General features: G+C 43.6%; 2 protein-coding genes and 2 long non-coding RNA genes across 4 annotated transcripts in view; 3 read left to right on the top strand and 1 right to left on the bottom strand.

Moving 5' to 3' along the window:
- The window catches only part of LOC110341982, a 907-nt gene extending 397 nt beyond the window's left edge, over nt 1-510 (top strand). The window contains exon 3 of the long non-coding RNA XR_002383987.2: nt 1-510. This exon is cut by the window's left edge and continues 23 nt beyond it. This is a non-coding gene — a long non-coding RNA (uncharacterized LOC110341982).
- Nucleotides 511-42,900: 42,390 nt separating this feature from the next.
- Tex37 (testis expressed 37) lies at nt 42,901-49,229 on the top strand. Its single transcript, XM_005076079.2, has 4 exons — nt 42,901-42,997; nt 44,172-44,208; nt 45,586-45,678; nt 48,714-49,229. The coding sequence occupies exons 2-4, from the start codon at nt 44,182-44,184 to the stop codon at nt 49,134-49,136; spliced, it is 543 nt and encodes a 180-aa protein (XP_005076136.1). The 5' UTR covers nt 42,901-42,997; nt 44,172-44,181; the 3' UTR covers nt 49,137-49,229.
- Nucleotides 49,230-62,836: 13,607 nt separating this feature from the next.
- Nucleotides 62,837-127,690, bottom strand: Eif2ak3 (eukaryotic translation initiation factor 2 alpha kinase 3). The gene is made up of 17 exons (XM_040737825.1): nt 127,193-127,690; nt 114,156-114,285; nt 94,628-94,822; nt 92,238-92,371; nt 89,789-90,023; nt 88,896-89,058; nt 87,555-87,695; nt 86,534-86,656; nt 84,066-84,286; nt 81,535-81,647; nt 80,103-80,225; nt 78,183-78,332; nt 76,007-76,787; nt 72,014-72,181; nt 67,300-67,401; nt 65,789-65,851; nt 62,837-63,984 (listed from the first exon to the last, which is right to left on the bottom strand). The coding sequence occupies exons 1-17, from the start codon at nt 127,489-127,491 to the stop codon at nt 63,784-63,786; spliced, it is 3,342 nt and encodes a 1,113-aa protein (XP_040593759.1). The 5' UTR covers nt 127,492-127,690; the 3' UTR covers nt 62,837-63,783.
- On the top strand, nt 118,052-126,488 carry LOC121136752. Its single transcript, XR_005873867.1, has 4 exons — nt 118,052-118,303; nt 120,534-120,625; nt 125,953-126,066; nt 126,428-126,488. It is a non-coding gene; the product is annotated as an uncharacterized LOC121136752 (long non-coding RNA).
- Nucleotides 127,691-144,179: the final 16,489 nt, after the last annotated feature.

Genomic DNA, 144,179 nt, shown 5'->3' with positions numbered 1-144,179 from the left:
TCTGCGCACCGGGAGAGCAACTAGCGAAAATCTGTGACGACCCATGTGTCACGCAATCATTATTTATTGACTCAAAACGACAGCGAGAAAATAGCCTCTTTTACCATCCAAAATATTCCTAAACGTGTTCTTGATAAAAACAGAGCCAAAAGTTCTCGTTTGAGTGGAGGAGTGATTGGTTGCCTTTTTTTTTTTTTAACTATGTACGGATTAGTCTGATAGCTGAGAATATTACTTCAGAACCCCGCCCAGCATTTACTTTCATGATGGAGTTAGCTTTGTACTAAAAAAAAAAAAAAAAAAAAAAAAAAAGTCCGTCAGTCGAGGCGACGCAACAGGCAAAGGCCCTTACCGCCAAACCCTGAGTTTGATCCCTAGAGTCGAAGGAGAAAACCGAAGTTGTTCTCTGATTTCCACTAGGGCACCTCCGTGATACCCGTGCCTCCTCCCCCCATAAAGAGTAAATAAATAAAGTAATGTAATTTAAAAAATTAAAATGGAAATTATTTAGCAAACTTGAATGCCTAAAATGTATATCTCACTTCAAACTTAAGCAGTCATCTTCTCTGGAATCATAGAGGAATCACTGCAACTGTAAAACACCTTAGTCTTTGACGGTTTTTGGAAGAATCTGAGAAAAGAATTAGGGTTCCTTAACTGCATTTAGCTTAAAATATATTTTTCTTTACGTAGATAAAAACAAAAACAGGCTTCCATCTTCCCAAAGGGCTTGAAACAAAGTTCTTTGGTCTTAACTAGATTTCTCCTGGAATGCTAAAAGGCTGAAAACTATGAACTAGATTGGAAGGAAATTTTAATTCCATAATGCCCTACTGGCTATTTTTTTAAGTATAAAGATGAAAACTAAGTAAAAGTTGAGAACCTAGAGGGCAAGCTTTTTCCTCCCACACAAACTTTAAACATCTAACATTACTGTAATGTGACCAAAAATATATAGCTTCAGATAAGTGTTCAAGAGATTTCAACACTTACTTTCTTTTCATTCTAAATGGAAGTTAATTATAAAAAAATATTGAATCCATCTTCCCTTTAGTAATTGATGTTCTTCAAAATATAGTATCTTTTAGCAAATTGATTACCCATACACAGTTGGCAATTTTTCTTCTGGGTTTATTTCCAAGCCTCCAAATTATTCTAAACCAGAGACCATCATTCCAGAATATTGTTTATTGTTTTGATTAAAGGTTCTACTTAGTGGGTTGTGTTCCCTTCTATGTCTTTTGCAAACTTAGTTTTATTTAAAAGGAGCAGAGCCACCTACCGACCTTTGGCTGCTGTTACAGCTCTTCCCCATGGGAGTAGACAGCATCCTTTGTAAAGAAAGTCACGATTTTCTATCAATTTCATTTTATTTTGAGAGATATGTTTCATGCAGTCTAGGATGGTTTCAAACTCCTTGTGTAACAGAGGACAGCCTTTACCAGTAGACCCTCCTGCCCCTACCTCCCAAGTGCTGGGGTTACAGGTATGCATACCCTGCACATGCATACCTGGCCTTTAAGCACATTTTGATGCTATAAACATAAAGCTAGCATTGGTCACAGCCTGAGTTATTCACTGTCAAAATTAATTTTTTAAAAGTATTTCTATTTTATGAGTTCCAGGACAGCCTCCAAAGCCACAGAGAAACCCTGTCTCAAAAAACTGAGGAAAAAAAAAAAGTATCTCTATTTTTTTAATTGAGGAAGCTGAGGCAGGTGGATTGCCATAAGCCTGGACTACAATTTGAGAGTGTTTAAAAAAAGAAAAAAAGGCCACAAAACAAATAAATAATGAAAGCAAGAAGAGTGCTTATAAATTATAAGTTCCCACTGGGGAGGCTGGAGCCTAAGAATCCAGAGTTTGAGGCCAGCACTCCGTATTTTGAGACCCTATCTCAGAAACTGCAACAGTACAAAACCCCTGTAATCATGTTTTCTCCAATCACCCTCCCACAAAATGATATAATCAAGACAATTGATTATTGCATAAATATAAACTGTTAAGCCTTGGGAAATTATTGCTTCTCGGGTGGATAACTCAGCAGGCGTCCACTGACATTCTTGTCCCAGGTGGCTGAGCAACAGCAGATTCTGACCAAATGTTTGTCATTTTAAGCATAGAGTCTTACGGGAATGCAGTTATTTCCATTAATCTGCAGTGTCACAGAGACACAGTGCATTGGCTTGCTGGCATTATCACCTGCTTCCACAGGAGAGAAAGGGTGATATGAACTGAAAAATGGCCTTGGTGCTCTTCACTAAACATGTCAGCCAATGTAGACCAATGCTGCATTTTATGTAGCATTGATGTTTACAAAAGCACTCATAAGTGCAAAACATGGACCGTGACGTGACTCAGGGGGTCAGGGTACATGCCACCAAGCCTTATTACCTAAGTTCAGTCCTTGGGACCCACACATTGAAAGGAGAGAACAGACTCCCTCAAATTGTGAACACAGAGGGAGACTAAATGACATAGATAGATAGATAGATAGATAGATAGATAGATAGATAGATAGATAGATGTGATTTTTATAAAAAGGGAAACCAAGCCGGGCGTTGGTGGCACACGCCTTTAATCCCAGCACTTGGAAGGCAGAGACAGGCGGATCACTGTGAGTTCGAGACCAGCCTGGTCTACCGAGTGAGTTCCAGGACAGGCTCCAAAACAATACAGAGAAACCCTGTCTCGAAAAACCAAAAAAAAAAAAGGGAAACCAAATTCTCTAGCTATATTGCCTACCTGGCTTTCTAGCTGGCACTCAGTAGTCAGTACACCCATCTTCCTTCATTAAGTAAATCAGAAGCTCTTTGAAATTGAACACCCCCATCCCCACCCCCAGACAATGTAGCTTAAGATGCCCCAAACTTCCAATAGTCTAGCTGCCTCATACTGGTAAGCACTAGGACTGCAGGCATGCCCAATTGTTAGGACTGGAGGGACCATTCTTTCGCTTATCAAATATTTATGACTTTCTTTACATAGTATTTGTGACTGGTAATGGGAAGTGGAGTGGGCAGCTGGAAGAACACCCTTTTGAATGATGTGTAAGTATTTCATTTGGTGGTGTAACCACGCCCATTTAAGAATTCAAGAACAAGCAATGCTGGGAGTGGTGGTGGTGGTGCGCCAGAACCCAGAAAACTAAAGCAAGAGGGTTGATGCATGTTTCAGGCTGACCTACACTGTGGGTTCTGGGCTAGCAAGGGCTACATAAGGGAGACCCTACCCGTCCCCCAAAACAAACAACATTTGAGACTAATAAGCCTGGACTCTGGCCCTATCCACACAAAATGAGCATTGAATGCCTATACCCACAGAGCATCAAAAGAGAAGGTCATACCTGGGGAACCAAGGGTCCCAGGAAGCCCAGACCATCCAATGCCCAAGGTCACATTGTGATACATGGGAGAATTAAAGTAAGCTGGTCCACTTAATTAGACTTTTAAATGAGCAGAAGTTATCTAAAGGTATACTAATGCTAAATTGCAAATCTTCACTCAGGCACATGATCTCTATGACGACAGAGGTTTTCTGCTAAAAAGATAATTCTTCCACTATCTCAAAAAGGTGTGGGACTAAAAAAAAAAAAAAAAAAAAAAAAAAAAAAGGTGTGGGACTGGGAATTTAGCTCCTTAGGATGGGTTCATCCAGCCTAGCACGTTGGAAGCCTTGAGTTCAGTCCCTAGACTTACACAACAAAGAAAGACTGCCTGGTCTACCAGAGCTAGTTCCAGGACAGCCTCCAAAGCCACAGAGAAACCCTGTCTCGAAAAACCAAAGAAACCAAAAAAAACAAAAAAAAAAAGACAAAAACAAAAACAAAGAAAGACTGACCTGGGTTGGAGACCTGGTTCAAAGGTTAAGAGCACTGTCTTACAGAGGACCAGAGTTCAATTCCAAGCACCTGCACAGTGACTCACAACCATCTGTAACTCCTGTTCATCTGACTTTTATGGACATGAGCCTACAGACATATATGCAGGGTAAACATTTATACACATAAAATAAGTACATTAAAAAAGAAAGGAAGAAGCCGGGTGTTGGTGGCGTACGCCTTTAATCCCAGCACTTGGGAGGCAGAGGCAGGTGGATCTCTGTGAGTTAGAGGCCAGCCTGGTCTACAAGAGCTAGTTCCAGGACAGCCTCCAAAGCCACAGAGAAACCCTGTCTCGAAAAAACAAAGAAACCAAAAAAAAAAAAAAAAAAAAAAAAAAAGAAAGGAAGAGGCCAGGTGGTGATGGCACACATCTTTAATCCCAGCACCTGGGAGGCAGAGACAGGATATCCAAATCGAGGTCAGCCTGGTCTACAGAGCTAGTTCCAGAGCAGCCAGGGCTATACAGAGAAACCCTGTCTTGAAAAAGAACAAATATATATGAAGAAAAGCCTAGAACACTAGTGTGAAATAGTCACTTACTTGCCAACATTTAAAAAAATTGGGAAAAGAGGAAGTCACCTATCTCTAATTTATCTGACAATATCAGTAGGCTTCTGGACTCTCCATGACTGTCTGATTTCTGCAGCCAAGAAGTCCTTGGGTGCACAACAGTGAAAGTTGTGCTCAGATGTAGCAGCTGAATGAAGGGCTTCCATTCTCCAATTGAACCATCGAGGACCATGCACTCTGTCTTTCCCCAGACTTCTCATACTCCATTGTGGTTTGCCATAAATAAATCAAAGTGTTCAGAAACCACTTACCATCTCTGGATGCATGAGTTGGCAGATGTAACCATGAACTTCATTCATCCTGTGTCTCTCACATACATTCAAATTAGCTGATTTTAAATTAGCAGTGACTTCATCTGTTTCCTGGCCTCAGTCATGTATACATATAAAACACTGTGTATAAGCTTCAAATATATATATGTATATATATATATCATACCATATATATGTATGTATGGCACGTGTATACATACATATATATGGTATGATATGATATATACTATTATAGAATATGATGCTATAAATGGATTTTGTTGTGTTGTGTTTTTCGAGACAGGGCTTCTCTGTGTAGCCCTGGCTGTAACTCACTCTGTAGACCAGGTTGGCCTTGAACTTACAGAGAGCCCCCTGCCTCTGTCTCGTGAGTACTGGGATTAAAGGCGTGTGCCACCACAACCTGGCTGTAATTGGATTTTTCTGTAAGGTCTTACTACATAACAAAATATATATGCACACACACACACACACACACACATATATATATATATATATAATAAAATACATATATACAATGTATATGTATCATGGCAATAGCCTCCCATAGTCCTTTGCTTGCTTCTATTTTTTTTTTTTTTTTTTTTTTTTTGGTTTTTCGAGACAGGGTTTCTCTGTGGCTTTGGAGGCTGTCCTGGAACTTGCTCTGTATACCAGGCTGGCCTCGAACTCACAGAGATCCGCCTGCCTCTGCCTCCCAAGTGCTGGGATTAAAGGCGTGCGCCACCAACGCCCGGCTGCTTCTATTTTTTTGATACTGGTGACTGCCTGTCATTTAAAAGGCACCCCATACAGGTTTTCTTGTGATAATGATGTCCATGGTGGTAATAATGAAGTTGATGATAAATGTAATTTTATATTTCTGCCTAACCCTGGACTTAATGTGGTTTATTCCTCTTAGCCAGTGCTGATTAATTTGCTAATCAGTGGTTCAGGGTCCCTTTGTGGACTCAGGAAAAAGGTTAAAATGCTAATTTCCTGGACCTACCCAAGGCAGAAAATCTGCTTTTAGTTTCTGTCTTTTCTTTCTTTTGATTCTAGAGCTATGAATTGAAGCTAGGACCAAGAACAAGGCAACTGCAGGTCTACTGCTGAGCTAACTCCCTATGGCACGTATATATGTATACTTTTAAACCTCTCACCACCACCTAGTGACTCAGACACTGCTGGGTTTAGGAGCATATTCATCTATTTAAAACTTTATAAGTAAAGTGGGATGTTACTTTACAGGCACACACCACACACAACATAAAGCAACTATTTGTAAGTTATCATCGTGTGAGAGAGGATCAGAATCAATAAAAAATATTGTTTTCAAATGATCAGGGTGAAAAGCCATGAGCATTAGGCAGGTGTCTGCATAACCCCACACATGCTACAGGATAAGTGTGGAAATAATGACAGAGTACTTTGTACAAATACAACAATCCATATTTTAGAAGATGGGGGAGAAAGAAGGGGGAAAAGTGAGGGGTCTGGGGAGGAAGAAAGAAAGGGAGAGAAAAATGAGGGGGGAACCAATGGGAAGGAGACATGGGGGTATGTGATTTGGGACAAAAAGGAACTCTTTCCTCTTTCTTCCTTCCTTTCTTCCTTTTTTCCTTCCTTCCTTCTTTCTTTCTTTTTAGTTTTTCAAAACAGGGTTTCTCTGTGTTGTTTTAGAGCCTGTCCTGGAACTCTCTCTGTAGACCAGGCTGGCCTTGAACTCACAGAGATCCACCTGCCTCTGCCTCCCGAGTGCTGGGATTAAAGGCGTATGCCACCAACACCCGGCTTCTTCCTTCCTTCCTTCCTTCCTTCCTTCCTTCCTTCCTTCCTTCCTTCCTTCCTTTCTTTTCTTTTTCTGAGACAGGGCTCTCTACATAGCCCTGGCTATCCTGGAACACACTGTAGACCAGGCCGACTTCAAGCTCACAGAGATACACCTGCCTCTGTCTTCTTTGTGCTGGGTTCAAAGGCATGTGACACCACACCCAACTAAAAAGGAACTCTTTATCTCAACTAGAACATTGGAAGATAAAGATGACATGAACCCATCTTGGGATTCTAAGTATGTCTGTGACTCTAAAGCAGAGAATAGCTGAACCATACCTGTCAGATCTTTGGCTTCTGGTCTCTGAAAGAGTTCAAGTGTCAATATGGGCATCACTAGCTACTCACAGGACAGATGAGTAGCAAGGGTGGGAGTGCTGGTACAGAATCAAAAGGAAAACAGAGACATTAAAAGCAGAGAAATGAAAAAACAGCTTAGAAACTGTAACAGGAGCTGGAGAGATGGCTCAGCAGCTGCTCTTAGGGAGGCTGGGCTCTGGTTCCCAGCAGCCACATCAGACAGATCATAACTGTCTGTAAATTCAGCTCTAGGGGATCAGAGGCCTCTGCAGGCACCGGCACTCATGTGTGCATACCCACATGCAGATATACACTCATACACATAATTTAAAATAATAAAAATATTAATGTTGACAGCAGTACATAAGTTGCTTACTATGTGACAGGAAATTCAATAAGGTCTGGGAAGTACTAAGCATTTAGCAAGCACTGGCTTTTTATTTTTTTAATTTATTTTTACTGTATAAAACTGACTGCATGTAGCTAGGCGTTGGTGACACATGCCTTTAATCCCAGCTCTTGGGAGGCAGAGGCAGGTGGATCTCTGTGAGTTCAAGGCCAGACTGGCCTACAGAGTGAGTTCCAGGATAGCCTCCAAAGCTACAGAGAAATCCTGTCTCAAAAAAAAAAATTGACTGCATGTATGTCTGTTTGATACATGCGTGCCTGGTCCCTGTGGAGGTCAGAAGAAGAGCATCAGATCCCCTGGAACTGGAGTTACAGGCCGCTGGGAGTCACTTTATGGGTGCTGGGAATCAAAACCAGGTTCTTTTCGAGAGCAGCCAGTGCTCTTGACCTCTGGGTCATCTCTCTAACCCTGGAAAACAATGCTTTTTGGTTTGTCCCTGTGTAGCTCTGGCTGTCCTGAAATTTGCCTTGTAGACCAGACTGGCATTGAACTCCCTCCTTTGTCTCCCCAGTGCTGGGATTAAAGGCATGCATTACCATCGCCTGGCAAAAAGCGTTTTTAAACCATTACCTAATTTTATTTATTTTTTTAATAGATAGACATGGAAATTAAATGTATGTTATTGTTGTTTATTTTTGAGACAATGTTTTGCTCTGTGGCCCAGGCTGGCTTAGAATTCATTATGTAATAAAGGCCTCCCTCAAACATGCAGTTGTCCTCCTGCCTCAGCTTCCTGAGTGATCATCTGTGTACCACCATACCTGGCTTTGACTAGTCCTGTTTCGATCACCCATAAGGCACAGATCAGAAATACAGAAGAATGAAGAGAGATAAATACTTTCCTGCAAGATGACTCATCAGCTAAAGGTACCTGATGAAAAGCCAGATAACCCGAGTTGCGTTCCCAGGACCAGCCTGGTTGAAGGGAAAGAATGGCCTCCTGTAAATTGTCCTTTCTGCGCTCACCCATCTTGACATGTGTGTACCCACACACATGCACGCAGTATAAATAAAAATGTTATTTGGACTAATCTTGTTATGTACTAATGGCTATAGTGAGTATTTTGCCTGCATGTCTGTGTAGCATGCCTGGTGCTGGGGAGGTCAGGAAAAGGTAGTGTTACCTATGGCTGTGAACTGCCATGTGGGTGCTAGGAGCTGAACTCGGGTCCCTCTGCAACAGCAGCAAATGCTCTTAAAAGCTGAGCCACCTCTCTAGCCCCTTAATGGAGTTCTTAAGATGTGCCATGTCAACCGGGTGTTGGTGGCGCACGCCTTTAATCCCAGCACTCGGGAGGCAGAGGCGGGCGGATCTCTGTGAGTTCGAGACCAGCCTGGTCTACAGAGCTAGTTCCAGGACAGCCTCCAAAGCCACAGAGAAACCCTGTCTCGGAAAACAAACAAACAAACAAACAAAAAAAGATGTGCCATGTCCTAGACCAGGTATAGGACCAGGGCATGGAAAGAAGAGAAAGCCTGCCTTCCCTCCCAGCTAAGGAGTGACAATGTGGAAGTAATTAGTTGGTATTTATGATTTATTAAAACTTGTCTGAGGATTCAGAAAGCAAACTCAGCCTCAAACTGTAGAGACCACAGAAGCCAAAACAACTAAAATGTGCCTTTCCTTTCCATTTCAGATCTTGTCAGGTCAAAGTGTGAGCTTCTGTTCACTCGTCTGATTGATTGACTATTTGAGATGAAATGTCATTGTATAGTTACAGCTAACCTTGAACGCTCAGCAGTGCTTCCGCCTCAGTCTCCAAAGTGCTGGGGTTGCAGGGATGAGACACTACACTTAGCTCAAACGTGTGGTAGATCTGACAAGAAGAATATTTTCAAGACTGAAGAAGAGACCAAGGGGCCAAGGCTGGCAAGTACAGCCTCAGTGATGTGTGAAGCTGTTCCTACTGAGTATTTCTTAAGTGTAATTTTTCACCATCTTTGCTTTGTGTGTGTGTGAGTACACGCCACACAAGTCAGACGACAGCTTGTGGGAGTCCTTTCTCTTCCCTGTGGGGCCCAGGATTGAACTCAGGTCATCAAGCACTTCTACCTGTAAAACCGTCTCGCCAGCCCTCCACTAAGTTGTTTCTTTTCCTTTTTTTTAATTTGCCTGAGTGTGTGTGTGTGTGTGTGTGTGTGTGTGTGTGTGTGTGTGTGTGTGTCTGGTCTGCAGAGACCAGAAGAGGGTATTGGATTTTCCCAGGAGCTGGAATTTCAGGCAGTCAGGAGCCACCAGATGTGCTGAGAACCCAGCTCCAGTCCTCTGAAAGAACAGCAAGTGCCCTTAACCACCGAGCCATCGCTCCAGCCCTCTTTACTGAGTATTTTTTATTTCAAGTTTCTCCTTGGAGGAAACTATAATCAGTGGTATTGATGGAGGTTGCACTTAGTTTCCTTCAACTGTTTTCACCTATAAACTAAGTATCACACTGGCTGCAGGGGAGCAGACCATAGGCTTTCTGTAGGGGGAGGGAGACGGGACCCTCTAACCAGGTCTTTTTGATCTTGCCTGCGAGGCTTGAAGGGAGAATGGATATGAAATTTCAGATTTTGTAAAGACAGGAAGAACAGGACATGAGCCCCACACCTTTGTCAGATGCATTTTCTCTGCTTTCCCCAAATGACAAAAGATTAAGATGTAGATGGAGTTTCTGTTTCCCCTGGTCCCTCTGCCCTTCAGTCCCAAATAAACACACAGAGGCTTAAATTAAATGATGAACTGTTTGACCAGGCTTCTTCTTGGCTACCTCTCTCTTACTTATTAACTCATTTCTATTAATCTAAGTATTTCCACATGGTTTTGGCTTCCTGGAGAATTCCTGAACCTGTGATTCCTTCAGTGGCTACATGGTATCTGTCTGGCAGCTCCTCTCTGTCTTATCTCCCCAGAATTCTCCTCATCTGGTAGCGCCACCTATATTTCCTGCCTGGTTCCTGGACAACCAGTGTCATATTCATCAACCAACAAGAGAAACAAATATACAGAAGGACATTCCATATCATCTCCTCTTTTCTGTACAAATAAAATGGAAGGTTTTAACTTTATAACATTAAGATGAGGGGGTTTAAGGTGAAATTTTTAAAATAATTCTTCCTAATCCAGAAGAGACACTTTTATCAGAGAATCATGGTGCCTCTCAGTGATAGTACACACCTTTAATCCCAGCACTCAGGAGGCAGAGGCAGGGGGTTCTCTGTGAGTTCAAGGCCAGTCTGATCTACAGAGTGAGTTCCAGGACAGTTAGACAGCTACACAGAGAAACTCTGTCTTGAAAAAGAAAAGAGGGCCAGGCGGTGGTGGCTCATGCCTTTAATCCCAGCACTCAGGAGGCAGAGGCAGGCGGATCTCTGTGAGTTCGAGGCCAGCCTAGTCTACAAGAGCTAGTTCCAGGATAGCCTCCAAAGCCACAGAGAAACCCTGTCTCGAAAAACCAAAAAAAGAAAAAAAAAGAAAGAAAAGAAAGTAGTGTCACAGCTGGGCAGTGGTGGCACACGCCTTTAATCCCAGCACTCAGGAGACAGAGGCAGGTGGATCTCTGTGAGTTCGAGGCCAGACTGATCTACAGAGCAGGTTCCAGGACAGTCTCCAAAGCAATACAGAGAAATCCTGTCACGGAAAAAAAAAAAAAAAAGTAGTGTCACATGGATTATATGGTCCATTCACTGTCTCTAAATGTCACCACTATTTGTTTGACCTTTATGGTTTGTTAAGATGCTACTTCATTACTTTCCAAGTCATCAGAATGAATTAAACCATCTCTTGGCACAAGCATAGATGACTACTAATCCATCAGTTATTACGTAAGACTTTCTAGGAACTACTGCCTGATCGCTCCACCAAGCTGGCCAGCTAGGGACACCAGTATCTCCTCACCTGTCCTTCAAAGAGGAGTGAGGGGGGATAGGAGTTTTGGTGTGCCTGTGAACAATTATGTGCACATTCATAAAAAGGCCTTGTGTCTGTCATCACCTGGGCTGGGGGATTGAACACTCACCTGAGCCATCCCTCTTCCTCAAGACGCTTCCCCATGCCAAACTCTGAGAAGCATAAATAAAGACCACTGGGAATGGCTTTGCTGACTGACCTTTAACCTGAAATGAAAATAAAGCTTGGGGAATGTCATCCTGACTGGAGGCTCTGACAGAGCAGCTCCTTCTCTTACCTGTTGACAAGCGCCTGCCAGACCTCACAGTTACCTTTGATTTAGCCGTAATGGCATCCCCACATATAGCCGAGCTCTGTCCTGTAATCCTTCTGAAGCTTAAGTCAACTTTATGGTAACCTGAGAGCCATTTCCTGCTTTGAAATGATGTCACTGTCTGTTAACACATACTAGAGTGACCACTGAATTCACTCTTCAGGCAACAGAACCGTAGATCACACTCAAGAGTCAGAGCAGGCTAAAAATAAATGCTATGTGACCTTTCAAGATGCAAAAGGAAGTTTGAATCCAGTACACCAATATACCCCTAAGAGGTATTTCAACAGATGTTTTCAAAGAGCACCGAGGATTTTATGAATGAGAAATCTGCACCTCAGAGGTCTAAGAGATCTGGGTGCAGTTTTAGAACTGGAGTGGAAAATTGGACATTTAACCATTCACACCTTTAACTGAAGTTTATTTTACATTTTGTCTTTGTTTTTTTCCATTGAAAGAAAAGTCCTCTCTTTTCTAATGGAATTTTGTTGATGTGTGCTGGAGGGGGCAGGGTATATATGTGCATGCATGGGGTTCTCCCATTTAGCCTGGGCTGGCCTCAAATTTGAAATTATCCTTCTGCCCCTATCCCCCAAATGCTGGGATTACAAATGTATGTTGTATGCCCACACAGCTAATTGATTTTTTTTATTTCTCTGTTATTGCTTTTGGAGACGCTTATAATTGATTTTAAATCATGCATTTTTCTCAATTCAGTGACTTCTCCCATGAAGCTAGCTTGTATCCATAAAAGTTACGTCAGAGTTACGTTTTAGCTAGATGTTGTAGTGCATTCCTGCAAGCCCATCCCTTAGGAGGGAGAGGAAGGAACAGGAACTCAAGGTCATGCTCAACTACACTGTAAGTTCAAAGGCAGGCTTGAGATATGAAACCTCTGATGGGGGTGGGACATTCTAAGTGTTTTTTTCTACTTGTGATTCTTGAATGAACTTAATAAACTGTATAGTAATCTGTGTGTGTGTATTAAGCAGGGGCTTCAAAACCAGCAGCAGACAGACATCCTTAACCCCAGCACTCAGGATGCTGAGGCAGGAGGATTTTGAGTTCAGACTCAGCCTCCCTAACCCAAATGCAGGAGCTGGTCTGCTCATTGTGGAGTTGACCAAAAGAGCACTGAATTTGGGGTGACTTACCAAAGACCAGTTATATTCTCCAAAGAGCAGTGAGTCGCAAGTGGGGAAGGGAAAGACCTATGATCCACACTACCTGGAGGCGAGCACGAAGCGTCAGGAATGCTTTCTAAACTGTGAACAGTGGACACATTTAGGGCACAAAACATTCCAGGAGACCTGGTTGCTGCTAATGCTCGTGTCTGATATGGCGTTCAGGGCTCCTATAACTTTACCAGGGACTGGACTGTGTCTAGATGCTAGGTATCTCAATTCTTGGCTGCTCAATTATTTCCATTACATCCAGTGATTGCATATTGAGCCCAGTACAGTGTGGTCTAGCCACTGGGCATCTCTCATAGGGGCTGACATAGGTGCTGCACCGCCAACCAGACTGTCCTGTTCTGCAATGCTGTTCAATCGATAACAAGCCAAGGCTCCATCCAGGCTGTGCCCCTTTCTGCTCTGTTTCTTTACTTTTTAAAAATGACTTATTTTTATTTTATATACATTGGTGTTCTGCCAGCATGTGTGTCTGTGTAAGGATGTCAGAACCCCTGGAACTGAAACTACAAACAGTTGTGAGCTGCCATGTGGGTGCTGGGAATTGAATTCCAGTCCTCTGGAAGAGCAGCCAATGCTCTTAACCTCTGAGCCGTCTCTCCAGCCCTCTGCTCTATTTCTTATGGCCAGATGTTTCTGAAATAGACTCCCTGAAAAGGGCTAGATCAAACCTTATTTTTTTTTCTTTTTTGACAGGTTCTCACTCTGTAGCCCTGGCTGTCCTGGAACTCTCAATGTAAACCAGGCTAGCCTTGAACTCACAGAGATCTGCCTGACTCTGCCTACAGAGTTCTGGGATTTAAGGCAAACACCATTACACCCAGCCCTGCTTGTCTCTAAACTCAGCCTCCAGGGCCATGGATTCCAGTTGACTTTAAGGGCATATGCGCATGTGATGCGCACATAGCTCTGTTTTCCTTCTTCCCTCCCTCCCCAGGCTCTGTCTTTCCTTCCTTGTAGATGTCACTTGCATGTTCAGTTTTGAATTGTTCATTGCTGAGCAATATATATATATGTATATATATATACATATGTATGTATATATACATACACACACACACATATAGTAGAAGATGAAAAGCTAGGCGTTCAAGATTATCCTCAGCTACATAACAAGCTTATGGTCGGCTTGGTCCACGCAAGGCTGGATCTCAAAAAGCAAAAGAAAGATTAATTTGTGTGTTGCCTTCATACCCTATGGCTTTGCTAAATTTTCTTGTGTATCAGAACACAACTTTGGAATTTTCCTCACAGGCAATAATGTTGTCTAGAAATAACAATTTTTAAAATTTTGTTTATTTACATTTCATATAAATAAATAAAAATTTTATGCAGGCCAGAAGAAAGTATCATATCCTATTGTAGATGGTTGTGAGTCACCATGTGGGTGCTCAGGACCTCTGGAAGAACAGCCAGTGCTCTTAACTGCTCAGCCACCTCTCTATTCCACAAAGAACAATTTTATTTCTCTTTCCCAATATGTATGCATTTCATTTCTCTACTATTTTTATCCGTCTATTTATTTATTTATCTGGGTGATTTGTTTGGAGATGAGGATAGTACCTTATATAGTAGTACAGACTCACAGCTCTTTATGCAGCTGTCACTGAACTCACAACAATCCCCCTGCCTCAGCCTCCTAAATGCTGAGATTACAGGCATGTGCCATCTATTTGGTCATGCCTGGCTCTTCTTTCTCTTGTCTAATTATACTACATTGGATCTCTAGTCTGATATTGAATGGGGAGTGGAAGTGGATATTATTACTCCTCCCCCCCCCATCTTAGAGGGAAGGAGAGCAGACTTAATACTACTTGAGGAAGATGCTGGCTGTGTGTCCCGTAGAGGACCTGGGGACACAGTTCAGTTGGTAGAGCTATGCCTGAAGCTCTGGTTTGATTCTATCACCATATAAAACTGAACATGATACTACTAAAATGTATATGAATGTGCCATAGAGGATTTTTTTTTTTTTTGGTTTTTCGAGACAGGGTTTTTCTGTATTGTATTGGAACTCGCTCTGTAGACCAGGCTGGCCTCAAACTCACAGAGATCCGCCTGCCTCTGCCTCCCGAGTGCTGGGATTAAAGGTGTGCGCCACCAACTCCCAGCTTGCCATAGAGGATTCTTACCAAACAGGTGGTAATAGAGCCCTGTCTGTTGAACACTGATAAGAGGAATACAGTGCCATGAGAGACCAATGCATGAGGACAAGTGAAGGCTTCCTCTGCATACCAGTCACCAACAGTAGCAAGTCATTTGCAGATATTAACCTCTACAATGAGCAGATTCAGCCAGTGAAAGACTCTGATGGTGTACCGATTTGTGAAGAAGGACTTTTGACACAAAGTAAGCCCACGAACTGGCCAAGCATTCTGGATGCCATTCTCTTAGCCAAGACAAGATCATGTGTGCAGATGCTTTCTACAGACTGGTAAGGGAGATAAGCCAGTACCAAATGCAAATCATCCACAGAGGTGATGGCGGCATTCGAGGCTGGGTGGGGTTGTTCCTGTGTGATAGAACGAGATATATAGGGAGTTCTGTCATCAGAAAAGAGACACCTGCTCTGACCCCGGAGAGGCATCCTGCTGCTTTCTTCACCTCCCAGGAGCTCCCATGATGTCCCCAAGTCACTATGGATGAGCACACCATCTCCTTCTGGGAGTGAGACTTTCTCACTGGCTTTCAGACCAGATAAATGCACCTGTTACTCCCTAGCCATTTTCTGACCTGGGTGTCTCCCACCCCCAAAACAAACACCTCTGCCAGCCAGATTTGTCATGCAAAAAGTAATTTGCACTCTAATGCAGAGAACCAAACTATGGACAAGAAAGTCTGTTGAAAATCCTTCCTTACATTTTGAAATATCAGCTGCTGGTGATTTTTTTTTTTCTTGTGGAAGACCTGGGACCTATGCTAATTTGGGGGGAAATGTCATAAACTACTGTTTGGCTGACAACATAATTAGTGCTTCTGATTGGTTTGCTTGTAATGTGACCAGCTGTATCCTATGAATTAGCACCTGCTCTGTTTTTTTTTTGTTTTTTGTTTTTGTTTTTTTTTTTGGATTTTTCGAGACAGGGTTTCTCTGTGGCTTTGGAGGCTGTCCTGGAACTCACTTGGTAGTCCAGGCTGGTCTCGAACGCACAGAGATCCGCCTGCCTCTGCCTCCCGAGTGCTGGGATTAAAGGCGTGCGCCACCAACGCCCGGCCCTGCTCTGTATTTATAAATGCAAAAATGAACACTGACTTTTGAGTTCATCCTAGTCTTTTCTATTTTTATGAAATTAAATCCATCTTTTACACACTCAAAATGTTTATGTCCAGAACTAGAAAAAATATCCTGAGTGAGGTAACCCAAAACCAGAAAGACAAATATAGTATGTACTCACTCAAGTGGATACCAGACATAAAGCAAAAGATATCCAGCCTACAATCTACAACCCCAGAGAAATTTGAACCCTCTTCCAGAAACAGATAGAAACAGATGCAGAAATCCACAACTAACCAATGGGCCAAGAACCTTGAGTACCGTCTAAGTGAAGGAGGAGCGACAATATGAACAAAGGAGTCAAGACCATGATGGGGAAACCCACAGAATCAGCTGACCCCAGCTAGTGAGAGATCACTGACTCAGGTCTGACAAATGGGGATCCTGCATAAGACCAAACTAGACTCCCTTTAATATAGGTGACAATGGTGTGACTGGGACAATATATGAAGCCACTGGCAGTGGGTCCAAGATCTAACACTAATGCACAAACTGACTTAGTGGAGCCCATTCTATAGGAGAGATACCTTGCTCAGTCTAGACACAGGGGTGTGCGGATGGAGAGGTGCCTTGGTCCTGCCTCAATGAGGTGATGGGACAGACTTAGTAGACTTCCTAGGGGAGGCCTTTCCCTCTCTGAGAAGCAGATGGGATGTGGGATGTGGGAGGGGAGAGCAAGAAGAGAGGAGGGAAGGGGAACTGGGATTGGAATGTAAAAAATAAATTAATAAAAAAATTTTTTTAAAAGTTAATGTCCAGCCTGAGCTATATGACTCCCCATCTCCAGAGAACAGTTTCTTAGAGATTTCTGTACAAGTTGAACAAGTTCCCTTCTGTTATATGTTTAGTTTGTTGGCAGCTTTGACTTTTTTGTTTGTTTTTGGTCTTACTATGTAATCCTGACTGGCCTGGACTCTATACATAGACCAAGCTGGCTTTAGACTCACAGAGATCCAGCTGCTTCTGCCCCAAATACTGGGATTACAGTCAGGTGCTGCAATGTGTGGTTACTGATAGCTTTAAAAAATACATATTTATTATATCAAATGCTTTTTTCTACATCTGTTGAAATGATCATGTTTTTTCTTTTTTAGCCTATTGATATGATTGAGCACAATAGACAATTTTTATTATTTAAATAGGTGAGTTTTAAATATTAGCTTTTGCATTCCTAGGATGAAATCTTTCTAGTTTTAAATTATTTATTTTTTTTTGAGACAAGGCCTCTCTACATAGCCCTGACTACATGAAACTTGCTAGCCTCAAACTCACAGAGATCAGCTTGCCTCTGCCTCCTGAGTGCTGCGACTAATGCTGTGCACAAACAAGCCCAGCCTAGGTATATATATATATTTTTTTCTTTTCTTTCTTTCTTCTCCCCTACCCTCCCCCCCCCCATACTAGTTTGGGTGTCCTGTAACTCACTCTGTAGACCAGGTTGTCCTTGAAATCATAGAGATCCTCCTCTAGCCTCTGCCTTCTGAGTGCTGGGTTAAAGGCGTGCGCCACCACTGCCTAGCTTTAACTTTTAAATTTAACTAATTTATTTTTATTCCGTGTGTATGAATGCTTACCTACATATATGTATGTGTGTCACATGCATGCACGGTATCAGCAAAGGTCAGAGAAGGGCATCAGATCCCCTGGAATTGGAATTACCAATGGCTGTGAGACACTATATGGACACTAGAAACTGAAATCATGTTTTCTGCAAAAGCAGTACATGCTCTTAACCCATCTTTATGGCCCCTATTTTATTTTAATTTTGTGTCTATACATGTGGCTGTGTGTGGGTATGTGAGCATGAACACCCAGGGACATCAAATCACCTGGAGCAGGAGTTACTGTCAGTTGTGAACTGATTGACTTAGGGGCTGGGAACCAAACTGCAGTTCTTCAGAAAAGCAGTACCTGCTCTTAGCCTCGGAGCCATCTCTCCAGCTCCTTAATACACTCTATTCAACATGCCAGTAGCAAGGAATTATTTAGAAGCTGGCATGCTGGGAGGGCCCTAATAGACTTTCAGTGTATTTGAAACACAACATACAGGTGAAATCTGGGGGTATCACAAGATGCCTCCTGGGAAGACAGCGTTTGAACTGGCAGCCGATAAAAAAAGATGATTCATTTAGACTAGTGGTTCTCAACCTTCCTAATGCTGTGTGACCCTTTAATCCAGTTCCTCATGTTGTGGTGACTCCCAATCACACAATTATTTTCTTTGCTACTTCATAACCATACTGTAATTTTGCTACTGTTATGGACTGTAACATAAATATCTGATGTGCAGGATATCTGATATGTGGAAGGGTCACTTGACCCCCAAAAGGGTCTTGACCCACAGGTTGAGAACCACTGATTTAGGCCAAATAGAAAATACAGACATCGTAAAAAGAAATGACAACCAGTAAGGGGCAATAAATCTTCATCTAGATGAATAGAAACGGCAGGTGGGGTTGGAAACGGGAGGTTATTCTACACTGTAAAACAGTGAAGGTCTTTCTGTTCAGCCATGGGACTGGGTCAATGCGTCCGGCATCTGCCAGGGCACACACAGAGATAATATCTTGCACTGTAGAAACCTACATTTATTTCTTTTTTAAGCTTAGTGAGGTTTCTGCACCATTTCAGCAAGGGTGGGCAGTGATCCGTGCACAAAGCAAGCAGGTGAGAGACTGATCACCCTGGGAAGCACTCTGTTTATCCACAAACACCTCCCCCATGCACAGAGTTGGAAAAGGAGAGCCAGGTGACAGGTCAGGGAGGGGCGGCCACAGCCGCCTCCCTCCCGGTGATGCTTCTTTCAACCCTCCCAGCCTCCTTTGTTCTTTTCCATGGTGTTTCTGCCACTCTGGGTCTGCTCAGTTCTCTGTGGGAATGGTACCAACAGAGATCCCTGTCAAGGTGTCACTTGATTATATTTGGGAAGGGTGCAGATGTTTGCACCCTTCCCAAATATAATCCAGGCTGTTTCAAATCCAGGGTTAGCAGATGTGCTGGCTAGTTTTATGTCAGCTTTACACAAGCTGGAGTCATCTGAGAGGAGGGAGCCTCAGTTGAGAAAATGCCTCTGTCAGAATGGGCTGTAAGCAGACAAGTCTGTAGGGCAGAGGTTCTGAACCTGCGGGTCTCCACCCTTTCACAGGGACCGAATATCAGATATCCTGTATATCAGATATGCGTACCGTAATAGTAGCAAAATTACAGTTATGAAGCGGCAAAGAAATAATTTTATGTGTGGGGTCACCACAACATGAGAAACTATATTAAAGAGTCGCAGCATTAGGAAGAGTGAGAATCACTGTTATAGGCATTTTCTTAACTAATGATCAGTGTGTGGGAGGGCCCAGCTCTTTGTGGGTGGTGCTATCCCTGGTGCCTTAAATACTGTTTCATAACAGTTGTATTAGATCTCCTTGTAGGAGGCTGTGGTCCTGTAGGAGCCCAATAATAGTTATCATTAATCATTCTATGCATTCCTTTCTTTTAGTTCATGGGAATTCTTCAAGATTATTTTTATTATTTTACTCTTGTGAAAATATAGACTCAGAGAAGGTAAACACATTGCCTACAGATAACAAATCCCAGAGTGGCTGACTTGAGTCAGGCTGGAAACAAAGTTAATTCACTGTGTAGACTGGTCTTTGTCTTGCCTTTTCTGCATGCTTGCAAGTTTATTTTTTCATCCTTTCCCACGCATATATTCCAGAAAGATGTTCTCCATATCTCTGAGGTTATTTTAGATAAAAGTAATGGACATACTACCCTTTTCTTTTATTTAACAACTTATAAACTACATTCACTTATTTTATCATTGATCCTGGTGGTCCTGGTCCTGGGTTCCCTGAAAAAGCAGACTGAACAAGCCATGGGAGCAAACCAGTCAGCAGCACCCCTACGTGGCCTCTGCATCAGCTCTTTTCTCCAGGTTTCTTCCATCCTTAAGTCCTGTCTTGACAGAAGCCTACGTCAAATAAACCCGTTCCTCCCCAAGTTGCTTTGGTTATGGCGTTTCATCACAGCAATAGTAACCCTGACTAAGACACATGCCTTGATGTTGCTGTTTTTGGTTGTCATTTAAAGTGATACTTAAGAGCTGGGAGTGTAGCTCAGTGATGAAGCACTTACCTAGCATGCACGAGGCCTTGGGTTTAACCTGAGCAATAGAAAAAGTAAGCCCCAAATACCAAAAGTACTACAAATGTCCTTTTTTTTCCCTAAACCTATATACCTCACAATTTCATATCCAATAAAAAAATGGTTTTGTGGCCTGTCGAGATGGCTTGGGGGGTAAAGGTGCTTGCTCCCAAGTCTGCTAAATTGAATTTGATTTCCAGAGCCCACATGGCAGAAAGAAAAGACAAATTGTTCTCTGACCTACATACGTGGGCCATAGCATATGCATACTTGCACACACAGATCCCAATGCAATTTTAAAATAACTTAAACAGTGGTTTCCATGGAGGCTGGGGAGATTGTTCAGTTGTTGAGAGCGCTGGCTGTTCTTCCAGAGGACCTGGGTTCAATTCCCAGCACCCCACAGGGCAGCTCATAGCTATCTGTAACTCCAATTTCAGAGGGCCTAACACTTTCACAGACTTAATGCAGGCAAAACATAAATGCGCATGAAATAAAAATAAAGTACATTATTTTAAAAAGTGGCTTCTATGGTGGTTACTTGCAGTATACCTAATATTAGGATAATCGTCATGAATATAAAATAAAAAAGGAGCCGGGCGTTGGTGGCGCACGCCTTTAATCCCAGCACTAGGGAGGCAGAGGCAGGAGGATCACTGTGAGTTCGAGACCAGCCTGGTCTACCGAGTGAGTTCCAGGACAGTCTCCAAAGCCACAGGGAAACCCTGTCTCGGAAAAAAAAAACCAAAAAAATAAAATAAAATAAAATAAAAAAGGTGTGTGGAAGAAAGAAATAGAATGGAAACTTGAATATTTTACATATCTAATTAACACTTATTCACATTATCAATGAATTGTTTCTTTTGAAAGTAAGATTATGGTCTAGAAATGGCTTAGAGGTTAAGAGCACTTGCTGCTCTTGCAGAGGGCCTGGAGTTTGGTTCCTAGTACCCACTGGGAGGCTCACAACCACCTGTAACTCCATTGGAAGGGAATCCAATGCTCTCTTTGGTCTCCATGTGCACTGCATGTACTTGGTGCATATATATGTAGCCAAAATACTTAAACACATAAATGTAAATAAATAAATCTTTAAAAATAATACTATATCTTTGAAATGAAATTTCTGAGGCTGAGTATGGTAGCACACACCTTTAATTCCAGCACTTGGGAAGCAGAGGCAGGTGGATCTCTGAGTTACAGGCCATCCAGGGATTCTTAGTGAGAAAGACCTTGTTCCAAAATAAAAACTAAAAGAATGAGGTGGTAAGTAGCTCAGTGGGTAGAGGTACTTGCCCAGCAAACCTGGCCACAAGCTCCAGGAATAGAACTCCCATCCTCTAGAAGGGCAATGAGCAGTTTTATAACACTGAGTCCCCTCTCCAGTCCCAAGTTTTCCCTCTTTTAATATCTTCTGTTTCCAATAAATGTCCCCATAACACACCCTGAGTCTTATAAACACAGGAAATTTAGTGACATTCTTTGGCTCACTTGCTGTGGAAGCTATCTGGCAGGCCTGTTGATCACAAGCCTGAATCTGGCCTTGAGCTGACTTGTAGATTTCCTGCCACTTGTGCTCATCTGTCTCTAGTTCTGAGTTCCAGCTCTACATCCACATATGGGTGGAGCTAGCATAGGTTACAGGCTTGCTGTAACAGTAATCCACCCTTTACCGGAGAAAATAAACGTTGTAGGCAATGTAGCCATTTCTTCATTTAGGCATTTTGAATGTTTCACTTACAGTGTAACATCTAGTTGGCAAGCCAAAATTTGAGCAGTGGCACAATTTTCATATTCCCTAAATTCACTTAGACATGTATTATGTTTGTCTAGAATGCCCAAAACTCTGGATTCAACACCCCCCAGTGTGTGCGTGTGTGTGTGTGTGTGTGTGTGTGTGTGTGTGTGTATAATAAAATAAGTGCTCACTGATGATCTAATATGCTGAAGTACCGAGTTATGACAGAGTTGCCTTTTGCTTTGCCCAATGTCACTTAACAAGTGACTCTGTGCTTCGTGGTTTGTGCAGTGTCGGCAGTCCTTCAGATGAAAAAACCAGCCGGGCGTTGGTGGCACACGCCTTTAATCCCAGCACTCGGGAGGCAGAGGCAGGCGGATCTCTGTGAGTTCGAGGCCAGCCTGGTCTACAGAGCGAGTTCCAGGACAGCCTCCAAAGCCACAGAGAAACCCTGTCTCAAAAAACCAAAAAAAAAAAAAAAAGAAAAGAAAAGAAAAAACCACGGTCAGAGAACTCACCAATCTCCTCAAGGTCATACAGCCAGGAAGCAGATCATACCTTGACTAAGAATTCCACATAGTCAGGCTTGTGTTTCTGACTTGACCTCATTTTGCAATTTGTCCAGGATCTACAGTGCCCTCACTCCAAAAGAAAATGTTTATTCCATCCTTGGTCAAGGTCGAATTTGCTAATTATCATTGTTCTCACAACTTAAAACTGAAAAAGTAGGAGAGAATATATAATACCAGGGAGAGCTTGACTTCTTGTCTCTTCTTTTACTTTGTTATATAGCTCTGACTGTCCTGGAATTCACTATGTAGACCAGGTTAGACTCAAAGTCACAGAGTTCTACCTGTTCCTGTCTCCAGTGCTGGGATTAAAGGTCTGTGCCTCTACTCCCAGACAAGCTTACTATTTTAGCACTGTCATATAATGCTTTAATAAGTATGTGATTATTGAAACACACACACACACACACACACACACACACGGTTGGTCAGTGAGATGGCAACACCGGTAGCCACTTGCCTCAAAAGCTTAAGGACGTGGAGTTTGATTCCCGGTATGCACACAAAGGTGGAAGGCGAGAACTGAGTAGAAAACGTTGTCCTCACCTGTGTGTCATGGCAGGTATATTCACACTCACATACATTGTACAAATGGACACACAATAATAAGTAAATGATTAAAAAAACAAAATGAAACTTTAAAAAAACGAATTAAAAAAACATCTAAGCATGCACAGGTTTATACAATGTAACTAACTCCAGCACATGGAAGACAGACAGGAGGGCTGAATCAAGTTTGGGGCCAGCCTGATAAACATCCTGAGCAAGAGGCAAGAGAGCTCCACAGAGAGACCCTATCTAAAATCCAAGCAAAATAACAACAGAAGAACCTTCAATATTCAGTTTGCATCAAATTCTAAAATGAAAAATGTTAGACCTGTGCACCATCCACCTACGCTAGTTTTTGTTAAGGATAGCTCCAGCCTGCACAGCTAACTGCCTTCCCTCCATCGCTCCACTTTTGCTGTTAGGTAACACAAACCCACCCAGAAAAATAAAAGCCACAGTTCTATAAACAGCTGCCTACTTAAACTGATACACCAACAGGGTAAGACCTGGCGTTTCCCCAAAAGAGATAATTAAACAACTGGGCTGTTTGGATTTGTGTCCACAGTCACCTGTCCCCTTGATCTGTATTCCAGCTATGGTGTGTGATGGGCCTCAGAGGTCATGGGAGAAAAGGGCCAGGGCAAGAGAGAAATTTCAGTCCACCTTGAAGTGCCAAGTGTTTGTTTTCCCCAGTCGGCTCATCTGACTTCCTCTCTAGTGAAAACCTACCCTCCTTATGTATTCCTTCCTGAGAGTCCCTTGGCATTCTTCAGCTGCCCTTCCCCAAACTTCAAGGAGGGCAGAGCAGGCAGGAGTTGCTTTCCAAAGGCTTCTCTGTGTGTATCTGGAAGTCTGTTGGATTCTGAGACACAATGTAGAGGATTTTTGTTGTTTTGTTTTTTTTTCCCCAAGACCCCTGTGGCCTTATTGTTTCAATGTAGCAACATGTATTTTCTGCAGCTACAGAGACTTGACATTGGTCACCCTTCAGGGAGACACCCTACCCCTGAACTGATGCCCTGAATTTAAATGCAGCATCTCTACATGATGGGGAAATCACAATCACTTTCACTAAAAGTCACAAGGCTTTCTTTTACGCCTTCAGTCACAACTTCCCTTTTTGTTCCTCACCCTGTGGATAGTACCAAGAATAGAAGATCTAGAAGATTCCACACATGCGCAATAGCCCTTTATCTGATTTAGGAGGCCCATAGAGATTTCTACTAGTCTTAAAAACTCCCTCTTAATTTTTAGCGTGTTGCCCTCATACCACTGACAATGCAGTAAAATCAGAAATTCTCTTCTCGCCGCTTTGGTACCACCCCTAAAATGCCACCCCCAGGCCTCCATTAGTTTCAAAGTGATTGAACTGGAGATAGCCTGAGGGAGCAGAGCCACTATCCTAGGAATTCTGACGACACCCTTACTGATATAAATCAAAAGCACTTTTATCCTGATTAATAAGTCAGAAATCCAGAAAACGAGCAAGACTTTCCACACAAAAGAGCTGTAGAAGCTCATGTTGATTCTGCGGGACTCCAGGCTTCTGTTTCCCAGCTAGCGCTATTATGAACGAAACAGAGCAGTTTGTTTGTCTCTGTGTAGCAGTTCTGGCTGTCCTGGAACTCACTTTGTAGACCCCAGGCTGACCTCAGACTCACTGAGATCCGCCTGCCTCTGCCTCCCAAGTGCTGGGATTAAAGGCGTGCTCTGCCTCCAACGCTCGACTATCATTGCATTTTTTTTTTAGACAGGTTTCTAGCTTTCTCTGTGTAACCTGGCTGTTGCGGAACTCCCACGTAGACAGGGCTGGCCTTGAACTCAGAGATCCACTTGCCTCTGCTCCCCAAATGCTGCCATGAAAGGCATCAGCTACTGTTACAATTTGACATCAGCTACTGTTACAATGATGCCGAGGCAAACAATGAGCTACTCCAGTTAGACCTCACTGACAGAAACAAGGAAGCATGGAACTTTGAGTCACAGATCACTGACTTGGGGCATGGATAATAAATGTCCCTGCCAATAGTATAACTGTTCTTCACATAGGGTGAGGGCAGAAGAGATGTGCTCAATCCTGGCCTCCACAGTTTCTGGTTGGTGCAGGCAGCAAAAGCCCCTGATATTCTGTGGACTCTAGTTGCTACCAAATTTATGATGATGATCTAATGTCTGTCCAGAGTACAATAGATGGTGTGAAAGATGGCAGGCTCGGGAGACAGATCAGTGGCTAAAGCTCTTGTCATGGAACCATGAGGAATGGAGTTCTGGTCCCCAGAACCCACCAGTCGGGTAAATGCCAGTTGGGCATGACCATCTGCCTGAAATTCTAGCTTTGCAGGGCTATCTGGCTAGTAACTTGAGTTGTATCAGAGAGCTCTGGTTGGTTTAGATACCCTGTCTTTAGTGAATAAGGTAGAGAAATAAGAGAGGACGATCTTCTCAAATCAACCTCCACAAGCCCATGCACATATGTGTGCATGCATATACACATATGCCCACACATGCCCAAACCACTAATAAATGGAAAAAGGGGGGGAGGAAGATGAGTCTGTTCTCACTCAAAGGGGCCTCTTGCTTCCTCCAAAGTGGCTTACATCTAGAGTGTTTATGAAGGACTTTCTTAGGTCAAGCATGGTGGTACCTGCCTTTAATCCTAGCCCTTGGGAGACAGAAGCAGGTGGGTCTCAGTGAGTTCCAGACCAGCCTGGGAAACAAAGAGAGACCCTGTCTCAAAATTAAAATAATAATAATAATAATAATGGACCTTCCCAACTTTACTCTCAACCCTAGTACCAAGCTTCCTTTCCCTCTACCAGAAGGTCTACCCCAGGTCCAAACCAGAGATAAGTTTCACTGTAAGCAGAAGAAACAGGTTTAGTTATTGTACCAGCAAAGGAGGCAAAACCAAGGGTATCTCCTGGGCAACCTATATTCTGGCTTTAAAAAAAAAAATAAGTTGGGTGGTGGTGCTCGCCTTTAATAGCAGCACTTGGAGACAGAGGCAGGTGGATCTCAGCGAGTTTGAAGCCAGGACTGCTCAACAGAGAAACCCTGTCTCGAAAAACAAAAAACCAAAACAACAAAAAGAAAAGAAAGAAAGAAAACAACTAAGAGAAGATTGTCTAAGGAGAGAAGTGAGCCCTGAAGCTTCCACCTACATCACTCATGGTGTCCTGAGGATCTAGAATAGGAAATGATTAGGACAAAGAGTTGATTCAGGCCCAAATTGCACACGGTTCTTTCTTGCTTAGTATGTCCTGTGGCAGCGAGAAGCTGCTTACATGCTAGGACAGACAGAAAAGCAGTGGTTTTGACCCCACAGGCAGTGTTTGCTCTGTGACGTATTTCTCCATTTCTTTGGCATCTTTTCTTTTTCCTTTTGATGCTGGGGATCTCTTCTGAACTTGTCACAAGTAATACATGAGGAATCTGTGTGATTGACTGAATCAGAATGAGTTCATTGTTTCCTGTGCTTCGTCATGACCCAAGAAGCATCAGCATGTCTTCAGTCTTTCCTGTGCTTCAGAAGACTGCCGTGTGAGGATGGAATAGAATAGGATGTAAAGAGACTGTTGGGGTAGCTCAGTTAGCATGCAATCACTAGGGTAGAGGATTAGAATTTCTGGTTTTCTTTCTTTTTTTTTCCTTTTGGTTTTTCAAGACAGGGTTTCATTGTGTAGCCCTGGCCATCCTGGAACTAGCTCTGTAGACCAGGCTGGCCTGGAACTCATAGAGATTCATCTGCCTCTGCCTCCCAAGTGTTGGGATTAAAGGTGTACACCACCACTGCCTGGTCTCCTTTTCTTCTTTTTTTTATTTTATTTTATTTATTGTGTATACAGCCTTCTGCCTGAAGGCCAGCAGAGGGTACCAGATCTCATTCAAGGTGGTTGTAAGCCACCATGTGGTTGCCGGGAATTGAACTCAGGACCTCTAGAAGAACAGTCAGTGCTCTTAACCACTGAGCCATCTCTCCAGGCCCCCTCCTTTTCTTATTAATAATTTTTTGTTTTGTTTTTAGACAAGGTTTCCCTGTGTAGCTTTTGAGTCTGTCCTGGAACTAGCCCTTGTAGACCAGGCTGAACTTGAACTCATAGAGATCCACCTGCCTCTGCCTCCCAAGTGCCTGGCTTCTCCTTGATACTTTTTACATCTATTTTTTTATCTTATTTTAGTGTGTGTGTGTGTGTGTGTGTGTGTGTGTGTCTAAGTGTGAGTGCCCATGTGTGCTACCCTGTGCAAGCGAAGGTTGGAGGGCAGTTTCTGAGAATTAGTCCTTTCCTTCTACCCAGTGAGTCGCAGGGACAGAACTCAGGCCAAGCAGTTTGGCAGCAGGTGTCTTAGACACCTTGCCAGCCCAGATTTTCAAAAATCTACAATAAAAGGAAATCTTGGTATGTTATTTCATTTTTAGTGGTAAGCAAATGTATATAGGAGAACCGAAAAAGGAAGAAAGGAGCAAGGAAGGAAGGAAGGAAGAGGAAGAAAGGAAGGAAGGATGCCAGTGTGCCTATAAGGGAGAGGGAGTCAGAGGATCATAAGTTCAAGGCCAGTCTGCTCTACTTATCAAGACACTGTCTCAAAACAAACTGTCTCTGGATGTGCTCAGTGGGTAGAATGCTTGCCCAGCATGGACCAGTCATGAATTTGACTGCCCAGCACCACATAAAGGGACACAATGCCTCAGGCTTAGAGTCAGTACTGGGAGGTGGAAGCATCAGAGCCATCCTTGGTTTTATATTGAGTTTGAGGCCAACCTGGGCTAGGTGAGACCTGTTCAAAAGAAAACAAAATAAAGAACCACCAATCAGATTGGGAGTTCCTACCTCTAACATGGCATTTCCACCCACAACACTGGATAGAAACCCTTCCCTGCTCTTGAGCCACAGGCAGAGGCTTCTTGATGCTTCTCCCATGCCCACTCATCACTGGGGCCCCCGTGGCTCTGTTTCTGTGTTTATCTCACTCCAGCTGAATGGTTCTTGCCACCGGCCCCTGGCACCCCCACCCCACCCCAACCCACCCCAACCCCAACTCCATGCTCACACCTCTTCCCTGAAGGGTTCCTGGTTGGATGTCACCTCCTTAGAGAGGTCTTCCTTCTTCATACTATTTTTCTTTAAAAAATATGTTTAGTTATCGTACAAAATAATGCCTTTCATTGTGATGTATTCCTATATAAATCACACGCGTGCGCACACACACTCACACACACACACACACACACACTATCGCTCTCTCTGCTATCCCCACTGCACTCTCCTTGCTTCTTTCCCTTTCCTGAATAGTCCCCTGCTTTCGTGAAGCCCACATTCCATTACTCTTTCTTGTTCCCCTTAGCATGGATCTTAATATTCTTATTTCTGTGTTAATTTTTCCCCCTGAAAATCTATTATGGCCAGACCTAGGAAAATAACATCGAAGAAAGGGGCGGGGTCCCCTTGTCCTTTAGAAGTCTGTGTCACAGAGGAAACAGGGCCCAGCTATTTATGAGTGCCCCCATGCTCCCACACACCCTGCTGCTTCTCCCTACCAGACCATTAAACCAACTGCCCAAGCAGACAAGAGTTACTTAGCAGCAAGCAGGGTGGGTCAAGAAAAGTGCCCAGCTAAGGGCCTATGGCCATTCGACCTACCAAACCCACCCTTCTAGATAATTGGTGCTGGAATTCAGGCCTTGGAGCACCCCACAACCTTTGCTTATCAGTTAAAACCCAGTTCAAATGAATATCAAAGGCAGCCCCCAGGGAAGTGAATGATTCAGCAGGGTGGCTCACCAGAGATGTGACAGGCAGGCTCCTCTCTCCTCCTGGCCCTCAGATTCCCTCAGGCATGCAATCCACCCTTCAACGGTTTCCTCTCCTCCCTGCCTCCCAACACTGCTTCTGAATCCCTCTGAGTTAGTCCTTCATTCAGCCTTACTCCCCATACTGCTATTACTTCCTTCAATGTAATTACACTATTATTGTTATTTTAAGATTGGGTCTCATGTAGCACAGGGTATATGATCAGGGCCTTCTAGTAAGGTTTATTTTATCAGCGGCAATTTTCTGCTAACCCTGTCCCCACCTGCTGCCCTATATTTTCTGATCTCACGGCAGCAGCCTTGACCTTGCGGTGGCCAGTTGAGGTGTCCTTGAATTCTGGATCCTCCTGCCTCCTTTGCTCCAGTGCTGGGATGACGGGCCTGCACCACAATGCCAAACACTTGTTCCTTGATGCTTCCTAATGTCATTGCTGTCCTAGGTGGCTTCAAGAAGCACAGTACTGAACCCTGGTAGGACCTGGTAGGCAGGGAGTACTTAGGGGAATTGTTTAGACCTGGCAGCAGGAGGGCTTTTTCACTAAGACCCTCCCCCCTATCCTAAAGAGGTGTGGTGGAATAAGTCCCCTGCCCCATTCCATGCCACTCAGCACCCTCAGATGGTAGCTTGCTTTGGAAACAGGGCTTTTTTGCTTGTTTGTTTTTCCAGGCAAGGTTTCTCTGTGTAACAGCCCTAACTGTCCTGGAACTTGCTCTGTAGACCAGGCTGGCCTTGAGCTCACAGAGATCCACCTGCCTCTGACTCCTGAGTGCTGGGATTAAAGGGGTAAGCCACCATGCCCCAGTGGAAATAGGCCTTTTACAGAGCTACAAGTAAGGTAAGAATCAAGCTGAGGTTTACAAGCTGAGGGCAGGCCATAAATAAAACCAGAGCATCATCCCAAGACAGGAAAGGACAGAGGGGCACACAGAGAGGAGGACAGCCATGTGCAGACAGCCAGGCTGAGCAGAGAAGGCAGCTCTGCCCTCACACACCAATGGACACCAGGCCCTGGATGAAGCAAGCACAGGAGAGGCATGCACACCTTGCTTGGGTTTAGACTTCCAGCTGCAGGATTCTGAGTTAACACCTGTCCGTGGTTTTAGATGACCACATCTGTAGTACTACATTCTTGTAGCCCTGGGAAGTGTACAAAGAGGTGCCATTCCATGTGAAACTTTGTTTTGTTTGTGTGTGTGTGTGTGTGTGTGTGTGTGTGGTGCTGAGGGTTGAATCCAGAGCTTCAAATATGTTAGGCATTCTGCCTTACCAATAAGCTACATCTCAAGTCCTCTTTTAATTTATCTATTTAGAGACAAGGTCTCACTATGTAGACCAGGCTATCCTCAAACTCAAGGAGGTCTACCTGCTACGACTCCTGAGTGCTGGAATTAAAGAATCACACCACCACAACCCGTCCCTTTTCCACTTTTTATTTTGATGCAGGGTGCAGTTAAGTGGCCCAGCTGTCCTTGAATTTACTTTGGAGTCAAATGGGACTCCAACTTGTGATCTCCCAGCTTCAAGAGTCTGATATTAGGGCTGATGAGATGGCTTAGTGGTTAAGATAGTTGCCATTCCAGAGGATCTTACCCGGGTTCATTTCCCAGCACCGCACGGCAGCTCACAACTGCCTGTAACTCCAAGTCCAGGGGATCTGGCACCCTCACACAGATATAGAAGCATGAAAAACACTAATGCACATAAAATAAACAAATCTGAAAAAAAACAACCCTGATATAGTCACATAACCACCAAGTCTGTGTTTTCTTTTTTTTCTTTCTTTCTTTTTTTGTTCTGTTTTGTTTTTCAAGACTGGATTTCTCTGTGTAACAGCCCCTAGCTGTCCTAGAACTAGCTTTGTAGACCAGGCTGGCCTCAAACTCACAGAGATCCTCCTGCTTCTGCGTCCTGAGTGTTGGGATTAAAGGTGTGTGCCACCGTCACCCATCAGTGGTCTGCGTTTTCTCATTTATGATACAAGATCTCCCTATTTAGCCCTGAATTCTTGGCCACCCACCTTGGGAATCACAGGTACGTCCTGAGAGTCTTTTGCTGCTCAAGCTATGGCACTGTACATAGGAGTTGATTTTGGCAGAAAAAGTAAATTTGGTGGCCCTGAGACTCAAGTATCCAGAATAGCTGAGGGACATAGTATGGAGAATATATACACTCACTCTTTAATAGTTAAACGTGTAGCCTCATTTTGTAAAGTGAAATTTTCAAGGTAGAACAGATGGCTAGCCGTCATCACTACCCAGGTGTGGTGATTTGGGCCTGTAATCCTAACTTTCCAGAGTAAAAAAAAAAAAAAAAAAAAAAAGAATGAGTTGAATAACCTCTTCGTAACCAGAAGAACATCTACGGCATTTGTGAGCAAGTAGCCTAAGACAGTAGTACTGGGTACTTGAAACAAGCTGGGCTCATTTTAGCCTAGAACAGTAAGAAGTGGGACAGGTTTCAAGCAAGAAGTAGATCCACCCAGATATGGGGGAGCATGCCTGTAACATCAGGGCAAGAGTAACTGCCGAGAGTTCAAAGACAGCCTTTACATAGCAAGTTCAAGGACGGCTAAGGCTACATATTGAGACTTGTCTTTAAAAGAGAGAGAGAGAAGGCTGGAGAGGTAGCTCAGCTGCTAAGAGTTTAGTGTTTTCTTTTTTTCTTTTAAGATTTATTTATTACATATACAGTCTTCTGCCTACATGCCAGAAGAGGGCACCAGACTGAATTGTAGATGGTTGTGAGCCACCATGTGGTTGCTGGGAATTGAATTCAGGTCAGTGCTCTTAACCTCTGAGCCATCTCTCCAGCCCCATGTTTTCTGTTCTAAAGTAGAAGAACCGAGTTCAGTTCCTAGCTTCCATGTGGTGCAGTTCAGAACTTCCTGTAACTCCAGCTCCAAGGGGTTCAGTGCCCTCTTCTGGCCTCTTGTGGCATACACAAGGAAGACACAAAGATACACATATGCACATAAATAAAAAATGAAACAAACAGAGCCATGGGCCCAGGCCAGTTCTGAGCCTGGCTAAGACCATCACTGGGTCCTGTGAGAAGAAAGTGAGTGGTATCCCTGAATCATGAAATTGATAGGCATGGATCTACTCTGTCATCCTTGGAGGCAGCTGGGAAAATGTGGTCCTTATTCTCCCATGCCAATAATGATGTGTAGGATTATTTTGGTAGCAAGTAACAGGAGTCTTAACCTAAACTAACTTACACAAAACAAAACAAACTTACTCCAGTGTCTAGCCAGGGTTTTGGTGCTTCCAGCACTTTCGTTCAGGACTCTGCTCTGTTCCTTTGTGACTCGCTGGGGCCTGTCCTCTTCGGTGCTTCTGTTCTGGTTCAGGAAGAGCTGATTTTCTTTTTTGTTCGAGGTGCTTCTGGCTGCCACCACATACACAGCCACTGGTTTAATGCTGTGTGCAGGGGACATTGGCCTTCAGTTGTGGACCCACATACTCACTCCTGACTCGGAATAAAGCAAAAGACATAGATACCCTGTTTGCTGCAGATTAATTAACTCAGTGGCTAGTGTGGTTTCCAGGTCAGCTGTTGTTAAAGCAACCTTGCTTGGGAATTTGCTGGAAGTACCAATGCTCACAACAGGTCCCTGATCTCTCATCTGAGGGCAGAGCCTAGCAAACCGCTCCACAGCCAGCTGGTGATGCACAGCCAGCTGGGGATGGACCAGTCAAATTCCACCTGGCACACAGAGTCAGGGTGGTGGTGTTAATTGCACTCCCTAACTATATAAGCTCTATGCCTTGGTGGAAAGATGTCGTGGATAGTGGAGAGATGACCAAGATGGACGTTGCCCTTAGTGATGCCCTTAAGATGGTTACTACTGGGGCTGGAGAGGATGGCTAGTGTTTAGTAGCACTGGCTGCTCTTGCAGAGGAGCTGATTCAGTTCCCAGTACCCACATGTTGGTTCACAACCATTGTAACTCCAGTTCTAGGGGACCTGGTACCCTCTTCTGATCTCAGTAGGATGTACATGGTGTGTAGACCTACATGCAGGCAAGGCAAAACGCTCACATGAAAATAAAATAAATCTAAGCCGGGTGTTGGTGGCGCATGCCTTTAATCCCAGCACTCGGGAGGCAGAGGCAGGAGGATCTCTGTGAGTTCGAGACCAGCCTGGTCTACAAGAGCTAGTTCCAGGACAGCCTCCAAAGCCACAGAGAAACCCTGTCTCAAAAAACCAAAAATAAATAAATAAATAAAATCTAAAAAACATGTTTAAAGATGGTTACCATAATGGTTGGTTGGTCTGTCTGTCTGTCTGTCTGTCTGTCTGTGTGTTTCCCTAAAAGTAGCAAGGAAATTTTACTCAAAGGAAAGAGATAGAAGAGGTCAGATACAGGATCAAGAGTGACAGCAGGTGCTGGGGAGATATCTCAGTGGTTAATTGTGCTCAGTGTTAATAGCACTGGCTGCTTTTCAGAGGACCTAGGTTCAATTCCCAGCACTCACATGGTAGTTCACAATTATCTGTAATTCCAGTTTCAGAAGATCCTACATCCTCTTGTGGCTTCCAAAGACATCAGGCACACTCATGGTTCATAGATATGAATGCAGATAAGACAAAACATCTATACATATGAAATAATATTTTTGTTTAGTTTTTGTTTTTTGAGACAGGTTTTCTCTGTGTAACCCTGGCTGTCCTGGAACTCTCTGTATAGACCAGACTGGCCTGGAACTCAGAGATCTGCCTGTCTGCCTCCCGAGTGCTGGAATTAAAGGTGTGTACCACCACCACCCTAACTTTATTAAAGTTAAAAAAAAAAAGAGTAATGGCAGAGCACCAAGATGGTAATGGAGTTTGATCCTGGGATTCTACAGGATAGAAGGAGAGGACTGACTTCTTCAGGTTGTCCTCTGTCTTTCATATGCTCACTGTGAAAGTGTGTGTGTATGTATGTATATGTATAATTTTAATATATACACTACTATGTTATATTAATAATACTAAAAGAATGAAAGTAGGCTACATGAGTGAGGGTACTGAAGGGCCTGTTTTTTACTTTTCTTGAGATAAGATTTCGTGTAGCCCAGACAAGCTTCAAACTTACTAAGTAACCAAGGATGTTGAACTCCTGATGCCCCTGTCTCAGTCTACCACCCTCAATTTACTAGCCCTGTTTATTTACTTATTTACTTTCTGATTTCTTTTATCTGCTCGCACTCCTGAGGCAGAGGCAAGCAGATCTTTATGAGTTCAAGACCAGCTTGGTCTCCATAGTGAGACCTCCATCTTCAAACAACAACAGATTGACTTTCCTTTTTGTGTACAGGTGTTCAGGAGCCCACAGAAGCCAGAAGCAGGCACCTGATCATGTGGAGCTGGAGTTTTGGGTGTCTGTGAGCCAACCAGTGTGGGTGCTGGCAATGACTTGGGTCCTCTGAAGAGCAGCAAGCACTCTTAAACACGGAGCCGCCTCCACTTTTTATTCTGGGAACAGGGTCTTGCTAAAGTTTCCCCAGGCTGCCCTTGAACTTCTGATTCTCCTGCCTCAGCCTCCTGGCTTGTGTCACCTGGCCCACCTTTTTCTTTTCTTTCTTTCTTTTTTAGCAGTTGAGGAAAGGCATTTATTTAGGGTGAGGAAACACACATGCAGCAGACATATAGAGACCCATCTACAAATCAGAGGAGGGGCTTAGGCAGCCAAAAATATCCCACCTTTTCTAAGGACAGTAAGGAGTTAGGGCAAAACCTATTCTCCAAACACCTCATTTTGGGATCCTTACCTACATTATATCAGCAAGGACAGTGCTTCCAAAGAAGGTGAGCGGAGGCCAAAGTTGGCTCAGTGGGTAAAGGTGCTTGCTGCAGGTGTGCGGGTTCTGTAAACCAAGGACCCATGTAAAGATAAAAGGAAATAACTGACCCTACAAGGCTGTTCTCTGCACTTCACACGTGTTGTGGCATGTTTACACACACGCACACACACACACACACACACACACACACACACAGGTCTCATCTCTGCCCCCCCCCAATAAGTTATGACTGCAGAAAGGGAGTCTTTTCCTCACCAGGCTACCTGTTTCTGTGTCCATCTAGAGGTCTATTTGTATCACTTTTCTGTGTGCAACCCCGATCCCGCCAAAAATTATCATATATAATAAACCATGTGTTTGTTTACTGTTTTATTGATTTTTGACTTTCGAAAACAAGAGGGAGAACAAGCTTCAGGAAAGTAGAGCTCAGTTTTTGAACTGATTCAATAAGAACTGTGAAGTATATATGTGATTTTACACGTATATTCATATGACTGTGTTTTCTCTTGGAGCGGGTAGACTTCTGCATCTATTCCACTTAGCTTTGGACCAGGAGTCTTACGTGGGTTACTTCTAAACCACTCACCTATCCCATTGGAGACATTTTAATTTGACTCTCCTTTTTTTTTCCCGAAAATTTAATTATGTTTATTTATTTAGTGTGTTAGGGGTGGGGGTGTCACAGTACTGGTGTGACAGTCAAAGGGATACTTCCACCATGTGTGACATAGGTAGTCAATTAATGTCATCAAGCTTTACAGCAAGTGTGTTTACTCACCAGTCTCCCCCCCAACCCTTCATTTTAAAGACAAGGTCTCTCTATGAAGCACTGGCTGTCCTGGGGATCGCGTGTAGACCAGGCTGGCCTCCCAAATGCTGGCATTACAGGCGTGGGTCAGCACTCCTACTCATCAGCCCCTTTCTTTGACATTCTTTTTTTTTTTTTTTTTTGGTTTTTCAAGACAGGGTTTCTCTGTGGGGCTTTGGAACCTGTCCTGGCACTTGCAGACCAGGCTGGCCTTGAACTCACAGAGATCCACCTGCCTTTGCCTCCCAAGTGCTGGGATTAAAGGCGTGCACTACCAACGCCCGGCCACTTTGACATTCTTATAAAAAGACCCAGAACTAAATAGACTAACTAGAGTCAAATAAGTGAGTGTTAAAGTACTGAGTTTAAACCCAAGTCCATATGCTCTGCATGAAGTCAGTCTGCTTTCCCAAGCCACAACTCTTTATTCTGTTATATTTGTGTGGCGTGTTTATATGTACATATATATATTGCCAAGGGTAGGGCCATATCCTCGTTCACTTATGTCCTCAATGACTGATGTACATAGTATGCTATTGCTAAGCACTGGAATGAAGGGAGGGAGAGAAGGAGAGGGAGAGGAAGGAAAGAGTTGGATGGAATGGTGAAATCTTTGATATAATGTAATACATATGTAGTTAATTGACTTTAACCAATAATACAGTTGCACGCAAGATTTTATTGAGAATGTAAAAAAAAAACAGAATAAGTTTTACATGTTGTAAGTGAATGCAAATAAAGAAGGAATCTCTGAAAGTGAAAGACCAAATATAACCACATACACATATATGCACACATATATTTAACATCTGAGACATACAGCATTGTTTTCTAATAAAGTGAATAAGTAAAGGACATGGGTCTATGCAATTTTTCTTGAAATTTTCTTAATGTTATTGTCACTTTTTGGTATTATGTTTGATATTGCTGAAATAGAGCGAAGACACCATTTAAGACCAACCTAAAATAATATTTTCTTGTTGTTCCTCTTCCTCCCTTTTGTTTTTTGTAAGCCAGGCCATCCTAGAACTCACTAAGTGACCCAGGCCTATCCGGAAACTCATGACAGTCTGCCTGCGTCTGCCTCCCAAACACTGGGATTATAGGTATGAAACTACCCACCCCTGGTTCTTCTAATTATTTTGTATTCTAATGTAGTAGAGCAAATCTAGAGTTTCTTGTGTGCTTGTCAAAATACTTCATACAAAGATTTAATCAGCCATAACAATATCCTGAAAGACTGGACCATGGCAGATACCACCAAGGTCTGGTGATTGCAGACTTCAGCGTGCAGAAGCATTCCTGCAAAATCTCGTTGATTTCCAGTTGGGCATGGTGGTGTGGTGCACGCCTTTAATCCAAGCACTCAGGAGGCAGAGGCAGGTAAATCTCTGAGTTAGATGCCAGCCTGGTCTACAGAAAGAGTTCCAGAACAGCCAGGGCTACACAGAGAAACCTTGTCTCAAGAAACAACAAACAAAATGTTAATTTCCACGCCTTCCCCCAGCCTTCTCCATCAAATCCTGGTTTGGAAGATCTGGGCTGGGGCAAAGAGCCTGCATTCTCCGCCATCAGTGAAGGAGCACAGACCACGTGTTAAGATCCTCACCTCTAAAGATTCTGTGACTTAGTGCCTTTTCCTCAGTCTTCTGTTGGCAGCTCTGTGGTCCGAAGTGCAAGCAGGCAGGCTGACCTCAAAGTGACTGGCTGGTCTGTCAACACCACCCCGGGAAGATGCTCCTCTCCGTGCCTTATTCCAATGTGATGGCATAAAGGGAGATGCTCTCCCAGATTACACGTCCAGAGCCAGGGCGAGCGCGCAGAGAATGAAGGTGTGACTTACTGATCACCTTGCCCTTTCAACATCTAAATGGCCTGACCCAGCACTGACCCTGGACGCATGGCCCAGAAAGCATTGGAAAGAATTTAGGAAAGTTGACAGAGGAATCAGGAGGCAAAATAAGCTCAGCTAATATATTGAGTAATTGTTGGGCTAAGTAAGGTCTCTTAGGTGCTTTCAGCTCTTTGTGGCATAAACTCCTTTCTGTTGTTATCTCTGCCATCAGCAGCAGCAACAGGTCCTTACTGACCACCCACAGGACACATCCTACACATCATGGGGGAGAGATACTGACAGCTATCATTGCCCATTCAATTTCCAAGCTTTTAGGCAGAAAGACATTACCCATCTATCTTCAAGGACAACACAATGACATTTTAATATCTTCAAAAAATGGCTTTTCTTCCTCCATAGCAGTCCTTCTGATGAACTGTCTTTCTTTAAATATCACTTCTATTTTATAGTGTGTATGCATCTAAATTATTTTATTGGTTTCTGTTCATGTAGATTTAGGTACATACATGCCTGTGTGATTTCAGTTCATAAAGGACCATATCTTGCCTGTCTTTGCATAGGGGAATCAACTGTTTAGGAAGGCAGTTGCTAGGTTAAAGACTTGAACTCTTGGCATTTGAGCAGATATCACCAACCACCTTCAAAGGTTATGTCAGTTAAGACACCTAACAAAGATGCAACAGTTTTTTTTCATTTTGGTGCCGGAAACTATATATCAGGAAGTAGGTGTAACTTGGATTGGATACTTAGAGACAGAGTTTTATATAGTCCAGGCTGACCTGGAACTCACTTCATAGCTGAGGGTATCCTTGAATTCTTGAGTCTCCTGTCTCTCCCTCTCAAGTGCTGGGATTACAAGCATGCACCATCATACCTAGCTTCTTTGTTTGGATAGGTTTTTAAATTTTTATTTCATTATTAGTAATTAGTATATTGTTATATACATTGATGTGTGTATATACTTAAATATTCATTCACCTGTGTGGTCAGAGAACAACTTTCAAAAGTCGGTTCTCCCACTATAGGAGTTCCAGGTATCAAACTCAGGCCCCCAGGCTTGGCAGCAAGTGCCTTTACCCAGAATTATCTCACTGGCCCTGTGACCAGATATTTTAATAGTGTAACCATCAGGCAGGAGGAGTAAGCTAAACCTAAGGACACAGTAATCTCCATTAGTAGAAATGGAAGATATTGGTTCATTTGTGTGTCCGTTTTAATGTCCATGTTGGGCTAAAGAGATGACTCAATGGTTAAGAGAATTTGTTGCCCACCTAGATGCCCCTCAACTAAAGAGTAGACAGAGAAAATGTACATTTACACAACAGAGTACTACACAGTGGAAAAAAAACCACAATGGAGTCTTGAAATTCACAGGCAAATGGATGGAACTAGAAGAAACTATCCTGAGTGAGGTAACCCAGTCACAAAAAGACAAACATGGTATGTACTCACTCATATATGGATTTTAGACATAGAGCAAAGGACTACCAGCCTACAGTCCACACCACCAGTGAAGCTAGGAAACAAGGAGGACCCTAAGAGAGACATACATGGTCCCTTGGAGAAGGGGAAATGAACAAGATCTCCTGAGCTAATTGGGAATATGGGGGAAGGGAAGATGGAGTTAGGAGAAAGAGAAGGGGAGAAGAGGAGGGGAGAGGAGGACATCAGAGAGTAGGAAGATCGAGGCAGGGGAAGAATAGAGGAGAACAAGAAAAGAGATACCATAATAAAGGGAGCCATTATAGGTTTAAAGAGAAATCTGGCACTAGGGAAATGTCCAAAGATCTAAAAGTTTGACTCCTGTAACATGATTTCTTCCCACCAGCTGCCTTGGTCCCTCTGCTGTCTCAGCCCCCAAATAACACATGAGACACTCTATTAATTATGAAGCTGTGGGCCATTTGCTATGGTTTCTTAATGGCTAGTTCTGATTTAATTCTTAACCCACAACTACTAATATATATTTCTATAAGGTCTTATCTTACCGAGGACACCAGCCTCATGAGTCCTCCCTGCCCAGGGTCACATGGAGACTCTCTACTCTTTACTACATTTCCCAGAATCCTCCTTGAGTCCTAGTCCCACCTATCTTGCTTCCCTATTGGGCAACAGTGCTTTATTTATCAACCAATAAGACAAACATATACACAGAAGAACTTCCCCCATCAGATAATACTTTTGTCATAGGGGTGTACAGGTACAGGGGGACTGTATTTAGGGTGTGGTGTTCACTAATTTGGGCCTCCATTGGGGTTGTGGGATGTACCTGCTAGACATTTTATTGAGCAATGAAGTGAGAGGCCCTGAATTCTTTGGCCTCTTTAATAATTTCAGGGGCTTTTGGTAGTATTTTTCTCCTGTGTAGTGAACCCCCACCTGCCCTGCATAGTTCAAGATCCTGGAAAACTCTGGGCCTCAACTCTCTCCTCTAAGAACAGTAGGGGGAGACAGTGAGGATGCCGTTTCAAATTTAAGAATCCTGAGTTGGGGCTGGAGAGATGGCTCAGAGATTAAGAGCACTGGCTGCTCTTCCAGAGGTCCTGAGTTCAATTACCAGCAACCACCATCTGTAATGAGATCTGGTGCGCTCTTCTGGCCTGCAGGCGTACATGGAGGCAGAGTATTGTATACATAATAAATAAATAAATCTTTAAAAAATAAAATAAAAGAATCCTGAGTTGTAGAAGCATCTTCAGATCAGATTATTCTAGGCTTGGCGCCAGAGAACGGTGACAACAGATGGCAGGTCAATATCATGAAGCCCAGTCAGCTGTGAAGTAGAGGTCACTTGGCTGCTCCTGGAGAAACCTGGTCTTTGGGGACCCTCAGAGGTTATGCTTCAGGACCGGGAAAGGACAGAGGAGGGGATGTGCCCCTGTTGCAGCAGCATCTTGTGGTGACAGATAGCTCTGAACTGTCATTTCCAGAGCCTTCTCCTTGAACACAAATGACCCCCTGCTGCTGATAACGCAGCATTCTCACTAGATAGCACAGCCCCTCCTAGAGAAGTGGCAGTCTCACGAGGGTCTTTAACTGGGTTGCTTCCTCCTGCCCTGCTTCTTTGGGAAAATGCCTGTTTGGTGAGAGCGCCTCCCCACGCCCCGCCCCTAGGCTCTAGGAGAGGCGTGGTACTTAGTAATGTGGCCTGGCTGTTTGTGTTTCTGGCGTTTAGGGAAAGGCTGCTCCTAATTAAAGGCATAAATGCTTTAATCCCTGGCCTGGGGGCTTCCCATGGTGCATTAACTCTGTTAGGAAGGAAGTGGATTGTAATCCTTTTAATAGAAGCCTGGAGGAACAGGGGCTTCTGAGTTGGGAGAATTTCCTCCTGTGATCTAACAATATTAACATGCTGAATTTGCATAGACAGAAATTTGGGGGCCTGGCTCTCCCTTCGGGGTACATGGGGTTGAAACGTGATTCACACTAAGAAGGGCTTTGGGGGCATTCTACAGCAATAATTAAACTCTTACTAGACCCGGACTGAAGTAGCTAAATGCACGTCATCTCCTTTGCTTTTCACAGTGAACCATGTGAGTGTGTGTTTGGACAAGTGTTTTATCACTGGGGAGGTGATTATTCTCACTGGAGGAAAGAGGGGAGATCTGAAGAACAAATGATGCCCCTGAGAACCTTGGTTGTTCCCACTATCTGGTTACTGGATCCTGTCCACAGTCTCCATTGCCCCCACCCCCTATTTTGCAACCTTTTAAATATCATTTAATTTAGCACAACCGTGCTTCTACAGTTCTATTGGTTCCTAATTTTTTAAATTTAATGTCTTACTCTACACTACACAATGTGCCCCTCCCCAACACACCCAAGGTGGAGTGTCTGGAAGCTGAGGTGGGAGGACCCACGAGGTCAGGATCAACCTCCACAGTTACAGGAAAAGCTATACAAAGCAAAACAAGACAAGATTTTTTCTATCCCTTACAAATGTAGAAAACATCCATTTGCAAGTTAATAAAGCAGGCATTTGAGAGACATATAACTGGGTGGTGGTTGTGCACAACTTTAATCTCAGCACATGGAAGGCAGAAGCAGGTGGATCTCTGCGAGTTCCAGGCCAGCCTGGTCTACAGCATGAGTTCCAGAACAGCTAGGGCTACAAAGAGAAACCCTGTCTCAGAAAACCAAAAGAGAAAGAGAGCAATATAACAATGGCGACTGGAGAGAGAGAGAGAGAGAGAGAGAGAGAGAGAGAGAGAGAGAGAGAGAGAGAGACTGGTAAGAACTGTGGAACTGACTCAGTTGGCACACTGTTTACCATGATACCATGAGAACCTGAGTTCAGATTCCCCACACACACATAGAAAAGCCTGGGCATGGTGGGACATCCTGTGCGCTCAGTGCTGTGGAGGCAGAGACAGGTGGATCCCTCCAGCTCACCGGCCAATTAGCCTACCCAAGTTAGGTGAGACCTTGTCTCAAAAGCTAAGGTGGACATGATATTGACCTCTAGTTTTCTACGTGCATGTAAGCATGCTTGTGCACACACTCAGGTGCACACTGTTGCACACAGATACAACACATAAACAAAGGAGCATGTTTATTGCATTGTAAAAGGTTAAATGTAGTAGTTAAATGTAGTACAATGTGATGATCTGTGTTACAGTCTGTGATGAGGAAGACTGTGAACAACACAGGATTTTAGTCTCCAGTGAAGGACTCTGGAGTGGAGTTTTACCCACCAGGCTTCATGAACAGCACCCAGTTACTCCTGCAGGCTGCTCTCCCAAGTGCCAATAAATAAATAAACAGATAAATAAATAAATAAATAAATAAATAAATTCACCTTCTGCCTTTACGCACTTGGCAATCTCATTTGTCTTTTTGTGACTAGTTTTTGAACAGTGTAATGTTTTCCCTTTCATCCTCTATGTAGCATGGGTCAGAACCTTCTGAGTAATTTTTCACAGCATGCCCGCACCACATTTGGGTGACCCCTTCAGCTGCTGGTGGCCATTTAGGCATCATGAATTCTGCTGCTATGAGCAGTGGTGCCCAGTGTCTCTGAGTCTCTGCTTTTAACTCCTTTTAATTTATGACTAAAAGTGGAATTTCCAAATCACATGGTCCTTCTCCCTGTGATTTTAAAAAACACTTATTTATTCATATTTGTGTGTGCTTGTGGTGGTCAGAGGACGACTTTCCATCGTATAAATTCCAGGTTCAAACACAGGTAGTACTACTTGGAGCAAGACTCTCCCCGACGAGTCTTCTTTGTGCGGCCCTGTGGTTAACTTTTGAGAAACTCACAAACTATTTTCTCTAGATGCACCATTTTACATCACCACCAACAGTATATGAGAGTTTTACTCGCTGAATCCTCAGCAACACCTGCTACTTCCTCTCTGGGTTGTTTGTTTTTTAATAGCCTTGTTAATACAAGTAAAAGAGAGTAAGACTTTGACAAATAGGTGAGCCAGGCTCTAAGACAATAGAAACCTGCAGGCATGGATTTAGCTAAATTCAGGCTGATGTCTTCAACCAGCTACCTCTGCTGGCAATAGCCTGCCCTGCAGAGTATTGAAAAGCATCTCCCTTCAGGACCACCCAGTCATGTTTATTCTGATCCAGTTGGTCCAGATGTACTGAGACTCCAGAAGGAGTAAGCCAGGGACAGGGGAACTAACATTCAGGAGGGGCGACTGGCTACCCACATCACAATGACCAGGGCCAATGACAAAAACAGTTTCAATTGTGTATGTCAGGGCTGATCTCAGGGGCAGGGTTATCAGCGAGACAGTGCCAGCAGGACTCTCATACAGCAGGGACACCTGGGGTAGGAAGGGCAGGAACCTGTGTCTTGTCAAAAGAAAAGGTAGGCTTTGAACTAAAGTGGACCCTGGCTCAGGACAGGAGCTGTCTGTATTCAGGAAGGAGGAAATGTACAGTATCTGCTGAGATCTGGCCACGTTGGTTGATCCAGCATGGGCCTTGGGCAGAGAAGCTCCCGGGAGTGAAATGAGGGCGTGGTTGCTGGGGATGTAGCTCAGTTGGTGGGGTGCTTAACTAGTTAGTATACCTGAAGTTCTGAGTTCTTAGTACCACATAAACCAGACGTGGTGGAACTCACTTGCTTTTTGGTTTTCTTTTTTCTTTTTTGGGGGGTGGGGATTTTTGAGACTTTGAGATAAGGTGTCGCTATGCAGCTCTGGCTGGCCTACACCCCACTATGTAGACCAGGCTAGCCTTGAATACACAGAGATCCACCTGCCTCTGCCTCCTGCGTGCTGGGACTAAAGGTGTGCAGTGCACACTTGTAACACCGTCACTCAGGAGGTTGACATAGGAAGATCAGAACTTGGAGTTAATTCTCAGCTACTCAGAGGTTTGAGGCCAGCCTGGGCTACATGAAACCCTGTCAGAAAGGTGAAAGAGAGACAGAGACGAGAAACCCACAACATGGCTTCCTTGAAGACTTCAGGGCTGGCATGAGGGACAGAGTTGGACCTTCATGTCCATCCTTTGTCTGGGAATGCCCCACAACTTTCTTTACCTTGGACATCCTGCTAGAGCCCCAGGTCTGGGTGCCACCTCTGGGCAGGATGAGCCCTGGGCCACACTGGCTGGGGAGATCCCACTCTGTACACCTCTCTGCTATTCAGTGATGTGTTAGACCTGGAAATGGCCAGGCTGGGGGATTTGCATCACAGGGATAGGCAGATGCTGTAAAGTCACGGCTTCTGTTTCTTCAAACTTCGGTTATTAAATGTGCTTTGCTCTTTGATGCGCCTTTTGGAGAGATGGAGCTGATGTCTTGAGTGAATTCTAATTCCTCAGAATCCTGCTGATAGTCCCATTCTAACCAGGCCCCAGGCATCCATCCCTAGTGCCTCTACTGGCTCCAGAGACTATGTAAGGTGGAATCTTAGGGAAGGTGGAGAGGGATGGACTAGGGACCAGAGCAGTCCTGCTTGCTTGTATAGCTGTGGAAACAGTGGGATATTGCCCCTGCTTGAGGCAGAGCAGAGCTAACTGACATGTCTCTCTAGGTCCTTGGCCATGGCACGTGTGGTGAACCCCAAAAAGGTGAGTAATGTGAGCTACACAGCACAAGGGGAAGTTTGCACCATTCTAGAGATTTAATTGTTCATCGTGCATTTAATGGGCACTCATGATGTGTGTACCAATCCCTGGACTTCAGAGACTGAGAGCTAAAACAAGGTCTCAGTCTAGGTGGTTGTTTTGTTTTGGGATATGTCTATTTTTTGTGTTTTTGAGACTGAGTCTCATTATGCAACTCTGACTGACCTGGACTTGTTATAGCTTGTTGTGAGAACCAGGCTTGTCTCAAACTCACAGAGATCTGCCTGTTTCTGTCTCATTAATGCTGAGATTACAGGTGTAAACCACCACACTTGGCTAAATTTTTTTTTTTGAGACAGGGTTTCTCTGTGGCTTTGGAGGTTGTCCTGGAACTACCTCTTGTAGACTAGGCTGGTCTTGAACTCACAGAGATCCACCTGCCTCTGCCTCCGGAGTGCTGGGATTAAAGGCATGCGCCACTACGCCCAGTAGCTAAATTCTTTTTTGTTTGCTTTTTAAAAGATTTGTGTATTTGTATTTTGCATGTGTGCGAGTGTTCTGCATGTATGTATGTGTGTGCCTGGTACTCACAGAAGCCAAAAGAAGGCATTGGATACCTCGAAGCTGGAGCTCTGAGTTCTGGGTGGTTGTGAGTCTGTGGTGCTGGTTACTGAACCTAGTCTTCCATGAGACCAGCAAGTGCTCTTAACTGCTGAGTCATCTTTCTGTCCCAGCTTGCTTTTTCTTAGGTGGTTTTTGCTCTTTAAAGGCAGTGTTTTTGGTTTGTTTTTTGCTTTGTTTATTTTTGTTTTTGTTTTCGTGGCAAGGTCTTTTTCTATAGTCCTGACAGTCCTGGAACTCACTATGTAGACCAGGCTGACCTCAAACTCACAGAGATCATCTGCCTCTGTCTCCCAACTGCTGGGATTAGAGGTGTGCACCACCATGCCACACCATCGGCCAGTGTCTTTCGTGGTCCATATGCCTTGTACTCCTGAACTTCCTGCTTCTACCCCCAACTGCTGTATTATGGGTGTCACAACCTTGCCAGATACTTCATTAAATTATGATTTTTTAAGATTTATTATTTTTAAGTGTGTGTGTGTGTGTGTGTGTGTGTGTGGATGGAGGTGCCCTCAGAGGTCAGAGGCATCAGATCTCCCTAGAACTACAGGTAATTGTGGGAACCGAACTGTGGTCAGGCTCCTGTGATAATGGGAGGTGGGAGGAGGGTGTAGGGGACAGAAGTCAGATCCTGCACAACTTCGGACGCCAGGCCCCAAAGCTAGCTTTACTTTTACAGTCAGTAAGTCCTGAAAGATTGTTAGCAGAAGAATGATACAGCTAGGCTCTTTCTTTGCTTTCTCCCTTGTCCCCTAGAACTATGTGGACCTAGACATATATCAAAGCTCGTACATGGTCGACTATAAGCCCTTCGGAAAACACAAATACTCCAGAGTCACGCCACAAAAGGTAGGGGTAGCTGTGGGTCTGTTATCCATTCCATGATTCCCTGGAAAAAAATCTTTATTTTATTTTTTGTGTGTTTTGCTTGATGTATGTTACTACAAGCATGCAGAAGTCAAAAGAAAGTGTTGGACCCTCTGGAACCAGAATTAAGGAATGTCGTGAGCCACCAAGCCAGTGCTGGTGACTGAACCCTGGCCCTCGGCAAGTGCAGCAAATGTTCTTAACCACTGAACCATTTCTCCAGGTCCATGACATGGCTTTTAAAAGCAGTCAGTACCAGGGAAGTTTGCTTAGCGGTTCTGCACACTTGTGTTTGCAAGCGCATGCATGAAAGTGATATGTCAGAATGCATAGCACATGTCAAATTGTAATTATTATGCATTTACAATTTAAGTAACACTGATAAGGGCCAGCAAGATGGCTCAGCAGGTAGAGGTGCCTGCCCCCAAGCCTGAGTTCAATTCCCAGGACCCACATGGTAGATGGACTGAGCAACTCTCATAATTGTCTTCTGACTTCCACATGTACCATATCATGTAGCGTGTGTGTACACCTCCACATATACCATGGTGCATACACACGCATGCACAATAAATAGTTAAATGTAACAAAAATTTAAATAACACTGATGAAAACAACACTGGTGTACCCATTATTAACCAGGTATGCACATTCCGTTCTTACTCCCATATTCTGACATTTTTCTTGTTGTTGCTTATTTTGAAATAAGGTCTCATGTGTTTTTTTTTTAGTATTTTATTTATTTATTATGTATACAATCTTCTGCCTGTATGCCAGCAGAGGACACCAGATCTCATTCAAGGTGCTTGTGAGCCACCATATGGTTGCTGGGAATTGAACCCCGAGTGTTCTTAACCACTGAGCCATCTCTCCAGCCCAATCTTGGAACTTGAATTTTTGATATTCCTGCTTCCACCTCTTGAGTATTGGGAAGACAGGCATGTGTACCAGGCCTTCTCCTCCTCCTTCTTCCTCCTCCTCCTCCTTTTTCTCCTCTTCCTCCTCTTTCTCCTCCTCCGACAGGGTTTCTTTCTTTCTTTCTTTTTTTTTTTTTTTTAGAAAAAGAGATTTATTTATACTGTGTTCTGTCTGCGTGTATCCTATGTATCCTTACAGACCAGAAGAGGGCACCAGATCTCATTACGAATGGTTGTGAACCACCATGTGGTTGCTGGGAATTGAACTCAAAACCTCTGGAAGAACAGCCAGTGCTCTTAACCTATGAGCCATCTCTCCAGCCCAAGACAGGGTTTCTCTATGTAGCTTTGTAGACCAAGCTGGCCTTGAACTCTTAGAGATCTGCCTGCCTCTGCCTCCCGAGTGCTGGGACTAAAGGGGTTCCCCACCACTGCCCAGCCTCTCTCTTTTTTTCAAGAGATAGAATTACTTGAGTTCAAGAGATTACTCATTTGATAAACTATTTGCTGTACAAGCATGAGGACCCAAGTTTGATCCCTGAAACTCACATAAAAAACCAGGTATAGTAGCATGTCCTTGTAATCCCAGTGCTAGGGAGGCAGAGACAGGTAGATCCCTGGAACTCATTGACTATGCAGTCTAGCTAGATGGGCACCAGTGAGAGACCCTGTCTCAAAAGATAAGGTGGATGGTTACTGAGAAACAACATATGAAGTTGATCTCTGGTCTCCACATGTACTTGTACAGATGTGCGTGTTACCCCACCCCCCCTCCCTGTGTGGCATGTAAGAGCACACACACACACACTAAATAAAAATAAATAATTTATGTGTATATTGGCCTGCATGCATGTATGTGCACCACATGTATGCCTGGTGTATACAGAGGCCAGAGGAGGGCATCAGATCTTTTGGTATTGGAGTTAGTTGGTTTTAAGCTGCCGTGTAGGTGCTTGGAACCAAACTCCAGTCCTTTGCAAGAGCATTACGTGATAATAATCACTGAAGTATCTCTCTAGCCCCATTATTATGTAAGTTTTGAAAAGTGAATCATTCATCCCCTTCTGTGGCTTTCATTCTTGCTAAGCATTATGGGTATCACTCATTTCTTGTATAGTATTACACTCGAAGAACTTTCCACATTGTGGGATTCCTTCCCTTGGTGGACACCTGAGTTGTTTCTTGCTGTTTGGATGCTTCTGTGAAGAGGAAGCATATCCTAATGTGCAAGAGTTTTCTGCCAGGAGTGGGGTTGCTAATTCTCAAGAACAGCGGTGGTGGCCATGGTGACACTGCTGTTCTTTGAAGCTTGAAAGGGTTCACAGATTTGGTGAGTGTGGAGTCATATGGTCTGTGGCCATAATTTTCTTTTTTTTTAAATTTTTGTTTTGTTTTTCAAGACAGGGTTTTTTTTTCTCTATGTAGCCCTGGATATGCTGGTACTGAATCTATAAACCAGGCTGGCCTAGACCTCAGAGTTCCACCTGCTTCTAATCTTCCAAGTGCTGGAATCAAAGGTGTGTTCTACCACTACCTGGCTTTTTATTTTGTAAATTTTATATTATTTATGTTTGTATGTATGTGAGGTACATGTTGTCAGGATGCCCACACACACATAGACTGAACAACTACACAGATTCACAACCAAGCACACACAATAAATAAAGTGCTATAAAAAAAATCAAACTGTCCAGGTTGTGGTACAGCACACCTTTAATTCCAGCACTTGGGAAGGCAGAGATCTCCGTGAGTTTGAGGCCAACCTAGTCTAAAGAGAGAGTTCTAGTACAGCCAAGGCTTCACAGAGAAGCCAAATAAATAAATGCAAATTAGTATTTATGTGTATGGGTTTTTTGCCTGTACATATGTCTGTGTACCATATACACACCTGGTGCCCACAGAGGCCACAGGGGTATCAGTCCTCTGGAAGTGGAGTTATAGATGGTTGTGAGCCACCACATGGGTGCTGGGAACCTCAGTCCTTTGAAAGAGCAGCCAGTCCTAAACTTCACAGTTTTAAAAGTTGTGTGCATTTTGTCTGGAGTGCTTTGAGGGACACTGTCTCGACGACCTTTCTCAGTCTTCCCTTTGTTTCTACAGCAGGCCAAGCTTGACACTCAGCTCCGGAACAAAGAGTTTTACCGGCCTACACCCAGCCCTAATCCCAAGTTGGAGGATGGGTACCCTGCCTTCAAAAGACCCTATATGACTGCAAAAGACTTGGGACTCCCTTGCTTCTTCCCACCACAGAACCTGGTAACCCCTGTGAAGGATGAGGGCAGGTTCACCAACACCTGCTACTATGCATACCCAGCTTCCCTGGCTCTGTATCTGGCCCAGTATGACCCCTACTGGCTTCATCAGAACAAAGACTTCCCATGCCTCATGGAGCCTGAGCGGCAGCCTGCTCCAGAAGTGGGCAAAGGCTACCTTCTACTCCCCGGCTGTCCCTGTTTTTCTCATCAAAGAGTCAAGGTCCCCATCTTGTATAGGTGGGGTCCCATACTGCCATTTTACCAGTAGAAGTGTGAGAATACCTGTTGTTTCAATGCATGAGAAAATTCATGCCAACGCTCAGAGAAGGTACCGAAAATAAACCCGGGAAGATGATCCTGATGACAAGGGGTGTTGTTTCATCATAATCACCAGCCTCTCTGTCTCTGTGCAGGAAGGGGGAGGGGAGAGAAGAAGGAGGTTGTGTCTGTGTGCCCACCTGGAATTAGTGTCATTTATATATATTTTTTTAGCTTTTGGGGGGTATGTACATAGAATGTATTGTGTGAGTGGTAGCACCTGCATGCCATGGTACACATGTGGAGGTCAGAGGACAATCTTGGGTGTCATTTCTTATACTTTAAGACCTGGTCTTTTTTGTTGCTTGCTATTGCTCACCTTAGGCTAGCTGGTCACAAGCTTCTGGGGGTGATATCTACCGCCTCTGCTTCCCATTTGGCTGTAAAAAACACTGGGATTAAACACGCACAATGACACCTAGCTTCACATGGGTTCTGGGGATTCACACTCATGCTTACACAGCAAGCCCTTTAAGGCCTGAGCAATCTCCCCCAGCCCACCATGGTTTTTAGTTTGGGTGGGAGTGGCTTTGTTTTTTCATTTAGTTTGGTAGAGGGCAGGGACAGAAGGGTTGTATCACTGTGTGCTTGTGGAGGTAGAGGACAGTCTGTGAGCCTCAGCTCTCTCTTGCCATCACATGGCTCCTGGGAGTTTAAACTCAGGTTGTCAGGCTTAGCAGCAAGTACCCTTACCTACTGCGCCATCTCACTGGCCCTTGGTGAGAGTTTTTGAAACAGGGTCTCATTCTATAGCCCAGCTGACCTGTACCTTACTCTATACTTGAATCTTTTTGTTTGATTGTTTTTTTGTTGTTGTTTTGTTTTTGAGACAGGGTTTCTCTGTAGCTTTGGAGCTTGTCCTGGAACTCCCTCTGTAGACCAGGTTGGTTTTGAACTCACAGAGATCTGCAGGCAATAAACTGAAGAGAGCCATAAAAACAGCCCTGTTGCAGAGTCTTACTGTTTTAGGCATTTTCTGACAGTTATGATTTGAATGTCTTCCCAGAGAGCTTGGGTATTGAACATTAACTCCTAAGTTCACAAGTTGCTGGTATTTGAAAGTGAGGTGTTTGGGAGATAATTGCAATTGGAGGAGGTGATGATGAGGGGTGACCATGATGACTTTTTGGCTTTATTTTTATTTAATTTATTTTAGTGTGTGAATGGATGTTCTGCCTGTGTGTCTGTGCACCATGTCTGTACCTGGTGCCATCAGAAGTCATAACAGGGTGTCGGTCCTGGAGTTACAGATAGTTGTGAGCCCTCACTGTGGATGCTGAGAATCAAACCTGGGTCCTCTTAACCACTGAATCATCTCTCCAGCCACATTTGTGGAGGAAGAAGAAGAAGAAAGAAGAGAAGGAGAAGGAAGGAAGGAAGGAAGAAGAAAGGAAGGAAAAGAAGAGAGTATAGAGTTCTTTTTTAAAATTTATTTTTATTTAAATTAGAAACAAGCCTGCTTCACATGTCAATCCCAGCTCCCTCTCCCTCCCCTCCTCCCCTACCCCCCACTAACCCCCTACCTCTTGTCCCTCCCCTCCCCAGGGAGAGTGAGGCCCTCCATTCGAGATCCCCAAAGTCTGTCATCATCTGAGGCAGGGCCTAGGCCCTTTCCCATGTGTCCAGGCTGAGATGGCATCCCTCCACATGGAGTGGACTCCCAAAGTCCAATTGTATGCCAGGGATAAATACTGAGGCCCCGTAGATTGCTGAGGCCTCCTCACTGACACCCAGTCTGGATCAGTCTCATGCTGGCCTCTCAGTCATCAGTCTGTGGTCCTCGAGCTCCTCCTTGTTCAGGTCGGCTGTTTCTCTGGTTTCACCAGCCCAGTCTTGACCCCTTTGCTCATTAATCCTCCCTCTGTGCAACTGACTTCCAGGAGTTCAGTTCAGTGTTTAGCTGTGGGTGTCTGCTCTGCTTCCATCAGCCACTGGATGGAGGCTCTAGGATGGCATACAAGGAAGTCATCAATCTCATTATAGGGGAAGGGTATTTAAAGTAGCCTCTCCACTATTGCTTGTAGATCTCTGGAAATCTCCCTAGTGCCAGATCTCTCCTCATACCTATAATGGCTCCCTCTAGTATGGTATCTCTCATCCTGCTCTCTTCTATTCTTCCCCCAACTCAACCTTCCTGCTTCCCCATTTTCTCCTCTACCCTCCTCTTCTTCCCTTCTCTTTCTCCCAGCTCCCTCTACCCTCCCCCTAAGCTCCCAATCTTCTCTGGGGTACCGTGCATGTCTCTCTTAGGATCCCCACTGTTTCCCAGTCTCTTTGGCAGTGTGGATTGTATGCTAGCACTCCCGTTTCATGTCTAAAATCCATATATGAGAGAGTACATACCATGTTTCTCTTTTTGTGACTGGGTTACCTCACTCAGGATGGTTTCTTCTAGTGCCACCCATTGGCCTGAGACTTTCAAGATTCCATTGTTTTTTTTTCTGCTGAGTAGTACTCCATTGTTTAATAAACAGAGTTATTTTTTTGTTTGTTTGTTTGTTTTTTCGAGACAGGGTTTCTCTGTATTGTTTTGGAGCCTGTCCTGGAACTTGCTCGGTAGACCAGGCTTCGTCTCGAACTCACAGAGATCCCCTGCCTCTGCCTCCCATGTCCTGGGATTAAAGGCATGCGCCACCACCACCCGACATTAAACAGAGTTCTTAATTGGTTTAAATAATAAAAACCCAGAGTCAGATATAGAGAAAATTTTTTTTGTTATTTAAACCAATTAAGAACTCCATTTACAAGAGACACCTGAGGTGGCCCCCTGCCCCATTTTCCCACATAATGCCCTCCATCAGATACACCGCAGGACAACAGCCTCTCCCAATCTCGTACCATATAGGTTGTCATCCCTTGTCAATTTTTGGCCCTGGGAGGAATGCTTGCAAGAAGGCTGAAGAAGCAGGGCTGGTGCTTGCAGGCCAACAGTCCTTGAATATGAACATTCCTTGATGTTCACAGGTGCTGTATTCCTTCGTGGTCATTTCCCCCAGGCTTAGGAATTTTCATGCCCATTTCATAGAAGGGACAAGGGACCAAGCAGTTGGACCGTGATTCACACTGTGGGTTCAGACTTCTACTGTCGCATGGCTTCTCCTAGGTGAACGTTGCCCCCACCCACACTCTACACTGGTGACTACTACTGAGAGTGCCTGCCCGGGGAGGGCACCTGAGCTCCTTGAGAAAATGTGGGCAACAGGTCCAGACAGAGCCAGTTCCTGGGATTCACTGTGTCCAGTTCAGAGGAGGCTGAGTGACTGGTGCTGTGCGGGAGAAGCCACAGAATTGGGCACTGGTTTCTGGGAGAAGGAAACAGCAGTCAGGCTTTCCTGAAGATGAATACAATGGTGTGGTGGGCTGGATGAATAGATGTGGGTTTGGAGGTCTGTGTTGAAATATATGAAACCATTCAGGCACAGCCACATTCCAGAATGTGCCCATTCATCTCCAAAAGTGTATGCGTATATGTAATTCACATAATGTATATATTATATATAATGTATGCACACATTTTTTCATTATTTTGGTGGAGGGTAAGGGTGGAGGGGTTGTATACACACACACACACACACACACACACACACGATATGTATGTATGGTGGTTTGAAAGAAAATGATCTACAAAGGGAGTGCCACTATTAGGAGTATGGCCGCTGTGGAGGCAGGCTTTGAGGTCTCAGATATGCTCAAGATACTGCCTAGTGTCTCAAACCACTTCCTGTTGCCTTTAGATGTGGACTCTCAGATCCTTCTCCAGCACCAAGCCAACCTGCATGCTTCTGTGTCCCACCATGATGATAATGGACTGAACTGTAAGACAGCCACCCCAATTAAATACTTTATAAGAGTTGCCCTTTTCTAGGGGATCCAAGTTCAGTTCCTAGCACCCACATGGTGGCTCACAACCCTCTGAAACTCCAATTCCAGGGGATCTAATAATTACTTCTAGCCTCCAAGGACACTGTGTGAATGTGGTGCACGGATACACATGCAGTCAAAACAATAAATCAATCTAGAAAAAGTTAAATTCACAGTATCATGATGGCTGCCATCTGTTGAGGGGAGGGAATGTTTGATAGGTAGTGGGGTGCTATAGAGTGGCCTCCATAGGCTCCCACATTTGAATGCTTGGTTCCCAGTCAGTGGAACTCTTTGGGAAGGATTAGGCGGTATAGTCTTGATGGAGTGGGTGTGGCCTTGTCGAAGGAAGTTTGTCACTGGGGTGGGCTCAGCGTTTCTCTCTTGGCCTGCAACTTGAGGACCAGATGTGAGCTCTCAGCTCCTTTTCCAGCACTGGGCCTGTCTGCCAGCATCCCTGCTGTGATGATCATGATGGTCGTGTGGAGCTGTAAGCCAATTAAGTGCTTTCTTCCGTAAGTTGCCTTGGTAATGGCGTCTTCTCACAGTAGTGGAACAGCAACTACGACAGGTGTACTTCAGGTGTGGAAAATGAAGACGTACTAGAGCTGGGTTAGGTGACAGATGCACTGGCAAAATCTTTCCAGAGCAGGCATGAGGACCTGCGTTCAAATTGCTAGCACCTGTGGAAAGCCCAGCAGGCAGTGTGCACTGTAACCTCTGCACTGGGGGCAGTTCTAGGCAGATCCCAGGCGCTCCCTAGTCATCCAATCTAGTTTAGATGGAGAGAGCCAGGATCAATAAAGAGCCCTGCCCCCAAGAATAAAGTGGAGGGAAGTCGAGGAAGAGACCAGTACGGGCAGGAAGAGGTGATGGTTTGGACCAAAATGGTATTTGCAGGATGGAAAAATGACAGTTTGGGATGTTCAGAAGTCTCCCCCTTTTCCAAACTTGTGCTTTAATGTCAAACAAAAAATTCAATATATATATAATCAAAAAAATTTTTTTGGTTTTTCGAGACAGGGTTTCTCTGTGGCTTTGGAGGCTGTCCTGGAATATATCAAAATATTTTAATGCTACTCTGGTGTTTTGTTTTTATTTTTGTTTTGCTTTTCGAGACAGGGTTTCTCTGTGGCTTTGGAGGCTGTCCTGGAACTAGTTCTTGTAGCTCTTGTAGATCAGGCTGGTCTCGAACTCACAGAGATCCTCCTGCCTCTACCTCCCGAGTGCTGGGATTAAAAGCATGCACCACCACCAAGTTTATGCTACTCTTAATACTATGACAAAACCTCTTTGTGTTCTACATGGGACCTAAGCCAACCCGCTGGCATCCTATGCCAGTTGTCAGCACTATGGACTCACTTAGACTCTAAGTAAAATTAACGTTAGTTGAACCCAGCTACTGGGACCCCTTGGCAGTCAGTCTAATAAACAGCCAGCTTCTGAGAACTCACGGCAACCCCTCATAGTTTTGGGAAGTGCAACTCAGAAGGCTAGAGGCAAATTATCACTAGTCACCCTTGGAAGACACTTTTGGCAATGCTCCGCCTAGTCTTGCACAGCTTTGAACCCTGTGTACAGCACCATCAACAGGCTAGACAAGCACATACTGGTGCAAGAATGGTAAGTCTGCTCTGGGGATGACCAAGCACTTTGTGATTAGATTTGAGGCTTGATCCATAGGAAAGGATTCGGATTTGCTACTAGAAAGCGTCTGAGCAGATCCTAGTTGGCCCTGGGGGAGAGGGGCTGCTGTTGTTTATTTTTCTTCTCTTTTCTTTTTTTCTCCGTTCCTGGTCCTCCCCCTTGGGACCCTGTCCGGTTCTTCTTTGTCTGAGTTTACCCATTGTGGGTGCATTCTTAGACGTGATAAACTTCTGCATCCTCTGGTATGTGTCTCCAATGGTCAGGTTGCCTGAGTGAGATTCCTCAACCTGAGGGGGCCCACAGCTCGCATTGTCCCAGCCTCTCCCCAGAGTCTGTCATCCCTAGGTAGCCAGTCTGAGTCCTTCCTGTTCCTGTCTTTACACCAGTAATTCCTGGCGCCACTCCTGGCTGAGCTGGAGCCAGATTCCCAGACACAACTGGGTGAATCGATGAAGCATCCCTGTATTTTAGATCTCTGCCACGTGCCCCCCCCCCCATCAGATGAAAATTAGCTATGTACCCTGGAGTGGGGGATACTCCTCAAAGTCCAGGAAGGAAGGAGGCACCCCCAGGCCTTTCCTCCGACCCCCCCAAGCCCATCCCAATCCCCACCCCTCATCTAATAGGAACTGAAGGGAAGGCTGGCTCTCTCTCCGTCCAGTCGTCCTTCCGTCCCCCGTGTCCCCTGTCGTGTTCTACCCCCCCTCCCCTTTCTTCAAGGATAGTTCTCTACTACTTCAATAGCAACCACAGGCACATCAGGTTGTCTTCACCTAATCCTGCCGCCCGCCTGTGCTCCTGGGGTGCATACTGTGTCACCTGGGTTTCTATGTGGCAGATTTAAGCAGGCTGGGTTTTGTTTGCTTGTTTGTTGAGACAGGGTCTCACTATGTAGCTCTGGCTGGCTGAGAACTCACTGTATAGCTCAGACTGTCCTGGAATTTGGAGAGATTGGCTGGACTCTTTGTCTTAAGTGCCGGGATTAAAACTGTGCCCACAAAAGTCACCTGGCCTTTTACAAGGTCTTACATGTCATTCCCTCTTGCTCCCTTCAGTTTTCATGTCTGTCCTTTTCACCTGAGGATAATCAAAGGGAGCAACTAGGAGTTCCTTTTCTACAGTTTTATCCAACCGGACAGAAGGATACTCATAGCTCTGTGTGCGTGTGTGCGATTTTCTCAAATCTACAGTTTAGCCAGCCAGTCACCAGCCCTGGAGAAAGCACTCATCTTTGAGCTAAGGGATGTGAGCCCCGACTTCATTCTGAGTCTCTATTGAACTCTGGGTGTGTATCAGATCCTACGATAAAGGTCGGGTCTCTCTCTCATTTTCGTCTTCACACTGTGCTGTTTGCAGTAGTGGAGTCGATTAGAGAGCTGAAGGACAACTGTAAACAAGAAGCCAGAGGCTGTGATGTCTTGTCACCTGTCACTCCAGAAGGGGGAGGGGAATGCCCCCAGGGTTTTGGAGAAGCAAGAAGGGGACTTGTTATGCAGATGTGGATGGTGTAGCGGCAAGTGGGTTATTACAAGCTACTGTTGTGCTACTGTAGTTATGTTAGCTATGTAATTTTTGCCCCCTGGCATGTAAAACAACAATGGAAACGATTTTTACCAAGAAGTTAGTAAAACTAGAGGTCATGCCAACTCTATAAAACAGTACAAATTCAAGATCACTAGCATATTATAAATGTTTCCTTCCTTCCTTCCCTCTCTCCCTCCTTCCTTCTTTCTTTTGTGTTGTTTGAGAAAGAGCCTGGCATAGCCTGACTAGCCTCAAAAAATTTCTATGGAACCAAAACCGGCTTTTCATTTTTGAACCTCCTGCCAGTGACCCATGCAGAAGGTGGATCTATGAGTTTGAGGTCAGCCTGGTCTACATATTGAGTTTGAGGACACTCAAGGAGACTTAGAGAAAGGGAGGGAGAGAGAGAGAGATTTCAGGTGTGAAATGGTTCTGGTTTTGTAATTTTATTTGACAAGGTTGGCAGTGACAGTAGTCACAAAACTATTACATTCTTGAAGAAGTTCACCCCAAGCCGAAGTTTGGGCATGACTCCTATAAACACTCTACACCCATGAAAACAATTTCATCTGCAGGAAACTATTTGGGTTGGTTGGTGCCATCATGTTCTACCTCTCTGCAACTTATGTTTGCCATTTCTCTTCCTAAAAGACCATTTAAAATTTCCACTTCTGCTGCAGACTGACTCATTGACATACTATCCACAGTGTGAATGCATCTCTCTTTATCCACCAGGTTGAGTAACTCTTTAGAAGATTCTTGAAGCGATGATACCCTCTTCTCCTTCATGACATCTCATCGTCACCTCTCTGTGTAGTGAGCATTGTCTAGGAGGCCACAGAGCACTGTGTCTGCCCGCATTGCACAGCTCCAGGTCCTATCTATGCTCCCGAGACTGGCAGGAAGGATACTTGGACCAAAGTTGCTGTCATCTCTCATGACAGTGTCTCTCGACACAATTTAAAAGCTAACTTTGGACAGATGCTTGGGCCTACGATGGGATGGCTCAGCACCTAAAGCGCTCATTGCTCATCTTGATGACGGTGGAAGGAGAGAATTGTCACATGCCTGCTGAGCCATCCGTTCACCCCCACATGCACACACCAAATATATTCTAAACACATGTTTTAAAGAAGTGTATTTATTTTATGGTGGGTAGAGGGTAGGCGCACACCACGGTGTGTGTGTGTGTGTGTGTGTGTGTGTGTGTGTGTGTGTGTGTGTAGGTCAGAAGATAACTTGGTGGAGGTGGATTTCCCCTTCCTTGGGGCCCAGGGATCAAACTCAGGTCATCAAGCTGGGCAGCAGGTGCCTTTTCCCACTGAGCCACCTTGCCAGCCCAATAAACAAAAAAAAGTTCAAAGTTACTATCATTTAGGAAGGCAATGAGTACTTCCAAAATGACAAGCCACTCACCCCAACCACCATAACGTCTCACGAAGTCTCTCATAACTGAAGATTGGAAAGCAGTAACAGGGGGCCCAGCCTTGGGTTGCTGGGGCCGTCACTCTTAGCTGCTGCTGGACAGTGATGTCTTTCGGCTCCTGCTGCCCTAGCTTAGGCTCTCTGGTCTTTGGCTGAGTAGTTTAAGGTTGTGGCCTCTGCCTTCCTGTCCAAAGTTCTTTCTCCCTCTAGTCAACCCCCTTCTTTGTTCACCATGATGACCTTAAAATTGCTCCTCATGCTGTCTCCAGCTCAGAAACTTTTGACAGGTTCTCGTGTGCTAATGACATCTCAACTTAGCCCCAGAGAATTGTGGGTCAGTCTCTAACTAAAGGGATGCTTGGCCAGGCATAATGCTTATGCCTGCCATCCAGGTATTTGGGAAGTTGAGAGAAGCCTGAAAGTTAGAGCCAGCCTGGGCTATAGGTGACACTCTGCCTCTAGTGTCACGAAAGAGGCCATTCTGCCCACAAAAAGTCACTGGTGTTTTGAGTATAGAAGCCTGGGCTTGGGCAGTTCCAAGAGGTTAGGACTCAGACCACAGCCCTGGCATGTCACTTAAGAGACAGTAATGGGCCGGGCAGTGGTGGCACACGCCTTTAATCCCAGCAGCGGTAGGCGAATCTCTGTGAGTTGGAGACCAGCCTGGTCTACAGGAGCTAGTTCCAGGTCAGGCTCCAAAAGTCACACAGAAACCCTATCTCAAAATACAAAACAAAACAACAACAAAAAAGAGATAGTAATGGGCAGGTAAAAATAGGTCTATAGTAGATAAAGATGCTTGCCCCCAAACTCAATGACCTGAATTTGCCTCTTGTGACGCATATGGTAGAAGGAGAAAATGAATTCCTACAAGTTGTCCTCTGGCCTCCAGATGTTCAATGTAGCATGTGTGCATCCCTGCCCCAACATTAAAACAATGAAAACAACAAGTTGAAAAAGAGATGAGTGATAGTGAGAAGTGGAGACAGGAAATTTATTCACAGCAGTGACAATGGGAAGAGACCAACGTCCAGTGAGCCCCCACTCCCAAGTCTGTGAGGTTTTAGACAATGTCTCATTATTTCCTTCAGGTGTGCAGTAGAGTGGAAGACCTGTCCTGCAGGTGCTGTTCTTTCTAGAATTCAAGGGAACCCAAAGGCAAGGCTAAGGATGATGGTTTCTCTCTGTTCCTTTAGCTGGAGTACTCAGCAAGGAGTCAGTGAGTTTAACAACAATGACACCCTCCTATGGAAAATCTATACTAGAAACTCGGGCACCAGGCTCTCATTGCCTGTGGTTCTATGTAGTGTGCAGACCTCAGTAGTCATTAAGTCATTGTACCTCTCTTTAGCCTTTCCACCAAGAGGTACATTTCATACCCCATCCTTCTTATGACTTCTCCTTTCTACAACTTTCTTTCTAGATATTTATTTGTTCCTTTGCTTATTTTTCAAGACAGGCTGGCTGTCCTGGAACCCACTTTGAAGACCAGGCTGGCCTCAAACTCACTGAGATCCACCTACCTCTGCCTCCCAAGTGCTGGGATTAAAGGCGTGCACCACCAGCGCCCAGCTATTTTTGAGTACATATGTGTGTCTGTATAGTACTTGTCAGGTGCCCTCAGAGGCCAGAAAAGGGAATCTGATGGCTTGGAGCTGGAGTTACGGGTATTTGTGAACCAACCAGTGTGGGTGTTGGTAATGGACTTGGGTCCTCCAGAAGAGCAGCAAGCACTGTTAAACACAGCCATCTCTCCAGTCCTTCCTTAACTTTTTTGCTTCTTTTTCTTATCTTTTGCCTTGTTTTGTTTGAGCCAGCATTTCTCTGTATATTCCTGGCTGTTGTGGAATTGGATTTGAGCTCAAAGCTCTGCCTACCTCTTCCTCCAAAGTGCTATGGTTAAAGGTGTGAGCTGTTTATTCACAATTTTCTTAATCTGCAGAGCAGAAAAAAGAACCAGGGAAGAGAGCTAGCTGTTTTGCTGTCCCCAGCTGTAGAGGTGTCCTTGGTGGAAATGAGCCACAGGTGGCATTTACTGTGTTTTCAGGAATGCAACATCCTGGGAAAAGCTCCATAAAGCTGTGCTTGAGGATATAGTTACAGGGACAGCAGATGTTCTGAGGGTGGACCAGAGGACAAGCAGAGTCCCACTGAGACCTTTTCTAGGAGTAAGACTGAGTGACTGTGGCTGCTAGCTGAACTAGGAGTGTGCTTCATTGCCTCAGAGAAAAAAGCAAAGCAATGAAACAGTTTTTCATGTATCCCCAGGAAAAGTGACAGAAGGGAGGAGAGAGGAGGGGGAGGAGAGAAGGGGAGGTGGGGGTGAGCTATCCCATTCTAATACCAGAAAGAGGACACATACGTAGCTAGTTTAAAACTTTGTCCTAGGCTCCTTGACTGCACCAGCACTCAGTTCTGGACCACTCACTTCTGGGAGGTGAGAACTGGAGGATGTGGAGATGTTACAGATTATTTTCACTGGGTCAAGATGTGTTACATTTGTTTCTGCTTCATCTGTCTAAAGATGTAAGGATGTGTGCTTAAGTATGTGTTGCATCTGTCTCACCTTGTTTGCCTAAGGCACCTGATGGGTCTAATAAAGAGCTGAATGGCCAATAGTTAGGCAGAGAAAGGATAGGTGGGGCTGGCAGGCAGAGAGAATAAAATAGGAGGAGAAATCTAGGAAAGAGAGAACAGGAAGAGCGAAAGAAGGAGAGAAAAAGGGGCATGCCTGGGACAAGAAGCCAGGCAGATGCCAGCTCTAGACTAGTTCTGACCACTGTTGTTTATTTTTTTGTTGTTGACCTGTTCCATGTGGTGATATATTATTTATGATTTATTAAAGCTTGCCTGAGGATTCAGAAAGCAAAGCCAGCTTCAAGCTATAGAGACCAGGCAATGGTGATACAAACCTTTAATTCCAGCAGTCATAGAGCTAGGCGGTGGTGGCACACACCTTTAATTCCAGGACTCAGGATTAACAGGTAGCTGGGTCTGTTAGTTCAGGGCCACACTGACTATATGGAATTGATTCAGTCCTAAAAATAAACATTTCACACAAAGGTGATCTCAGCACTAGGGATCACACACCTTTAATCCCAGCAGCAGGGAAATGGAAACAGGAGGACATGGCTGGACAAAGAAAGGAATAAGAGGAGGAGGAGACAGGAACTCAGAGTCTTTTGCCTCTGAGGATTCATGGAGACAGGATTGCCATTTCAGTTGGGTAGAGGTAAGATCTACTGACTTGGCTGCTTCTTGATCTTCAGCTTGATGTGTGAAACTCCGAAATCTGTCTCTGGGTCTTTATCGAGCTACACCTCCCCACTCTCAGGTCTACAATTCTGATGAAATCAGTAAAGGCAATATACAGGATTAAAATGACACAAGACTGGATTATATCATGTAAGAATTAATAAAACCATAGTTCAGAGCAAGAGAGTGGACAAATCATTGACTGGGAAGCAAAATGTCTGGGGTTTGATCCACATCTGCTCTTGCTTGCTTGGCGATCTTGGGTAAAACGTGTCACCTTTCTTCACTGAAGTTTGGCCATAAGCAGAATAGTGGTCACTGTGCTTTCAATGGCTAGTTCCCAGCTGCTGTGGGGGATCGAGGCTATGAGTTGGGTATGTCAGGAGAAACCAACTAATTCTTTGACTGGCATAAAAATGGAGTAGGAAGCAGCAAGAAGACCATGCTGCCCAGCAGACAGGAAAACGGGGCTGGCTGAGAGCCAAGCAGAACCTTGAGCAGCCACTGTGAGTCTAGTATTATCCAGACACTTTGGAAGTGTGTTTTCATGCCACATGCTACAACTGTGTGGTAGATGGAACTATTAGCCTTTCTTCATTGTGACAAAGTGTCTGAGAAACGTAATTTAAAGGAGGCAAGTGTGTAGTCAAGCACAACTGATCACTTCCTGGTGACAAAGATGTCAGCGATGCAATGTACCCTTCAAATGTATACTCGTAAGCCCACTTCCTCAGAGCAGGTCTCACTTCCCAACAGCCCATTAAAAAAATTATGTGTTTGTATGTGTGTGCCTGAGGGTATGTATGGGTACCACATGTACAGGAGCCCAAGGAGGTCAGAAGAGGACCTTGAATCCCGTGGAACTGCAGTTACAGGTCTGTGAGCTGCTATGTGGTTGTGGAAAGCAAACTTAGGTTAAGTGTTCTTAACTACTGACTTGTTTCTATAGGATTAACCCATTGATCAGACTCATGTCCTCATGAGCTGGTCACTTTTCCAAACCTCCAAAGTTCTGCTTCTGAATTTCAGAGACTGAGCCTTCAACAAGCCCTTGGGTGTAGACACATCTCTTGGCTGTGACTAGTTGGTTTGTGTCTACCAGCCCAGAGTGCCACATGACTTCATGGGCACTGAGATGTTGCTGTCAACTTGACAGAATGTAGAGTCACTGGGGAGATGGGCCCCTGAGCATGTGTGGAGGGTTATCTTGATTGGGTTATCAATGGGAGAAGACTCATCTTACTTTGGGGCAGGAGTATTCCCTCAGTAGAGGTTCCTGGACTGTAATCAAATAGGGATAGCAAGCTGGGCACAAGCGCTGAAGTATTCCTCTCTGCTTTCTGATGTAGATGTGATATGACCAGCCACCCCACGCTCCTGAAGAATTGACTTCCCTACTACAATGGACTGTACCTTGGGACTCAGCCAGTTTCTCCTGGAGGGTTTTATCTCAGGAACAGGCACAGCACCACCCCCTTCCTTTTCTCTTTGAGCTTCACTCTGGGGCATGGTCCTCTTTATTCGAAGTCTTTGGCAAGGAGCAGAGCACAGAACCTATCTTTGGTTATGAATCGTGCGAACGTGGGAAGTAACGGAAAAGACACTGGTCTTGAACAGCTTAAGAATAAGTTTTCATGGGGCTGGAGAGAGGACTCTGCAGTTAAGAGCATTTGCTGCTCTTCCGGAGGACCTGAGTCCTGTTTCTAGCACCCACATCAGATATCTCACAACCAGCTCCAGGGGATCTGACATCCTCTTCTAGCCTCTGCTGTTGTGCACGTGGGGCAGATATACACACATAAATAACAATTTTAAAAAAATAAAAGGAATACATTGTCTTGAGAGTAAGGGGCATAACCACTTAGAGCCTTATGATCCCATTTTGTAAGTTAGAAAAGCATCATTTGAGAACTTTCTAAAATAAGAGTCAACTGTAAGTACAATTTAAAAAAGTTTTATTAAATCATTTAGACTTGAAAGAAGTCATAATAGTTAACACACTTATGTGTGTTCTGTACATCACCAACCCAAATGGATTGATTTCAGAATTTTCATAAATAAAAAATAAACATATTTACAGGAAAAATGAAAACATGTTAGCAAGTTGAGATGATTAAACTTACCTATAATCAATTTCAGGGATATACCCACTTACAGTATTATATATAAGATAGGATTCTATTAGGATAAAAATTACATAATTGAAGAAGTTAGTTGTAATAGATGATCCACTTCTTACCAGTTTTTTTTTAAACCCTCAAATCAGAACCTAAGACCGATACCTAAAAAGCTTCATTTTTCCCATTATTGGAGGTTAAAAGGTACAAAAAGTTCCTAACACTCCCTAGGACAACCTAACGGATGGAGCTATTCAATGCTGCAGACTATGACACTACGGACACGAACCTCGACCCGGCTTGTGCTATGTGCCTCCAAATAGTGCAGACGGGTCAAGTGCCCCCCAGGGACAACACTAGAGTCAGCTTTATGACAACCACTTTCAAAATCACCTGTGTCTCTAGAAGGCATATCTCTAGAGTGGGTAGTCGCCATGGGGGGGTCTCTGACTCTTTTGTGCTATAAAGATTATTTCCAGTTCAGCTCATTTCAGGGATCCTTTCTACCTCCTGGTGAAAAGCGAGGATTCCAAAGCTTGACCTAGTTTTGGGACACCAACAAGGAACAAGCCCACGTGTCGTTTGCATAGCCCTTTCCTTGAAGTTCAGAGAAAACTGGACTAGGCCCACAATCCAGTCTGACTTAGAAAAACTGGTCCCAAATCACATTGCTCAAAGCATAAAATCTGAGTCCACCGCTGTGAAGAGCCACATTCCTCAAGGTGCCTGCTCCTTGACACCTGCGAGGGTTGCTGGCACGGCTGAAGGCTAGTTGTCAGGCAGTGGGCTGTGCGAACAGCTGGGCTGTCTGGAATGCTTTGTTCCAGATGAACTCATGGAACGGGACCGCTGTCTCAGAACTACCTTCCCCGGAAACTCCAAGTTCTCAAATACAGCATTTTCAATGATGTTTATAGCTTCAGGCCTCTCCGTGGGAGATGGAGAGAGCATGTCTTGAACCATCATATGCTGAAACATAAAAATGGTTTTGTGTTAAGAAGTTCTAGTTTTAGATTATTAAGCAGTTCTTTAAGTCAAGGAAAATAACAGATTATGCATTCACTCACATACCCATACTTGGGTGCAGTACAGGAGCTGCATTGCAGGGCACTGAAGGTGGTAGGTAAATGGTCTTTATTTAGCTTTAGTCTCAGATCCAGCAAAACTTCTCTGAAACTATTTTAAGTGTGTGAAGCTCTCACAGAAAGCCCAAAGCAGCCACAGAGAATATGTAAAGAGCATTGTTGTGATCCATCACTGTGTGTGTGTGTGTGTGTGTGTGTGTGTAGGTGCTGTATGTCCTTGAGCACCTGCAGACACCAGGGGATGTCAGGACCCTGATCTAATACTCTCCACTTTATTCCCTTGAAACGGGGTCTTTCACTGAACCTGGAGCCAGGCTGGCAGCCAGCAAGCCCCAGAGGTCTTCGCTCTCTACAATGCTAGGTTAAAAATGTGTGTCAGCATGTCCATCTTCTATGTGGTTGCTGGGGATTCAAATTTGGGTCCTCAATAAGCACTCTTATCCACTGAGCCATGTCCATGGCCGTTGAGGTCAGGCCTGATGACCTGAGCTGGCTTCTTAGGCCCCACGTGGTAGAAAGAACTGAACCCCAAAAGTTGTTCTCTAACTTCCATGTGTGCACGTGCACTCACACATTCTCTCTCAATAAATAAACTTACAAATAGGCTAAATCCAGCCTGCTGCCTATCAGCCTGGCTGCAAATCTGCAGAGGCTATTTGGATGTAAATGGTATTCTTATAATGAAAAGAAAGGCTTCAGAATCATATCCTTGAGGTGCAGATGTGACCTGATTTTAGATATAGATTCACCTTACCAATACATATGAATCTACAATAGTCTCGATTCAGCATTTTAAAAGGATTTATCATATATATTGGTTTTTCAAGACAGGGTTTCTCTGTGTAGCTTTGGAGCCTATCCTGGAACTAGCTCTATAGACCAGGCTGGCCTCAAATTCACAGAGATCCACCTGCCTCTGCCTCCTGAGTCCCACCACCCAGCTCAATGTGTAAATATTAAAGCAGTAAGTTTGTGGACTCAAACACACTATGGGAAAAAATGTTACAAAAAGAAACGACAATTTTATAGTTTGTTTTTAACAGGAAGACCAGCTTAATCTTCCCCTAATCTTCTAAACCCCTTCCTGTGTGCTTAACCCATACCTGGAATCAATGGCCAGTGGGGCCTTTTAGGATAAGCCATTTTAATATTATTGTTTTTATTTTTATGAACATTGATGTTTGTTTTGCCTGTGGAAGGATGTTGGGTCCCCTGGAACTGTAGTTACAGACAGCTGTGAGCTGCCATGTCAATGTGAGAATTGAACCTGGATCCTCTGCAAGAGCAGTCAGTGCTCTGAACGGCTGAGCCATCTCTTCAGCCCCCAAGATAAGCCAGTCACCAACAGAATGAGTCAGTGCAACATGATGCTCCTGTGAGGGCGCTTTATGAAGTCAGCCTCAGGGATGACAGTTTGGCCTCTGCAGGCCACTGGGCTGAAATCAGTCCTAACAGACGGGTCCTCTGGAACAGTGGTTCTCAACCTTCCTAATGCTTTGACCTTCCTTTGACTCCAAAGGGGTTGAAACCCAGAGTTTGAGAACACTGCTCTAGGATGTCAACAGTCTCATCTGAAAAGGGGAAGCTGACCAGTTGACTGCTAAAGACTTTTGCATTTCAGGGAAGTCTTTAAGAACACTTTAAGCACTGAATACAATCTTAGAGAAAGACGCTGAGACTATACATACCTCTCGGGGGTATTTCTGAGTAAACAGCGGTGGAAACTTCAGATTTCTTACATCAGTTAAGGTCTAAAAAGAAAAAAAAACTGTGTTTAATCTTTTAATTTGTTTTCATATGGATCGCTGTTGTATTTTTAAAAAAGCGACTCGAGAGAGAAAGTTGACATGCATCAGAGTTCAAGCAGAGGTTTTTTTTTATTAAGGGAAAAGGAGTAAAAAGGGGGAGACTGCCCTCTGGGGACAGGAGCAGTGGGGGGAGGGAGAGAGAGAGAGAGAGAGAGAGAGAGAGAGAGAGAGAGAGAGAGAGAGAGAGAGAGAGAGAGAGAGAGAGAGAGAGAGAGAGAGAGAGAGAGAGAGAGAGAGGTGGGGGGCACAGGGCCCTTTAAAAAGGAACGTAGTGGCCGGGTGTTGGTGGCGCACGCCTTTAATCCCAGCACTCGGGAGGCAGAGGCAGGCGGATCTCTGTGAGTTCGAGACCAGCCTGGACTACCAAGTGAGTTCCAGGACAGCCTCCAAAGCCACAGAGAAACCCTGTCTCGAAAAAACAAAAAAAAAAAAAAAAAAAAAAAAAAGGAACGTAGTGAATGTGCACAGGTGGCGCTCTTAGTGGCAGCAGCTGAGGGTGTATCCTGTCAGAGTTCTAAAGACAGGCCAGCCTAAATAGAAATCTCTATTTCTCACACATCCCAGGCAAATACTCTCCACTGGTAACACCACAGACTGTCTTTTCATTTTCGTTTACTGTTATTAATGTACATATCAATGTGCATTATGTGTGTGCACATATCTGGGCAAAGGCTTTCAACTATGGAGCCTTCGCTCCAGTTTCTCAAAAGTGTCTTTGATGAGCTAATGAGGCCACAAATTTGATTCTTGATTTTGTTGGATCTCTTTTTTATTTGTTTAGACAGAGCTCACTAGGTAGCTAGTAGCCCTGACTGTCCTGGAATTTAATATATATAGATCAGGCTAGCCTCAAACACAGAGATCTGCCTGCCTGTGACTCCAAACTGCTGGGATTAAAGGTGTGCACTGCCACACCCAGCAAGTACTGTGTGCCTGGACACCTATGGTCATGGTTCGTTCTGAGAAGGAAAAACCTAGCTGTGTGTCACTTGCCAGCATTGAAGGCTATGAGTGCATGGCCACTTGTCCTCAGTACCAGTTCCCTCCAGCTAACTGCCACTACTATTTCCTTCCCCCACTCAGGCTACCCTTGCAGTTCCCTCTGGCTTTGCGTTGATCACAAAGGTACCAAATGCAAAATACTGTTAAGATTATAACGAATTTATGCCAAAGGGACATCTAAAAATAACCCCCCTTTGCCCCTTGTTAACTATCTAATGGCATCAAGGTAAACAATGGTGCTGGAGGGTTAGTCCAGCTGAATTCCATTTTCAGGAGGATTGGAAGCCTTTCATACACACACACACACACACACACACAAAGAATTTAAAAACTCTTGTGAATTTTAAATACTTTTCTCTTTCCATCTTTTGGGAGTAAAATATACCTACCCGGACTCGTTCCATCTGAGTGCTGAATGGGTAAAGTAACTCAAACAGAATCAAGCCCAAAGAGAAGATGTCCACTTTATGGGAGTAGTTGTTTCCGTGAATCTGAAATGGCATGAAAATATGTAAGAAATTACCCCCAGAGAGAGCACATCATCACAGCATTAACATAGAGATGGCTCAGTTGCTATGACAGCATCACTGAACCCCAGAGCTGACTTAGTACCTCTGGGTATAAGTGTCTGGGTAAAAATGTTAGTAAAGAGTTAACTGCTAAGGCCCTCTCCCCACCCTCTTCCACTGTGGGCAGGTGTAATTACACCACTCAGCATTACAGAGGGAAAGCCCAGGTAAGGCTTGAGATATGCATCAGCAAAATCCGCAGAAACCTGGAGCCTCGTGTGCTGGAGCCTCCAAGGGCTGCTCAGCCCCCCTGAGGTGAAGCTTTTCAAAGCGACACTATCTGAAGGCAATCTCATTTCTAATCACCATAGTCCTGAAGACTCCTGACGGTCATTACTCCAAGCCACTAATCAACCTGGGAGCCTTCATTACGCACTTAATTGCAGACTGCTTTGTATGCATAGCTCTATTTTTCATGTGCATATTTCTTGTTCTTTCCCCGTTCTGGCAGGGAGGAGACCTGCTGCTTTTGTGTTCCTTTCCCATCATTCAGCACTGGGCTAAGTATAGAGAAGGCCCTCAATAAATTCCTGATACCATGAAGCAATGAATCACAACTGATCTCCTCTATTATGGAAAGCCCCATTCAAATGCAAAGGGAACTCCTGGTGCCTGAGAGAGCCCCTTTATTTATGAACAGTTCCTCAGGCCAGTTACTTGACTACAGGTAAACAGCTCTGGACCTGGCTCACCTCAGAACTGCTGGACTGGGGGAGGGAGGGGGGAGCGGCTGTTAGGGTTGAGGCCATCGCCTCCTCTTCTCTACGCCACTTTAGGTATCTGCATCCCTGCTTCCTGCTCCTGCTCCCAAAATGGCAGGTGGAACGTTCCAGTGACTGTATCAGCTGTGTCACCCTACTTCCTTCTAAAGTGACTATAGCAATCTATCTGCATTGTCCCTTACCTGCCCCACCCTGTCTCTGAGGCGTGGGAAATATATTCAAGGTCATTGCCCACAGAGGCACAGGGAAGAAAGAACCCACAGACACTGTTTGGTACCCGGACAACTGACGTTTAATCCCATCCAATCTGTCCATGGCAGGGTAGTGGAGATGTGACAGAGTTGCTGGGGCAGTTATCCGAGTGACAAGCAAAACTGACACTAACTTTAATATCTGAAACAAACACCGAGCAATCTGAACTGAGTGAATGCTTCACAGACAAGAGCTGTCTGTGATGGCCAAGAACACACAAATGGTCACATTGTATTAAAAGAATCCCAATTTTGGTTTCCAACAAAACAATGTTGTTTTACATAAGTGTATGTGTACATAGCTGGAAATGACAATATTTTACATGTATTTTTAGTAGATGCCCTTTTATTAAATAGTCCTGTATTTTCCACATTCCCCACATAGAAGACAGATTCATATATAAAGAGAAAAAAGCATTATTAACCAGTTACTGGAATATAAAATTTTTGGACTTAAAATTTTCTGTATACATTTTAAAAAAATATTTATTTGTTTATTTTATGTATATGAGTGTTTTGTTTTCATCCATACCAGAAGAGGGCACCAGATCTCATTACAGATGGTTGTGAGCCACCATATGGTTGCTGGGAATTGAACTCAGGACCTCTGGAAGAGCAGCCAATGCTTTTAACCTCTGAGCCATCTCTCCAGCCCCCTGTATATATTCATTTTAATCACATGAAATTGTGGAGATTGAGCTGTTGTTTGAAGAACACGTTATTGAGTACACCACAAGAGGGCAGCAGATTGGCAGTTTATTGAGTATTCCACAAGAGGGAAGCAGGCAGGGCAACCACTAGGTATGCCTGACATTGTATTTGAAGAAGAGAAATAAGACAATTCCCAGTTACCAAATTTTCTTTTGAAGGCTTGCAAGGCTGAACTTTTTTTAAAAAAACAAACGTAAGCAAGAACCCAGACTCTGGGAGACTGGGAATCCCAGCTGCATTTTAATTGCTGTGCACTCACGGTTCCTATAGCCACCTAAATTTGTACTTTTGTCTTCTTTCCCTCACTCAGTCCCCTCCCTCTTCTGTCTTTGTAACATGTTCTTGTTATGTCACCCAGGCTGGCCTGGCACTTGCTAGGTAGCCTAGGCTAGACTTGAATTTGCAACCCTGCTTCAGTGTCCTGAGTTTTGGGATTACAGGCATATACTACCATATGCAGTGTTAAAGATTTGTCATCAATCTTGTTCTCAGGTGGTATCTCTGCCCAGCCTAAGCTCACCCCTTCCCCAGACATCTGTGTCTATAGGGAAAGCATAATCACACAGTGACCAAGTTTCTCTGGTGCCCACCCCTTTTTATTGCTTTATTTACTTAGAAGATTTACTATTTTGATTTATGCTTATGTGTCTGGGGTGGTTGGGGAAGCATCAGATCCCTAGAATTTACAGACAGTTGTGAGCCACCCTACATGGGTGCTGGGAACTGAACTCTGGTCCTCTGAAAAAGCAGAGAGTCCCTAACCTTTTGATTACCTTTCCTGCCCCTCTCTCCCCCCTGCTGTAGACCCACCCCGCCCTGCACATTACAGTTATTTATCTTTTTGTGTGAGAGGGGCATCCGTGTGCACACGAGGAGGCCAGAGGGCAACCACAGGGAGTTGGGGCGTCCACCATGTGGATCCCAGGGACAGAACTCAGGTCCTTAGGCTTTGTGCACTTTCCCTGTCTGCTAATCCACAGATGTAATATCCCACCTGTCCCAGTAGAGGCACTGTTTCAGACAGAAGAATAAGAGATACAGGCAAAACTTTTGTTCCATTGTTTTCCTGCATGGAACCTAACTATTTACCAGTTCTGTAAATCTGTATCTACCTACATACAGGTGTGTATACATTCTTATTAATATAGATAATGTTATATAGAATTATCAGGTTGATTCTTTTTGTATATCACCAAGATTATAAATTTCTTGTGTTTGGATTTTTTCCATATTCTTCAAGGAAAATAATGATTTGAAATTAACTTTGTAAAAATTTTTTTCTTTTAAAATTATCAAAGCATTGTGTTTCATTTGCTGCCCCCCCCCGTCCTCTCCTGCTGGTCTTACTGCTTCCTCCTAAGTATCCCCACCCTGCCTTCGCGTGACAAGGAAAGATACTGACTTAGAACGCGCATGCTTTGGAGGGGGAGAAAAGACCATTTTAGAGAGTTGAAATGCTATGAAAAGAACATGTTAGCAGAGGGTGGGGTGCTCCAGCTTTTGGGGGTGATCCAGCTGTCAGAGTACCCTTTGGTAAGTGAGCCCTTCACTAAGAAGCATCCAGAACCAGTAATTCCTACTCTGCTCCCACAATACTTAAATGTAATATTTATTCTGACCCCAGAGACAATGGCTAATTTTAAATTATTTGTTAATTTTTCTAAGTTTACTTGTGTGTGGATGTGCATTTACACACACGCCATTGTGTCCCTGTGCCGGTCAGGGACTGGTCCTTCCTTCCACTGAGTGGGTCTCAACGATAGAAACTGGGCTGGCAGCAAGTGCCTTTACCCATGGAGCCATCTTGTCAGTTGATGATTAATGTTTAAAAATGTAATTAAAACCTTTTTATATCAATCCTGGTAATATGCTGATGTATAAAAACAGAAGTCAAGGAAAATACACAACAGGTTAAAATTCCAAGTTCCCTCACTCAGGTCAGAAGTAACAGCTGTTGGCCATTTATGGTTTTCCTGGTCTTTCCTCCTTGGGACACAGATGTATACTTACGACATTTTGATATGCTACACTGTTTTTATTTTTCATTCACCAAGTCTTAGCTACATCATTTGAACAGTCTAATTATTTAGGCCAACTGATTTCTCTCTGGCTCCTAAAATCTTTGCTGTATTCCTTTTTAGTTTATTTTTTCTGCTAGAGGAACTTACTGTTTTGGTTCAAGACTATTAAAACAATCTGGTGATGCCGTTTTCCTACCTTAGGCTTGTTAGTCATCCTGTAGCTCCTGTCTCCAAGCTGAACACAAACTACGACTGTGCTTAAGCACTGATGGCTCATGCAATAAAACAAACGTACGAGGCAAAGGCAGGAAGCAGAGGGTTCAAGGCCTGAGCTGTACGAGACCCTGTCTCAGAACCCGAACAAACACAACGTCACAAACTTAGGTCCAAACAGGACTTGGAAAGCTTGTGTGCATTTCAGTGTCTTTCATCTGTTTGTCACATTGCTCATGGACATCGCCGTCTGTCCTCTCCCTCGCACTCCACCTCTTTCCCTTTGAGTTTTTGAGACAGGTCTTATTTTGTAGCCTAGGCTGGATTTGAACTCATGGCCCTCCTGCTCCAGCCTCCCGACTGACTTCTTGGACTACTTGCCATGAGCCACCATGCCTGGCTCTCTACGTCTCTTTCCAGGATCTTGTTCAGAGGCGAAAGTGGGTCTCACGATTGTATTTTTCACCCCACTCCCAGGGTGGAGTTGTGTTCCCTAGGGCAGAACTACTCTCAGTTTTTAGGCTGAATTACTGGCTACTGTATGGAGGACACTGGAGGACACTCATTAGGCATAACTACCTCACTGCCTGGCTAACCCCAAGTCTGAAAGACTCACCTGCTCTGGGCTCATGTAGAGCTTGGTCCCCACTTGTCCTGTGTGTGTGGCGTAGGCTGGCATTGGAGTCAGAACAGTCTGCTCTTCCTCATCTTGGTCCATGGCGGTCACTAGTCCAAAGTCCCCAACTTTGACCACATCATCCATGGTGAAGAATATGTTGGAAGGCTGGGAAAAATAAGGAAAACAAAACAAAACACAATGAGTATATACAGAGAAGGGAAAGAAGTCAAAAGAATTTTATGATTTCAAAAAAGAAATAGGATATTCTAAAGTATACGACTCTTTAAAATGAGTCACTGTCCCCATGAGGAGGAGTAGCTGACCAACACAAATTAGATTCCATGGTTTTTCAGTTTTGGTTTGCTATTAGAGAAAGAAAGGCTGGGAGGTGCTAGAGCATGCCTTTAATCACAACACTTGGCAGGGGCAGGCGATCTCTGTGAGTTCAAGGCCAGCCTGGTCTAGAGAGAGTTCCAGGACTGTCAAAGCTACACAGAGAAATCCTGTCTCAAAAACCAAAAACAAAGAAACAAAAAAACTCCAAGAGACAGACAGACAGACAAGACAGAGAGGGAGGGAGGGAGGTGGGTGGGTAGGGAGGGGTAAGAATATGATCAAACTATATGTTAGAGAAAGAAAACAAAGTGCTGATCTAATCGGTTTACTATTTTTATAGAATTTTGTCATGTGCAATCAGTACTTAATTAAACTTACAAACATACTTGATTAATTTTAACTGTTTTCTTTTTCTTTTTTTTCCATTTTTACAATTTAAATTATAAACAAGCTTGTTTCACACATCAATCCCAGCTCCCTCTCCCTCCCCTCCTCCCCCCTAGTCCCCCCACCCAATCCCCACTCCGATTCCCAGGGAGGGTGAGGTCTTCCATGGAGGATCTCCAGAGTCTGTCATTTCATCCAGGGCAGTGCCTAGGCCCTCCCGCTAACCGGTTTACTATTAACAAATGTAATATAACCCTTTGAAAAATCACAGTTGGTCCCCACTTTCTAGATATGGAAACCAAAGCCCCCCCCCAGCAAGTGGTAGAGCCAGGAATTGAATTTGGGCAGCCTGGCTCTGGCCCTGCTGCCACAGCCTGCATGCCTTACTCTATGGTATTTATTATCTGATGAACTGACCATCTAAAAAATGTCACACACTCACCATCTGATCTGTGTCCACGGGGGAAACAGCCCATCCAGGGAATCAAACTCATGATTGCTGTTAATACCATTTCTAAATCCCACATGCTCCTAATGCCGGAGCCACACTTAGGCCTCTGCCCTGAGTTCTAAATCCCCCCTTGAATCTGCTTATCAGATGCAGCTATTCAAAGGTCGGATGAGCTCCTCCAACTCTAGTTCCCCTATATGAAATCTATCGGTTTTCCCCAAGACAACAGTGACATAAGTGAGAATTGTTAAAGTGGTGAAAGAGGAGTCACTTATCTCATAAAAATCAAACCTTTTAGTGAATTAACTTCCAACATAAAATACTTCCAACACTGCCAGAAAGCAACGCTTCCCTTGATTCCTAAGATGCCATTATAAAATTGTGACTTTGAAGCAATGAGGTTACTCTAACTGAAATCTGTGGTAATGACCCAAAACTTTCTCACCGACAGTCCCATGTCAGAAGCAATAAATGACACTGCCTTTCTCCCTCTCTTTCTCCTCCTCCCCCATACTGGGCTACAGACCCACCCAAGGCCCCATGTCTACTATGTAAGAGCTACTAAAAGCAGTCCTTGCGTTGGAACTCTGTTTCTCTTGAGTCTCAAGTAGCTAGGCTGATCTCAGCCTCACTATATAGCTGAAGATTACCTTAAAGGTCTGGTGTTTCTCCTCACAATTTCTTTTTATGTGGTGCTGAGGATCAAACATGGCCTCATGCATGCTAGATAAGCACTCTACGCCCCGTTCTCATTTTCCAACAGCTATTAGTGGCAGAACTCTTAAAAGACAGCGTCTCTCTAGCTTCTATCTCCTGTGCTTCTCCTAGAAGCATTCTGACTAGCTGGGCATTGGTGGTGCAACCTTTAATCCCATCAGGGCACAGGGGTCCTTTCCAGTTCTCATTCCTATTTCCTCCCCAAACTCTTTTTTTTTTTTTTTTTGAGACAGGGTTTCTCTGTATTGTTTTGGAGGCTGTCCTGGAACTAGCCCTGTAGATGAGGCTGGCCTCAAACTCACAGAGTTCCGCCTCCCTTTGCCTCCCGAGTGCTGGGATTAAAGGCATGCACCACCAACGCCCGGCTCCTCTCCAAACTCTTAAAACACATTAAAAATTTTAAAAATATTCTGATGATTTTAGAAGAAAGTAACTTTATGTTTATTTGAAACATAATGGTCTCATGTAGTCCAGGCTAGCCTGAAACTTGCTAATGTGGCCAGTGATTGAGAGTGGGGATTGAACTCAGGGTCTCACTGCATGCTAGGTAGCACCCTACCAATGGGGATACACCCCCAGTCACAGAAACCAACTCCTGTTATAGCTACTTTAGTATCTGGAGCAAAAGTTTGTGGGTTGCACAAAATAAAACTTAAAAGACTTAAAACAAAGCCAAATCTGCCAAACATTTAAGTCACTTCCCTCAGAAAATGTTTGCAGGTTTCATACATACCTACTGGGGCTACCAGGAGCATGTGGATCCTGGCAAGAAACAGTCAAATCAAAGTTCAATAGTATCAGTTAACTAGTTAGAGTCCTGTACTCCTGTTTTTAGTAATCTATACCATAGAAACACTGTGTGTATGCATGTACTCATTACAGAGACAGGCTCTCATTTTGTGGCCCACACTGGCCTTGAACTCACATCAATCCTCCTGTCTCAGTCTCCTGAGTGTCGGGATTGCAGTACACTACCACTTGGATTTGGAATTTTTGAAGTTCAGCACACAGTATTGTGGCCCTGCTCAACACTGTATCCTCTTGGAACGGTTTAAGTTTCACAGCTACAGCCACCAGGGTAAGCATTTGCCACCTTTCTCTCGTTGGCTTCTCCCTCAAAGCCCACATAGTCAGCAATGGGGAAAAACATAGATATCTGCTGGCCCAAATCAGAGCTGGCTAGTGAAGAGACCCCTGTCCCTTCCCACTCAGGTTCCTCCTACCGTGTGCTGGGGAGACCCAGGGGTACCCGTGTCACGGTTACGCAAAGCCATAGGAAGTTTAGGCCAGCGAGGTGGCTTAGTGGATAAAGGTGCCCCTGCCAAGACTGGCAACCTGAGTTCAAGCCCTGGTCTCCACACAGGGAAAGGAATAACCCTCACAAGTTGTCCTTTGACCTTCATACATACACCGAGCATACAAGCGCGTGTACACTCTAAATAACTGTAATTAAAAAAAAACAAAACCAATTGGTTGGTTTTTCAAGACAGGGTTTCTCTGTAGGCCTGGGTAGCCTTGAACTCAGAGATCTATCTGCCTGTCTCTCAAGTGCTGGGATTAAAGGTGTGTGCCATCAATGCCTGGTGATTTTTTTTTAAAGATTTATTTATCATGTATACAGTGTTCTGTCCCCATGTATACCTGCATACCAGAAGAGGACACCAAATCTCATTACAGATGGTTGTCAGCCACCATGTGGTTGCTGGGAATTGAACTCAGGACCTCTGGAAGAGCAGCCAGTGCTCTTACCCTCTGAGCCATCTTTCTAGCCCTGTAAAAAATATTTCTAAACATAGGAATCATGCAGTATAACTGCTCGTGGTGGACCTCAGTGGGAGACTCTTTTCCCTCAGGACTACTGGAAACGTTTACAGTAAAACAGAAATGAACAGCCTATAGAGGGAAATGCCTCGTCTGCCTGAACCTTTCAAACACGAGACCTCTTCCTTTCCTGTTTCCTTCCTGGACTGCCGCCCTCTGATGTCTGTATACCACTCCACTCTGCTGGGACTTTGGCTGAAGACTGACAACTGTTAAGTCCCACTCTGAACTGCAGGTGTCACACCCAAGCCCTGGTGTGCCGTTCTCTGACTACAGACCTTGAGGTCCCTGTGCATGAGTCCCTTGCTGTGCAGAAACTCCACAGCCTCTGCGATCTGCAGAAAGATGTGCAGACACACGCTGTGCTCCCTGTCCTCCATGCGGCAGCGCCGGTTCATCCAGTCTTTAAGGTTCTCCTTTCTACACAGCTGCATCTGAATGTACAGGTACACCTTTGGGGAGCTGGGCTGGAGCTGGTCCACAGTGTTCTTGGTGAGATCTAAACTTAGAGTGGTTGGCCGGGTAGGAGAGGTAGACAGGGTGGCTTCGGAAGAAGATCTGCTGCTGGAGTACTTGAAGTCAGTTAGCTTATTAACATAATGGTTGCCATTATGCAGCCGATTGGTTCTGGGGTCTTCCTTACTGGACGCATTGTCACAGCCAGAGTCTTCAAACACTATGGAAGAGGACGTGCCCTCCCTCGACCTTGTGTAGGGAGAAGCTTCAGAAGGACAAAGTTCGAAAGAGTGCCCCTCATCATTGCCGTCCACGGTACCATCCTCCATGTCACACTCTGTCAGGCAACTGTCCTGGAGGTTGTGGGCCGCATCCACGGACTCACTGTTGTCTCCGCAGTCTGTTCCTGAGAACTCCAGTGGGGAGAACTGGCTCTCAGAGGAACTTGTCTGGCCACAGGAAATGCCCACTGAGAAAGACCGACTTCTTTGCGGCGAAGGAGCTATGACTTCAATATGTTCTTTTGTAGAGAAAGGATCCATTCTGCGGATCTTAACGGATGGTGCATCCATTGGGCTAGGAGAGCTGAGTGGCCAGTCTGTGCTAAAAGTGGGAGAAATACAAAGAACTGAATAAATATACACCAAAATTTAAGTTATGTGACCAAAACACACGGGGGAAATAAAATCTGCCATGTGGGACAAAGCACATCTCATCCTATCTATTCCATTTCAAGATTTTTATTTGAAAACTTAATTTTGTTATAAGCTTGTGTATTTGTGTGTGTACCTCATGTGTGCAGTGCCTGTAGAGGCCAGAAGAGGGCACTAGATTCCCTGGAACTGGAGTTAATAGGCAGTTGTGAGCATCCTGATGTGGGTGCTGGGAACTGAACCCAAGTCCTCTGCAAGAGCAGCAAATGCTCTTCATTGCCAAGCCATCTCTCTACTTCTGAGAGCTCAGTTATATACTTGAAATAGTTATCTGTGTGTCTGCCTTTTGCACAAATGTAAAACAGTAAAGCAACACCAATGACAGGTTTTTGGTGGCCACAACTCTGAAGCCGCTGTGCGGATTACAGTAGCTCACAGGCTTTGATACAAGAGGCCACTTCCATCCATCCTGGAGTCTCTAACAGGTGTCATTTAACAAGACACTTCCAGGGACTGGAACGTTCTGCAGGCATGCTGTGTCACCGTTCTTCACTGTGGCTTTTGAGGGCTTGCCTTCCTACAGCATATCATACATGGAGGTATCTGCAGGCTACCTGAGCATAGGTACTTTTTAAAACTGAAACAGCTACCAGGCAATGGTAGTGCACGCCTTCAATCCCAGCACTCGGGAGGCAGGGGCAGGCGGACTCTGGGTTGGAGGCCAACTCTATAGAGACTTCCAGGACAACCAGGATTACACAGACAAACCGTATCTCAAACCAAAAACCAAAAACCAAAATCCCTGAAATATCCTAAACCTATTTAAAATTGATTTATAAGTTAAGAGAAAAACCTCACTTAAAAAAGAAAAAAAAAAAGAATGGATAAACAGAAGCATTTCTTTTTTTTTAATTTTATTTTTTACATAGTGAGTTTTAGATTTATTTATTTATTATGAATACAACATTCTGCCTCCATGTATGTCTGCACACCAGAAGAGGGAATCAGATCTCATGGATGGTTGTGAGCCACCATGTAGTTTCTGGGAATTGAACTCAGGACCTCTGGAAGAACAGTCAGTGCTCTTAACCTCTGAGCCATCTCTCCAGCCCAAACAGAAGCATTTCATATTGAGAAAAGCCATTGTGGGTCGCCTGAATATCATTTATACTAAGAAAAAGCATGTTGGGAAAGCCTAAACCAAATCTCAGGTACTTAACGAGCGGTAGGAGAATAAATGATGACACAGGACAGAGCACTACCGTACTTTCCTTTCAGGCCCCTGAGAGACCTCTGTGCAGAGCAAAGCAGCAGGTTAGAAGACACATGCGTCTACCCGAGCTACCTTTCGTCTTTGAGCCAGATTTCATCCATCTCCTCTTGCCACTTCTCTGGAGGAGTTTCCAGCCAGGCGTTGAAGTACCTCACAATGCCTGGGTGCTCCAGCTTAGCCAGAGCTTTGACCTCGCGCATCACCTTCTCCCGTGCCAATTCCCTGAAACACAGAAAATAGGACGCTGTCCGTATCTGAAGTAGTCTATCTCCCATGGTGAGAAAGAGAATACAAAAGAAGTCTCTTTGGATATAAAATCAAGAGCACGAGCTAGCCTTAGGCACATATTACGTACTAAATTACAAACTAAACAACATGTGTATTTTAGTGGTCCTCTACCCCCATTTCTGGAAATAATGACTAGGTATACCTACTTCCTCATCTAAATAAAGCTTCTTAGCTGAATGAAAATCAATACTGACTCTTGAATGTCTGTTGGTCCATGTGAGGAAGAGTCACCCAGGAACTAAGTGTCTGGGCATGCCTGTGAGGGATGATCTATGTAGATTAGGTTAAGTGAGGTAGAAAGACCTGTCAGACAAAAGGATGGAAGCTGAGTACTGGCATCCACCTCCCCGTGCTCCCTGACTGCAGCAGCATCCACCTCCCCATGCTCCCTGACTGCAGACACACTGTGACCAGGTGCCTCATGACCCTCTTCCCTGTATCTTCAAACCATGAGACAAAACCCTCCCTTCTTTAAGCTGCTTTTGCCGGACATTTGTTATAGCAATGAGACACATGAGCCTCCCACCTCAGCCTCCTGAATAATGTGTTATGGGCATACACCGCCAGGTCCAGGACAGCTCTTATTTAACAGTGGCAAGCCACAAGCTGCAGTTTGGATATGGAACATCCCTGGAGCTACAGGGAGGTGATGGCAACTTTATGTAGTGGTTGACTGGGGGGGGGGCCTTAAAGGGATCTGTTGAGTTCCGAGTCCTGTCCTTTCTCCCTAGCCATGAGGTGAACTCTTAAGTTGTTTTCTCCACCACACAGTCTCTCCCTCCCCACAGTCTTAAAAGTGACAAGGCCAACTCATCATCAACTGAAACCTCGGGAAGGAGCCAAAACGAACAACTCTACAGTGAACTAACTGGTCTTTTGTTACAATAGTGGAAAGTCAACTAATACATTATAACAAAAATGATTCTGAAATGCTGGGACTATAGTTCTTATATTTGCCTCAGGGGGGGGCTTAAGAATTCACATATATGTTTGTGTACACATGTTGTGTGATCGTGGTAAATGCTCATGTGTGTATGTGGTTACACAAAGGCCAGAGGAAGGTTCTGGGCACCCTCCTTTATTGCCTCACTCTCCATCATATTTAAAGGCAGGGTCTTTCTGAGCCTGGAGCTGGCTTTATTTTTTTCTTCTTTTATTTTTTAAATTGAGGCTAGAAACCAGGAAGATTCCGAGATTCTCCTGTCTCCATCCCATTTGGCACAGGTGTGTGCAGGATGCCCAGTTGTTTTGTTTGGGTGGTGGGATCTGAACTCTGGTCTTCATGCTTGTGCAGCAAGTGTGTTTAATCTCCAAGACATCTACCTTTCTAGTCTAAAAGACCACACTTTAAAACGCTCTACAGAGCACAACTTTAAGGCCACTTGTGCCTTGGCAGCACTCAGAAGCAGAGTCGGAAGAAGAAACTACATTATGACTGTGGAGGGCGAGGAGGATATTGTGCCTATGAGATGAGAACCAGTTTTTTTTTAAAGATATTTATTTGTTTATTTTATGTATAGCAGTGCTTTGTTTTCATCCATACCATTAGACAGCCCCAGGTCTCATTACAGATGATTGTGAACCACCATGTGGTTGCTGGGAATGGAACTCAGGACCTCTGGGAGAGCAGCCAGTTAGTGCTCTTAACCACTGAGCCACCTCTCCAGCCCGGAGAACCAGTTTTCTAAAAGCATCATCCATTACCTATTGGGGAGACGGATCCTCTTGATAGCGTAATTGCAATCATCTACTTTGTTTCTAGCTTCAAAGACAACTCCAAAGCCACCACGACCCATGCACTGAACTGGCTCAAAATCTGTTAGATACCTTAAAAAAATAGTTTTAAATGTTATAATATTTCATCACACACAACTGCCTAAAGTCTGTAAACTCTCAGAATGTATTTCATAAAAAGCATAGCTTGAATTTTACTAGCAGTATTCTAAATTCACCTGCATGCTCACATACTTATAAATTCCATACACATAATTAATAAATGGCTTTGCTTAGCTGGCAATCATGTGCTCTTACAGTAATTGTACTAAAGATCTGTTCTATCCAGAACTTTCTGTCAGCTCCCATAGTACCATCTTCTCCATTTCGCTCCCTTTGGAGCCTCCCTACTGTTTGGACTGCCGCCATGAGCCACCATGACTGGCTCTCTGAGTTTCTGGTCAGGTTCAGAGGGGAAAGCGAGTCTCATGATTGTATTTCCTCACTCCCAGACCAGCTCAGGCCGGATCTGTGTTCTCTGTGGTGGAACTGATTTCATAAATTCAGGCTGTGCATACCGGGTATGGTAATGAGAACACAGGGGGAGATGGGTCTGCCCTGTGCTGTGCATCACGCTCTCGCCCAGGTCCAGGGTTCTTGTTCCTGCTAGGTGCTCTCCTGGATAGCTGCTGCTCTCACTTAACGGAATCTCATCCTCCCTTCACTCTGCTGTCACTGTTTAGCTGTTCCCACTGCACTGGCCACACAGCGCACGGGACGCTTCCTTTTGCAGTTACAATGAATATCGCGCATCTCGGTACCTCTGTATCATGGGGACCGTAAATGCGGTCTTTCTAGAATCTGGACACTAGCCGGCAACTCAAAGGTTGCCTGTTGAGTTACTGTGAGAATTAATGCATGCCAGCTGGAGACTCCTGCAGTCCCCCGGATGGAGACTCAGCTGTTCCATGGAGGCAGTCTTATGAAGTACTCGTACACGCATGTTAATTTAGTAGTTGCCTCAGCTGGTCGGAGAACAGCTAAGGAGGAGATATAATCAATGCCAACCCTCCCTGGGCCAATTACCTTCACAGAGAAGGAAGAGCGATCATCTCAACTGCCAAAAATAGAGAGTCAAGGACCTCAGTACAAATCCGCCTTCCCAAATCCAAGAGCTGCTACACAGAGAAACCCTTGTCTCAAATAAATAAATATAAAAACAGGATCCTCACCAAATCAAAGAGCCCTCAACAGTTCATGGGCTGATTGTACCACCTTCCTATCTTCTAAAAAGAGTGACATCCCATACACGATCAAAGGCATAAATAAGTCTCACTCTGCTAATGTCTCAGATGGGATTTGAACTCATAACTCAATACAACAGAGGTTGTTTGTATGCATCAACATTTCCTAAGACTCTTACCTGGACACATAGCCTGAGTTTTTAATGTCGTTCCAGCTACTGTCACTGATATCAGCACTCACAGAATCGTACTTATTTTCAGTTTGACACTGAGTTTCAGACTCCTTCCTTTGCTGAGAAGGCAGAAAGCAGAGTTACTAACTCTTAGGACAAAGCTGAATGGAAGTCAGCTGATCATCTTAGCTCATGAGATAACACTGAAAAACAAGCAGCACTGGGGAAAAAAATGAAAAGCCTATACACAAGAAAAGGCAAGTCCCTTTTCTGTACTTCAATAGGTCTAAGTTCCCATTGCCAACCCCTTTGTCAGTAAAAAGTTTTTTTTCTTAAAAGATTTTACTAAATGTGTATATACCCTATGTGTATGTGCGTGCAGTGCCCACTCAGGTCAGAACATGTCAGATCTCCTAGAAATACAATTACAGATGTGTGTGAGATGCTCTCTGGGTACTGGAAACTGAACCTGGGTCTTCTTCAAGAGAAATAAATGCTCTCTAGCCCTCGAAGATGCTTTTTAAAAATATTCTGACTACAAGAAACTGAACTTGGCAATGTCTCTTTACCATCCTTAAAAAAAAAAAAGAAAAAACTTTCTAGAGGATATTAAATATTAGCAAGGCAAAAGGCAGAGGTAATCATGGCACATCTATTCTCTAATTGACTCTTGTCCTGCTGGGTGCTGTGTAAGGGACTGGAGAGCTGGGTAAGTAGCGAACTGGTTCCAGAATGTCATGTACAGGCAGAGAGAAACAAGACAGCTTCTAATAAACGCATCAGCAAGGGGAAAAGGGTGTACTTTCATTTATTGTGTACAGTGTTCTGTCTGCATGCATGCCTGTACACTAGAAGAAGGCACCAGATCTCATTACCTCATGGTTCTGAGGCACCATGTGGTTTCTGGGAATTGAACTCATAACCTCTGGAAGAACAGCCAATGCTCTTAACCTCTGAGCCTTCTCTCCAGCCCTAGGGTATTTTCGACATAAGCAGAGAATGCAACTTAGGAATCTAAGGATTCAGGTATGGAGAAAGGTAAGTTCAGAACAGGCAGGGCATAACCCACTCAGAACCCTTGCATTTCTGAAGAAGGACAAACCTCATTCTAACAAGGATGTGAAGTCAGCTATTAGAGGTCTTAACACAGGAAATGAGTTAAAATGGAGTGGGGGATGGAGAATGGCTTGCAGACCGGCTAGAGGCATGAGCACAGTTAGAGGATATTTCAGCAATCAGAAGATGAGCGAGCAATGGCATTTGTACCGAGGAAATAGAAATAGGACAAGGAAATGAAAACTGAAGATATTTAGGATGAAGACCTTGACAGCCCTGGTGACTGGTGAGTGAGAGAACAGCTTTGGCTGTGGTAAGAGCAGAATACTATGGTCTGAGACAGAAAACACCAGTGGGACAGGCTGGGACGGATGAGCCCCGTCTGAGATACGGCTCGTTTGAGCTGTCTGTATAGTTCTAACTAGACAATTGCTCCAGCGAAAGGATGTGGATCTGGGACCAAACCTTGACCCCAGCACCCAGGAAGCCCAGGCAGGCAGACTGCTGTCAGTTCTGGTCAGTTCATGGGTTACAGGGTTAGCCCCTTTCTTGAAGAAAAAAAAAAAAGGAGGTGGGATCTGGGAGTCTCTAAGACGCTTGATGCTGAACAGAACAGGAGAAGGAATGTGAGAGGAGACTCTGTGGAGCCCTGGGGTGTACTATGGTGGCTGGGAGGGGAGGGCCTGGGTCAAGGAAGTCAGAGAGGGAAAGTCAAAGAGACGCACTCAACAGTGTCATCACAGAGCCTCGGCTGGGGGACAGGAAACTGTCCACTACGTTTAACAAGAACTCACCTAGAGCTCTTGTCAAGGTCTGATTTGTGAGTTGTGGGAATGAACACCAGAACACAAGGGACTGAGGGCCAAGCGAGGACGAAGAAGTAGACGTGGGGTGCAGCCATGCCCTGCATCACAGCCACTGTGGCCTCTGCAGCACACACAACAGTGTGCTCAGAGGTGCGTCATTATACTTCAAAAGATACTCTATTTCTGTATATGAGTACGTGCGTGTATGACTCTATGCCAAAATGTACGTGCATGCCTATGGAGGCCAGAAGAGACTGTCAGAGCCCCTGTAGCTGGAGTTACAGGCTGCTGAGAGCTGTCTGATGTGGGTGAATGAGTAGCAAGTGCTCTTAACCACTGGCCCATCTCTCCAGCCCTCCCGTAGCATTGCAATAGAGTTGAAAAACAACTGTGGCTAGTTTTTGTTTTTTTACTGTGCTTTATCTGTTTCAAACACACACACACTAGCAGTAGCAGGCTGTGTCATACTGTCTAGTATGCAGCAGTCTTGACCATTTAGAGTGGCAGTCACTCTAGGACCTTGGCACAGTGATTGTACCTTCTTGCCAAAGTGATGGACAACTGTATAAGCATAAGTGATCCTATGGTAAAATCGGAATACATCAACCTTCCCCTCCTGTAAGCTTTCTACACAGCAGACGCCTTGAAACACATGAGGTTGAAAGAACACCATACCCTGTGGGGCTGAGGATGGAAAAGCCTGCGCACGATAAAGGTTGTGGCTACGATGCAAAGTAAGATCGTTCCAAATATTTCCTTCCACCAGTGCAGGAGGAGGACGGGGTCCTTCTTGCGGATGTTCTTGCTGTAATGTGGGCTGTCCAGGAATCTGACTGTGATCTGTGTGCTCCGTTTATTCCTTTCTCTCTTGTAATACGGCAGATAGTAACCATTATCTGAGACAATAAACATCAAAAGGGGTTTCCTGTTAAGACAACTATAATAATCCCCCCCACACATGCTTTTTAAATTCTTTTCAAGACAGTGATTCTCTACGTAGGTCTGACTATCCAGGAACTCATTTTGTAGACCGGGCTGGCCTCAAAACTCAGAGATCTGCCGGCTTCTGCCTCCTAAGTGCTGGGGTTAGAGGCATGAACCACCTCGCCTGGCACCAATTCCTTTTCTTAATGACTCTCTTGGACCCATGTCTTCTGGATAATGGCACACACTCTCTCTACTCCAAATAAAGCATCTTAAATTTACAGTAAATAATGATTAGGGAAAACCCTTCCAAGGGTTTTCACCATATTGATAATTAAGTTAGTACTCAAGCTTCCTTCAAGGTGTCTTCTGTTTTCTTTCACTTGGGACCAGTTAAACACCAGACATTACCACAGTCTTTTCTTATAGCTGTAGGACGACCTCCATCATGCTCTCTGTGCCGGCAATCAGTAAGTATTTATTTATTTATTATTTTAATGTTTATGTGTACGAACATTTTGACATGTATTTATGTGTAGGATTTGCATGCCTGATGCCTGTGGAAGTCAGAAGAGGGTTGCAGATCCCCTGGAAATGGAATTATGGATAGCTATAGGGCACTGTGTGGGTGCTGGGAACAGGACTCAGGTCCTCTGCAGAAGAATAAGTGCGTAACCACACTGACCCATCTCTTCAGTGTCAGATGAGTCATCTTCTCTCCAGTGCCAGCATGTCTATCTTTACTCTTCCACTTTGCACGACACAGGGGCAGACTACATAATTCTCTCTTACTGTCTTTGCTCAATTTTACATGTTTACTATTTCTAGTTCACAGCCTTCTGTTTTCTTACTGATTTGAGTTACATAATAAATTTTCAGCTGTAACATCTAACATAACTCATGTTTTTGTCTGACACCAAGTTGAGGATTTTAAAACTGTCAAAAGACTGCCATGTGTGAATATACCCCAGTTTTATTTTATTTGTTTTAAGTTATGTGTAGATGTGTGTATCTGTGTTTGGGTATATGTATGTGCATGAATGTTGGGCCCACAGAGATCAGAAAAGGGCATCCGATTGTAAGTCACCCCAAGTAGGTGCTGGTAACTAAACTTCGGCCCTCTGCAAGAGAAATATGCTTTCTTAACTACTGAGTACCTTTTCCAGCCCTTATATCCTAACTTTGCTGAACATGGTGGCATAAACCTTTGGCACATGCCTTTGATTCCAGCACTTAGAAGGCAGAGGCAGACGGATCTCTATGATTCTTAGGCCAGTCTGGTCTACACAGCAAGAACCAGGCAAGCCAAGGCTACACAGTGAGACCCTGTTTCAAAAGAGAAAATAAATTTAAGTTGCTGCTGTTGATACTACAATGTTATTTCATGTTAAGTTTCATTTATTTTTGACTTGTGCATGAATTTTTCTGAGGATAAAAGTGAATGACCTCATCTTAGATCATTTTCATGTGGCTCCCTGAGAAATACCCATTTTTCTTTTTCTGATTTTTTAAAATTATGCATTTATTGTGTAAGTATGTGTCCATGTGGAGGTCACAGGACAACTTGCAGGAGGGAGTTCTCTCCTCCTACCAAATGGGTCTAGAGCAATCATGTTATCAGGCTTGACAGCAAGTCCCTTTATGCACTGGCTTGTTAAAGACAAGGCCTCAATAAGTAACCCAGGCTGACTTTGAACACATGATCCTCTTGCCTCTGCCTCTTGAGTGCTGAGAATATAGGCTTGTGCCATCACGCCTGGCTGTTTTCATTATAGAGTAATAGTCTGTGTTTTATAATCAGAAAAATGACAGAGGAATGAATTAGAGCAAGGGGTAGCATCAAGCAGGTAATTAAATGAGGGCTAATAATAAAATATAATGCATATTTGTGGACACTTATGATGTGGCAAGCACAATGCTAGTTCATATTGTGACGATCTCACAGGTGTGTCTAGTGAATATGGAGTTACTACATTGGTTTTACAGATATGAAAATCCAGACACAGGGAAGATAGGGGTACCCAAACTGGAATTGGCCACTGGGTCCACCTCTGGCAGTCTAGCTGTAAACTTGTACCGCTTATTGCCTCACAAATTTACTTCCTATTTTTCTACTTGTCAATCAACTTACCTACATCTGAGTTCTATTGATTAATTTCAAATAACTGAATGAGACCAATGAAAGGGGGCAATTTCCACTTAGGAGTAATGACACTTACCATATGGATACTGTAGGATTGAAAGTGCACCATTACTGTATTCTTCATGGGAAAACTTATCATTACTTAGACATTTGTCAAATTCATCGGACCCAACCAAGACAGGAGTCCTAGAAGGAGAATCTAAAAAAGAATGCAAACTATTAACCCTGTGACTTTAATGAAAGGCATAGGCTCACTCATTCATCCATCCATCCATCTAATATTCACTCACAGCTTAATTCAAGAACAATTTAGGTCAAAGAGCCCAACATCCTTGCTACTGAGAAGCAAACAGTCCTACACAGAACACAAGGCTAGGAAGATGGCCCATACTTGCAGCTCTAGCTCTTGGAGGGAAGGAGATATTTAGCTCAGGACTGGAGATGAGCCTGGGCAACGGATCATATTTCAAAATAGCAGACCCAGAAAGAGTCATTCAAAGAATCACTTAAGGGTCAGCAAAATAACTAATTGGATAAAGGTATTTGCCATATAAGCCTCAAACTTGAGCTTGATCTTGGAACCCACATAAAGGTACAAGGACAGAATTACTCCACAGCTGTCCTCAGACTGACACATGTGCACAGGGCATGCATGCCCATAATAAAATTAAATAAAACAAGTTTTTTCTTTTTTTCCGTCTTTTTTTTTTGAGACAGGGTTTCTCTGTATTGTTTTGGAGCCTGTCCTGGAACTTGCTGAGTAGCTAAAAAAAGTTTTGGAGACAGGGTCTTACTATGTAGCCCTGATTGGCTAGAACTTACTGTGCAGATCAGGCTGGTCTTGAATTTACAAAGATCAGACAGCTTCTGTCTCCCAACTGCTTGGATTAAATTGCTCCCAATTGCTCTTTTTCTGAGATAGGGCCGTCTCTTGTAACCCAGACTGACCTCAGACTCACTATGTAGCTGAATAGGACCCTGAATTCCTCCAAACCTCCTGTTTCCACCTTCCAAATGCTGGGAGTTACAGGCCGGTGCTACCACACCTGGCTTACTAGAAAGTTTAGTGGTATTTGTAAAGTTCCTAAGTGACTTACGGATTAAGGGCTTCCATTTGATCGTCGGCAGAGGGATAATTGCATTTTCACCATTGACAGACTCCAAGGCCTTTGGGCTTGTAGGGAACTTTTCTGAGACTCTGACAGATGACTGCAGGTACAGCTGGCCTCTGTACATCCCTGGGCCAACCACAAAAACATGTCAGTCACGAGATGGAGTTCTTAAAAGTTGGCTTTCATTTAATGCACTGAGATGAATTCCCCTTCTTTGCTACACAGATCTTTCCAGAGAAGATGCTCAAAACATTTACACTTGGTTCAACAAAACCCAAGATATATAGAGTCTCTACATTGTTGTATTGTGGGTTAGTCTTTGTGTACACTGTACACTGTCAAGATATATCTTTGCCAAGGCGCCTTTTGATTGGTTTAATACAGAGCTGAATGGCCAATAGTTGGGAGGGAGAGGATAGGCAGGACTTCTAGGGAGAGAGGTGAACTCTGGGAGGAATCTGAGGTGTAAGAGATTCACCCATCACAAAGGAAGGAACTAGGACACATGATACAGAGGAAAGGTATGATGTATACATATATATATGTACATACATATATATATATATATATATATATATCCATCCTCTATATAAAGCCTCTACAATGTCCCTCACTGAATAAACAGCATCTTTTCAGTAACAGAAAACCATTACAACTAAAAGATTCCCTGTGCCTCAAAGAAATGGAATGACTGTCTCCATAAGGGTAGTTTTCCTAAACAACTGTAATTCAAGGGCCATGACTAACAGTTTGGCCAAATGCTATTGCAGTACATGCATAATATTTTCATTTGTTTTACAAAAGGGAGGGAATTCTTTATTTCCATGAATACATTGAAGATGTATTTGACTTGTTCATGTCGCCAAACACATTCAGATTACAGTTTTTCATGGAGACTGGGTTGAGGTATGGGCAGCATATAGTTTATATAATTTTGTTGACAATTTATTAACCCAAACTAATCTAAATATATACAAAAAACATTTCAAAGTGTATTTGTATGATATGCTCAGTAGGCAGAAGTGCAAGAGAACTTTCTGTTTTTCAGAAAAGCTATAAAGATGCCATGAAATAAACTACGCTCTGTAAGGGGAGAGCAAACCTATACAGATGCAAGGGAAGGATTTTATGTCTGCACAGTAAGAGCATCTCTAAGCCTTTCTAACATAAGTCTCAAGCGAAAGACTACACTAGACTAATTAGATCGCGGAACTGGACAGCTGGGGAGACTGCTGGAGTGCAAAGCAAGGCCCAGAGGTTAAATGAAGACTCATCAGTGACGCACTCTGGGCGTCGGTGGACTGTTCCCCAGCTACATCTACCCACCTAAGTACACGCTGTTCTCTGTGGCACCTCGAGCAGCCTCTACAATGTCCTCTTCATCTTCCAAAGCTTCTTCATTAGCTGTGTAACTTGTGTCATCAAACAGACTGATGGGGATGACCTTGCCGTCCCTCACCAACCACGCAGATGCAATTGGAGTACAAAACTGGACGAGAGGGGAAAACATTTAGTAACGTGAGCAGTATTTAAGAGGTTTCCACTTGTACATGTCATTTACTTAGCTATTATTTCTTCCTGTGTGTGTATGTGTGGTGAGTGTGTGCGTGCATGTGGAAGTTGGGTGTCGATGCTGGCTGTCTTTGGTTGCTTTGATTTATTTGCTCTTATTTTACGAAGATGGGTGTTTTGCTCGCATGTATGTTTGTGCATCACCTGCACACCTGGTGCCTGTGGAGGCCAGAGGTGTTGGATCTCCTGCAAATGAAGTTACGGGCAGCTGTGAATAGCCATGTGAAATCCAACCCGAGTCCTCTGCAAGAACAGTAACTGCTCTTGACCACTGAGCCCCTAACTCCTCAGTTCCCCCATCTTATGTCTGATACAGGGTCTCATCGACTACAGGAGCTCACTGTTTATGGCCTGCCAGTGAGCTCCATGAACCTGCCCTTTTTCTTCCTTCCCAGGGCTGGTTATGGATCTGGATTCCCAGGCCCAGCTTTTCATGTTGGCGCTGGGGATCTGAACTCAGGTTCTCACGCTTCGCTGCAAGTAATTACTGACTGAACCATCTTGCCAGCTCTACAAAATGTCTTAAAAGTCACAGTTTTAAAGCAGAGAAAAGTTGAGAAGCCAAAATGGAGCTACCTCCCTCTAGCACTGTGTGTGATTGAACAGGGACAGAGGGACGTAGCCACTGGGTCAGTGGTCTCAAATACCTGATACTCCCATTCCAGGTGGCCTCCCTTCTTACTAAACGCAATGACCTTCCAATCAGCAACGGAAACCTTTATCACCGTGTCCAGCATGGAACCTTCTTTTTCTTCCACATCTGAAATAATTTTAGAGTCTTCTTTGTTTCCACCAGGTTTAAAGGTGCTCTCAATAAATCCAACGCTAGTCTCCATGTCTGGAATATACCGAAGTTCAAAGTGGCCAACACTGAAATTCCACCTTAAATTTACAAAGGTGTGTTTTAGAATCTTATATTTAAATTAAAGGGCCAAAACTCCCAACAACAACAACAAAACGCAGCACTGTTTTTTAGACTGAAGAATAAAATAGAGCAATTTTGTCAGAACAAGTCACCATAACTTTCTGGAAAGGCATGCAATGCTGATTTCCACCACAAGAGGGCGTGAGAGAACCGTGGCTGATCCTTTGCAACAACCATTCTGAGGTTGAAGTCTGGAAGCACTATGGTCAGATGTTCTCTCAAAAACAGACACGTTTCATAAAGCACAACAAAATCACCTTAATATGAAGTGACATGCAGTCTTCCTTAATCACTTGAGCACATTCTATTCAAGTGCAAGAAAACACTGCCCAATGACCCACTACAAAAGGCAAGGTAAATGCATCAATTTTACATTCTAATGAAAAGATGACCTTGCAGAACAACTTCAGCTTTTTTTTTCAGTAACCTAAACTCTACTGTCAGCTCTCTACTAACCAAGAAATGGCGAGTCATTCCCTCAGTCCTAGGTGTCTGTGTTCTAAAGCAGCAATGTTTCCTCTATAGTTAAGAAACAGGAAAGCCACTAAAATGCCATATCACTTAGATATAAAATGGTTTAGGAGTTCTGAAATCTAGTAATACACACACACACACACACACACACACACACACACACACACACACACAGAGTTTAGAACTCTTCTGGTTCTGGTAACTCACAAATGTGCTAAGCTGTACTTCTGCTCCCAGGTGGCCGAGTTCCCACTAAGCTTTCAGAATTAACAGCCTCAGCAGGATAAAGAGCAGCAGGTAACAAAGCTCTATTCACAGGCCAGCAAAAATAGAAAGAAGAAATATATTCTTAAATCAGGTTTGAAAAAACAAATTTCAGGAGAGACATCTGAATTCTATCTCATCAGATGACAAAATCTGCAAGTCTGGTTCAGTTTCCAAAGATCATCATGGGATCTAAAATGATTTTTTTCTATATAGAAAACTCAGAGTTTAGTGTATCAGGCTGAAAGTCTGACCATGACAGAGGATCAGCATATCTAATATTTGAATCATATATTTAAGTGGAGAAATTACATAAGACATTCATTATTTGAAGAAACAAAAAGCATTAGATCTAATCAACAGTACTTTTAAAGGAAGCAGAGTAGATGATTATTCTAAAACTGGGAGCTGTAACTGCAGCTCAGTGATAGGACATTGCCTAGTATGTGCAAAGGGTTAGGTTTGATCCTCAGCATTACAAAAATGAAAAGGTAAATAAAACAGGGCTAACGAGACAAACTATGAAACTACCCACTGGACAATTAAAGAATACACATTAACTTTGTGTTAAGAGTTTCCTGCCATCAAATAAATTCTCTCAGTCATCTGTGCCAAGTGTCACTGACACAATGCAAAGCTGTTTGGTTTTTGTCACTATAAGCAGGTGATGAAACAGCCTGCCTCTACCATAGGCTTAAAAGTCATCTTATAGTAAAGACAAACTAGGTTCATTTCTGCTTATGATCTAATCTGTTTCTCAGGGATTGGGCTATGCCCTGCCTGTAACCTTAGCTATAAATGGTTCTGTATTGCCTGTTCCAGGAAATGGTAACCAGTCTTTCCAAAGTTGTTATAACCATCTTGCAACCCAACCTTTGTTTCAAAGTTGTTATGATTACCTTGCCATGATGACCTGTTGTTATCACTACCTTGTTACTACCAACTTGCAATGACGTCATTGTTTCAGGAGGTAGTTATGACTAACTTGTTATGTGTATGTTCTGCGCCTGTAACCCCGCCTATTTTGCACCCAAATCCCCAATTTGGAAACCTCAGGTCCAACACAGACCTCTCAAACCCCACTTGTATGTACAAATTAAAAAAGCTTGCTTTATTTAACTGCTTGCTTTAATTAACTTGGTCATGATAATTTGGGTTGGTGGCCTTTTCCCTTGCATCTTTGGGATTAACACAGGAAGGCATTTGTTTCTCTTCAAAGTATATTGTGCTTTTAGGTTAACAAATAATTCACAGAAACTCCACAAAGGAAAGTCTGTGAGAAATCTTGGCTTTAAAGGAGTCCCCCCCCCCAACCCCAGGGTTTCCCCTGCATAGCCAGAACTCAAGAGATCCACCGGTCTGCGGGGATTAAAGTGTACCACCATATCCAGATACCTTCTAAATAATGCCATTACTGACACTTTGATACTCACTTTTCACTGCCGCTGCGAGGCCCAACAGCTCGCACGGTCTTCTGTGTGCGCTGCAGAAGCAAGATGTCTTCCTCTTCCTCCATTTCATCACTATCCCATCGGCGACACCCCAAGGCAGAACAGATATACCTCAGCTGAAAAGACAGATATAAAATGAACCAAGAAAGCAACACACACACACACACACACACACACACACACACACACACACACACACACACACACACACACACACACCTTCCCTCCCTCCCTCTCTCCATATAGCCCTGGCTGGTCTGGAACTGCTTGGGTAGACAAAGCTGGTTTTGAACTCACAGAGGTCCACCAGCCTCTGTCTCATAAATGCTGGGATTAAAGTGTGTCATCATTCCAAGCATAAGATCTCTATTTTTTTTTAAAGACAGTAACAGCTCTGACTGTCCTGGAACTTGCTTTGTAGACCAGGCTGGCCTTGAATTCAGAGATCCACCTGCCTCTACCTCCCTGGTACTGGGACTAAAGATAAGTACCACCACACCTATAATTTTTTTTTTTTTTTTGGTTTTTTTCGAGACAGGGTTTATCTGTGGCTTTGGAGGCTGTCCTGAAACTCCCTTGGTAGTCCAGGCTGGTCTCGAATTTACAGAGATCCGCCTGCCTCTGCCTCCTGAGTGCTGGGATTAAAGGCGTGCGCCACCAACGCCCGGCTCACACCTATAATTTTAAAAAGTAAAATGAAATTTTAAAAATGCCCAAATACCCAAGAGAAGAGCATCAGTTAGATTACTAAATCCTAAAATGAATTACTTATAACCATGAAAGTTCTAGTAATATCTATTTCAGGGAGTGAGTGGTTTTAAGAATTAACATAATTGGAGCCCTATTTTGGGAAATTCCATGGAATATACAAGAAATGATAACCAATGGTATCTTTGAAAAAACGTCATTACTTAAGTTCCAGATGAGCTGAAAATCAATCAGCCCCACAATTTCCACCTAGTATTATGTACACAGTTTTGAAAAATTTGAACCGTTTCTAATACTTTTTGGCTTAAGAGAAAAGGAGGCTCCTCAGTTTGATCCAAGCCAAAATCCTCACAAAAGGCTGAAGACATGCTGGAATCCCAGAGAATCAGGTGATTGGGTCCAATCCTGCTGTTTTACAGAGGAGAATACTAACATCAGGGGGGACTGAAGACCGAAGCCCTTGCTCTTTAGAAAAAAGCAACACTGGCCTGTCTGGATAGCAGGGAAGACAGAAGCATGCCCAAGAGGTTGGAAGAGCCCGGCACCTGAACGAGGGACTGCCGAGCCGTGGGAACCTAAGGAGCCACATGCCCATTCTTCCTCCTCAGAGTGTAAATCTACACAGAATATGTTTACACATCCAGGGGCTAAGGTGGGTTTTAAAATGATGGTTTAAATTAGTCACTCCTGCTGATGGATTTACATTACAGACCCCATCCCTGGCAGGCTGATTCTGGGTTTATCCCTATCCCTTGTTGAAGAGAGTTAGGTCATTAATGACTTTGCTATCAGTCTGATCTAAGGCAAATCTGACCTGGGAGTTTCTGAACCTGTTAAAATCTGTTTCCTTATCTGTTTCGTGAGCATAGGCTTTCTATCAGATAAACAAGTAGCAATTACTCTTATCATCAGAATTATTATTAATCTTTGAAGAGTTCTTCACCTATAAAGATGTGAATAAAATGCATAATTCTTAGGAATATTACAAAGATTTCAAAAATAATGCACTGCGAAAGCACCTAGAACAGCATGCCATATTATTTAATTCTCCTCCTGTTACCCTGGCTCTGATGTTTACTCCTGTAGTTTTTGCTATGAGCCTTTAACAGCTGGACCATCTCTCCATCCCTCTGAAGTCTTATTAAAACAAATTCTATCCTCTGTAGGTGGACTGTTCTGTCCCGTCTGCAGCTCCCAAATACCACACAGAGACTTATTATTAATTATTAATTATGAAAGTTTGGCTGATAGCTTGGGCTTGTTTGTAACTAGCTCTTATAGATGAACCCATTTCTATTAATTATTAATTTATGTGTTGCCACGTGACTCCTTACCTCATCTCTCTGTACTGCCCATGCTGCTTCCTCTGCACTGGTGACTCTGCCTTCTACTTCCCAGAATCCTCTCTGTCCCCAAAATCCTTCCTGGCTATTGGCCGTTTAGCTTTTTATTAAACCAATCACAGTGACATATCTTCACACAGTGTAAAGGAATATTCCACAACAATCCTCAGGGGAAAATTACAATAAAGCTCAACTGCCAACTTGAAATCTTGGCGAGTTCAAGGCTAGCCTGATCTCCATAGAAAGCTCTAGGCCAGCCGCACAGTAAGACTCTGACTAAAATCCTATGTTTTCCAACACACCACACACATTGTCACTCACCTTTCCACTATATGCACTGAGTCCATACGTAGTGAGAGATTTTCCTCCAACCAAAACAACATCATCTCCAAATTTATATGAAGATTCCAGAAGGGACTCTACAGTGAAAGGAACGGTCTCCATGCTCTCTCGTTCTCGATCCCACTGGAAGAGGTCTCCGTCCAGGGAAGGAATTATCATCTTATTCCCAAACACCTAAAACAAAAGCTGGTTTTTAGAAGCTTCATACCTTGAAGAGTAATAACTAAGGTCTAGGGTTTTGAGCAGCACATACAAAAACATAAGTCGGGCTGGAGAGATGGCTCAGAGGTCCTGACTGCTCTTCCAGAGGTCCTGAGTTCAATTCCCAGCAACCACATGGTGGCTCACAACCATCCATAATGAGATCTGGTGCCCTCTTCTGACATGCAGACATACATGGAGGCAGGATGTTGTTTTCATAATAAATAAATAAATAAATAAATAAAACTTAAAAAAAAATGTAAGTCTATCAACCAGAAGTAAACTACAAAGGAACTTCCATCACTTCACAGGCCGACAGTTCCCTGGCCTGACAGTCAATCCAGTATGTTTTTTTTTTTTGCTGTTGTTTTTTTTTTGTTTGTTTGTTTTTCTCTCAAACTCTGCTATGGGTCAAGAACGTTTCATACTGACGAGTAAGTTACCAAAAGAGAGCGAGCCTGAAGTCAAAATAGGTTGCTGTTGTTTTTATAGCCATCAATATGATAAGGAATAGTATGGTTTTCTAGTAAATGGTAAACATGCATTATTTTCTAGGCCTATGTTATTCCAGCCAGTTACTGTCAGATGAAGGGAACACAGGGTAAAAGGGAGGCTAATCAATCAGTCTCCCTTTTCTTCGTTTACTTTCTCAAATCTGTTGTGAGTTGGACAGCTGATAATTAGGCAGTCATCCTTCTTTCTTCAAACAAAATCTGTTTTTCGAGACAGGGTTTATCCCTGTAGCCCAGGCTGTCCTGAAACTCTCTTTGTAGACCTGGCTGGCCTCAAACTCAGAGATCCACCTGCCTCTCACTCCCAAAAGTACTGGAATTAAAGGTGTGTGCCACCAAACCCAGCTAAACAAAATTTTGAGGGATGGCCCAGGAGAAGTACACAGACAAAACCCATCACCATATGGAGCCTGAATTCGGGTGTCTAGGGACAAGCATCATAAACAAGTGACGTAATACGTGAGTGATGGACACCATGAGGGGAAAGCAGAATTACAGTTAAAGGGACAGGAAAATGTGGGTTGAGTGAGAAGGAACTGTCAACAAAGAACTCATGGCAGATCCTGCGGAGAAAGTTAGTAAGAGCAGGGCAAAGCTCTCAATTCGAGGCAGCAGATCATGTTGACGTTTGTCGAACAAGCTTGCAAAGGTCTCTGGGTAGACATGACCTGGTCGTAATTAAGGTACCAGCAAGAAAGTGAACAGGTTGGGGACAACAGTGGAGGCATGGACAGCAGGCAGAAGATAAGAGGAGTTAACAGTGAAGGAAGTTGTCAGACGGGCAATATAACAGGAAGGTTTCAATGGTGGATTCACTGGGCAGCATGGGTGAAAGAAAGGAAATCGGGGTATGACACAAGGTCTCTAGCCAAGAACGTCTTAGGAATTTTAGTACAGCTCTTCATGGCACTGACCTACTGTTGGTATTAAAAATAAAATGTTACCAATTCCATTTAGTGACACAATTTCTATCTTGATCAATCGGGCTTAAAACTTTGTGAAGGGAGAAAATGGAAGAGTTAAAGACAAAACCCTTTAAAGAGAATCCAACCTTATTGCTTAATCACAGAATTCCCCTGGATTCCTTTGTTCCTGAAGCAGCAGGCTTTAAGTAGTTCTAAGTTGGCATTCAACTCATTCTCTTTGTTTCCTGTATCTCTGCCTTAACACTGGGGTCTGTAGGACAGTGGAGACCACAGTCCTAATTCACTTCATACTCTAGTTCAAATCCTTATGTCTGACATGGTCTGTTATAATAACCTCTTTACAGATCTCAACTGGAAATTCCTTCAGTCTAAGCTGATGTATCTTTTAGATTAATCACTCTGGGTCAGTTAAACTTGTTATGACAACACTGAAAAATCTTCAATGACTCTTTAGTATCTTCTTACTAAAGACCTTAAATCCTAAGAGCTTGAAGTCCTGTAGAGGACATTCAAAGTCCTGTGTGACCTCCAGTAACCTTTCTGTCACTTGTTTTTTCTTTTTTCCAGTGTAAGCAGAAATCTGGCGTGGTTACTTAACCAAACAATTACCATTCCTTATACAACTGCCCACTAAAACCCTACCTGCCTTCCACCTGGCATCACTTATCTGCTTCAAAATCTAAGAAAAATACCGACAGTAGACACTTGCTGACAGAAAACTTTCTGTCCCATAGTACAGTGCTTTTTTCTTTTTAGGTGCTAGAGGCTGAACCAAAGGTCTCAGGCACCCAGGCAACGGTCTAGTGCTCTACTCCCCAGCCTCTCTACTTTGCTTTTATTCTGTTTTCTTAGATTTATTCTTTTTAATGTGTCCATTCCCCCCCCCCCCGCGTGCGTGAGTGTGTGTGTGTGTGTGTGTGTGTACCACGTGTATGCAGTGCTTACAGAGGTCAGAAGAGGGTGTTAGACTGTGAGTTGCCATGTGGGCACTGGGACCTGAACCCAGGCCTCTTGCAAGAGCAGTCAGTGCTTTTTTGTTGTTGGTGGTGTTTTTGGTTTTTGAGACAGGGTTTTCACACTATAGTCCTGGCTGTCCCAGAACTCACTCTGTAGACCAGGCTGGCCTGGAACTCACAGAGATCCGCCTGCCTCTGCCTCCATACTGGGATTAAAGGCGTGCGCCACCACTGCCCAGTGCAGCCAGTGCTCTTAACCGCTGAACCATCTCTCCAGCTCACTCTGTATCTGTTTTGCTGGGTGCTCTGCCACTGGACTACATCGTTCCCAGCCCTGAGTGACTTCCTGTGGTAGCTAAAGCTGAGACCCTATTATGTTCTCAAAAGTGTTTATTGTAGAAATAACCAGGCACAGAAATGTTTATAATTTGGTTGTATCCAGTGACTGCTAATACACTCAACCCTAAAGTCGAGATTTTAAGTTTTCTATCAAAGAGGAAATGTCTGAGTCTAGGGCCAAGGAGAAGTCTAGTACAGGGTGAGCCATTCCCATCTTATTACAACAAAACCAATAGTAAGTGTTGCTAAGAAAAAAAATTGAGGAATTCCTGAGTTAGGACCAATAAAAAATAAATACCAATAAAATAGAATAAATACCAATAAAAATAAAAATCTGAAGATTAGAATTTGGAAAAATCAGCATTTTGTAACCATGAGAGTAAAGTTTAGATCAGACAAGAATTATCAGTGTTACTCTGAGGGGCGGATGGGAGGTGAGATGGGGGAAGAAGGGGAGAGTGTGAGGAGAGGAGGGAGGGGGAACTGGGATGGGAATATAAAATAATTAATTAAAAAAGAATTATCAATGTTAATTCTAGGCAGAAATTTTACAATGATATTTATGTGGCTTCTGTTGAGGTTTTAAAACAGCTTCCATGTTGTAGACCAGGCTGTCCTAGTACTTGCTATGTAGCCCAGGCTAGCCTCAAACTTAGAGCAACCCTTCTGTGTATTTCCCAAGTGCTGTGATTACCAGGCACGTGCCATCATATCTAGCTAATATCTGACTTTTTAAAATAAGTTCTCCAAAGATACTGGAATGTATGCTACCTGATATTGCTTAGTTTAAAATTACTATTTATTCTTTGCTTCCTTATATCTCTTTGTCGCTCTCTCTTTTAAAATTTATTTTATGTGTACTGGTGTCTTGCCTGCATATGTATCTGTGCATTACATGAGTGAATTATGGGCAGCTGTAGGCTGAACTGAGCCCAGGTTCTCTGAAAGAACACTCAGTGCTCACAACCACTGAGCCATTTCTGCAGTCTCCTTCCTGATACCTCTTTTTTTTTTTAAAAGATTTATTTATTTATTACACCAGACTGAATTGTAAATGGTTGTCAGCCACCACGTGGTTGCTAGGAATTGAACTCAAGACCTCTGGAAGAGTAGTCAGTGCTCTTAACCTCTGAGCCACCTCTCCAACCCCCTTCCTGATACTTCTGGGCAACAGCAGCTTATTTTTACAGCAGTTAACTTTGTATTTGTAGAATGTCTGACATAAAGTTGTCATTAAAACAAGCTTGTGTTGTGACATAGATACTATACAATAACAATATGTAGATGCTACGCCACTTTAAGATACAAATAAAGAAGTCAAGTATTTTCTGTTGTTTGTCTTCTCCATCCTATGTTAGCAATCTGACACTCTACACAGCCGACTGGCAGGTTCAAATTACAGTAGATTCAAAGGGGGTAAGGAGCAGTGTACCAAAGGAAGACTCGGTGGGTCTGCCACAGCAGCGAGCGTTTCCTGACAGGTTTCCTCTTCCACTAGGAACTCTTTCCCCCTGAAGTAGCCGCTAGTTCTGAAGGAATGCATAGGCTCCTAACTGCAGAGAGCAGCTGTCAGACTAATGTGGGCTGAAATTCAAAAACCACCTGGCTGGAAGACCCATGTATCTCCAAAGCAACAGAAAATTAGTCTCCAATTAGATGTTTTAAACAACCAAGATGGTTTGAGATGACTGACCATACTGAATAAATGGCTTTATTTTCAGAGTTAAAGCCTCAACGGTGGTATAACTCAGTAAGCACAAAGCATAAGATAGAAGAATTGTGATTCAGTATTGAATCATTCTGTCACACTTCTGGATTATGATTTTAGAAGTTTATTTTTTTTCAGTACCTGCTCTTTGCTGATTGGCTGCTTATGAGTCATACTTGAGGTGGTGACCTTTGCACCAATCTCTGCAAAGCCTTTCAGGCTGTGGATATGAAAGCAGATGGTGCTTTTCCTGGAGAGCTCAAGCAGCTATCTATATGCATGCAGTTCAGGTAGAGATGACATCATCCCTCACAATACCATTACCTCATCCTCTAAGCAAAGGAATGAGTCACCCTGACAGTCAGCTCTGAATCTCTTGATGGAAGAACAAAAATGTAGGTTTCGGTGCCGGGTGATGCGCAACCGCATTCCACCATCTGTCCCTGTGAGCAGTTATTTGTTCTGATCCGCTGCTCTGCGGCTCTAGCTAATCATGGGGCTTGTGTTCCCTCTGGCCATTAAAAAAAAGATAAATTCTTGCTGTTTTGTATTTATTTCCTCTATTTGATTTTCCCTGTTCACAATTTTAAAACAAAAGATCTGTCACAATGGCTAGCAAGCTCACTACTGAAGGAAGATCTAGAGCCCTTTTCTGTGCAGTTACCAAGAATTAACAGCTGAGTGAAGTCATTTGACTTCTGTTAGAACAGAGAGCTGAGCAGAACACATGTACATGTGTAATCGGAACTGCTGTCTGAAACACCAAGGTGGAAATGAGAACTCTGATTGTCACTGGAAAACAGGAACCTTGGTTGAAGATGAGGAAAAAGAAACATTAAAATGAACATGGGGGGGGGGGGAATCTTCCAGCTGCATGGGGCTGTTTTTCATTTAGCTCTTCCTTACTTTCTACGTGGCCATATTCCACCTTTAACTTACTATGAGATTTTTCAAACATGATATGTAACCAGGCCAATACAACAGCCCCAGGGTATTGATTTCCAATAATTACTGATACTTTGCCAGGTGGTCAATAAAAACATCAGGATGCTCATCTCCCAGATTGTCCCAAAGATAAACTTAACAGTGAGGAATTCCACACATACACATCCTATCTGATTTTCCCACAGTCCAGTAAGAGCCTCTTTGATTCCTCTTCTTCTTAACATTTTTTAAAGTTATTTTCATCTTATTCTACATATATGGGCGCATGACCTGAGCATGTGTCTGTGCACCCCATGTGTGCTTGGTGACTGAGGAGGTCAGAAGAGGGCATCAGAACCTCTGGGACTGGAGTGACAGACATTGGGAGCCACTATGTGGGTGCTGGGAATTGAATCTGGGTCCTCTGCAAGAGTAGCCCCTGAGCCCTTTCTAGTCCCACCAGTCCCTTTTCTGCAAAAGGGTTCTACGGCCTATACAAGGTCACACATTCTTTAACTTCTTCTTTTATCCCATTTCCGGGATTGTGTACTTCCTAATGGGCGCTGTTTCCTAGTACGGAAGGACTCTGAACTACATAGGCTAAGTTTACCCAATCAGTTTCATTAAGAAAAGTCTTATTATAACCCAGTCACATTATTTCATTTGCATATTATCAGTGGTCACTCCTGAGTTCCAACTGCAAAGTTCACTATAATTACAATAATGTTATAATAGCAACAGAGATCACGTGTCCGTCCATACCTAAGGTATTGACCATCTGGACCTTCACACACAAAGCTTGGTGACTCCTGTGTTATGTCATATTATAAGGTGCATAGTATTTGCCTGCTCCACTTTTAGTAATGTTGCTACCAAACAGTCAGTCCAATTTCCCCACTTAAAATGTCTCATCAATTTTTCATTGTAGTATTAGTTGATGAACCTATTATTCATCTAAACATAATAAAATATTGATTTCTAATTATTTCCCTTATTCTGTACTTATTTGCTAAGTTTTCTTTTTCTAGAAAGAATTTCCACTTATCCTGCTTTGGAAGTCAGATGTCTATACACAGCTGTTTTGTCAGTAAGTGACTGAGACATTAAAACTATCACCAAATCCCCAAAGTTGTATCCAGCAGTGACTAAACACAGTGTGACTAAAAGTTGAAAATGGCTCGTGTAGTTGACTTAGTGATGCCGGTCTGCTCTGTAACCCAACAGGAAATACCCTGACCAGGATAGTTACGGATGCAGGCATGCGAAAGAATGAAGAAGGAAAAGGTGAAGAGATTGTGGGACAAGGATGAAACTATCACATGTTGTTCAACAAACAGGAACCAAGAGAACAATGAAAACAGCTGGAAAAGACCATTGCCCTGGAGCACCTCCCAAGGGGAACACAGCCCTGTCCACCTCCATCACAACAGGGGCATCTACAGCACACTACAGTAACAACAAAGGTGCAAAGAGCCGAGAGTGAGGACTCATTAATACTAGGGAGGGGCAAAGTAGGTGGACAGTATTCATCAAAAACACTAAGCTGGACACTGCTTACCCAGACAGAACAGCTGCTTTCCTAGACAGCACTTGCTTCATCTGAAGCCAAGACGCATGACAGACCGCTCTGCACCTCAGCCAGCGCCATTCCTTAGGATTCTCACACCACTGCACACTTGCTGGGAGACCTCAGATAAAAACTGACACCCATGTTTTATACTTACACTGACTTATTTCAGTTGATTTTCATAATTACCCCACAACTATTTGTTTATTTATCTAAAAATCAATGTTTAGTGGGCGGGGCATACACGCCACCATGAATGAGGTCATAAGACAACCTCAAGTAACCAGTTCTCTTCTTCCACCATGTGGGTTCCAGGAGTCAAGCTCAGGGCTTGGTGGCAGGTCTCTACCAGCTGAGCCATCCTGCCAGCCCTTCCACAACTGAGTGACCGCCACACCCCACCACAGCGATGGCTTGGGTTTGCCTGTGTTATGTTTGGTTCCTGTGGCTATCTCCACTGGGGCCATCTGATACATGTTGTTAAATGCTCACAACATGCAGAATGGCACAAGGCTGATGGATTATCAACCTAGATGAAATATATGAGGAATTATAATTATTAGTAGAGAAAGCACAAATATATTCATAACCAGTGGGGTATCTTTAACAACAACAACAACAACAACAAAAAAGCTACAAGAGTTTGGAAAGGGAGAAAAGAATGAGCAAGAAGACTGAAGTACTTATTTATTTAGAGACTTTTTTTGCTATGTAGCCCTGGCTTGCCTTGAACTCATAGCAGTCCTCCTTCCTGAGTGCCAGCCCCGACCCCCATGCTGGGATTACAGGTATGACGCCTGGCTGAGACTGTGTCTGCAATTGTATGGAATATTGCAAAGAAAAAAGAAACCTCAGGAAGCCCCTGGGTTTCGCTGGCTCCACTAACAGAGACAAAGCTCTAAACTTTCTTGAGTTACAGATGGTTTTGATGGGTTTAGGAATCAAACCTAGGTCCTCTGGGAGAGCAGCCTGCTGAGTCATCTCTCCAGAACCCAGAAGTTATATTTTAAAAAATATTTTAATCCTATAAAGATGATGTGCTATACATAGGACATAAAACGGTAACTTTTTAAAATTTTGAGACAGGGTCTCATGTAGTCCAGGCTGGCCTTGAACCTTCTATGTGGTCAAAGATGATACTGAACTTTGATTCTCCTGCCTCCATATTTAGACCACTGGGATCACAAGCCTGTGCCATCACACCTGTTACTTAACCAAAATGAACTATTGACTATACAACCAGATGAACAACTGACCGCACTACTTTATTATTTATGACTTAATAAAAAGAAGCCCTAAGCCAGAGGTGGTGGTGTACGACTTTAATCCCAGTACTTGGAAGGCAGAGGCAGGTGGATCTCTGTGATGAGGCTAGCCTGGTCTATACAAAGTGAGTTCCAGGACAAGCAGAGCTACACAGAGAAATCCTATCTCAGAAAAACAAAAACAAACAGATAAATTAAAAAATTAAAAATAAGCCCTAAGATTATTGTACTAAGAAATACTGTCTTAATTTCCCCTTAAATGCCAAAATTGCTACTATGGGGAAATAAAAATATGATTGCTAAGGAATCCCTGGGGATTGTGACTCAAAGATGAGGGAGGGGCTTCACGGCTGACAAGAGCTGATGTTCCAGCAGGAGGGGTTATGAGAACTTCTGGGACACATCCAGTTACTAGGACACACCCACAGTTAAGTGCTCAAAAGAAAACGTAGAGAAGGAGCCCAGCGGATGGCTCCGTAGGGAAAATAACTGCCCCGCAAGCCTGACGTCCAGAGTTCAAGTCTGGAACCCATATAAAAGTGAAAGGAGAGAACTGACTCCACCTCCACACCAATGCTGTGGCACGTGTGCCCTCAGCCCATACACACACACATGCACACAGTACCCATAAAAAAATAAAAGCTAAAATGTAGACAATAAAACACTTCGGAAATGATCTGGTGTTTATTATCTTCAAAATTGTGAATTAATCTCGAGAACAAACCTATAAACTGCCACAAGGAAAATGACTGCAGTATTTGTTTAAGCAGAGCTGTCTCATTCTTGATGAAAGAACAGCAGTTCTAATAACCATCTCTGTCTTCCCTCTGACACTTACAAAATAGGAAAACAATGCACAGGAAGAGTCCATTTCCTAAACAATAGCTGTGGGGTAATCTCAATTTCTCATTTGCCAGCATGTGTGCTAGAATAAATTAGTTCACAGAATTGCTCTCAGCTACACCAAGGGCTTAAAAAAAACTGAATCACAACGGTTTCATTTCTATAATTAAAAGCAATTAAGCATTTAGATATAGGCTCGCTGCATAATTGACAGTTACTCTTCAAAACAGAATTCATAGCTGATGACTTGGCTGATTCAAAAAGCACCTTTCAATGTTCAAATGAAGAGAAATGAGGGCCAGGCACACTGGTGCATGCTTGTAACCCCCGCATTTGTGGGACTGAGAAAGGAGAGAGAAGAGGTCAACAAGAGCAGCCAGTGTTCTTAACTGTTGAGCTCGCTCTAGCCCTAAGGTAGGCAACCTCTCAGAGACTGCAAAGGACTCGGCAGTAGAGCTCTTGCCTAGAGTTCACAAGGCTTGTCTGAGTTCCTTTCGCATTGCTGTGATGAATCACCATCATCAAGAGCAACTTGGAGAAGTTTATTTCATCTTACAACTCTCAGCTCATACTCCATCACTGACGGACCATGGAGGCAGGCCTGAAGCAGAGGAGACGAAGAATGCTGTTTACTGGCTGTTCACCCAGCTTTCTTATATACCCAGGGCCACTTGCATAGAGGTGTACCAGCCACAATGGGTGAGATCAATTGCTGATGAAGGAAATGCCTATAGGGCATTCTCACAATTGTGGTTCCCACTTCTCAGATACATCTAGAAAGTTAGCTAGCACAAGGCCCAAGTTCAGTCCCCAGCATTACTCAGAAGAGAGAGAGAGAGAGAGAGAGAGAGAGAGAGAGAGAGAGAGAGAGAGAGAGAGAGAGAGAGAGAGAGAGAGAGAGAGAAGCTTGTCTTGTTTTTTTGAGGGAAAATGGGTGGGGGTTAAGACAGTGTCTCACTATGCAGTCCAGGTTGACCTTGAACCAAATCCTGAGATTACAGACATACCCCACCCATGCCTAGCTGAGTTCTAATAAAATAATACTCAGTTTCTGTGAATGAGCTATTTGTGAACAGATCATAATTAGTAACTATGAAAGGTGAGCTATTTATGTGGTGTGTACACACACTTGACAACCATGTAGCCTATGCTGGCTTCAAATCCATAATCGTCCTGCCTCAGCTTCTTCAGTGCTGGGATTATCAAGTGCTTGCATTAGAGGTGTGTGGCACCATGCTCAGCTCTAGGTATATCTTTTCAAAGGTGTCCCACCAAACCAGTGTGGTGGTGCCTGCCTGTAATCCTAGTACTGTGATGACAGAGGCAGGAAGCCCCTGTGCCAGTAAGAGTGGAGGCAAGCTAATGAAACACCCTCTCTTCCCCAAGAGCACCAAGTCACTGCTGTCTGCGTATGCCGTCTGTTTATGCACCTATTTGAAACAGAAAGGCTCGTCTCCTGGGGAAAACCATACCTAAGATAAAATAAAACTCTGAATTCTAAGTATAGACTAACAATAGAGTTCTTTGTTCTTTTTAGGAGGGAAAGGGAGCACAGTCCAAAAACAGAAAACAATATGTCTAAAGTCTAAGTAATAAAAAGATACAAGTAGCTATCTAAGTTCACACATATATACACTTGGAGATGTTCTTCATAAAGGCATCCTAAATAAAAGTAAGGGTTGCCTGTGTATTAATAAAAGTGTCCCAAGACACAGAAATAAGAGCACAAAAACATTTAGTCTATTGAAATTTATTTATTTGGTTGGTTGATTGAGACAGGGTCTTCACTTTGTAGCCTTAGCTGGCCTGGAACTCACTATGTAGACCAGGTTGCCTTTGAACTCACAGATTTCTTACTTGCTTCTGTTTCCTGAATGCTGTGATTGAAGACAAGTGAGTGCCTCCACGCCCGGCCCTCAACTGAGATTTTGTTCTTTACTTACATTCATTTAATATGTCTGTGTGAACATACACATGTCATGGCATGAGGGTGGTGGAGGTCAGAGGACAACTTGAGTTCTCTCTTCATCATATGGGTTTGGACCAAACACAGGTCCTCAGGCTTAGCAGCAAGCTGCTTGACAGTCACCACTAAGCCACGTTGGCAGTTGTAGCCTACTCACATTTAAGTGTGGCCCAAAGGTGTCCAGAGACCTCAAAACAAACAAAAACCCACTACAGAACAAATGGTATTTATGAAATTTTAAGCCAAATCTCCATACTTTTCCAAAACTGAACCTGTATTTAAATTACCAGAGGAAAAGCAAAAGATTTCACATCAGGAGGTCGTTGTGAGAATTTAAAACACAAGTCTTAGTTACTGGCTGCCCCCCCAAAATAGTGGGTTCATTACCTAGTGAACACAATCTGTTAAAGCTCACAGACCAAATCCAGGTTCCCTAGTCATCCTAAAACACACTTGGAGGCACAGTTGTAGGTTGGTTTCGTATCAACATTCTTTTGAGGAAGTTTTGTAGGTGCCTTGTAAACAGGAAGGAGTGGCAAATGAGATGTGTGTCCCGAGACACCTCAACCTTCCTGCCACATGCAATTCTAAATATAATACAAGATATTTGTTCCTAATGGAGCTATCACTCTCCATTATACATCAGGAATTTCACTGACATAGTCAAAACACAAATAAAGCAACACACTACAAAATAAAACACACGAAACAATAAAATAATACACTAGTTTGTAGACCCCTTTGGAACAGAGAGTTCATGACATCAGAACATGCTAGGACACAATGAAATCTGAACCTAGTGTGATGATGTGTAATGAATTTTCACTTTTAACGAAAAAAATAGTGTGTATGCATATGGGTTATGTGCATGTATGCATTTGGGGTGTTTGGGGGGGTATACACCTGTGTGCATGTGTAAGTGGAGGCCAGGTCAACCTTGAGTATCTTTTTCAATCACTGTGTACCTCCTGTTTGAGACAATTCCGCTGACCAGAAAGTCTTAGGACCCTCCAGTCTTCACTTCCCCTGCACTGGGATTATAAGACTTTATCATTATACCCAGCTATCACCTGGGTGCTGGGAGATCCCAACTCATGTCCTCATAATCTTGCAGCAAGCACTTTACCTTGTCAGTTTATACAAGCTTCTTTTTTTGGTCTTTGTTTACTTTTGAGATAAGGTTTCATGTAATCCACGTTGGCCTTGAAGTCACTACATATCCAAGAATGACCTTGAATTCTTTTATCTCACTATCCCTCGAGTCTTTGCCCCAAGTACTGTGCTTAAGACATGTACCATCTGCCTAGCTTCGTGTGTGTCCTTTGAGACAGGTTCTCACTGTATGACCCAGGCTGGTCTAGAAATCATTATTCCCGTCTCAGCCTTTGGAATTCAGAGATTGCAGGTGTGCAGAACCATGTCTGGCCATTTACAGCAAACTGACTAGGCTTCCATGACTAGTACCGAAAGTCCCATATTCTTGTCCCACTCCCACAACACCACAAAGTCTAAAGAAGCTTCGATTTCTAGTCCATGTACATGTGACCCACAATCAATTCTTCAATCAGCAAGAGCTTAAATGACCTGTCTATCCAGTACTTTACCCTTCATCTTAGTAAACTAATAGGATCTTTAATGCTGCTGCAGAGAGCAACTCAGGTCCTGACAGCTAAACCTGCTGCAGGTTTGAAAGCTACATATGAAAGTTGAGAGAAGCCAAGTGTCCAGCACAGGAAGACCCATGTGGAGTCACACATCTATTTATTGTCACTGGGGGGACACCTGCTGTATGTCCATGCCAATTCTTCCTGCCCACTGCAACTAGCCCTCCTCTTATATGATGGCTACCCACTAATCACTGTATTTACAGTCGGAAATAATAGCCACTAGGATGACTAGGGTCTTCATAAAACACTGCTCCAGAAGTTCTTGGAAGGTGCTACTTGCAGTTCAAGGCATTTTTATAGTAGTATTTTGCCTGTTTTTCGTTTGTTTGTTTGTTGTTTTTTGGGTTTTTTTGAGACAGAGACTTACTATACGTGTAGCCTTAGCTGGCCTGTAACTCACTATGTAGATCAGGCTGACCTTAAACTCAAAGAGATCCAACTGCCTCTGCCTCCTCAGTACTAGGATTAAAGGTGCATGCTACCACATCCAACCCTTGTCCAACTTCTGAACATAATTTCTAGACATTGATTTGTATGAGTAACAGATGAATCCAACTCATAGTGCATTCCTGTCTCTGGAAAAATATGTTTATAATCTCAAATGTCCTTAGTATATTTCTGTCACCAATTAAGTCAGCAACCCTTAAAAGCATGGTCTGTGAATTTCTTGCAGAAGGTCATTTAGTTTTCAAAATTGGATTTGACTGGTCCTGTTAATGTTGCTACATGTTCTGAGTGTGTAAGAACAGCACATGCTGACACTCCTAGTGCCTAACAGACCCTGTGTTCCTCACTGCTGCACATTCTGAGCAACAGAAATTTTTTTTTCTGGATTTTTCAGGCAGAGTATACCTATACAGCCCTGACTGGCCTCAAGATTATGCTAGCCTTGAACCTGTAGTGATCCTCCTGCCTCTGCCTCTTGAATTAGGGGATTACAGGAGGGTGACACAATGTCCAGCTTAAGAACATTCTTGAGCCGGGCGTTGGTGACGCACGCCTTTAATCCCAGCACTCGGGAGGCAGAGGCAGGTGGATCTCTGTGAGTTCGAGGCCAGCCTGGTCTACAGAGCAAGTTCCAGGACAGCCTCCAAAGCCACAGAGAAACCCTGTCTCGAAAAACAAAACAAAACAAAACAAAAAGAACATTCTTGGCAGAGGCAGGTGAATCTCTGTGAGTTCCAGGCCAGCCTGGTGTACACAGTAACATCAAACGAACAGAAGACTGTTCTTGATGGGCCTGGGGATAAAGCCCAGTGGCAGAGCACACACCTAGCATGTCCAAGAACTCACATTTAATCCTTAGCACTAAAACGATAGTAGGGCTCTGGTGAATACCTGTAAGCCCAACCCTCATGAGGACTGTGATTTCTAGGAGAGCCTGGGCTCTCCAAGACTCTGCTGAAAGAAGGCAGGGGGGCAAGGGAGAGCAGGAAGGAAAGAGAATGGGGAGGAGCATATGATGTAGAGACACACAGAGACAGACAGAGACACACACAGAGAGAGAAATAAAAAATATCTAAAGCAACGAACATGACAAATTTTATGAAATCTTGACCCTCAGGACTATCTTTTTCCTGTTCTTATGACTAGCTAGAAGTGTGTTAAGCACTTGCCACATGTTAAGTATGTCTGAAGCAAGTCTAGGGAGCAGCACTTGTGTGTACTGAATTATCTGCTCTGTTTTAATGGCTTCATTTTGTTCAACACCAACTGAAACCAACAGTAGCAATTAGACTTGGTATATTCCAGACATTTCCTCAAAAAGAACAAAGTAGACTTTTCACTTCAATAAGAACTGACAGTATTTGTGATAAAATTTGAGTTTTCAAGTGAAAATTAGAGAACTAGGTAGGCTGTTTACAAGAGTCAACATGCAGTTTCTAGTACTTAGAAGGATGCTTAAGGGCTGGGTGGGTAGCACAGTGGAAGGCTAGCTTATTGTACAGGAAACCCTAAATTCTTAACACCAAAACCCAATCCAAACCAACCAACAGCTTCTGATTAAATTAATGATGGTAGTGACAAATTGAATTTTTCCAATATACTATATATTAATAACTCAGATCTATATTTCCTAGAAAAGTCAGAAAACCAAGTTGTTATAGTAAAAGGCAAGACAGCTAGTGGATGTTAATGCAACAGAGTATAGAATGTTCATTGCTGGAGCTGGCAAGATGGCTCAGTCATTAAGAAAGAGCACTTGCTATTTTTACAGAGGACTGGGGTTCAGATCCCAGCATCCACACTGGATAGCTCACAACCACTCTAGTTCCAAGGAATCCAACACTCTCTTCTACTCTCTGTGGGTACTGCACAAACGGGGAACACAAGCAAGCACACACATAAATACATAAATAAAAATAAGGGCAGAGTGGTACATGCCTTTAATTCTAGCACTTGAGAGGCAAAGGCAGGCAGAGCTCTGTGAGTTTGAGGCCAGCTGGTCTACAAAGCAAGTTCCAGGCCAGCCAGGGCCACATGGTGAGACCCTGACACAAAGAAAACAAAATAAAAACACAACAATAAATAAAAATGTTTGAAAGATGTTAATTTCTTTAGTTGCAGGCCCTTCCAGAAAGTTACACTTAATTGGGGGCAATGTCAAAACAAAGCAAAAGGCCACTAAAATATCCCTCCCTTTCCCAATTACTATAGGGTTGAATTTTCTTCATATAACGGAACCAAAAATGCAATATAATTTTTGTTTGTTCATTTTGTTTCTCTGAAACTGGTCTCATATATTTCAGGCTGGCCTTGAAATCACAATGTAGCCAAGGCTGGCCTCTATCTCCCCATGCTGGGACTACAGTCGCTAGCTACCATGCCTGTCAACAATGCAATATATTTAACAAAGAAGCAAATATAAAAATATAGTTGTCTGCTACTAAGCTGGAAATTAAAGAGATTTGCAATTATGTAAAAAGATTCTCTTGTATCTTGATAACATGTCATGCTATCATGGACTAGGTTTATTATTAATTGGAAATTCTCTTTCTTTCTCCTTCTCGCTATCTTCTTCTTCTTAAATGTTATTCTTTAAAAGAGTTGCCATGGTCATGGTTTCTCTTCATAGCAGTAGAACACTGACTAAGACATATGGATGGATATACATATCCTTGGAGCTCAGGGAGTGAAGACACTTGTCTACAAGCTTGCCACCCTGAGTTTGGTGCCTGCCACCCATATGGTCGAAGGAGAGAACCAAGTCATGAAAGTTGTCCCCTGACCTCCACACTTGCACTGTGCTATGTATATGCTTCACAAAGGCATAATAAAGAAATGTAATAAAGGATTTCAAAAATAAACATGGAAGCCGGGCATTGGTGGTGCACGCCTTTAATCCCAGCACTCGGGAGGCAGAGGCAGGTGGATCTCTGTGAGTTCGAGACTAGCCTGGTCTACAAGAGCTAGTTCCAGGACAGCCTCCAAAGCCATAGAGAAACCCTGCCTCGAAAAACCAAAATAAATATGGAAGGAACATTAGACCAAAGAGTTTGAGACTTGCCATATTTTATGAACAGCTTGTCTATAAAGGAAGTACACATACAACCGTGGAAAAGGTTCCATAGTGGATACACACAGTACAGTCAGGCAAGTTTTTAATCACACAGTAGGACTGCACTTCAAGAAAATCATAGCTCTGAGCTTTGTTTTTCAATGTTTTATGAAATGGGATGGATGTAGTAACATCAGGATGGTTACTGTAAGGAACATCGAGTATGTATTATGATATTGAAAATTGTTGTAGTTTAGTGGTGGTGAGGGCGAATCACATTGTACAAGGAACCCTCACATTGGAGGTTTATTGGGGAAAAAGGGAGAGCGGTTGGAAGCATGAAACACAAAAGCCTGTCTGCCTCTTCAAAGGAGCAGAAGGGGGAATGGGTAAAGGGGGCTTAGCGCATGTGCACAGAGACTATGCAGCAATGTAGCACATGCACACAGACTACACAGTGATGTAGCAGCCATAGGACCCTGAGCTGGCCAGGTATCTGTCTGAATGCTGACAATGCATGCACACAGGGGATGCTCTTAGTGGCTACAGCTGAGGACCCTGTGGGCAGGCTAGCATTGGTGCTTGAAATGCTAGCAAGCCCATGTGCATAGGGAGTGGTTGTGGTTGGTGATATATTCTGCTAGGTCCCCAAGGGCAGGCCAGCATAATTCTTGAATTAAATGCTAACAAAAATAGTATCTTAGCCGGGCGTTGGTGGCGCATGCCTTTAATCCCAGCACTCGGGAGGCAGAGGCAGGTGGATCTCTGTGAGTTCGAGGCCAGGCTGGACCGATAGCCTCTAAAACAATACAGAGAAACCCTGTCTCGTAAAAACCAAAAAAAGAAAAAAAAAGAAAAAAAAGTATCATTAACATATCTGTATATCAAGCCATCATGTTGTCAAAAATGATCAATGCTTTTAGATTTCTTTTTCTTATAAAGTAGAAAACTAAAAACTAAATAATGTGTAGAGATCTCAGGACTTTAAGAAAAATTTTTGGAGGGCTGGAAAGATGGCTCAACAATTAAGAGAACTTCCTGATCCTGCAGAGGACCCAAGTTCAGATCCCAGCACCCATATAGAGTGGCTCACAACACCCTCTTCTGGCCTCTGGCCTCTGGCCTCACTCACTCACACACACACACACACACACACACACACACACACACACACAAATTAAAAATGAATTATATTTATTAATTGATTTATTTGTGTGTGTGCAGGGCACAGTCATAGGGGCATGTGGAGGTCAGAGGACAACGTTTGGGAGTCCATTTTTCTCTTCCATCTTGTGGGCCCAGGGTTCGAACTCAGGGTGTCAGAGTTGGAAGATTAGCAGCTTTAACCACTGAGCCCTCTCACTGGGCCATGGGGTTTTTTCTTGCATGAAAAATACCTATTGAGCTTTCTTTTTGTGTCTTTGTGTGTGGTAGGGTGGATGGACAGGGCCTTAGACAGCCCAGGCAAACCTTAAACTTGTTATGTAGCTGATGGTGACCCCAACTCTTGCTCACAGCTGTTAGGACTTTTGTTAGCATAGCTGTTTGCATTCTACTTGGCCATGCCATGGAGCTCACATTTTTGTGTGTGGATTTTCAGTTTGCAAACATACACATGCTCTGAATCACTACAACACACTAAAATTGTTTCAGATATAAGTGGTTTATAATCTCATTTGCTTGTTTAGAAACAAGGAAAATTCCAGAAGAGTACAAATAAACACCTTTATCATCTGGATACCATTCTTAAAATTTGACTTGAGTTTAAAGACAATCAGCTTGCTATTAGTATCAGTAATTCTTAGCAACAGAAGTTCACGAATCTCAAAACATACTGTATGACAGCATACTGTATGACAAAAACAAAAGCATAATAAACGCTGCTCACTCAAAGTCTAGCCAGGCTTAGCACACAGGAAATGTGGAGATTCTGCAGGACTGTTGCCTAAGTCCCCGCCTCAGTGCAGCAGAAATGATCCAGGCTGGGTTTACCGGAAGATATGCGGAATGTGGTTACAGAAAGGAGGTTGGTAGCAGTGTTCCCATCACAAAGCTCACCAGCCCTCGTGTCAGCTTTTGTCTCCTCCCAACTTGACACCAGCTAGGAAGCTTTTCAAAGGAAAGACTCTCTGGGGGATGTGCACAGTTACCAATGACTAGATGTGGGAAGGGACTGAGGGCATTCAACAGGCAACTGACTGCATGCCAGCTGCCATGGCTCTAAAGACGGACTTACTTAACATGGCTTAGACAACAGAGTAAAGCTTGGATGGAGACAAGCCAGAGTCAAGATCAAACACTGGAAAGCAAGCTTCTCTTCTCTAACCCTCCCCATGGCACCACCCCGAAATGGGCAGTTCCTCGCTGATGGGGAACTAACCTGCTAAGGGGGTACAGCCAGAGCAGTTCTAGAAGCACAGTCTGAATCTGTTTGGTGCTCTCTAAATTCCAGAGCTCAGAACTAGGGAGTACAAATTTTCTGCAGTTAATAAAACTAGATGGAGTAGTACATTTAGGGCTGGTGAAATGGCTAAGTGGGTAAAAATGACTGGAGTTCAATCCCTGGAACCCACACCAGGAGGAGAGAACTGACTACACAAAGTTGACCTACAACCTTCACATGTACGATTTGGCATGTGTGTGCCTGTGCGCCTGGGTTCTCTCTTTCCCTCTACTTCCTCCACTCGAATAATAATAATAATGATAATAATATATATAATTTTATATATATATTTTTTTTAAGTGACCTGGTTTGGACCACATAAAAAATAATTAGGATGTATAACACTTAAGAAAAAATGGAGAAAGCAACAAAACATAGGGCTCTGCAGCATGGATTTCTAACTAGAAAATCTTAATTATTGTTCCTCCTTGTGGACCTTATAATACAAAAAGATGGTCACATGATCAACCAGGTAATATGCTATATGGACTTAGTAGACACAGTTCCTTGGTTACTGATGATTAACACATTTAATGCCTGCAGCAATCCTAAGAAGTGGGTGCTATCATCCACCCCAGTTTACAGAAAGGTGAAGTGACTGCTTGGTGTTTCCAACCCAGGCAAAGGCTCCGGACTCTAGGTTCACAAGAAGGCACACCAGTGATTCTCACCACAACTTGGGTTTTCTTACCTCTGGCTTGCTGAGGCTAGATGAAACCAAGGAACCAGATCCCACGTCCAAATCCCACTGCTTTTTACCATGGTTCTCAGCATCCAGTGCAGCGATTCTTCCATCTAAAGTGCTGATAATCACTAAGGATCTGTAAATGAAAAATAAGTAGAACACAATTTGGAAAGCAATCTAAGACAATGTGCACTTATCCTATCACTTGAAAGAAAACTAATCCCATCAGAAAGAAAAGAGGGGAGACCGCTGCCCCTCCACCTTTAAGGTCTTGCCACCTATCTGTCTCTAGAGCAAGTCAACTAACTTCACTATGCCCTGTTCAAGTCTGATGAAGAGCCCTCAATTCCTAGGTCTCTCTTTCCTCCCACATCCTCATCACAATGAAGATCTCAACATCCCTGGCTGTGTCCTCTCCTATTCTCTTTTTCCCACCTCCTGAGATCCATTGCTTTGCAATACATTCCTCCCCAAATTTTCTTGTATATATACGTGTGTATGTGTGTGTGTGCATGTGTGGGGTCAGAGCCCCAGGGGTCTTCCTGTCTCTGCATCCCCAGGGCTGGGATTACAGTAGTGTACCACTACACCGAGCTTTTACTTGAGCCTTCTTGCTTATACATTATACAGCAAGCACTTACCTGAATGAGCCCTGACCCCAGGACCCCTCCCTAAACCTTCATTCTCATCCCCCTCCCCAAATTTTCACTCTGCTGCTTACTTTCCTAGAACTTTCCTTAAGAACATGGCTTCCTTATGGAAGAGAAGACATCTCCTACCATGACTCCTGACTACCAGTTTGTTTTTTAATCCCCTTGCTACTTCTAGCTCATTTTTTTCTCTTCTCCCTCTTGGGGTCAGGCTATTCTCCCCATCACCCCTCCTAGTGATCCTGTACTGACCCTTACATAGGGTACCAGCTTATTCCTGCAAGAGTTTAGCTGCTGGTAACTGTCACTAGTTCACATTACTTCTGCTCAGTTCTCTGGGCTTTTACTGTGTCTACCTTGTGCCGGCTTCTCCTGAGACCTTTGAATTTGTCAGGACCACATTTCAAGCATCTTGCTCCAGTCGCCAAAATGTTTCTTTCCTGTTTGCTTTCTCTTCTTTGACTCCCACAAACCTCAGACTCCACAGGAAGGTATAAGTCACTGATCCTACAACCCTCACTACCATCCACAACTGTGAGAAAAACATTTGTTGTTTCTGGCCTCTCAGTTTATGGCACTTTATTATGGCATCCTGAATACATCAGAATAGGATCCAAATCTCCTATAATTCCCAACTTAAAATCAAAACCAGCTAGGCCTGGTGGATATGCCTATGTTCCCAGCATCTGGGAGGCTGAGGCAGGAAAATGACGAGCTTAAGGCCAACTTGGGCTACACAAAAAGACCCTGTCTCATAGCCCCCTTAAAAACCCCCAAAAGTCCGAATCAAGTCAAACAAGCGACTCTAGCCTCTACTCCCTTTCTTGTGTCTTTCTACAACAAAACTCCCACAGTACCAAAGCAGTTCTCACTGGAGTCACTATTGATCTTCACAAATACTCAGGGCCAAGGATCACTCAATTATCACTTTGGGATACATACTATTTATGTGGCTGCTAAGATACCATATTTTCCAGATTTAGGTATTCATTTATTTATTTATTTTTATGGAGCCAGAGTCTCTCTAAGTAGTCACATAGCCTTGGTTGTCCAGGAAGTCATTATGTGCACTTGGCTGGTCTCCAACACAAAGGTCCACCTGCTTCTGCTTCCAAGTACTGGCACTAAAAGCATGTGCCACCGTTCCTGGATATTTTCCTACTCCCCCCAACAGAGACTACTGCAGAAAACCACAACCAATGACAATGCAAAGGACAAGAGGTCATGAGATTATGTGGTACTCAGTCCCAACCACAACATCTACAACTCCTCAGGCTCAGGGATCATTTCAGAAGAGTGGAAAGTTCATAAGAATCTGGGGAACAGGGAGTTTGCTGTGAGACTGTGTCCCCTAGAAATGTCAGAGAAGCTACATCCCTGAATTCTCATCAACAAGGCTGCCTAAACAATAATGACACCAATGGACATGATAATGATAACTTGGAAGGGTGAAAGTTCGTAGGGACTCAACCCTATAAAAACTACCAGCAACTGGGGAATTGTGGGAGTGGAAGAAAGTTTTCTCCAGGGAAAAGAGCTCCCCCTACCCCTTGCAATTGATTATCTTATACCAAGTGGTCAGCCTTGAAACAGAAGTAACTTTACATGGAATGGACACACACACAAAACAAATAATAAAAAAATAAATAAAATTTTACATCTTTTTAAAAGACCACACAAATTCCAACTATACATATGTATACACACACATATATATAGTGTATATATAGCTGTATATATATGTGAGTGAGTGTGTGTATGTGTATGTGTGTGTAGAGAGAGAAAGTACAATTAAAGAAGAAAAAAGACCATGAATTTGAAAGAAAGGGGGTAAGTGGGAATGACTGGAGGGAGGAAAGGGAATAGAAGAGATTATGTAATAATATTATAATTTTGAAAAATAAAAATTATAAAAATTATTTTTTCACTCAATTCTATGATTTCTCAGTTCCATTTTCTGGTTCCTCTTCATCTTTCTTGCCTCTTAAAATAGTCTTCCCTTCCCTATGTTTAACTGTTTTGGTGATCTCAGCCAGTCTCATAGCTTTAAACATATCTCTGGCTCTAGGCTTCTTCCCTGAGGTCTGGACACAAATGTCTTCATACTCTAACAAGTTCCCTAACAGGCTTCTTGATATATCAAAGTTGATATACCCAAAGTCAAGACTATCCTGAGAATCCCTCAAATGTTTAGATGCCATGATTTTTCTTACTGTTATTATCTTTTTTTGCATGGGACATACACCCCAGATACACAGCAGACTGTAAATTTCTCATTGGATGGAAGAATGAGTTGAACACTGGTTTCAACAGAACTGGTTTAGACACTAGGAATTCATTGGGCTCATTTGCCTGCTTTAAAGACCATGCAAGAGTGATGGGTGAGGGTGAGGGCTCAGCTAGTAAAGGTGCTTGATACCGAGCCCAACATCCTGTTGATTCCTTGGGCCCATAGGGCAGGGAGAGTTAACTCCTGAAGGCTGTCCACTGATCTTCAAATGTGTGTGCTCAAGCACACACTGCAGGAACACACACTGCAGGAACACACACACACACACACACACACACACACACACACACACACACACACACACACACACACCATCTTTTTAAAAGACCATACAAATTCCAACTATGTATCATTAGGTTCCTGGTTAGGGTTATAAGGCACAATTTCACTCCCTGCATTGCATTTTTTTGTACACTATATGGAAAGTAAAGTTATAAGTTAATCAAGGAAATAAGTTAATATAAACTCATTTGAAGTATCTCAAAGAACAATTTGTGAGGTGTATGGTATACTCCATGATCCCAGCACTTAGGAGGCAGAAGGACCTCCAGCAAGTCAGCCTGGACTACATAGCAAAACCCTGTCTAAAAAACAAACAACACATAAAATAAATGCAATTAACAAATTATGCATTAATTTTATTATTTTTGAATTTTAAAGTAGTGACCCTTTATCTTATTTGTGATAATAAAAATTTGCCACATAACTTTAGTTGACAAACAAAAGAAAAAGACCAGCCCAATTCCTTTTAAACTTTCTACCTGTTGCTGAATCTGGTCTGCAACTCTGAGGTCAAGAGATTCTCACCCCCAGCCTCCTGAGAGCTCCGTGGAGTGTTAAAAAAATAAAATAAAGCAAACCCTATAAAATCCTCTACCTCTCGTTTTACAGGCTAGGGTGTGTATGACAAGTTGGCAGTAACAGACTAGGAGTGTTCACTTTGGCTCCTTCCCATAGCTTGTGTGGCTGGAATCGAGCAGTGTCACCTAGTTACAGTCAGAAATGGACGCTCACTGCCACTGACCGGGAAAGCAGTAAGTAGCCAGACTCTGCTAAAAACAAAGAGCTCCAGCTGAGTGCAGGGATAACAAAGGGACAGAGGTGACACCTGCATCACAGCAGAGAAGTGAAAACAGGGAGGACAGAAAGGCATTAAACCCCTAACTTCTTCAACAATCAAAGAATTCACAGGTGGCGCCTGGAAGTCAGACCTGGTATGCATCTCCTTTATTCTCCTGAGAGTTTTAATCCATGGCGGTTTTATAATTTTTATTTATATATTTATTTTGCAATGTATATGTGTTTCATGCCTAAAGGTGACAGCTGGTGTCTTCCTCAGTTTTGTTCCATTTTATTTAAAGATTTTTTTAAACAAGATTTCTTTTTAGCTGTGCTTGATGGTACATGCTTTTAATCCCAGCACTCAGGAGGCAGGCAGATTTCTGTTGAGTTCCAAGCCAGCCTGGTCTACATAGTGAGTTCCAGGCCAGCCAAGGCTACATAAAGAGACCCAGAATCCTTCTCCCACTAGTCCAAAGGATTTTTTGTGTGTAGTTTGTGCATCCATGTTTTGTATCTGTAAGTCACGTTTGTGGGTGCTTATGGAGCCAAAAGAAGGTGTTGGGTCTCCTGGAGCTGGAGTTATTGTGAGCTGCCTGGCATAGGTGCTGGAAACCAAATTTGGGTCCGCTGGAAGAGCAACAAGTACTCTTGAATGCTGAGCCATTTTCCTGCCCCTCTACTTTATTATTGAGACAGAGTCTCTTTTAGAACCCAGAGCTTGACAATTCCCTCTAGTCTAGTTAGCCAGTTTGCTGAGAGTGGGAGGAAGGGAGGAGAGTTGGTTCTAGTCTTTACACCTGCAGAGCAGCAAGTGCCTTAACCACTGGGCCATCTCCCAGCCCCTCACCTTGATTTTTAACAGGTAAAATAGAGCTATTTCATCTAGCTCAATATAACCCAAACTGCCCTGCACTCGGGAGGCGGAAGCAGGTGGATATATGTGAGTTTGAGACCAGCCTGGTCTACCGGTGAGTTCCAGGACAGCCAAGGGTACCCAGAGAACTCTGTCTCAAAAAACCAAAATAAAAATAAATTAAATTTAAAAATAACAAACTATTAAAGGATCACAAGACAACATATGGTGACATCCAGGGTGAATTTCATGCTATGCCAACTGAACTGCAACAGAGGAGGCAAAGAATTCACAACTCATTAGAACATGATCTGTAACCACTTCTGGAAGTACTAGTTCCTTAGTGTAGCAGAGCATCTGTTTGGGATTCCCAGAAAGCACCACTCCAAACCTTTCTGGCTACTGCAGCAAGGGTTTCAGTGACCTATTCCCTTTTCAAGTGTCCCAGGGAGCGCTTCATTCCCACAGACTCTCACCCACCATTCCCCTAGCTCTCCGTCTCTTCCGAGCAGGCACTTTCTCTGTACTGCATGCTCTTCCTGGAAAGCCAAGGCCTAGTTTTCTTTCTTGGGAAAATGACAGCCCCAAACAAGCTGACGGATTTGTGGTTCACCATCCCTTTCACAACAGCTCAGCAGGTAGGTTCCACCCCTTATCAGGACGACACACTCAGAAAATAAAACCTCTCACCAAATTTCTTCCTCCCTCCATTCACTTTGCCTCCTAACATAATGTAGACCTCACCCCTCCCCACCCCCCACTCTCTGTACTCTTGATACTGTTTCCAAAGTTGCCCTTAAATTTGTCTCTTCATTACCCCTGTCTGGGCCCTATAACAGACCTTCATTTTCACCAAAACACCACAAAAGCCTGTCTGACACATTTTCTGGCCTCAGGATCATTTCTTCCCCTTTCTGATGAGTTTGAATCCACAGAAGAGCTCTGACTAACTTTTGCTGTGCCCACTGCTTTGTAAGGGACAGAACACTTCCACAATTTAGCTCCTGTGGACTTTCCTAACCTTGTTTTCTGTCTCTGCTGCCAAGCTAATGCCCTCTCCTCACACCTCTCTCAACCCATGACAACATACACACCCCCAGGGGCTTCTAGCCCTTTCAACAGGTTCCTTTGCTCATTCAATTTTCACCCTGTCTTTAAATATTTCATCTGCCAAGTGCTTAATACATTCTTTTTTTTTTTACATTTATTTTGTTTGTTTGGGGGCGAGCATACACGTGCTACAATCTGAACTATGGATGTCAGAGGACAACGTGCAGGAGTTGGCTCTCTCCTTTCACAAAGTGGGTTCTAGGGACGGAGATCATGTCATCAGGGTTGGCGGCAAGCTCCTTCACCTGCTGACCCATTTCGGTAGCCTACATTGCCCCAGCTTTAAGGAAAAATACGTAAAACTGGTCTAAATATTCAGGGTTTCTGCAAAGAAAGAAGTATAATTGTTATCGAAGGCTTGACATAATTTGAGCTCAAAGCAAAGAAGTTCACTCTTTTGTGTTTGTTTGTTGGGACAGGATGTTTTATAGCCTTGGATACACTGTGTATCTAGCACAGGATGGCCCTGAATACCTGATCCTTCTGCCTCTGAGTGCTGTTGGGATTACAGGTATGTGTCACTCACCACACCTGGCTTGGCTTTTTATTTAGTGTTTTCCTGATTAAATGTTTCATTCCATTACATTATTTAAAAAAACCTATAGTCCATGAATTGCCACTGGATCTCAAAGATCCCTATACAGATCTACAGTAATTTGGAAACTCAGATGAAGTTCTGCTAAGTTCACTGTAAAACCCCACTGGGCCCTTGCTTGTGTGATTCTGTTGCTGCTTATTCTGACCAAGAGGATTTCTTTTTTAAATTGAAATTTTATTTATTATTATGCCTACATGCATGTGTGTACACATGCATGTCCATATCGATATCACAAGACAACTTTTGGGAATCAGGCCTTTCCTTCCCCCTTATTTTTGGGGCAGGACCTCATTTGTTTCTGCTGAGACACTGTATTCCAGACTAGCTGACCTGGTAACTCTCCTGTCTCTGCCTCCAATCTTGATATAGGAGTACTGTGTCACCTCATTTGGATTCCAGAGATCAAATGTAGTTTTGGGCTTCGTGGAAGCCATTTCATCCACTGAACCATCTCTCTGGCCCTTGGCATTTCTTTGAAAAATGTATTTTGTGTGTATGAGTCTTTTACCTGCATATATGTATGTGTGGGTGCCTGGTGCTATGGAGGTCAGAAGAGGGTATCAGATCACCTGGAACTGGAGTTAGAAGGGCTGGTTGTGAGCCAACTGGATGGCTGTGAGCCACCATACAGGTGCTGGGAACCAAACCTGGGTCCTCTGCAAGAGCAGCAAGTGTTCTCAACTGCTGAGCCACCTCTCCAGCTCCCACCCGACACTTGTTATATTCGAGGATTTGATAATATGACAGTGACACACTCTCCAGCTTCATGCCATGAGGATGCCTGAAGTAACCACCATCTAGTTAATTCAGTAAACAAACTTATTTCTGCCAGACTCTGAACTTCTCTCTAATTTCAGTGCCTGCCAGTGCTTAGACTAGTAAAATAAGGAAATTTTTATCACACAATGTAATTAGATGATGTAAAGACATCCACATCAAACACACAGGCTGAGAAAGATGCAAAAAAGGAAGTTGCCTAGGATCATTCACAAATAGGTTTAGGACAGTGCTGGGGAATTCAGTCTTTCCAGCTCTGTTCACCTATCAACTCCAAATCCACCCTAATGACGGTTACGCTATTATAATATTTTTTCTTTCTTTCTTCCCTTCCTCCCTCCCTCTGCTTCCAGAATGTCATCAGGGTGTCATTTATCTTGAACCACTCTGATTATGTCCTCAATTAAGCAGAAATGACTTTAGACCAAATGAATACACAGACTGTTGGACTGACTTAATTTAAAGAACCTTTGGCTCTGACTTCAGTTGCTCAGAACATCTGTCTACTAACACTTAGCTTGCCTGATTCTGGTACATGCTTAGCTTCTTCATAAAGTCATTTCAAAAGGAGTCTTATCTCCTGAGGACTTTTCAGCAGGTGACAGAAAGCATGATCTGGATTGAATAGTTTACAGATTAACAGCTGCTTACTTTCTGCCAGCGGTGGTGGCAGCGAAGGCCTTTAAACCTAGCACTTGAGAGGCAGAGACAGGTGGATCCCTGTGAGCTTGGGGCCAGCTTGGTCTACAGAGTGAGTTTCAGGACAGTCAGGGCTACCCAGAGAAACCCTGACTTGAAAACAAACAAAAACCAAACAAAACAAAGACACTGCTTACTTTAATTATTTTCTATTTATTTTCTTCTAATGAATATACTTCACAAGCCTGAAAATGTGATTCAATTGGAATACATACATACATACATGTATACATATATGTGTATGTATATATACATATATGTATGTATATATTATATCCATCCCTCAATAGGGCCAAGAATCTTCCACCAAAACACACATTCAGTAAAAAGAAGCTTGTGTTTTCATACAAAAAAACAAAAACGAAAAAATTAATACTGATAGGACTTGACTCCCTAGTCCTCATTTACTAAGTATGTCTTCCAATCAAGCCTCCTGTATTTAAACATATCATAAGAACAGCCAGGCTTCAAATGAAAACAAATATAGTACCTTAAACTGTCTACTATGTTTAATTGTTTTGACATATCAGCTAAACCTTGAAGAAGCCTAAGCAAATTTACAGGTAACATAGGAGTAAGAGAGAGTTCTTTTAAGATAGAAACATTTTCCAGGCAGGATATGGTGACACATTCCTATAATCCTAGCACTAGGGACTCTGGATGGTCATGAGCTAAGGCCAGCTTGGGCTACATTGTAACACTGTCTAAACACAACAACAAAACAACTGAGCATTTGGTGGTGGAGGTCAGAGGATCATGAGTTCAAGGCCAGCTTGGGCTACATGAGGAAAAAAAATAGCATTTCTATATTATACAATGAAATACTTTTACTAAAAATGGTTACTCACAAATAGAACAGGGTTTTGAAAACTACATGTTTAATTTCCCCTCACATTTACCCCTGTACCTTACAAGTTCTCCTCTACCATTAGTTATTATTATCTTATTTTGTAGGTTTTGTTTGCTTGCTTGCTTGCTTTTGGTGTTCCTGATGAAGCCCTGGGCCACATTCATGCTAAGTATTTGTCTATCACAGAGCTACACCCAGGGTCCTTCAAAGTGTTTTAGAACAATTTGTATAAACAACTCGTATAAGCAACTGCTTTCATTAAAAAGAAAAGGAAAAGGGAAAAAAGCAAGTGGAGATGCAGCTTTGGTGGGAACTGGGTAAAATAAAAAAGCAAGTGAAGATACCAGGTAATTGGTATTGACAGACAGGGTCCCTTTTGTAAAATGAACACACAGAGCTGAGATCAAATAAAGAACAGCCTAGTCCTTGTCACAGGTAGTCAGAGTCTAGGCATCAATAAGTTAAGTCAAAGTCAATTGTAGAGAGGAAAGACAGTTCATTTATTTGTTCAAAGTATGTTTAATTTGGCTTACAACTTGTTTGGGGGGTTACACGTACATTCTTCTTTAAATGCGATTTTTGGTTAACCTCCAGGGTCTAGAGTGGGAAAACTGAACACTGACAGCCTACATGATTGACAGTGCTCTCTTTCAACACAGTATTCAGAGATACCATGTATTAATGGCCTACAGAAGGTTTAAAGCAACAAACAAAATACTATCTGAGGAAGACCAGATTTCTGCACTTCTGCTTCCTATCCACTCAGTCTGGGAAAAGACAGAGTCCAAAGAGAAGCAAAGAAGAATTAAATCATCTTACATATGCAAAATGTTTGATGTTATCTCATTTAATCCAGAAACTTCTGTTAGCAGGTGCACAGTATACAGACACTAGGAAGAAGTGTCAAGTTCAGTAATACTTTTGTTAGGAAGTAGAGAGAACAAGCAAGGCAAAAGGAAACACATTTTGCAATGAGTATGACAAGCAAGATTAATTTAGTTATTTATAACTTCAGAATGTCTTCAGTGTGAAATGACCAACCCATTAAAAGAACCTCAAGTAACTCTCTGCAGGCCCAACCCACTGCAGGAACCAAGTAACACTTGGCAATTTGTTACATATGTTAGAATTAGAGCTAGTTATATAAACTCTGCCAGTATCCACAAAATCCAATAGTTATGTGTGAGACTGTGGTGTTTTTCCCTATTTTCTGTGTGTGGGGGGGGTGGCAGACCATTTACCAGTCTAAAGCTTAGGAGAAAACTTTCAGAGACTGCTACTAGAAAAACAAGCCTACATTTTTGGAAGAAAAGAATGTCTATCCAGTCAGTCACATGCCTGAGATGCAGAGTAAACATGTGGAGTGCCATGGATAAAGACGATGAAAATCTATCAAAGGGGAAAATGAATCTCAGTAGGTCCCACCTGGCTATGCATCAAAAGACAAGACACAAAAACACAGACCTTAATTCCCCACCTCCCCCTGTTCTGCAAGCACCATAGTTATGCACAGCTGTTTGCAATCAACGCTTGGTTAACTCAGATCTGTCCCTACAGTCCTCCCTTTGAGACAAACAGGATATAGTTCTATTATTATGGAGCTGTTATCTTCAGTTTTTTTTTTTAACTTGTAAATAGCAGACAAAGACTTTTACTAAAACTTTGAATGTTTATCTCTTGCTGACCCAACTCACCTATGGCTTCTCACTCATTCCCACCATGCTAACATCACACTACTGTGCAGTTCTGTTGGCCAGGGATCACATACACTTCTCCTGGCAGATTTCCTCTGGCTTCTGAGTAGGGATGAGAGTGGTCCTCTGGACAACAAGCAGATCCTTTCCTGCATTCTGTAACCCAGAACTCACAGCAGCCCTCCTACCTTTGCCTCCCAGGTGCTGGGATCATTTGCAAGAGCCACTTCGAATAAAGAGCCCCCTTTATTCCTTTTGTTTTCAACCTGTCTTATACAGGCTCCCTCCTCAGAGACTATCTGTGAGGAAAGGAGAGGATGGGGCAGAAAGAGTGGTCCTTTCCCTTTTACAATGTATTTCCCTGTTGTACTTAAGCTGGTAAGTGTGCTCATCTCCAAATCTTTCCAGACTCAGGCCTATACTCTATCTTAGTTAGCTGACCTCTCTCTAAGATGAAGGCATTTCCTGGGCCTTCATCGTGAGCACTTCCTTTCTCTTATAACTGAGGCTATCTGTCCTGCCTTCCCTCTGGCTACCGTCATTCATTTCTACCTTCCTGCCAAGCATCAGTCTGGATATCCTGCAGGTCTGAGACATCAGGACCAACACCAAACCCCCTTACTTTTCTCCCCAGGTTCCCTAAACCTCTTGATGTTTCTTTGTTTGCTGTCATCTTCTGGCCACCAACTCTCCATCTTTAAACAGGTTTACCAAGAGAAGAACCAATTTACTAGCCAGGAACCAAGATTTTGCTTCAACTATCTCTCAGATTAGTCCCATGTAATGGTATATAATACTGAACTGTTCTTTTAGTATCCTTACCTCAAGTTTCAGTAAACCCTGTTGCTAGAGAAGTATTTCTGCATAACTTTTGCTCAGGTCTGCCATTCAAGATAACATTTCTCAAATTAATATGCATGTAAATCATATAGTGATCTATTACAATGCAGATGCTTTGTCAGTTAAGTCAGGTGGTACCTGATCTGGAGGTCTAACATGATCTAACATGTTTCCAAGTGATGTTGTTAGGGTAGCGCATGCACTTGCGTGACTGGCATGTGTGCACACACATGACAAAATGGTCTCAGCATAAATTCCAGCCCCGTGCCTCTTGCTGTCTAAAGTCCACTATCCGAATTCTACCCATTCTAAAGAATGGAATCATTCTGTCACAGCAATTTCTTATCTACAAAACTACCTCACCCCTTTTCCACACACAGTGAGACCCACAAAAGCCTTGGATCACCCATGACACTTCATTTTCGCTACGGACCGCTGGACTGCATACTCCCCCCAGGGGCGGGGGCTACCTGCTCAACCTCAGGGCTGCTTTAGTAAGTACCTGCTGCTGGAGGTGTGTTCTCAGGAAAACAAAGTATTTCACTTTATTTACTCCATGTAATTTACTCTGCACAGCTGCTCCAATCATCCAGGAGAGTCCATACATTAGCAAATGTATGAAAAGTGTGTTATTTACTACTTAAAAACTTTTAAATATAAGCATTCAAACGCTGTATGGAGAATTTTAGGACTTAGTCTATTTCTAGTAGCCGATGGGTACATAGATCAGGGTTCTGATACTTGTTATAATTTAGTAGCTACTATGTTATAAACTTAAAACATTTTCTAATTTAGATCTGGCTTTCCCTGTCTTGCTTTACCTAATGATCTTTTTTCATTCCTTTTGTTAAATAGTGCCATTTCTCCACACGGGCTGTCTGAAAAATACTTCATCATTAAAGTGTTTTACATTCCATGCAGACTGTGAAGATTGCTTCAAAACTTGTCTCTTGAATTTGTATGTGTATAAGGCTAAGAAACCCAACTGAAATAAACGATGGTAACCCCCTTTAAATATCATAGAACTGCCCGTATACAAGAGCCTAACCAGAGCGCTTAAACTTTAGTGTGTCCAAGAGCTGTCGGGAGTGCTTGTTCAACAAGCAGATTCTAGATTCTCACCCAGAAAAGGTCTAGTTCAGTGAAACCGGGGCGGAGCCTAGAAAACTGTCCATTAAACCAGCATGCCCCCAGGCAATTCTGATGCAGGTGTTCCAGCAGATCTCAATTAGAGAAACGGAAAATCAAAACCCTGGACTAGAGCCACAACGTACTTGTATTTGAAGGGTTACATGTAGACATCTCTTTTGAAAGCCCTTTCTCAAAACAGCTGTCGCAACGGCAGAACGAGTTACATATTTGGGAGTGGGAGTGTAAAAGGGGCCAGGAGGGTGGCTAAACCCGAAAACAATGAAAGCGGAGAAGTGGACTTTCCTCTCTAAACCGGGCGCTGGGTTCTCCAAGCATCCCTCATCCTCCTTTGAGGATGCTGTTGCCCTCCCACAGACCGGACCAGGCAGGCACTCCAAGCGACTCAGGAAGGTGCGGCGGCTTTCTGCTTGTCTGCAGTCACTCGCATCCCCGCGAGAGGCACCTGGACCCCGGCCCGCCACCTCTCACCTGCCGCGCGGCCGCAGCTCCACGTCGTCGTCCGGCTCCGTCGCGCGTGACTCATGTTCGCCAGCGGCGGCCGGCAGCGCCTCGGCGTCCTCCACGGTCACTTCGGCCGTAGCCACCGCGGGCACTCGCTCGGCCGAAGTCGGGGCGGCCGCGGCCCCCAAGCCGAACGCCGCGTCCGCCGTGGGCGCGGGCAGGCTGCGGGCGCGCGCGGCCGCCGAGATCCCCGCCGCGCAGCCCAGCAGCAACAGCAGCAAAAGCAGCAGCAGCGCGCGCGGCCCGGGCCGGGTGGCGCGCTCCATCAGCGGCCCGCCCCACGCGCGGGCATGGAGACCCGGCCGTCCGCGCCCGCCCGTCCCTCCGCTCGGAGCCTCGGAGCTCCGCGAGCGCGCGCCACGGACCCCGCCGCCTCCCGACTTCGCGCCGCAGCAGCAGAGCTGCCCGGCCACGTCTCAGCCACCGCCACCTGAGTGACAGCCTTGGGCAGACATCGCCCATTGAGCGAGCGTTCCGCGCTTCTGCTCTGCGATTGGCTGCGCGTCCTGCCACTCCGAGCCAGGCGGACGCGTTCCCGGTTGTCAACATCATACCTACCAATCAAATTGTAGTTTTGCGCGTGGAAGCCCGGCCCTTTTCCGGAAGCGATGACCAATGAGAAATGTCCCTTCCCTGAGTCCGCTTAACTGATTGGTGAGCCCTTCCGGTTCCCGAATGCCTTCTTTGGAACAGATTGGCCTGCCCTGTGATCGGCCTCGCCTCTCAAAGCGAGGCGCTGGAGAAGGCTTGGAGATCATTGGTGAAAGGACATGTCTTTCAAAGGCCCGAGATGGCTGCTTCTTGATTGGTTGGAAGCGGCACTTAGTACGTGGCCGATTCTGACTGTGAAGAGGACGGTCCCCAGTGAAAGGGAGAGTGGGAGTGAGTCCCAGGTGGCCGGGAGGCGGCCGACCTTAAAGGGACAGATGCTTTTCCTCTTCCCAAGCCGAATCTACTTTGAAAGAAGAGGGGTGGCGGAAAGTGACTGCACAAGTCGTGTGCCATTAGAAGAGGATGGAAGAGAAAAAGACGAGATTAGGAGTTGTCCAATGAGCGGCCAGCACGGTACTAAGAATTACAGTTACCGCTTTGATAGAGATGACAGTGACCTGTGCAACAGATAACCCAGTGCACCGTAAACGCCTCCTACCTCTTTATAAACGAGGATCCCAGGTCTGCTGCACTCAAGTAATCTGCCCAAGGTGACATAGTCGCAAAGCCGAGACCGCTGATTGGTCTGGCATGGTCTCAGGAGAAATAAAGCTATTAGCGGCCAAAGTGGCGAAGGTCTGAATATTTAGCTAAAGCATCTAAAATTCTCTTAAGGCAGTTAAGAACATGCTGAAGATTTCTGAGCAGGTGTGTGGGACAGTAAGAAATTGCAGCCTTCAGCATTGTATTCAGAACAGCAACCAAGGCGCTGGGATTTTTCAAGATGTTGCCAGTTTGTTTAGGCTGGAGTCCATCTGCACACAAGCACACTCGGTTTCCTCCCAGCTCGGATCCGTGTAAACTCCTTTCTCCCTTTAGTTCTTACCACATTCCTTTGCTAACCTGTGCAACAAATCTCTAAATGCCTTTCTTCCTTCTCCTGTCTCTCTCACACAGTGCAGCCTCAACTCTACCCAAGTTGCTCGGACTCCAGGCTGTTTTTGATGAGTTTCAAGGAGAGTCTTGTTTTCATCCCAGTGGTCTTGGACTCTGGAACTCAGTTTTTCCTCTGTGACATACTTTGCCACTCGACCCTGCTTCCCCATAGAGCAGGATATGACCTTCAAATGACCCGCCTGTTTTGCTCAGGATGAAAACCAAAGACCTGAAGTGCTTACCCTGTATATTAGTTCTCTAGGGTTGTCATAGCAAATCCCACAAAGTATGTATTTTCACACTATTCTAGAGGCTAGAATTCCACCCTCAGGAGCCATCAAGACTGAGTTCTTCTGAGGCCCCTCTTTGGATTGTAGGTGGCCTCTCTATTGCCTCTCCATGTGGACTTCCCACAACTTGTACAGATTCCTTTTCTCTATTTATTTTTAAACATTTTACTTTAAGTTTTTATGTGTACAGTGTTGTGTTGTGCGTGGAGGAGACTATTTCCTTGGAGTTACCTGTCATCTCTGGTAATCTTTCCACCTCTTCCTCTGCACAGAACTCAGAGCCTTGGGGCAGGGGTTTGACGCAGGAGTCCTATTTAGGGCTGAGTGCTCCAAAGCCTCGCACTCCCTGCACTTGTCCAGCTGTGGGTCTCTTCATTAATTACCATCCACGGTAAAAGAAGCTTCTCTGATGAGGCTGGAGCCATGCTCTACTCTATGGGTAGAGCAGTGTGTCATCAGGAGTCATTCTACTGCTATGTACCTGTAGCAGAATAATTGTAGGGTTGATCCTAAGCCTATGACCTATCTGGTCTCAAGTTCTTGGTCACTTCAGCACGTCAGTTATGGGTGTCATCTCATGGGGTGAGCCTTAAAATCCAGTCAAAAAGTAGTTGGCTACTCCCATAATATTTGTGCATATATGGACTCACAGAGACTGTGACGGGCTCAAACCAGACAAAATCCCAGCACTAACAAGGGGAAGAGGACACAAAGTCCCACCCCTAACAAGAAGCTGTTTGTAATTGCTACCGCTAGGGAAAAGAAAGTTAGTTTTTCAATGGAGTCTCACTGGGTCTATGAACCACACTCCAGGCAGGTTCCATGCCTATGAATAGCTACTTGGTTAGGCAAAACTTGTGCTTTTTGTTTTGTTGTGGTGGCTTCTCTCCTACTTTTTTTTCAGTTTGCTTGCCTGCTTTAATTTTTGGTTGTTCCCCCCCACTGCCACCCATTTTTGTTTTTGTGCTAGAGAGACAGAACCTGAAGTTGAGTGAGTAGGGAGGTGAGGAGGAGCTGGGGGAGGGGAAAGGATACCATAAAATACATATTGTATGAAAAATTAATAATTTTAATGTAAAATTTATGTTTAATTATGTGTATTTGTGGGTCTCTGAGTATAGGCTTGTACACGTGAGTTCAGTGCCTGTGGAGGCTGGAAGAAGGCATGAATCCCTTGGAGCTAGGGTTGCAGGGGGTTCTGAGATGCTTGGTGTGAGTGCCAAGAACCAAATTATTGTCCCAAACAAGAGCAATGCATGCTTTTCAGCACTTAGCCATTTCTCAAGACCTTCCTTTTATTCTTGGAAAGGCATCAGTCATACTGGATTAGAGTTCCATACTGGGGCTTCATTTTAACTACTCACCTCCTGGAAGATTTTATCTTCAAATTATATTCTGGGATCTTAGGGGTTAGGATTTCAACATACAGATGGGAAAGGCATAGTTCAGTATATAACATCTGGATACCAACAGATGTGCTCTTTCAGCTCCTACCCACCTTTTTAAACTGGAAACCCTTACAACCTTGTTTCCTATTCTTTTTTCCCCTGCTTTACTTTTCTTAGACTTTAAATGCTACACATACTATTTTTATCTTTATTGCCTGTATAGTTCTACCTGTATGTAAGGCCTTTGATCATTTTCTCTCTGGTGCATTTTGAAGTTCCTAACAAAGTTCAGGAGGGTTAGTGAGCATTTAATAGACATTTACTGGATGAATAAATAAGGTTGGAAAGGAAAGAAACAAGTGAACAAAAAGAGAATGCTGTTGCTATAGATGGAGGAAACTATGGAAGCAACATCTTAGACTGTCTGAGGACACACGAACATCTCCATTCCACATTGAATGGAGAGATTACAAGGCATTCCCGGAGCATAAATTATTTTGGAACATAGAGAAAGTAGATTTAAAAACAAAGCTCAAACAAGTTGACTTGTCATTCACTCAAAAAAGTAATAGGTTATAATAAATTATATGAGGAAGTTGCCAGAAAACCAACATCAGATAAAAAATAATTCTTAACAGCTTGTAACAGCCCATTTAAAATTAGTTGGTGCATATTTTATTGGAGACAGTCTTCATGTAAATTTTTCACAAAGTGATTAGGGCATGAAAAAGGCTACTAATATAAGCTAATGAAGTGGGAGTGCTATCTGTAAATTATGTAAATGTTTTGCTCATGAATTTGTTTCTTTAGAAGTAAGAGCTGGGCATTGGTGGCTCACGTCTTTAATCCCAGCACTGGGGGTGGGGGAGCAGAGGCAGGCGGATCTTGTGCGTTTAAGACCAGCCTGGTCTACAAGAGCTAGTTCCAGGACAGCCTCCAAAGCCACAGAGAAACCCTGTCTCAAAAAAAAGGGAGTATTTTGTGGCACCTGCATGCAGTAATTAATAAGAATGTGACCAAAACAGTTGTAGTCCTTGTCCTTCTCCTTCTGAAGCTTAACAACTATCCAGGTAGGGAGACAGATATTAATGACTATGCATGTGCTTTATTTATTATTTATTTAATTATAAAAACAAAGATAAATGCTCAGATGGATAAGGTACCCGAAAACGAGCAGGGATGGAAAAGGCTAAGCAAAGGAAAATGACAAGCAAATCTTTCCGTTTTGGAAAGAGAAAACAGTCATGACTCAGAAGCAGCTGACTGGACTAATAACTTGAAGGGCAGAAAAGGAAGCCTGCCAGCTTTTCAGTCAGCATTGCATGTCATAGTGACAGATAGAGGCTCTGAACCTGGGTCTGCGTGTCTTGGGGGAGTGAAAGGAAGTGGAGACTAGGCATAACAGCTGGTAAGAGAGTCCAGGCCAGGCAAGACACCTGACACTGAAGCGCCCTGAACCAGGGCTGCTTGGAACAATGAAGATCCGAGACAAGCTTGGTCTAGAGGGTCTCTGAGGTGGATCTGAGATTTAGAAACTGCAAACTCAATCATTTAGAGGAGAGAGAAGAGTCTCTTTGACATCATGTCTGGGTATAAATAACAAGAGCCTTTCAAGCAATGACTGAGTAAGTGGTTTATTTTTCTTCACAGCACAACAGTCCCACAATGATGTGGACTTGTCATCTTTCTCTTCCCTCCTTCCTGAATGACATCCTAAAAGTCGCCTCACAGTGACTTTTGGGATGGTAACTGTTTCATATATAGATGTTTGTTTAAGTTTATGATAATCTAGCAATCGTTTTTCTAAAAGGGTTGTACCATGCAACACGTCCTTAGTGGTGTGAGACTATTCCAATAGTTCTTATCCTTACTAGTGTTTGGTCACTGTTCATCTCTTTGAGTCATTCTTGTGTGTGTGTCACAGTATTTCAATGTTTTTTTCTTTGAAGGCAGGTTAACCTTGACAAATACTCTGTAAATGGCAACCCAGACATCACACTGGCCAGGGACTCAAGAGCACCCACTACAAGGCAATCCATACCCACTGTACCTTCCTACGATCCAGAGACAATGACAGAAACCAAGGAATGGAACATGTACCACCAAAAGCAAGACCAGATATCAACTCCTAGAATCACCTCAATCATTCTTACCCCAGATGCCTAGACATCAGCACAAAAATGCACTAATTAACAGCCAAAACAACATGCTTCCACCAGAACGCAGTAGCTCTACCACGTAGGCCCTGAGAAATGCAGTTATAGCTGAAACACAAGACAAGGACTTTAAGATATGTTCAAGAACATTACTATGTTCCAGGACCTTGAACAGCATATAAATGAATAAATCCCTTAATGGAGTCTGTGAAAATACAGATAGTGGAATGAAATGATGAGAACAGTGTAAGGCATGGAAGTAGAAGTAGAATCATTAAAGAAAACTCAAACTGAGATAAAACCAGAAATGAAAATGTTAGGAAGCCTGTCAAAAGCCTCAGAGATAAACCTCACCAACAGAATACAAGACATGGAAGAGAGACTCTCAGACACTGAAAACAAGGTAAAATAATTGAAAGTCCTCAGACAAAGAAAATGTTAAATTAAAAAAAGAGAAAAAACTTGCCAGGCATTGGTGGCACGTGCCTTTAGTCCCAACATTCAGGAGGCAGAGGCAGGTGGATCTCTGTGAGTTCGAGGCCAGCCTGCTCTACAGAGTGAATTCCAGGACAGCCTCCAAAACAATACAGAGAAACCCTGCCTTGAAAAAAAAAAAGGTATCATAATGTGTGTGTGTGGTGTGTGTGATGTGTGTGTGTGTGAGTGAGGGTGTGTGTGTGTTCCTGTTCATGTGTGCATATTTAGTGTAAAAGGATCGGGGCATTTCTAAGATGTAGCCTAAAGACAAAGCACTTTGTCAATGTGTTGTCACAGGCTAACTTATTCCAAAGGACAGAGTGGCATTCTAAGGGTGTCTCCTTCAGCCCAGTGTGGCTTCAAATTTGACAGGAGATGAACTTGCATTCCTGATTCTCCTGCCTACACCTCCATAATCCTTGGATTATAGGTGTGCACCACCACACCCACATGCAATGTATGGTCTTACACACTCCTTAGGATACAGTGATACATACTAAAGTTGGGGAGATTCACAGTTTGGAATTAATAGTGTGAATTCTGTATAATTCTTTTTTGACGTACTTATAATTTATATATGTGTGTGGCTTTACCATAGATTCTTCCCATCAAAGTGTTGCTGGTATTGCCACCAACACCCTCCCCAATGTCTAAGTTTCTGCTTTATGGTGTTTCTAGAAAACTATTCCTGATGTCATAAGTTCAAGTCAGATGTTTGTGGCTTAATTGCAGCTTGTAACTCTTCACTGTGGTCACTAGTCAGAACCCCTGGACACCAGTCACAAGAAGGAGGCTTCTCTCTACCCGCAGCTTTCAGCCTAGACTTTATTCTCATGCAAGGCATCAAGTGCTATCAGAAGGTTGATGTAATCACGGAGAAAAGGACCTCCCCCCATGTTAAACTCACAGTAAGAGGGTGACTTGGATGGATGGACACCCTGTCTCTTGCCTGCTCATCTGACTCATGCTCCTCTGTTTGAGCATGGCAAGCTTCTTACCTTCCTACCCACACGAATTGGTTTTACCCCACAATAATTTTGTCTGACTATCCACCCTAGAACTCTGTAGCTTGCCAATAAAAGTGTATTCTTCCTTGGGTGTTCGGTGTGTCAGCTGGGGTCTGTGTTCCACAACACGGATCTAGGTCTATCTGCTCATCTCTCATTCTCTAAGGAGTGGGCTTCCTCCATTGTATTCTTCTTACATCAACAGACTTGTGAAAGGGGCACTCCTGACACACATGCATAGCCACACAGGCGTAATTCAAAATTAGCCTTTTACTTACATCATAGCAGCGAATTAAGCATCTCACATAAGTCCTAGCAGTAAGGAAGGAGAGCACCCTCCACACACCATGATGCCTCACTACTGTGTGATGCACACTTTTACAATAAGTATTATTACAGCTAGGGAGAGGATTGTGACACTTACCCAACCCATGGGTAGTTATGCTCCTCGCTCCAAAGTGCTGGTTGTAACCTCTAGTCACTCAAGAAAGCAAGAATTCCAACACAGTTAGCAATCCTTTGAGACCATTTTCCCTTCCCAGCTAGAAACCTACAATTTTCCAGGCATCCCAAGAGAAAACCTTAACTGGAAAAGCCATGTTGTAAACCCTTTGTATAACACTAGGTGTTCCTGGTTTCATGTTATCAGATTCTAATCTCACCCAAGGCACCTCTGGTACTGCCCTATAATCTCAGTTATGGAAGAGGGGAACGGTGGTAGAGGAGTGACCTGTCCCTCAGAGACCCATTGAGGTATGACATTCCAGAAAATTCCAAGAAGCCTAGATGCAATCACCATGAGGACACCTCTTCATTGAGAAGCCCCACCCAGGTTCTCTGGTATGCTCTAATTATTTCCTTGGGCACTGTTTTTTCTGTTTTTCATAAAATTCCAATTCTACTTCACACTGGCTGACTCCAAAGTTGTTTCCTGTGTTAAAATCATGAATGCTGTGTTTGAGTTGAGGCCTAGAAAAGATTAAGGGTCCTACTCACTGAGGGTGACAGTGTAGAACTTTGTCTCTCGACACTGACACAGAATAACTGTCAACTGTCAACTCCTGAATTTACACAGTCCAGTTAAATTCTGGGCCAAAATCTACTATTCCTCCTAAAATGCTCTTTAGACGGGAAATTTGTAGGTGTGTATATGCCATGTATGTGCCCACATGCACTCATGTGTACATGCTCTGCTCCAAAAAAAAAATCAAAAGTTTTGACTATTAAGATTTTCTTTTTTAAAAAACTTGTATTTGTTTTTGTTTATATGTATGAGTATTTGCCTATAGGTATGCATGTGTATATGGTGCCCATAGAATCCAGTAGAGGGTGTCAGATCCCCTAGAACTGGAGTTAGAGACAGTTATGAGAAGTCATGTGGGTGTTGGGAACCAAACCCAGGCCCTCTGCAAGAGCAGGGAGGGAGTGCTCTTAACCACTGAGCAATCTCTCTAAACCCTAGTCTCTGAGGTTTTTCCTAGTTTAAATTATTCTACAGAAAGAGGGTGATTTCTCTACCTGATTTATAGCAGAGCCTCCTATCTTGAGGTACCAGAACTTCACACTGTACTGACAGACTTTCTTTAGTTAACTTTCCTTGTAATAAAACACGAGAGGGTCTAAAATGACTAAAACTGCAGCCTAGACAGCACTAATTGGGCTCAGCGGTTTAAAAAAAAAATGAAGGACATGAAGTGAGGAGGAAGACATGGAGGTGAATGTGATCAAAATACATTGTATGATATTCTGAAAGAACAAATAATAAGAAAAAAACACACGTAGCAGCAACAACAAAAATGCAGCCAGGTGCTGGGACCCTGAAACAGCACAAATACTGAAATGTGCACAGCTCTGAGGGTGCCCAAGGAAGCCTGCCCAGATCCTCATTGCTTTGATTTTGCACCTGAAGAAGTGAAGGGAAAGGGCATGCCTTCAGGAAGAAATGGAGGTGATGTGGAGGAGAGTGCCATCCTTGGAATTAGTGGGAGACTCGCTGTGTGCTCAGGGTCCATCTGCCTCTCCTCGCTGGCTCTCACAGTGTATTGTTGGGGTCTTACCAGACACCATTTCTGATCTCTTACACTAGGATTCTGAGAGTCCACTTTCATCAGGCATATGCTGAGGTCACTCACTTCTTCCAGGCTGTATCAGTGGTCACTTGTATCAGGAATGGTCTCCTATTCCATATTTCTACAATGTTCCTCCTCTTTTCTTTATAGGGAAGGTTTACACCGTTTTACTATCAGAAAAATCAGAACAACTAGGTGGCAATAAGTGACCAGGGCTCAGTCCTTCTTGCTGCTCTTGCAGAGGACCTGGGTCCAGTTTTTAGCACCTACATAGGGCAGCATACAGGTATCTTCTAACTCCAGCTGCAGGAAATCCAATGCCTCCTTCTGTCTCGTGGACACCTGAACATATGTGGCACACAGATACAGACACACACATATTTTTTTTTAATTCTAAAAAAAGTTAAGTAACATAAATGCCAAATATCACTTTATATGCCAAATACTGTACAAATACAGTGTTTCTCATACAAGGATCATCAGTAAGCCACTGCTAATACTCTGCGAGAATGGGACGAGATGATTAGGGCTTTGATGTTTTCATTTATATGATAACCTTTTAGTGTATATCATAGGATCATCTGGTTAACTCTTTCTGGGCATCCAAGGGTCCAACCCTGCGCTTTGTGTCTATACAACTGACAACAAAGCAATGCTATTTGAATTGTCAGAGGCAACTAAGGAAAAAGAGCTTTGTTCTTACACTGAAAAGGTGTATTCCTTCTAAATAACTGCCAAAATGCTGGCGACCTCCAAGAGCAAGCTCTCCACAGTGGTTCGAAACAAGACAAAAGCGCTGCGAGAATGGAATACTCACACAGCATGTGGCTCTGTGAGTGAGCCAGGCAGAAAACAGCCAATGTACCCGCTGACAGCGTTGTGTACTCAGCATAGCGCTGGAGTTTCATTAACTTATCACCCGTTGGGCATCTGCTTCCAGCTCCAACAGAGTACTTGGCTCTAGAACAAATCTCTTACTGATTTTGTCTGCCGATTATGTTAAAACAGCAGCAGCAACTCTTTGAAGGCAACAGGCAAGAACTAAGGCATCCGGGACTTGATGGAGTAAAGATGAAGAGAGAGAAACCCATTACATCAAGGTAACTGCCTGCTTCCATTATGCTCCTCCTCCGGACACTTGCTGAGTTATAAGGGAGAATCTTGAGGCCTGAGGAAACTTTTAGCTTAGAGAGATTTTTAGAGTCTCAAGAGGCAAAAGAAACAGAACGTAGAGTTGAGAGCTAGCCTGGGAGCCAGGATTGGAGGGTTAGGAGAGCAGCAACATATCAAACACTGAGAATCGAGGCTGACGTTGTGCCCTTTTGGTCTATCAGATGGTTTACTGGTGCCCAAGCCAACAAGCAAGAGATCAAAACTCCAAGCAGCTGGAGGCAGAAAAACACTAACAGCACTAACTCCCATTGTAGTGAGGAGTTGAAAATGCAGGCCTGGTCCAGGACTGCAGCTCTGATGAGCACCCCCAGCTTTGCTGAGACCCCTGAAGGACTTCAGACAGCAGTAAGGGCAACCGGGAAATACGTTGATCTCAGAAACTCTTAACAGCCTCAGAGAGCCAAATTCCCTAACTGTATCAGGGAAACAAACAAACAAACAAACATCTCCTAGAAAAGGAAACACCACACAGAATGTTCACAATTTACATAAACTGTTGCTAAAATGTGAGCCAATGGGATCACATTGATAGCTGATCCAGTAACAGAAATCAAAAGAAAACAAAAATGACAAAAATAGACGAAACTTAACTCCCTTACACACAGCTGAGGAAGTGAAATTGTGAAGATATTTTGGAAAACACTTTGGTTACTTCTCAAAGATGTCATGTGTAGAGTTATCACATAATCCAATAATCTTTTTGCTATGTAATACCCCAGAGATATAAATGTTTATCTACACAAACGTTCACAACAACATTATTTTGATTTTCTGTGGTTTCTCTTGCATTCGATTTATAGTTTTCATTCCACAATAAACAGAGGACATTTAGCTGTTTAACTCTTCTTATATTCATTATGAGTTGTTTTGAGTCCTAAAATGTCATCTATTTTAGAGAAACCTATGGACTACTGAGAAGAATGCATGTTCTGTTGGGCCAATTTGATTGTAACCTTGATATTTCTTTGTTGATGTTTGAATAACCCATCTATTGATGCAACTGGGATATTGAAGTTACTTACAATTATTTTGTTGAAGTCAGTATGTGTATTTATTTCCATTGTATTTACTCTGTGAAATTGGAAGTATAGCTGCTTGACTCATGTGTTTACTACTGTAATATATTCTTTATGGGTTGGCCCCTTCGTCAATGTTTAGTGACTTCCTTTCTCTTGGCTGACTAATTTGTCTTGATGCCCGTCTTGTCAGACATGAGTGCAGCTGCAGCTGCTTACCCCTCGTTTCCATTTGCTTGGACTGTCTGCTTCTGTCTTTTCACCTTGAAGACTCTGCTCATCTCTGCTACTCATGTGTGTTTCTTACAGGCAATAAAAAGAAAAGATCCTTTTTAGGTAGACAGTGATGTGCATGCCTTTTAATTCCATCACGCTGGAGGCAGAGGCAGGCAGATCTCTGAGCTCAAAGCCAGCCTGGTCTACAGAGTTACTTCTAGGACAGTCAAGGCCACACAAAGAAACCCTGTCTAAAAAAAAAAAAAAAAGAAAAAACAAACCAAAGAAAGTTCCTTTTAAAATCCAATCTGCTATGGATTTTTATTGGAGAACTGAGATCATTAGTGCTCAGCGGCGAATATGGGAAGTTGTCTGTTAGTTCCTGGAATGTTTGTCACTCTCCTGTTCTGGTGAGTCCATTCTGTCTTGTGGCCTTGGAGTTGTGCTTATTGTCTTCTTCAGAGTATAGGATTCCTTCAAGTACCTTCTGGAGTGCTGACTTAGGGTCACAAAGTCCATTGGTTTGTATTTATCACGGCAATTTTTTGATTTGTTTTTCCTTCAATTATAAATGGTAGTTCTTCTGGACATAGCAATCTGGGTTTGCAGTTATTGTCTGAAATACTCTATTCCTACCATCCCTTGCTCTCTTGGATTTTACAGTGGTGTGTGTGTGTGAGTGTGTGTGTGTGTGTGTGTGTGTGTGTGTGTGTGTGTGTGTGTGTGTGTTAGAAATCTACTATTTTTCTTCTGGGTTTCCCCTTGTATGTGACTTGATACTCTCTGTTGAAGTTTTCAACTTTATTTTATACGTTTCTATTTTGATTATAGTATGACATGGGAATATTCTTTTCTGGTTTTATCCATTTTGGTGTTCTACATTCCTCCTATGATTGGATAGCCATCTCTTTCCCTAGACTCAGAAATTTTAATTGTGATTTTATTGAAATTATTTTCTATGCCTTTAGCTTATATTTCTCATTCTTCTATGTCAATGGTTCATAAAATGAGCCCCAAGGAGCTGGGCAGTGGTGGTGCATGTGTTTAATCCCAGCACTTGGGAGACAGAGGGAGGTGAATCTCTGTGAGTTCAAGGCTAGCCTGGTCTACAAAGTGAGTTCCAGGACAGGCAAGGATATACAGAGTAACCTTGTCTTGAAAAACAAAACAAAAAAACCCACACCCCAATAAAGCCAAAGACCAAAAACAAAAAGTAAAATAAAACTCTCCAGGAACTGGAGTTACAGGTGGTTGTGAGCTGCCGGACATGGGTGTTAGGTGTCCTCTAGAAGAACAGCAAGTACTCTTAACCAGTCACCCACTTTTCTGGTCACTGTTCATACTTTCTTATTACTTTATATTTGTCATTGTCTACCTTACTTATCTTGAGCCATTGAGTTTATTTTTATTTTAACTTTTTTGTGACTTATTGAGATTTTGTTTTAAAGTCTGATTTTTTTCATTATTTCTCATCTCTTTATTGAAATTCTCTTCCATATTCCATGCTGGTTTCCTTATTTCAGTTAGCTTTTTATTTATAATCCTTTGGAATTCATTCATTTCCCTTTTGTTCTTTTCTTTTTTGGGAGGAGGGAGCTTGGTTTTTTGAGAAACGGTTTCTCTGTATAGCCCTGGCTGTCCTAGAATTTGATTTGTAGACCAGTTTGGCCTCAACCTCATAGAGATCTGCCTGCCTCCACCTCACAAGAGCTGGAATTAAAGACATGTGCCACTATGGCCCATCTAATTCACTTCCTTACTGTGTTGAATATTCTCTTTTTTTCATTATACATATTTTTTTTTTAGAAAAGAGCTTGCTTCACATGTCAATCCCTCTCCCTCTCCTCCTCCTGTGCAATTTGAGCTTTAGTAATGTTTCTTTCATGAATGTGGGTGCCTTTGTATTTGGGGCATAGATGTTCAGAATTGAGACTTCATCTTTCCTGTGTGGGTAGGTCCTCTCAATGCCAGTAGCAGTCCCCAGAAGATTGAGGAAGCAAGAGATGGGTGGGGCCCTAGGAGGACCCAAGCTCACCTGAAGCTGGGTGCGCTGGGGGTGGGATCTGGAAAGACTCATGTCTTTCCTGTGTGGGCGGGTCCACTCAATGCCTGAAGGGGGGCAGGGAGTGTTTGCCTGGGAAGATTGAGGGAATGGGTGATGGGCAGGGGAGGGGTCCCAGGAGGACCCAAGCTTACCTGAAGCTGGGCACGCCGGGGGTGGGGTCTGAAAGGACTCGTGTTGAATATTCTTATAATCATTTTTTTCAACCTTTGGGATTTTATCTAATGCAGCCTCATTGCTATGGAACTGATAATTTTTGGAGTAGTTGCCTTAAGTTTCAGTTTTCTTGCATTCCTTCAATGAGCCATGCACATCTGGCTGTGTGGTTTTGGTTGAAATGATTTAATCATCTACATTCTCTCAGTTGAAGTATTTGCACTGTTTAAGTGGGACTAGGTTGAGGTAGGAGTGAGGTATAAATCTTTCTTCCTGGGCTGAAGATGCAGCTCAGTAGCTAAGCCCACAGACCAAGTGCTCAGGCATCAGACACACTCTCCTCTGGGCATCACTGCAAGAACAGAAAAATTGCTGGGCGTTGGTGGCGCACGCCTTTAATCCCAGCACTTGGGAGGCAGAGGCAGGCGGATCTCTGTGAGTTCGAGGCCAGCCTGGTCTACAAGAGCTAGTTCCAGGATAGCCTCCAAAGCCACAGAGAAACCCTGTCTCAAAAAACCAAAAAAAAAAAAAAGAACGGAAAAATTGACTTCAAAAGCAACTCTAGCTAGTGGGTAGACCTACTGTGAAAATACAGTAATAGAGGCTGGCATGGTGGCACTCCCCTTTAATTCCAGCACTAAGAAGGCAGAGGCAATTCTGTGAGTTCAAGGTCAGCCTGGGGCTATGTAGTAAGTTCCCGGACTACGTAGAGAGATCCTGTCTAAAAAAGAAAGAAAAGAAAAGTAAGATATTTGTTGCTCAGTGTAGAAATCAGGGAAAAAAAATCTGAGTAAGACTACCCATTAGTATTAGATCAGCAGAGAAAAAAATAAAAATGGGAAACATAAATAGAAAAAAAGGAGCAATAAAGTCGAGAGGAGACAATGCAGCTCTGGTCAAAGAGAAAGAAGTAAAGAAATGCCCAACCAACATTCAAGAGGCCATCAGAGAGATTCCCAGGCCCAAGCCCATCCTTTGGGGGAGGCATCATAAAGAGAGAGAGAGAGAGAGAGAGAGAGAGAGAGGGAGGGAGGGAGGGAGGGAGGGAGGGAGGGAGGGAGGGAGGGAGGGAGGGAGGGAGGGAGGGAGGGAGAGAGGGAGAAGCAAGAGAGGAAAAGAGAGCGCTCAGCACAGGACAAAATGGCCCACAACATTAAATTAGATATTGAATAGTGTCTGTCTGTATGCTGGCCCTCACCTGAGCACAGGTGCAGATCCTGTCTCTGTGTCTCTGTGTCATCTTGCTTTTTCTTCTCTGTTTATGTTGGAGCCTTCTGACCAGAGTAAAGCCTTTGTGGTATTTCATTTCCTGTGTTGACCTTTGCTTGTTTGCTCGGCAACCATAGGGTATCATTTGTGTGCTGGGCCTTAGGAATTGTAACCAAAGAAGTCTCTGGATACTAGAAGGGCTGCCAGGAAGCTCTCTACTTTCTACCCTGGACACCAGCATCTTTAAACACTTGGTACTGCCCTTTCCTCTTCCAGAAAACTAGTAAGTCTAAGTCTGATCTATAGTTCAGCCAGATAGTCTGTGTGTCAGCACTCAGTGAACAGTTCCTTGACACATGTCCCATCACAAGATAGACAGGAGGCACCTTTACCTCTAGAGCCACCTAGCCAATTACTCAGCAATGGTCCTTTAAAAACAGCTTCTGTATGTTTCTCTGGTCAGAGGCTGAGAAGAGATGATTTCCTGATGTGTGTATTATGTATGGACCCAAAGAGTACTGTCTGGATGAACTGTAAATTTACTCAGTGATATGTCCAGTGTGTAGGGGTACATTTTGAATCTCTGTTTGGTTTTGCCTTCGGTCTCTGCCAGCATATACCACTGCCATGGGCTCTCTGGGTCTGTGCCTCCCTCCCTCTCCACTCCCTCCCTCCCCCCTTCCTGTTCCCTCCCTCCCTCTCTTCCTCCCTTTGCCCCCCACCCCACCCCACTTTGCTCTGCTCTATAAATCTGGTACTGAAAGCAGAGTGCAGATGTTCAGCTTTCTATCTGAAGCTTGCACTCACTTTGCACAAGGAGCTGAGCCCTCTCTGAAGGACTCAGGACTGTCTCTGTCTACTTTGCTACACATAACCATGTTTTCCCACAGTCCCCTAGCTCACAGCATAGCGTCTCCTAGTTTTCTCCTCAGAGATTCTAGCAGGCCATCTGCCACCCTCAGGTCACCCTCTCCTGTGTGTGTGTGTGTGTGTGTGTGTGTGTGTGTGTGTGTGTGTTTTGCTGAAGCTCAGAGTCAGAACCTTGAGCTTGTTGGGCAGACAGGTTCTATGCCACCGGACTGCACCCCTAGCCCTTGCTTCGTACATTCATTCTTTAACAATATTTATATGCTTACAGCGCAGTTGACGGGTTAGGAACTGGCATTTCAATTCAGAAAGTATTCTCATCCTTGGGGACACACGAAAGAGACGTTGGTACATGAAGGAACACCCCACTTGCATTTCCTTAGGTATTATGTATAGCTCACACAATCTTTGTGAAAAGATAGGATGAAGAAAAATAGGGTGCAGAGGCACACCCTAACTGGAGGGACTTCCAAGATTTTCAGTGTTCGAGTAACCTGTCATAACCTGGGGCGGTGAAGCCAGCTCCTCTGGAGACCGCAGCCTTGGATTCACTTGTTCTGCAGTCTTTGGAGAGTGCTGACTCAGCACTAACACTCTTGCAGCATTTCCAGATAAGTCCGGGAGAGCACCGGAGAGCACCGGATACAAGCGAACACATTTGGTGTCTTTTTTAACTCCCCCCAAGTTGGCAAAAAGCAGAACATTTTCTGTAGGTTTTTTTTTATTTACCTTCACATCCTTTCTCAACTCATTCTGTCTACACCAAACCCACACTCCTCATATATTTTTAGGTTAAAAATAAAGTGGAGCCCTCATGGTGTCTTTCCAGAAGGCTTCCTTGCGCTGGCCCCACCTACCAATGGTAGCTCCTTTCTTGGCTTCCATACAACCCCACTCATCTCTAGCAAGCACTTACCATGAGGCTTTGGCTCACCTGTTTAATGACCCGCTTCCTCTAAGACTGTGACTTCCTTAAGGCAGGTGCTGTGCCTTCATAACTGGTCCCTGGGGCCTGCCTTGCAGGAGGCCAAGGCACTTCCATCTGTTCCTCTCCCCCTGAGTTCTCTGCCTTTAATACTCTTCCACTCAGCCAGAAGCTAACCCCATAACATCACATCCGTTCTCAGAGAACCAAAGAAGGCTTCTTCCCTGCAGTCAATTGGCATGCCTTACTGAGTAAGCCATGCACAGCACTGCAACAGTATGAGAAAATATGGGCTCCCACAAGACATGACTGTCACATCTGTCTCAGGAAGGCTGATGGTCAAGGTGGTGGCTGAA

The sequence above is a fragment of the Mesocricetus auratus genome, unplaced genomic scaffold (genome assembly GCF_017639785.1).
Source record: "Mesocricetus auratus isolate SY011 unplaced genomic scaffold, BCM_Maur_2.0 Super-Scaffold_100676, whole genome shotgun sequence".
Taxonomy (NCBI): Eukaryota; Metazoa; Chordata; class Mammalia; order Rodentia; family Cricetidae; genus Mesocricetus; species Mesocricetus auratus.
This window is presented reverse-complemented; position numbering and strand designations above follow the sequence as displayed.

What these genes read in the sequence shown, in the direction of transcription:
- Tex37 (XM_005076079.2), top strand. Translation starts at nt 44,182, where the DNA reads ATGGCACGTGTGGTGAACCCCAAAAAG. An exon ending in GTGTGGTGAACCCCAAAAAG is followed by an intron (nt 44,209 to 45,585) that starts GTGAGTAATGTG and finishes CTTGTCCCCTAG; the next exon opens with AACTATGTGGACCTAGACAT. An exon ending in CCAGAGTCACGCCACAAAAG is followed by an intron (nt 45,679 to 48,713) that starts GTAGGGGTAGCT and finishes TTGTTTCTACAG; the next exon opens with CAGGCCAAGCTTGACACTCA.
- Eif2ak3 (XM_040737825.1), bottom strand. Translation starts at nt 127,491, where the DNA reads ATGGAGCGCGCCACCCGGCCCGGGCCGCGCGCGCTGCTGCTGCTTTTG. An exon ending in AATCCTACAGTATCCATATG is followed by an intron (nt 84,287 to 86,533) that starts GTAAGTGTCATT and finishes TTATTGTCTCAG; the next exon opens with ATAATGGTTACTATCTGCCG. An exon ending in CTCAGAAATACCCCCGAGAG is followed by an intron (nt 63,985 to 65,788) that starts GTATGTATAGTC and finishes TTTATGTTTCAG; the next exon opens with CATATGATGGTTCAAGACAT.